This window comes from Dermacentor variabilis, chromosome 4, assembly GCF_050947875.1.
Source record: "Dermacentor variabilis isolate Ectoservices chromosome 4, ASM5094787v1, whole genome shotgun sequence".
Classification (NCBI taxonomy): Eukaryota; Metazoa; Arthropoda; class Arachnida; order Ixodida; family Ixodidae; genus Dermacentor; species Dermacentor variabilis.
In genome coordinates, this window is record NC_134571.1 from 162,872,325 (window position 1) to 163,016,503 (window position 144,179).

General features: G+C 46.6%; 1 protein-coding gene across 1 annotated transcript; it reads left to right on the forward strand.

Annotated features, from left to right (window-relative positions):
- Positions 1–7,610: 7,610 nt before the first annotated feature.
- LOC142578403 (uncharacterized) lies at positions 7,611–92,153 on the forward strand. Its single transcript, XM_075687793.1, has 9 exons — positions 7,611–7,953; positions 18,029–18,251; positions 29,493–29,670; positions 41,659–41,774; positions 65,785–65,932; positions 81,593–81,811; positions 84,159–84,218; positions 88,702–88,827; positions 91,956–92,153. Exons 1-9 carry the CDS (start codon positions 7,611–7,613, stop codon positions 92,151–92,153), a joined length of 1,611 nt encoding a protein of 536 aa, XP_075543908.1.
- The last annotated feature ends 52,026 nt before the right edge of the window (positions 92,154–144,179 follow it).

Below are 144,179 nucleotides of genomic sequence, written 5' to 3' on the forward strand. Positions count from 1 at the left end.
TTTTGGTGAAGAATTAAGGTTATGACTGGCTGATTTCGACCTGCTGCAAATTTTACAAATCTTAGAGACACTACACAACTATTGGCGTAGAGCGTATTAAAAAGTACTGAAGTCGATGCGAAAGTAGTTTCAATATGGAAGAGGTCCAAACATTGAAACAACTGAATATACCTGATGTTCAGGAGCGTAAATATTAATGTAGACGTTTAAGTAATAGTGAATGGTCAAATTAATCTTGAAGTGTGTACTAAAAATATGCATTTCTGATGGTCAAATCGGAGTATTTTTGTTTTAAACGAGAAAATTATGTTTATGCAGAGCGTCCACTTTGGCCGTACATATAAGCGCCGGCCCGTGAGTGCGCTTCACAGCAGTGGACACTTCTCCGGGGCAACTGAAGGATGCGACAACCATGCGGCTGGTACTATCGTGCTTCGCTCTACGGTATCAAATTTCCGGAAACTTAGAAACGTGGCAGGCAGGAACGTTATTCCTGGGAGCAGCTATTTCACTCTCACGTCGCCACATAGGTGCAGGTAGGGCAGGCGCAGTATGACTCCTAGGACTCATTTCGTGTGCCTAGTTTAATCGCTTTCAGGAGGTTGCAGTCTTCACTGCCTTGCTGACCGTCTTTGGCCCTTACAAAGCACGCGTTGCGGAGTAGGAGTTGAGCCCACAAATAAGTCATCTGCAATGATGGCACGACATTGTGAAAAGGTACCCCTTACTTTGAGAGAGATCGTAGACTCCAACCTTGCTTTCAGTTTATCTTTTTTTCCTTTTCAATCTTTCTCTCTGGCACGCACAGCAATTCTTGAGCTGATGGGGTGCATGTATATGTCCCTCTGAAGACTGGCCGTGGCTGCCAACTAATTCACGGTGCCGCCGACCCGGTTAGAAGCGCTCTTGCCATGAAAGGTTTCAAAAAAAATTCTGTTCTGCACATATATTAAAATGGTTTTTACGCTAGCGCAGACCTTGAACATTTTTCTTGTTCTTGTACTGTGATGATGCACCGTCTGAAAGCTAAAGAATTACGATATATACAGTCCTCAATCACGAGGAATTTAGCACGATGGGCACCAGATTCTACGGAGCAATTCTGCGTGACGAACGTATGAAACGTCGCTTGCGTATCAACTCACTGATACTATAAGGGGGCATTTTTTGAAGATAAAACAATGGTTTTCTACGATGAAGTATCAAGTCGTCACCCTGTAGGCTCGTTTTGAGCTATCTTAAGCACTTTGCTTGTTCTATTCTCACGAAGGGTTGAAACTTGAGATCTTGTAGCGTGTCTAAAAGCTTCTCGGAAAATTTAGTGGCAATTAAGATCATTATTTTGAGCCTGCGGCGTGTACTACTGACCGAATGCTGAACATTGAAGTGGTCGATTAAACTTTGAAGACGAAAGATCATTTATACTGTATAAGTTCTTTCATGGGAACCCAAAAATAAAATTGCTTTAAGAATCTTCGTGCTTACCAATTCATAGGCACAATTTTCAGGTGCAGAAGCAATGGCCGTACAGTACGACATCTTTTTTGCATCATGTCGGCCATACTAGGATAATAAATATTAGCGTCTTCTTGCCTGCGTTAAAGCTACCGCAGAATCGTCTTTAAACTTACGCAGTCAAATGGTATACCCTACATTCTTTCTCGCCATGCGCGCTGCATCCGATGTCAGCTGAGTAATTGTTTGGGGACATCGTCCTTCTATATCTTTGCCTCTTCCCATTCTCCACATCCTCGATTGCGCGAAAACCAAATTGAATCCTACGACGCCCGCTTGTGTAATACACGCTTCACGGCTGCAAACATTGAGCATTACGTCATCTCAGGTGTGGCTTGGTCTTCCGCAGAAAACACCTAGTGGCTCTGCTGGTCGCAGGCCACGGCATTTTTACGGCCTAAGCTATAATATAATATATAAGCTATATTTCCTTTGTGTATGGGCTTATTTTGATAAATTTGGCAGTTTTAATGCATCATTCTGTGGTCATCTGCTAGGATGGAAGATATACTTCGCCTTCGCCCAGCACTACCTGGTAGGCCTGAACACTTCTACATTTAGTTGTACAGACCAAGCTTCTTCCTGTATAAGAGCAGAGGCGCTCCGTGTAAAATGTGGCAACACAGTGGTGTACTCGGACCATTCGCAATGTTTGTGTTACGTGCCACCATGAGATGCGACTGAAAGGCGAACCGTGCATCTCACGGGATGTGTCAGCGATGCGAGCTCTAAAGCAAAGTTCACCTGTGCAGAAGCTGGGTTGAAGAAACCATTCGGCTCCGTAGCACGAACCACGCGGGTCAAGAAGCGATCTAGAAGCAGTCTAGAAGCATTGACTATAGATGGCTCAGTGTTTCATATACACTTTTGCTATGACAATATCTTTCTAAGCCAACTGTCTTAATTTTCTTGGTGGCACCTACTTCGTCGGCGGCGCCATGCTAAACCGCCGAATGCGTGTAGGAATAGTATTATCAAAAAAGCCATCAGCTGAGAACACAAATCAGCATACCATCTTAGCTGTGAGGCCGCTGTATCTTTCGCTTTCCCCCGGAGAAGCGCGCGGCAGAATGAAGCGGACTTGCGGGCCGGCGCTTATTTGGACAAGGTGGAAGCTCGACAATTATTTTTCTCACCTAAAATAAGTGCTCCCATCGAACAGAATGAAAAATAGATTGAAAGCTATTCTGTACGTCCTTCCAAATGAATTGAACCATGTATTTTAAATGCAGCGCATCGCCAAACTATTAATGCCTGTACGCGAACCGTTTCATTTTCTTTTTTATGTTTGCGCCTCCTTCAGTTCGACACTACTCGCCCATTTAGTTCAGTACATTTTCAAGGACTTTAATGCCAACTATCCAGTCAGTCTCGTAAGTTGTATTGTGCATATAAAACTTGTTGAATTTTCTAAAAGTTGGTAAACCATGCGCATAATCACGGTATGGTTCCACCAAAATCACACTCTGGGAAAAAGTAGCGGCCACCAATAGGCGGGAATAAGTAGGCGCAATTCCTGTTATAGCGGCGAGCAGAGTTGTAACGTCCTCTGTGTAGTTTTTTATATTTGTGGGTTTTTTGTGCAATGTAGGTTTCACCCACCACCGCAACATTCGTATCGCTGTAAGAGGCATAAAAAATGTTTTTCTTGCAAAAGTAGTTCACAAGAACAAATAGAATAGCAAAATGATTCACCACAATATTTTGAAATGGAATCGGAAAAGTTAGAGCGCAAGGTTTGTGACGTTTGGTTTGGAAGGACTAAGTACATAAGCTAAATTTGCCTTAACATAACTGTATGTCTTCACCAGCCTCTTCTCCTTTGCAGGAACCAGGCTGCCAACAAAAGCGCACACAGTTGTCTTTTCAAGTGTGCTATATGTGCTGCGCTTGCATTGTTGTACGAGCGGAGAAGAGCTCCAGCCTATATGTCCTGATTTACTGAAGAACTTGTTGCACTAATGTGGCTGAGACCTTTATCTATTTTCCGACATCCGAACAGCTCAAACATCACGAACAAATGAATTTTGACTGCACGTATTTGCCTTGACCTTGTAGCGGACACCGTTTTATTTCTTGTTCAAGTTTCGTTTTTTCATCCATATTTATTGAAACTGTACGTGCCCTTAATAGTTTCTGCTAGATTTGAGTGACAATCTGTAAAAAAATAAATTACCGTTATTCTAGTGTTTCTCTGTTCTGATATGATTGCCAAAACGTCTTGCACTCTGATCCTGCAAACGCAAGCAGTAGTGCTACTGACGAAGTTATTCTATGCAACATATAAAACCACCCGTGTTCTAGACCTTAACCGCTCGGGTGTAAGCTCCCGACGTTATGCAGCAGTAAATCTTTGCAGAAAATATGCTCTTTCTTCTCTGGTTGTAGCTTCAGCTTAGATGACTTATGAAGGTCGGATAATGAGTTTATGCCATTTAATGCGGATGGCTGTTCGCTTCTATGGGGCTTGCAGATGTTCAGCAATGGACCAAGCAAGAAAATGCAGTGTAGCGGCTCGTCTACTCGGATCCAACTCCAGGTCAAACGATGATGCAAACTGCCACATGGGTGATGCTCAGAAATACAGTAAAGAGTGCATTACTATGATTCTTTAAAAAAACTGAGATCAACTAAGAAAAGTATGTCTCATAATGTACATACACTTGTTCATACTAAAGTAACTTCAGTACACCACGGAAAATTAAATTTGTGACTAGAAATTCTACCAAATGGCTGCATTACTAATTGTGGTCCGTAAGAAAGCTCACTTCTCTACAGTTACACATTATGGGCAACGGATGACTTCACACTCAAATGATTTTGCGCCAAAAAACAAAACACACAAGAGAGACGGTGACACCACGGGAGCTACTTCAACAGTTTAATGAGGGTGCAAGCACTCGACATATATAGCCCTCCAAAACACCGCGCATGCGTACAACGCAACATGGAGTACAAAGTCTTATCAGAGTAGGCGCGATAGAAGCTTCAGCTCAGCCTCGTAAAAAAACCGATGTATCACTAACACAGTTCGGACACGCTTTCTTGACGTAGAAGGCTTCCAATGTTTCACGCCATGTCTGATGCCTGTCTCTACCCAAAATCCTCGCATTGCGGAAACGTGGAAAACAATCGGTGCAAGCACTGCAGTGGTCCACAAGTCGGCCACCTTCATTATTTTTATACCTTTCGCATGTTTATAAGCCGGTCGTTCACACAACGCCCTGTCTGTCCAAGGTAGGATTTCCCGCAGGACAGAGGAATTTCTTATACGACGTTTGTGGCACACTTTACGAAACACTGGCCATGCTTGTTCGGACAGCCCTGCATTTGGCTTTCGCAAGTTATGCGATGGCTTAGCTTCACAGATCATATTGATGACCACGCTCTACCAAAACAAGTATTTGGTATACCTGTCGAAGAAGAATACAAGCTGAACGCTTTCTTTTTTCTCAATTACATATCTGTTCATGTTTGTCGTTCTGCAGCGTCCATTTCGCCATATTTTTTAATGTGGCGAGATGTCACAGTAATATTGACACGTGAACTCATTTGTCTTTTAGGGGTGAGCGCTTTTAACATCTAAAAATGTTATCGCTCAGCACAGGACGCGTCTACCTGTATCGGAAGTTTTTAGAATGTTATCGATGCTTCAATCCGCTGTTTGCTGTCACCGTACAAGTTTAACGACGTTGGGCGTGGTGGAGTGGTAAAATATTGGGTCAGAAGCCTTAAGGCGAAAGTTGGAATCCCCGGCTGAGGCTTACGATTATTTTGCTTTCCATTTTTACTTGTTTTGCACTAGCAAGATTACGTAGTCCTAAGTAGCTCTTTGTTGATTTTTGAATGAAATATTCATCAAGAACGTCAGACTACAAACAAAAGACAACAGAACGTCCCAAAATACGACAGAGTGATATTTACTGCTGCGTTTTTTAGCTGCGACTGACTTTTATAACATCACGCTACCGTAGTCGGGGGGGGGGGGGATGAAAAATTAATTTTTCAGGAAATTTTCGTCCACCTTGCGAAATTATTGTTTATACTATTACGTGTATCGATAAATCATACTGCTTGTTTTGCTGTTTCACATACAAGCTTTGAGGCATATTTTTGACTTCTCGCACACCACAATCAATTTGTTCACCCATAATTATCCCGTCACATTGCAGCCGCCTCATTCAGAATATTTATGATGAAATATCAAGTTTTCAGGGTTTTTTATTCCAATAGCAATTACATGGACACTGCAGATGGATTTTTGCCGTCGTCATAGCTGTCGGCGTCGGTTTCGCCGTGAGGTACCGTATGAGTGAAAGCGTGTGAGGGTGAGCCTGCGAACGCGGTTCAATCTCGCGTCCGCGGGCGAGGAACGCGGTTCAGTGCTTGCCCGGATGCGTGCCCGGATGTGTGGTCGCGCGAGGGAGGTGGGGCGTTCTTTTATGGCCGCTGCTAGGGTCCTTCGTTGTCCTTGTCGCCCGCCGTTCTGTACAAAGCGGAGACAACTGCGGCGTCTACTACGGCGTTGGTCACGCGAATGGCGGACGCTGTAGGGACGGGTAGCCGGCGTTCGTGTCTCGAAAGCAATCTGCGACGTGGCCTAAGTGCGCGCCCGCACGGGCCTCATGTTCAAAGCGTTCTGCGACGTTTGCAGAGTGCACGTAGTACCGGCAGCTTCGTATGCGCTTTGCTTTCGACGCTTCGTTCCCTCTGAAGCAAGAGATGCGCGAAGGTCAATTAGATTGCTGCTGCCGTGATTCCTCACGGCAGAATTTTTACAGCAACTTCCCGCGCTCATCGGGGGAGTTGCGTTTAAGGTTACCTGTGCGTGCGTGACGCCGTGCTTGTTATTTTAGTTAAACGCGTTCGCGTGATAGTTGGTTTCAGTCCATGATAGAATGTGTAAGCGCGACTGAACACGGACGCAGAAAGAAGCTGACATACAGACAGCGCTGTCTCTGTGTGTGTGTTTCTTTCTGTGTCCTCACTGAGTCACGCTTACACATTATACCGTTGTTAATGTAGTTAGTAAGCGAATGTTGACAAGTTTATACGGCCGACAGAACTAGTATCATTACTTCCTACAGCTATCTACTAATTTGCTACTGCAATCGGTGGTTCGCCTTTCGGGCGGAACTGCGAATATTTTAGCCCTTACTCTTAAGAGGCCCGTGTGCGCGCAGGCAATACAGTACACTACCCCTTACTTCACTGCTTGTTATATCCTCAGTGTCACTCAGGTTGTATCCCTACAAGTCGTTGAGCGTGTACAAAACCGCATATCTCGATATAAATGGCAAACTCTTGCCCTTATTCAAACAAAACTTGCATACCTGCTTGCCAAATCCGACATGCTATCCAATGGTTCTAACCTTTCTTTTGTCGCACTACATGTCCCCAACAGTGCCCATCATACACATTGTTTACCTAGCTAACTTAATATTCTCAATGCAAATAAAGTTTTGCGGAAGAAATCCGAAGGGGCATCCTGATTACCCACCTTTACATGTTTTAAAATGTTTAGTATTTACCTCTCCGACTTGCTCAAGCTGATCAGTGTTGTAGCCATTTCTTTATTTATTTATAGAAATGCTTACATTATTGGCCTACTCATTCTATGGTATGTATCAGTAGAAGTGTCTTGTTACATCAGTGCTTTATATTCTATTTAGCTCGCTTGTGTTTTGACGTATGAAAGTAAGTCGTTTTCAGGGACTTTTAAACCGTTGTCTTAAAAATTTTTTAATGTTGGTGTTTTCCATTTTTCTATGTAGAATGCATTCGTCCTAGTGGCGAGTGACTTAACGGCGCAGGTTATTTCTCATGCTGCAGAAAGGAGAAGTTTTTTTTCGGCGTCCGCTCGTTGTGATGACAAAAGTGTACCACAAAGAGAAATAAGCTATTATTTCAATATGTGCTTGTAAGTAGGCCTTAGAGTACATCAACACATGTATTGGCTACGTTTGTAGTGGGATAACGAAATGTTGTAACGCGCATTGTCCACTTCAATGCTATCGCGCGATTTAATATACGTAATCATGCCCGCAGTGACATCAAATTACACAACTATTTCAGTCTCCCCACAAACCTCTGGGATGACGCCCCCTGGAGTGGTGTCTTTGGACAGCACATTTGTGCCTCAAACAGCGTTTGCGACAACACCGAAGCCAGTGGTTGCGACAACACCGAAGCCAGCGGTTGCTACAACACCGAAGCCAGCGGTTGCGACACCACGGACACCAGCGGTTGGGGCACCACCGACACCAGTGGTTGCGACAACACTGAAGCCAGCAGCCGCGGCACCACCGACACCAGCGGTTGTGATACCACCCACCCCAGCTAGGAAACCACCGACACCGATGAGGGCGCCGTCGACAACTACTGTAGTCCCCAAACCACCCGCTGCCGGCCAAACAACGACACCAGCCCCGACAACTCGTAAGTTTATTTGCGCCAATTATCCTAGGCAGACGTCCTTCTTTAGCATTGCAACGCATTTCGAAGAGCACTACAGTGGGGAACGTTCACAAAATTGAATTGTTCGCAGAGATGCTAAAACATTAACGCCGAAGGGTACTAAAATACTTTTACTGACACACATACGTCGCACCCGCACCCTCCGAGTCAAGCAAGCGTTGGTGCTCCAAGGATAAGTGCTGTAGGAATTGGTGCGGCGTACATTCGGCGCTCCAAAGTGGCATTGCCTAACAATACGTGTGTTTTTGCGTCGTTGTTGTGTAAAGCGCTAGCGGGAATATCGCGCGACTATTCCGCCTAATGCAGAGGGTTCGGCACCTATTACTCACAAGTATTGCTTTCCCCGTCTTTTGTTCTTTACCTTGCTATTTTTTTACATTTCCGTTATGAACAATGAGCCAGTTATCCTATGTTTTCCATGACAGCATTGCCCATTGTTTCAAATGGTTTTGACCAACATGAAGCTGGGCCCTCTTTACCCCTTCTCATTCACTTCATAGCAAGGATGAACACTCCTGCAGGTTAGGTCCTATCACGTCGCCAACAAATGCTAATCAGCCGGCTGCGTGCCCCTAAAATGTTCGTAGGCTAAGTGACGTCATAGTCAGAAAGATATTGCAAATGCACCACTATGCTCATGGGTGGCGGTCACTAACGCTCCCTTGGTGAGGCACTGTGCACATATGTGAATGCTATAAGTGTGGGATCATTTGATATTTTCGAAAAACAAATGGAGTATTGTCCGATTGAATTTATTCCTTGAATAGAGCCATTACTGTATTAAGTTATGGAATCGAAAATTCGCTATACTAAGATGCGAAAACATTTTTTTTTCAGTTTCATTTATTTGTTGTTTGAGACATACAGCTGTCTCAGGTGCTGCAGCAAAAGGCAGTATTCTTGCCTGACAAAGGCTGCAGCACCCAAAGCATGTTGACACTCTGAAGCAAACAACAGCACAACAAGTGTTACAATTTTCGAAATATGATAACATATCAAAAGCGATTAATAATTCGAATCTCAATCAGAACATGTTAAAAAGGAAAACAAAACAATGACATTTTGGTACTTAAGGAAGTTATACAATAAAGCAGCGAAGAAAATACCTTTTAACAGATTTCTTGAACCTCAAGCTTGATTTCGAGGTTTGTAATTGTTCCAGGATTGTGTGATTATTGTTTAGTAAGGTTGATATTTGAAAGTCTAATGCCTGTTTCCCGTAGTTCGTGCGAGCAAGCGGTATAGATATTGGGTCATGTCTGAGATTATACGGAGTTTCTTTGGTGGCGAAGGTCTGATTAAACTGTATGTGATCAGCTTGACGGAGACGGAACGCCTCGAGCGATAGTTTATGCAAAAATAGGTGGTCTATATGGAGTATGCCAATCTTATCAAAAAATGGTTTAGTGTGTGCAAGAACAGGTAGGTTACCAACTGCCCTTACGGCTCTTTTTTGCAGCCTATATACTGACATAAGGCTAGTTTTGGTAGTAGTTCCCAAGACCAGAAGTGAATAGTGTAGACGAGAGTGTATTAGTGTGTAATATAGCTGTTTCTTTAAATTCATTGGAATAAGATGCTTTAACATGTCAATCATTCCCGTCGCTCTACGAATGTTGGCTCTGAGGGTATCCACATGAATGGACCAATACAGGTTTTCGTTAAACGATACGCCTAAAAATTTTACGCACTTCGTATTTTCTATAATGCGCCCCCCAAAATTTAACTCGCAGTGACCCATCAGCTGCTTTCCTTTAGTATTTAGTATTCCTTTAGTATTCCTTTCATTTATTATGCTTCTACATAAAACACAAAATTGGAGGCTGTTGCAATCTCACCGCTGGCACCAGTTATTGCAAATGGGTCGCAAGCCCCAAGGGTAGCGTTGGCCTGGCGGCCTGGGGCACAACTGGAAGCATCCGAAGGTCCTGGCAAAGCATGAGTCGACTACTAACAGAACAACTTGTTTATTCTAGCATCGCAAAAGAGCGGCCGGTCAGGTCGACCGAAGTGGAGAGACGGGAGAGCACGTTACTCGACGGAAGAAATCGGGGCCTCTCTCTTGGCGTCCGGGGGCAGCTGCTTTTATATTCTCTGAGTTGAGGGCAAGAAGGAACGGCTCTGGATGGGGCGCACGTGAGACTAGAAGGTGACGCATCCGCCGGGCCGGCGCCGGACAGACCTCCTCGCTTCACAGTTGGGGAGCTCCTCTCCCCGGCTGCCGTGCTATGACAAGCGTGGGCACCAACATGCACACACACACACGCACACACGAAGACACATGGCATTGAAACATGCCTGGACGCGCTTGGCGGGGAGGCGTTGCGGCAGCGCTGAACGGGCCAAAATGTCCGCCGCTTTGAACGAAGCCCCGGCGTCCGTTGCATCCGCGCCGGCTATACCCGCGTCGTAGGCGAAACGTAACAGACCGCCCCGCCGGGAGAAGGAGATCCCGATGGTCAGAGGACTGCATCCGCTGTCCGGAGGGATGTCGCTCGATGATGCTCATAACCGAAGTCGGTCGTCCCTCGGCATTTCTTGAGCGCAGCGCACAGAGAAGGCCTCGTTCTCACGTTCAGCTTCACACAGGACACTGCAAAGTGACTTCGGGAGAGTTGCCATTTTTGTTCTCGTTCCCAGCAAGCGTTAGAACTACGCCGAAACTCAACCACTCAGTCAGCAAGCCCGACACAACCCTCACTAAGCCATGCCAGGCTCTTTCCCCTTTTATACTACTGCCTAGTTCCTTACAGTAATCTAGCAGCACTCAGAACGCGACCACAAATTGGAAAATTGCGCTAGGAAGCATGTCATGACTTTGAAACACTAAACAAAAGCAATATGTTAAAAAATCCTGCCTCAGTAATGAAAAACATCAGTAACCAATAACTTTGAGGCTTATTCCTACGTTAGGGGCCTCGACTTAAGCCATCGGCGTTACCGTTGAGACTCCCCTTTTTGTAACGCACCTCAAAGGAATATTGTTGCAAACCGAGGCTCCAGCGCAGGAGGCGGCCATTTATGGAAGAGATGGTCTGCAGCCATTGGAGAGGGCAGTGATCCGTCTCAAAGCATGCGAAGCGGGGACCGGAGCGAGCGACCGTAGACCAGCTCAGCTGGCGAAAACCCCGTAGCAGCATGCGGCGCGGTCCTTAATGCAAACATCACCCCTGGCAGGCACAGCTCCCCGTCTGTTTGTCGTTCAAACCACAATGCTCTCAACACGCGCTTCATGACGGAGTGTAGCTTCTCAACAGAATTCGACTGTGGGTGGCACACTGAGCTGTGCAACAGCTTTAACCCGCACCTTTCGAGAAAGGCTGTCGTCAAAGCGCTAGTAAACACTCTGCCCTGATCTGACTGGATTTCCGCAGGAAAACCAACTCGCGCAAATATGGACAGTAGTGCACTGACTATCTCAACTGAGCTGAGTTCTTTAAGCGGCACTGCTTCAGGGAACTTTGTCGCTGGGCAGATAACAGTCAAAATGTGCCTGTACCCCGTGGCTGTTACCGGCAGAGGTCCCACTGTATCAATAACGAGCCGTCTAAAAGGCTCCGTAATGATACGTACCAACTTCAACGGCGCCCTCGATTTGTCCCCTGGTTTGCCCACCCGCTGACAGGTGTCACATGTCCTCACAAAGTGGTCTGCATCACTAAAACACCCTGGCCAATAGTACTCTTGCAAGAGATGGTCCTTAGTCTTCTTAACTCCTAGGTGTCCGGACCACGAACGTCCATGCGACAAGCGGAACAGATCCTGACGGTAGCACTGAGGCACGATCAGCTGATCGAACTCCACTCCCCTGCGGTGTAGATATTTTCGGTACAGGACCCCACCTCTTTCCACAAAACGAGCATTTTTCTTGGCGATACCTTCCTTGAAATTGCAGCGCATGTTTTCTAGGCTGCCATCCTTTTTTGCACGGCTATCAAAGCCGACCGGCTGACTTTTAGCAACCTATTAAGTCCATCTCACGTAGGCGCGATGAGCAAATCTGCAGATAGCTCTTCTAACTTTCCCGTGTCGGGCATTTCCTCTCCAGTATCTGGTGCCTTCAACGCTACAGGCTCAATTTTATTCAGTTCGGACGTGCTCTGAATATCAGCTTGCTGCGCCTCCGACCCTTTCTCATTGTTCGACAACGTCGGCCCCGCAACTACCGCCTTTGCAGCGAGCTCCCGAACTCTCGATCTGGTTAAGGCCTGAACGGTAGCCTCACCAAACAAAAGCCCCTTCTCGCGCAGGAGGTGATCGGACCTTTTCGAGAATAGGTACGGGTACTGGGGGGGCAGCATAGATGACACTGCGGCCTCCGTCTCAAGTGCTCCGAAAGGTCCTTCAATAAGCACTTTTGCTACGGGCAGACACACGCTATGAAGTTCCACGGCTTGCTTGATCCATGCGCACTCGCCCGTGAACATATCGGGTTCTACGTAAGAGGGGTGAACTACATCGATTGTAGCTGCGGAATCGCGAAGTATTCGGCACTCTTTCCCGTTCACGTAGAGGTCTCGCATGTAAGGCTCGAGAAGCTTCACGTTCTCGTCAGTGCTGCATAATGACAAAAACCCGGCTTCTGGCACGTATAACACACGCGCGCTTGCCTCGTCTCGAACCGCTTTCTGCGTTCGGCTTCGGCTGCCGCCGTCTCCTTACGTTCGGTCGGACTGCTTTCACTCGCATCCGCACTACGTGTGTCCCCCCTTGCTCTCATGGGCGTGAACATCGGCCTCTCAAACTTGGAGCCAAATTCACCCTTTTGACCGTCCTTAGCTCCGCGAGCCCGACGCGTCACAAACTCCTCGGCTAGCTCAGCGGCTTTAGCCACCGTACTAACGTCTGGCCTATCCAAGACCCAGTACCGCACGTTCTCAGGTAACCGACTATAAAACTGTTCCAGCCCGAAACACTGCAGAACTTTCTCGTGGTAACCAAACGCTTTCTCTTCTTTGAGCCACTCCTGCATGTTTGACATAAGCCTGTAGGCAAACTCTGTATATGACTCACTTCTGCCTTTCTCATTTTCCCGAAACTTCCGACGGAACGCCTCTGCTGGCAGCCTGTATTTTTTTAGCAGACTCGATTTCACTTTGTCGAAATCCTCTGCCTCCTCTCTCTTCAACCGAGCGACTACGTCGGCCGCCTCGCCGGGTAACAAAGTGAGCAAGCGCTGTGGCCACTTTTCCCGAGAGAATCCCTGCTTCTCGAACTTTCGCTCAAAGTTAACCAGGAACAAACCAATGTCCTCTCCAACCTTAAACGGCCGCATCAGATCAGTCATTTTGAACGATACTCGTTCTCCTGCACCGTGTGCCTGACTTCCATTACGAGCGCGTTCCATCTCTATCTCGAGACGCTTCATTTCCAAAGCGTGTTGACGGTCGCGCTCTTCTTTACGTTCGCGCTCCCTCTCCTCAATGGTCTCAAAGCATTCCAACAGCTCGTCATCCTCAGCTTCTAACTCAAGAATAGACCTTAGCAGTTCTGGTTTCAGTTTGTCTGAGACATCCAGACCCAACTCTCTTGCAAGCTCCAGCAATTTCGGTTTGCGCAACGACTTCCACTCCATGGCTGCTCTGAATGCTGGTTTCTCTACTGCCTGCTATTGTCTTGCCGCAAACTAACCCGGCAGCAACGAGAACCGCAATTATTATAGCTCAAGCTCTGTTTCTGACACCTACAAAAGCCTGGCAAAATTCAGAAGAAGAAAGTCCCGCACTCACCAAACCTCGCAGCCAAGAATTCAGCGCAGTCGTTCCGCTGCAGCAACCAGTCATCACACAGGGCTCGTTGCACTGCTCCCGGATGGTCGTTGCTGCTCAGCATACAGTCGACCGCATATCTTCGCTGCTGGCCTCCGTTGCCGCGATCTCACCGCTGGCAAACAGTAGTTGCAATCTCACCGCTGGCACCAGTTGTTGCAAATGGGTCGCAAGCCCCAAGGGTAGCGTTGGCCTGGCGGCCTGGGGCACAACTGGAAGCATCCGAAGGTCCTGGCAAAGCATGAGTCCACTGCTAACAGAACAACTTGTTTATTCTAGCATCGCGAAAGAGCGGCCGGTCAGGTCGACGGAAGTGGAGAGACGGGAGAGCACGTTACTCGACGGAAGAAATCGGGGCCTCTCTCTTGGCGTACGGGGGCAGCTGCTTTTATATTCTCGGAGTTGAGGGCAAGAAGGAACGGCTCTGGATGGGGCGCACGTGACGGCGCCGCTCGGGCACGTTGAGACTAGAAGGTGACGCATCCGCCGGGCCGGCGCCGGTCAGACCTCCTCGCTTCACAGTTGGGGAGCTCATCTCCCCGGCTACCGCGGTTTGACAAGCGTGGGCACGAACATGCACACACACACACACGCACACACGAAGACACGTGGCACTGAAACATGCCTGGACGCGCTTGGCGGGGAGGCGTTGCGGCAGCGCTGAACGGGCCAAAATGTCTGCCGCTTTGAACGAAGCCCCGGCGTACTATGCATCCGCGCCGGCTATACCGCGAGTCGTAGGCAAAATGTAACAAGGCAAAAGTGGGTATATTTTATGGTATATGCACAGTGGGTATGACAAACTATAGCACGCTGCGTTGCTCGATGCGCTACACTTATTGGCTAAGTACGATCTCTCGCAATAAAATTTATACACCTGTGCATTCCGCACTGAGTATTATTTGGCACTATCTGTAGATGAAATAGCAGCGTTCCGTGCTCGAATATAAACAGGAGTACCTTTCATTTGTGCCTACTTTGTAAAGCAGTGGTACCATCTGCCACAATTTAAGCTATAGAAAACACCTTTTTTTCACTCAGCCGTAACCGCAAGCACTTGGCACCATGTTGCTGTGCACAGAAACCAAGAAGGTCACCCTAATAAACAGGAAATATATGACCGCGTATTATTCTCATAGCCTTCACTTTGACAGGAAACAGTCTTCTTAGTTGGTCCTAATTCTCACTTTGCGCTTTTAATAAAAGGTCCAGTGCAATGTGTGGTGGATTGGCAGAAACTTTCCATTTTCTGAATACCAGGTGGGTAAAATTTTCTGCTATACATTATTTGCAATGTATTTGCGAAATATTACATAATCAATACTACAGTGAATCTGCGATATAAGTAACCTTAATTTGTCGAAATTCGCGACGTAACGAACTATTTTTATTTCCCGCTGTTAGGTGCAATATGTATTTTGTTTCGCGATTTAGCGGAGTAAATTCGTGACGCGGTTTCAATTTAACGAAGTTATCGGCAATTTCAAGCATCTACTAGGGAGCCTGTACGGCTAGTAAATCTAGCAAAAGAGCTGAATATGTCGGCCAACGCAAAATTTATTTTCACTGTCCTCCCGCCCGCAAGAAAAGTGTGAGGGGCAAAAACGCCATGAAAGCACGCTCGTCGGAACGTGGTCGGCAGGACGCACCGCTGCGCCGTTCGCCGCGTTGGTAAACAACTTGCGGAGGCCGCGGGGGGCGCTGCAGCTCGCAGCGCATAGATTGAATTCGGCTTCGATAATATCCATGTACTCGGATGAAATATTGCGTGTTCTTGTTAGGCAGTGCTTCCACAGTAGGAGGCGTCTACAAGTTTTTATCGCTGAGTGGCTGTTAGTAGTTCTATCAGTAACACCCGCCATACATAGCGGCGCACAGGTTAAAGTATTCGGAACCAGAATGCCGTAGTTAGGGTTGCGTGGTCGCAGAAGTTCGCAAGCATGCAATCTGCGGGTGAGAGCCGGCATTGTGGGCACAAGAAAATCCATAACTTAGGGAGTGACACCGAATTAAATTATGCATAAAAAGCTTGAGTTTTTATTCTTCCGCCTGAAACTGTTAAGCAGTGGCTATAAACGGCTTTTCCGGGTTCTCACACATCATGATCTCCACGTGCTGGAGAAATCCAACCACTGTCTGAATCACGTATGACCACTGGCAGCGCTTGAGTTGCCTTTGTCGCAATTCTATTTGGCCACAAACTCTTGTCTCACCCGGAAAATAATGAATTTTGCGACATTTAAGAGCCTGGCGGCCTCTCCTAGTGACTGACGTCTGCTTGCTAAGCGACTAGGGAACTGTACTTTATCTCTAGTGTCAGACTGAAAGCTAGTAGCCTGGAATAAATGTGCTAGATAGGTCACAGACGGGTTGGCGTTGACAATGTTCAGCGCCTAGACAGGTGTAACCAGAGTATTACCGTCTATGGCGATTGAAACCCATCTCCTCAAATAACTTGCGTACCCGGTATATGAATGTTACGCAAGCTTGTACTTGTGCAACAGGTATTAAGTTAGTATACAGGGTGCTTCAGCGAACACTTTCAAAATCGGTTAAAGGTTGCTTGTGGCAGATAGGTCAATTTTAGTTTATGAGCCAGTCTACCCGAAGCGGCGCACACTACTTGGACAAAAACTGAAACGTAAAATCGACTAATTAACAAGAATCCACTAATTAACTTTGTAACTAATCTTACGAACCATATTGCAATTGACAAATTCTAGCAGTGGACTTCGCAAGGCGGATCCTCATGAAGCGAATTCGCAGGACGACACCAGTCTCGAGATACAAGCTCCGAACTTTGCGAAGAAATGCTTTGGCGTGCCAGTTACTTGTGTGCTTCAGTGTATGAAATGACGCTTTGTTAACAAATTAACTAGAACGCCAATGCATTTCTCCGCAAAGTTCGGGAACTTATATATCGAAACTGGCGTCAACTTGAAAATTCGTTTCAAATAAATTGGCCTTGCAAACTCCACGGCTAGAATTTGTAAATTGTAATAAGGGCCATAGTGTAATTATTTATAAACTTAATTAGTGAATTTTATTAATCAGTCTCAATCAACATCAAGATCAAGATCTCAATTTCTGTTCAAGTATTGTCCGCTGCGTCGAGTAGACCAGTTCATGAACTAAAATTGTGATATCTGCCACAGGCAAATTGTGAAGATTTTTGAAAATGTTCGCTGAAACACGCTGTATAACTGGCAGCGTTCACATCTGCACAGAAATAAGGGTTCAAGAAACAACCTTTGCCTGCGCATGCATAGCTCAACGCTTATGCTTTCTTTTAGCGCTTGCTACTGCACGGCTCTGCATTTTCGTCTTCTAATGACGTTCGCTTCTGAAAAGGGGCTTCTGAAAAAGCATTGAAAAGCAGGTGTGTCGTATGTCCACATTCTTGAGAATTTCATTTATCATTGATTCAACTTCGATTCCTAAACTTTTCTGTCTCCGACGTGTACGGAATCAGCCTAAACCATCCCGGACCCCAGCTATGGTCTCCTGCACGAGCCAGCCCGCCCTTAAGCGCCTATTACTGAATATACCTCGAGGACCCTGTAGGCAGGGTTTTACGTGAGAGCTTTACAGGAGCTCTTACATGCGCCTCGTGTATCAAGCGTGCCAAGATAATGAGCACCCCGGCATAGAGCCGTGTTCTCGCGCGCGCGAACCAGGCGTCTTCAGACTGTCTCTTTCTTTTCCAGAAATTGTGCGGTACATATTCCGATGTCGCCGCATAATATTATCTGCAATTTGTTCATTATAACAAGCTCTTGATCTCCTTGTGAGGTAAAGGTGCCCCCACGCAAAAGTAAAATTCTTGGGTTTTACGTGCTAAAACCACGATTTCATCACGAGTCACGCCGCAAAGGGAGACTACGGACTAATTTTGACAACCAGGGTACCTTTACCGTGACCCCACTCAACAGGACATGGGCGTTTTTGCATTTCTCCCCCGTCGAAATGCGCCCGCCGCTACCGAGATCTCTTACTTAGCAGCGCAGCACCATATCCGATAAGCTACCGCGGCGAGTTGCCAGGCAAAAGTGAAGGCGTATTTGACTCATTTAAATACCGGAATCTGGAAAGGGAAAAAGGCAGTGGCGCTACTATGCTTAAAGCCTAGGAATTAAAATTAAAGCCGTAAAATTAAAGAGTAGAAATGAGTTTCAGCGCGTGGTGCGCGTACGTAGAGCGTGGGGTATGACATGTGTCGTTAATTTTTGTACTGCACGCATTCCCTCAATTACGTGTTTCCTTTGCAGAGGCACCGCTGCCGGAGGGATCGCTGCTGTGCACACTACGGGCTGGCTTCAAGAGGTCGACGTACACGTTTCCCCCCGACGGACTCTGCACCATAATCACGTTCGACTCGGTGTACAGGAACGGTTCCACATTGGCACCACCCTACAGGGAAGACTTCCAGTACTTCCTAGATACTTCTATGCAGGCCAAGCACTCTGAATTTGGAATCGGAATCGAGCAGGAGTAAGTGCATTTACATCGATGGCAATTACTATAGAACAGTTGCAGCCTGTTATCTTCGGACAGATCTTAAACTCGTGAGGTTCTATTTAAATAAATAGGAAAGGAGAAATAATTTTACACGGGAAATCTCCTACCAATAATTTTTTAGATTGCAGTGTTTAAAAGAAACTCAAACGTACGGACTCTCTGAATCAGATATTTATTAGGCCCTCACTTTTTTTCTAAAGTGTTGTTAAGTGTTCCGAACTGTAAAAAATTATGTTCAAGTGTGATGTCCATAACAGCGCAATGAAGCATTAAAAAAATGTGTCACTCTTTTGTAAACTGCATAAAGTGCATGAAATACGGACGAAATTGATCGCTTACATAAAAGTGTGAAATATAACCCAAATATTTTAGAAGGGAGTACCTTTCCTAAACATTGAAATAATTGCGCTTAGGCCACACATTCGCATATCGAATACGTCAGTTCTTAGATGCTGTAAAAGGTGCCCATATGAGAACTACGATGCTCTTCTTTTTGAGAAGTTACGCATGTGCGAACATTTTGCTATACCTTTTTTGTTACTTACCTATCCTTGGCGAGGTTTAAAAAAAAGTTCCAGACCCTAAATTAAAATTCTGCTTCTTTTCGAGTAACCAGCAGGTTTGTGTCTCTTTCATGTGCAATAACGTCTAGTAAAATCGGACGAGCGATTCTCTCATAAATAGACATCTGCACTGTTCATGTACTTGGATAGGGAAATCAGAGTTGGCCCCCAGCTAAGATTTCCCCTTAAAGCAAATTTCGCGAGGAAATTCGGCTGTGCTTATCCGAAATCGGCTACCTTTGTTTACTGGACGAACAGATGTGAGGAGGCCCGGTTATGCTGGTCGGTTACAGGAATAATTTTGCACGGGTAAGAGATCTACCGGGCAAGCTGGTTCATCGGTTAAGCAATGTTCGTGCAGTGACATTGCTTTCATTTCTTAAATTCTCCACAACACAGCACGTGCACCTTTAACGTGCAGCTGCTGTGACAAAATACGCATTAGTTTCATAAATCTGTGTTTAACACGGCAGTTTCAAATTATAATTGGTAATAGCTGACAATAGTCATCGGCGCACCAAAGCAGCTAAAGATATTAAAAAGAAGTATAGTACAAGCTCTCCACAACAAAAACAGGGTGTCTGCGCAACCAACGAGCGTTGGATAGCAGGCTACGCACGCCATAATGAAAGCAACGTTGACAAGGTCTAGTTGTACAATGCATGCCTCAAATATACGAGTTTCGCAAAGTAGTGAAAACAGAAATTTGCTGTTCAAAATAAAAAAAATATTTGAGAGGACACATAGCACAACCGGCCTCGGCGTCCACAGCGAAAGCACATTTAATATGCCGCGGAGAGCGCCCCGCCCCAATCCAGTTTAATCCCCTAATGAAATAAATGTAGCGCGGTCTTTCACTCTCCCTTCTGTCAACTTTGGTTCCCCTACGCGGTGCTGTACTAGGAGACGCCCTCGGCATTCTCGGCGCGTCTCTCTTCAACGCTAAGCAAGCGGCGACAACACAAAGCGCGAAGCTATATCAGCATTGGGCGTTCTTTGTCGGCATCGCAGATCGCTTTAAGGTACAGTCCATACGGCGGTGTCTCCGACCGAGCACGTTTGGTCGCGGTTCACAACGGTTCGATGTGGATGGATAAGGCGCTAACGGGCGATATTGGCTTGTAATTTTGAAGCGTCATGAGCGCACCTGTTTGCCTACGTACCATCACACCTTGCTAACGTACGGCTATACACTGAAAATGTGCTGTTCGCATACATTGAGGCCAAAAAAAGACAGCGCCATGAAATGCATGACCGAGTCGACAAAAAATCCCGCCACCATCTGGTAGACATTGAAGTAACGTGCGTGTTTGGTTTACTAGAATAGATATGAAAGAGATTAAAGGGAGGTACATCAGTGGACATACGAGTTTGTACGTTTATTTTCCTCTATGATAAACACACTCACAAACATATCGCTTGTACATATTGCAAACAACTATCACACACGTAACTGCTCAACATCTGCTTCACTGGCGCCTTGATCAAATTCTTCACTTGATTGGTAGGACAAACTGTCTTATTCCATAACACTTTCGTCGTCATACATAGATTGACATTCTCGGCTGTTCTTAATTAGCAAAAACACTGTACTATTATCAGTGTAGTAGTTAGGTATGGAACCTATTCTGGCCACGACGAATTCCGACCCCCTTCCAACGAAGTCAGAAAAAACAAAGTCCAACACAGTTCCCTACTGGGTAGTCGGTTCGTTAACGACTGAGTCTAGATTCAGGCCGAACGAGTCTCCCATTCTTGCCTGAAAGGTACTTTCTTTGCGATTGAAATCACCCACGAGTAACGCAGGCAGACTTCCATTCGTGGAAACACACTAGGATACGACGGCGATGGTATCTTGATTGGCCACACAGGGTTTTTTTGCGGCTATTTACATACGCCTGCATGCACGCCGCCTAGCGGAGCGATCGACGCCTAGCGGCATCTGTCGGAGAAATTTCGCTCACGTGATTAGTTTAATCTACCGATCTTTTCCGATATATCCCTTCAAGACAAATTGTTTGGTACCGGTCCCATTTGTATACGTCTAACCTTTGGCGAGTACCAAACCCCTCAGGATACGTCCGAACTCGGAATTTGGTTCGTTTGGAGAGTCAGCGTGGGCCTAGAATTCGCCTCTCAATGTGATCTGTGTTCATTGCAATTAGTAACTCCACGTATGCAATGTTTATCTGGTATTTCGTTCTGGCTTTCTTTATTTACCACCACCCATAGGGTTTTATTTACACACCGAATTTGGTACACAACTGTCCCCGGATGGGTACCCATTGTTGTCGGAGTATATACAGCGGAAGAAATATATATATATATATATATATATATATATATATATATATATATATATATATATATATATATATATATATATGTATATATATATATATATATATATATATATATATATATATATATATATATATATATATATCAGTCCCGTAATGGGACGGTTGTACTACTGCCTCGTTATAGGATCTATGATTGTGGGGTGTGTACGGGCACAACTAATTTTAGTGGCCGCCATCTTAGATCTTGGAAACCAAAACTATGGCGTCATTTCGACCATGATGTCATTATCACGTTGTTCCGCCTCTATCATCAATATTGGACCATTACGTCGCCATCATTTGTACCTGAATTTGGTCGTCATCTTCGATTTTAGATTTCGAAACTATGCCGCCGTCTTCTATTATTACGTCAAACTGGCGTGGTTCACTTACGACGTCCTTATTGGCTCCAGAATTTCGCCGTCATCTTGGATTATGACGTCAAAGTCACGTGACGCCACCAATCACCAATTGGGTTGTCATTGATACACTATGGGGGCCGCCATCTTCGATTTATCAATGACGTCACCAATCAATCACCAAATCGATGTACTAAGGACGTCACCAATCAATCACCAATTGGGTTGCTATATCACTTTACTATGAGGGCCGCCACCTTGAATTCCTCGGACTGAAAATTTCACGCCGAAGCTAAGTGGTAGCCGGACCGAAGAAATCGACAAACGTGATGAGTGAGAACTAACGCTCTTAAAAGCACGTAGCGTTTGTAGACGAACTGGTTGCAGTCGGGCACGAAAGTTGCAGATAAATGCAGCGCGAACATACGGCACTTAGGAGAGCGAAGAACCAAGCCGTATACAATTGGCAGCATGTGCGATTAGGGATGAGCGAATAATCCGTAGCTTACCTTACAGAGCTGGGCCCATTGCGCTGGGTTGAAATCAGTCCGGCTGATTTGTTGAAGCCACACCTACATCCGTGCCGCGTATCGCTTGGCAGATGGAGCACGGAATAGTCGTTTGCCGCCCCTTTCAATTGTGCTGCATTGAAGGCACAGCAACGCGGCATCGCGAACGCTGAACGCGCTACAAAAGCACAAAGAAGGCGCGAAACGTGATTGTTGGATACGCGGCTCGCAATATTTGGCACCGCGATGGCGGCGAAAGCAAAAAACAAGCAAGAAAAAAGCGCGCGAAAACAAGCTGCGGAGTTCGGCCAATAGGAGGGCCGAGAGTCGAGGGAAAGCACATGGCAGGAGGACGGCGGCATTCTTCAAATCATGGCGCTGCCTTTGATTTTTATTTAGGGGTTTTAATTCCAATTTGCTCACAGCACCTTCGCAACATATTACCACACGTGGCGGCAGAGTGGGTGAGCGCCGTCCGGGTCACTCGACCTCATTCTAGTACAGTCTGCTCGGATCCAACTCCGATGCCGCCTATTGAAATACACGCAAAGCAAAGTAGCGTTTTTCTGACATAACCACTTAGCCGATATTAATTAAACTGTCGCTTTGAGAGAGAAACTTAAATTCGATTTACTGTTGGAAGCGGAATTTTGTTTTAGGGTGTGAATTCTTTAAAATAAGTTTTAAAAATTGCTACGTTAGAAACATTCAAAGCGCGAATTTTATAAATCAGTAGCTCGGCATCAGGAATGAGTTACAGGTCTGTAAACTGCATCCGTTAGAGCATTCAAAGCGGGCAAATTCGATATGTCAGTTTTTATGTGAATTTGTTATATTGTTTAGAAGGGTGTTGCAAAAATTACACTCATATATAAGTGGTTTACTTGAGAGCCATGTATACTATATCAATTTCGGGCGCTTTAGATTTACTTTTAGGTGCAGGTTTCAGAATTGTGCAATAGCTCTTTATTGTTGACTTATATTTGTAAACGTGAAAGTTTCGTTTTCTGAAAATTTGCCTTTTTAACAGCCTTTATGAAAATATTGACGACATAAATCAAAAGTTCGCAACCAACAGACATTAGATTTTAACTTTTTCATTAAAGTACAACAAGCTCGATCAAAATTGGTGCACCCTTTGAACAAATAAAATTATTTATCCTTGTCCTTGTATTTCATAGGAACGTCCCAGCTAAGCCTCCTTCTTAACTGCACGCAATTATGGCATTCAGTAGGCGGAGCGCTGTGGTCAAGCCCTGTTGCGCCGTAGCCTTCGCAGTGGAAGCCATTGAAGAAGCCGCGGAAGCACCACGAAGGGCTTTTTCCGTTCCTTCTTCCACCGCAGCTTTTATTTCTTGCACTGTTCTGCGAAATAATTACCTTAAATTTTATTATGGCTACGTCACAACTGAAATGCCTCACAAGTCTGGACCCACCAGCAGGCGCATTTTAGTAAACGCAATTGATTCACTTCCTAACAAAACTGCTCTCTTCATTGCGATATATACTCACTGAAGAGTTTATAACGGCCAATTTTTTAGCTTCAATTAAGTGTTGCATGGTAAACCATGTACACATCCCACTAATAGGCTGGAAGCATTTGAGAGCATCTGGTGAGTGTAAGAATTGTTACCTGAATTTTTAAGGTGCAGTTCATCCGTTGATCCGCAGTTGATCCCAGCATAGTGCAGGATGTAGAAGTGATAGATAGGTTAAAGTGCAGTGATCATAGGTTAGTGAAGGCAAGGATTCAGCTCAATTTGACGAGAGAAAGAGCAAAATTGGTCAAGAAGAAACAGGTCAGCCTAGAGGCAGTAAGGGTAAAAGCAGACAAATTCAGGCTGGTACTTGCAAACAAATACGTAGCCTTGGAACAGCGAGATGATGATGACATAGAGCTAATGAATGAGAGCGTAACTAGGTTGGCTTCAGAAGCAGCAGTTGAAGTGGGTGGCAAGTCACCAAGGCAACCAGTAGGCAAACTCCCCGAGTAACAAAGTACCGAATAAAAACTGCACAAAATGAAAGTGTCCAACTCAGGAGATAAGATAAAATTCGCGGAACTGTCAAAACTCATCAACAATGCGACAATAAGTGATATTCGAAACTATAACGTGAGAAAGACAGAAGAAGCCGTAAAAAATGGACGTAGACTGAAATCAGTGACAAGAAAGCTTGGCTTACGACAAAACAAGATGTATGCACTAAAAAATAAGCAGGGTAATATGTTCAGAAATCTTGATGGCATAGTAAAAGCAGCGGAAGAATTCTATGCTGACTAGTACAGTACCCAGAGGAGTCAGGATACTTCAATTAGAAACAGAATTAACAGGATACAGAAACTCCTCCTATAACTAGTCATGAAGTCAGAAGTGCCTTCCAACACATGAAACGAGGAAGAGCGGCAGGAGAAGTGTATTAAGAGTCGCTTAATCAAAGATTAAGCAGACATAATGCTTGGAAAGCTGGCGGCTCTTTTCCCGAAGTGTTTATCGATTGTAAAGGTCCCAGAAAAGTAGAAGACTGCAAACATTGTACTAATCCACAAAAAAGGAAGACTTTAAAAAATTGAAAAATTTGAGGCCATTAGGTTCCTCCCAGTATTATATTAAATATTTACCAAAATAATCTCCAATAGAATAAGGGCAACACTGAACTTTAGGCTGGCTTCAGGAAGGGATACTCTACAATAGATCACATGCATGTAATTAACCAGGTTATCGATAAATCCGCAGAGTATAATAATTCTCTCTAGACAGCTTTCATAGATTACGAAAAGGCATTTGATTCAGTAGAAATACCAACAGTTATAACGGCATCACGTAATAAAGGAGTACAGAATGCTTATGTAAAGAACTTGCAAAATATCTACAGAGGTTCTACAGCTACCTAAATTCTACAAAAGGAAAGCAACAAGATACCTATAAAGAAAGGGGTCAGTCAGGGAGATACAATCTCTCCAATGCTATTCACTGCGTGCTTGGAAGAAGTATTCAAGCTATTAAACTGGGAAGGCTTAGGAGCAAAGATCGACGGCGAATATCTCAGCAACCTTCCGTTTGCCGATGACATTCTTCTATTCAGCAACAATGCAGACGAATTACAACAAATGATTCAGGACTTTAGTAGAGAGAGTGTAAGAATGAGATTGAAGATTAATATGCAGAAGACAAAAATAATTATGAATAGCCGGGCAAAGGAACCACAATTCAGGATCGCCAGTCAGCCTGTAGAGTCTGTGAAGGAGTGCGTTTACCTAGGTCAATTAATCACAGGGAACCCTGATCATGACAAGGAAATTCGCTGAAGAATAAAAAAAAATGGGTTGATCGCATACGGCAGACATTGCAAGCTCCTGACTGGCAGCTTGCCATTATCATTAAAAAGCAAGGTGTACAATCAGAGCATTTTAACAGTGCTGACATATGGAGCAGAGACTTCGAGACTCACAAAAACGCTTGAGACCAAGGAACGCGCAAAGAGCAATCCAACGAAGATTGCTATGCATAACCTTAAGAGACGAAACGAGAGCGGTTTAGGTCAGAGAGTAAACAATGCACGACGATATTCTAATTGACATCACGAGAAAAAAATGGAGCTTAGCAGGTCGTGTAGTGCGCAGGTTAGATAGCGGTTGCGCCATTAGGGTTACAGAATGGGTACCAAGAGAAGGGAAACGCAATCGATGACGACAGAACACTAGATGGAGTGAAGAAATTAGGAAATTTGTGGGCGCTAGTTGGAATCGGTTGGCGCAGGACAGGGGTAACTGGAGATCGCAGGAAGAGGCCTTCGTCCTGCAGTGGACATAAAACAGGCTGATGATTATTATGATGATGATCCGTGCAGCAGTCTAGTAGAACAAACTAGTGACGAAATGTAATTGCCCTTCTCCGCAACTTCTTTCTGGGGTAAGCGAGGCAATTTCTAAAGGCCATGTTCTTGTGTCCTGCAAGCGCCAGATGTAATTTCAGGAGCTGGAAATACGTTATGGTCACCTTGCGTCATTTTCTTTTCGTATGTTCGTCTCGGCGATCAGACTAGCACTGTAAACCGAGCTAAGGTAATACAGATTTTTTAAGGACTTTGACCTCCCCTGAGACTACACGCCTGAAACCATGCTTCATTAGAGTGGTCCTAAGATGCGGTCCATCCTCCATATTCTCTGGTTTGCACGGCTTTTATATAGCGCGTCCAAGAATTACGGACACAATGCATCGGGGACAGCAATGGTGCGTCATTGAGTACACGTTTGCATGTAGCGAGACATGCGCTGTGAGTTGAGACTTTTTTGGAGCAGTTTGCACAATGGTGACCCCGCATTTCCTGCCTTTGCACAATATATCCTAAAATGACCCTTCCTTTCATCAGGAGGGGTTTGGAGGTTGTTGACTCGAGCAGAGCAGCTGTCGCCTGCTATCATTGCTATTGTAATTATTTATTTACCCACAGGGCATTTCTGCATTAGAGAGGGGAGCGGGTTATACAACAAATAAGAAGGAAATAAATTACGAGCTTATACACAATATTTGCTTATTATACAATGTTAGCTCAATGTAGGATAAGTACAGTAATAGAACATGACATATAAAAGTAGCATTAAATAAGAAAAAATAAAGGACCAACAGCAGTTCGTACAAATGTTTCCTATTATGCAGTGTTAGCTAGTGCTTTTAGAAAAGTATCACTGTTATTTATGGAAACAATGTCAGAAGGAAGTTCACTGCAATCTTTCGACGTACGTGGCAAAAATGATTGTAAAAGTATATCGTGTTACAAGCACCGATACTAACTTTATGCTGATGATGAGTACGGTGAGATAGGTTATTTGCTCACGACATGAATTTTGTATGAAGTGTAGGGTAGTGATATAGCTTATGAAAAATTAAAGGTGGGAAATTCTTCGACGTGTCGCTAGCGGTTGAAGACCCAGATTCAATTTCATTGAAGATACTCTCGCACCACGGTTCTAGTTTCAAAAAATAAAACGCGTGGCGTTATTGAAAGACGGATGAAGGGTTCGCACGAACGTGAACTCCTCTTCAAGTTGTTTCACATTGACATTTTAAGGTGAAATGTCGCTGCAGGATCACTTATTTAGCACGTGTTTTAACCACATTTGCTGCTTCCCTATCCATTAGAACAATATTCAGAGAACACCTGGACGACCGTGTTGCCCCTTCAACATACCCTCTAAGTCAATAGAGATGTGAGGGTATGAGAAATCAGAAGTCAATTTTGGGGAAAAACTGCCTTTAGCAGTTTTTTCTAAGGACACATCGACCAAAAAAGAAAGAGAACAAAGGGCCCAAATTTGGCCAGTAAAATTCATTGATGTAAGTTATGTGAAAGTCGCGTAATTGTCAATGTGCTAGTGCGAAAATCTAGGCGAAAAAAATTTATCAAGTTTGTGTAAACTTTTTGATAGTAATAGCACACAGCATGTCCAATAACGCGGTTTCGGACGTCGAAGAAACAACTGTTCATGTCACAGAAGCATGATGTGGCGGCCTCATTGTACTGGGACCATTGAAGCTTACGTACACACTGTGGCCGTGCTGCCGCAAGCCGAGTCCATCAGCACTCGACGGGAGAAGAGCGGAAAAGTGGATTACAAAAGAAGGCGAAGTAATGAAATGCGAAATATGGAAGATATCGCTGTAATAGTCATTGCATAGTCTTGAACCATCGCACTCGGAAGACTGGTGCGCCATTTAGACGCACCTGTCTTCACCAGTTGCACCACGTGATCTACACGCCTCTTTCGGCGATAAGAATAGTCTCAGTTTTATCGTCTAATACCATGCTACACTTCGCACACGTTTTCAAACTGGGACATATAAAATGTGCTGCAATGTGTTACATAATAGACTAATTTAAGCTTGGTACTTTAATTCGGCGATTCGCTAAAAAGCACAAGAATGGGCGCACAAATGTTTCATGGTACAATTTCAGCGCTGCTTTACCCGAGTCTAAAATGCACTTGAAACAAGCAGGTGGCAGCTTCGGGCAGCATTTCTGAGCACTCCACCCCCCTCTCCCGCCCCTGTCTGTCGTAACATTAGAAATCGTTCGAAGAGTAGCGGTTCATTGCAAAAGAAAACCTTAGTTTGGCTTTGTGTTTTATGCTAACAGCGAAAGCCTTCACAGATATTTTTCTTTCGATTGTTTCTTTATGGAGTTTATGCTGTTGTCGTCCACTGTGGTGGGCTGTCTGGCTGCACTACCTGCGCTGATGTGCATGTGGTGCAAGATTCTAAATGTTCTACATGTGACAATTTCATTCACAAAATTTATATGAGGAGAAGAATTTTTATATTACGAGGTGCACTAAAGATAGAAGTTAAATTAGGCAATATTATTTATTTATTTACTTTTTGTACTTTCAACGCTCTAAGGCGTTACAGAAAGAAGTGGAACGAAATACAGAACCTGTAGAGACGCTTGGTAACAATGGCACAAAACTCTCTTTTCCGTTAGTAGGGAGCTTGGAAAGGCATAAGCGGTGCTATAACGAGATCGGGGTGGGAACGCTGCCAGTAGTGGTTAAAGTAGACGTCATGAATTTCGATAACCATTAGTACAGACCAACATAAGATCTTTTTATTGATGGCCTACACTGGCTTGTGAATGATCGAAATGCTTTACTCAGAAAGTTTGAGAACTTATCTGGCGCCAAAACTGCCCAAATACACGAGAAAGATTTAAATTGATGGCGCTGCACTTATGTCGGCATCACTCAGGTTCCGAGTAATATTTCCAGAGCAAAATACGTTTTTATTCTACCATTTATACGATTATTCATATCTTTTAGCAGAATCATTTATAACAATTTTGACCGGATACTTTTATCATTCTTACCTGGTTTAAAGCAGGTCACAAGACAGAATCTACAATACTTATGACAGCTCGTTTCCCGCCGCTCCATATGTATAAATGCGACCACGTGTTCGGCCTAGTGTTTACCATTGCGGGTGATGTGATTCACCGCGTGGCAAACACACAATGTCTGCAATCTGAAAAAAAATGAAGCTTCGAAAGTTTGCATACAGTTCACCAGTTTCACATCCCTAATAAAAATTCACAGTTTCTCCCGAAAGATGAAGCATCGATTGTGATAGCAAATTAGTGGACAGTAGCTTTATCGGCCGCATAAGCTTCTAAACAAAATTAACAAGCACGGTGTAAAGAGCGCACAAGCAAACATGAACGTATCTCAGTCGATGACTGCGAAAGGTCGCTGTCAAAGCGCTGAATCTAGGAAGCATGGCAGCAGGCCAACTGCCATAACCTATTCAACTCTTCATCAAGAACAAAATCAAGAACAAGACACCAACTCCACGTAAAGAACAAAATGATATTGCCATTGCAAGCATCTCAGCCGTGTAATCATCTGAGATGATTCTGATCAGTTTCTTTCGCGCACGCTTTCTTTTATCAGAACATGCAGCCACCAAGCCACCATGACGAAACTTACCAGCAACGTATCCACGAAGATGTATTTAGATGAACTGTGGGACCGCTACCGGATATACCACTATGGTCAAGTGAGCGGAAGTATCTCATTCAAAAGATTAGTTGCTTCCATTGCTGTGAGGTTAGCAGCGACGGGATTGCAGGTGAGTGTCGTAATCTGCTACGAATCTGGCTATGCTTTTCGTCGCACAAAGCTGCTTAGAAACCCTTGTCAAAGGCGTTCATGGATTGTACGCTAGACGGTAACGGAACTCCCTCTTTCACTACACAACCTGTGCAAAATACAACGTTTTTTCTCCACGATAAGAAACAAGGTGTAGATAGGCATCCGCTTCAAAAAAGAAAATGCAAGATATGTGGGGCTACACATTGCCTGTTCTAAAGTGCCGATGGTAAAACGCAAGATCAAATACTACACTGAATTGATCACAGCAAACTACCCCTTAAATGCTGCGAAAACAGAATGTATGATGGAAATGATATGATGTGATTACCTTAATTGTGATGCTCTATTATGTCCCTCTTGTACAGTTCAGAAATAGCGAATAGATTTCAAGGATATATATATATATATATATATATATATATATATATATATATATATATATATATATATATATATATATATATATATATATATATATATATATATATATATATATTTATTTATTTATTTATGTATTTATTTATTTATTTTCACATACTGTCAATCCCTCATGGGATTATAACAGGAAGGGCAAGTACATATGGTAGTATTTGCGAACAAAGAATATAAATAGATTATATAATCATAAGTGTGTTATTGCAAAGGTTTTGATTTCACTAAACAAAGGAATTAGGTAGTTCATCACAACTGCAATATTCGGGTTCAATATACTATAACAAGGAAGAATCTGAGAAAACAAGAAACCAAACAAGAAAAAAAACACCTGAAAGCACATGTGATATACAATAACTAATGAACACGACAAACAAGATGCAGTCGTGCGTATGATGCATCATACAATATATATATATATATATAGACACGTGTGCTTGATTGCTTTTCAACGGCTAAAAAATGTTAAGCATCGCTCGGGGCAGGATGTTTCGGAAGTTTCTCCAATGTTATCGCGGGTTTTATCCGCGGTCTGGTTGTCGCTCAACCTTGGCTAATCTGACTGCTGTAGAACTTTGTGGACGATACGCGGGCGTAAGCGGTCATTCTGGAACTGACGACGACTCATGTATAAAAGCCGACGTTCTCGCTCCGCAGGTAAGATTTTTCACGATCGCCGACCGTGTACGCCAATTTCGTTGGTCTTTTAGTATAGCCAATTTTTGAGGGCGCAGCTTCGCTCAATAAAAAGTTAGTTTCGTCATTCACAGTTTTGCTCCTTTCTTCACGGTAGCTATTACGTGACGTCTGGCTGAGGTCCTAGTGCGTTTATGTGCCGAACGCCCCCTCACAGCCGTGACGCAAGCCCGAACCACGAAGACAGCACCAACGTCGCGAAGGACTAACGAGGAACGTTTAGAACAACAGAAAGGTGAGCTAGATGGTAAGGATTGATTATGCAACTACTAGTTGCATAGTGGATGATGGGTCCTTGGAGCCTGCGACTAGCGAGCTAGCCGCAGGCTCCAAGGGCTGCCGCTGGAAAATGTACTTTTTCCTGAGACGACCAGGAAGATCGTTACCAAGCCAACGACCACAACGGCAGGAATCGCGCTACAACAACCGAGGGAGCCACCTACCTCCTCTGGGACCTCGTCGAAGGATCGGGAAACCTGGCTCGAGTCTTTCGAGAAGATCTCAGTGTTCAACAACTCGACCTTTGAGGATAAGCTGTGCCACGTGTTCTTCTCATAGGAAGACGCCACCAGGACGATTGAGGAGCCACCTTAACAACGCGGGACCTATTCCCAAGCGGCTTCCTGCAGACATTTACAAGCGTCCTGGGCAAAAAGCGAGCCCAAGCTCTACTAGAATAGGCAGTACAGCTGCCCAGAAAGATCGTTCTAGTATTCACGGAGGAGATAGCCCGTCTTTTCCAAAACACTCAGACGGAATTGTCGGATGAGGAAAGAGACCGCTTGCTGATGCGGAGCGTCAAGCAAGCGCTTTCCGCCTGACTTGTCCGCAACCCGCCGAAGACCGTAGCTGAGTTTGCAACACGAGCATCGACAATTGAGAAAACTCTGGAAATGCGCACAAGGCAATCTGACCTCCTTGTGCTCACACCGCAGCGCGCCATCCAAGCACTCGGTTCAGACGACCTCCAAGAGACCATCAAGGCCAGTGTTCGCAAAGAACTGCTGAATATCTTGCCTTCGCCGAATACCCAGGTGGCCTCAGTCTCTGACAGGGTCAATGAGTAACTACACTGCTCACTGGTAGGTTCCTGAGGCGCAGCCCCAGCCAGAAGCGATGACTTACACCGTCGTCTAAGGCCGCCGCTGCCAGCACTCCCGACCGTAGTCCAGCGTAGCATTCCAAGAAAGACCGATGCTTGGCGCTCCCCCGGCCATCGTCCGCTGTGCTATTACTGCGGAGAAGTGGGCCACGTCTACCGCCGGTCCCCTCACAGCAAAATGGGACTATGAGGGTTCCTCGTCAACGCTCCGCGCCCGCAGCAAGGTGAATGCCCTCGCAATATCGCCGACTACCTCGCCTCAATTAAGTGGAGCCCTCGACGACCGTCCCGTTCACCGTAATGAGGTCGCTAGCTGTCGCCGCAGTGCCCACCATATAATGGACCAGCCCGGGGCCTCTCCGTCAGCCCATATCCATAAAACCAAAAGCCGTAACCGATCCAGATGTGCTTGCTGTTAGTCGAACTGACGAACATCATCCGACACCAGCGAAGATGCTGAAAAACACTATCTCCCCACATAATTACACGCCGCCATCGCGACGAAGTATGGAAGCAATGAACGCACTGACCAACCGCCTGACAATGCGACCTACACCCACACGTCAACGCCATGCAGCCGGGATCCTACGCCAAGACCTACTTGCGATGCAAGAGAAAGAACCGCCGATTTCGACGTGCTTGTCGATGGCCACGCACTCCCCGCCCTAGTGGACGCAGGAGCCGGCCACTCAGTGATGCATGAACCCATTGCCGCCTCGCCGCCTAGTTGAAAATAGTTTAGACTGCATGCGAAGACGCTCAAATTCGGAGCGCTGGAGGACCCCTAATAATGCCGACTAGAATGTGCACGGCAAGAATTATCGTTCATGACTGGACCTACCCTGCCAACTGGGTTATCTTTCAACAGTGATCAAGAGACGTCATACTCGGCATGGACTTCCTGAACCCACACGGCGCGATCACCGACCAGAAGTAAAGTCGATAATGGTAACCGAAAATCAAGCAGTGACGCCAGAGAGCGCTCGTAGGTACCATGCCTTGACTGCACTTGACGACCAAGACAACATCACATCTCGCTATAGCATTGTCATTTCCATCGTCAGCGAAACACCTGCAGACGTAGAAGGCGTCATCGAGGGCGACCACCTTCTACAGCTCGACCGTAAAATTTGAATCGCAAGAGCGGTTTGCTCGACACCACGGAAGGAAAGCGAAAATGATGCCGACAAACTTCAGCCAGGAGTTCAAGCACGTCAAGAAGGGCACGATGATGCCATACAACGAGGGAATTGTGGAAGCCGGCAATGCGTTTTTCCTTTCCGATTATGCCGCATCTTCCCAACGACCATAGTTCTAGAGCCAGACTTCCACATAAATCCATGTCGCCCCTTGAGCAAGCAGCAGCAGCTCAGGAGTCTTCTCTGACGATACAGACTCCTTTTGGGCGTCATCGAGGATTCGACATTTACCAGTTGCAAAGCATCGCATATTACCCGAACAGTGTGCTCGACCACTCTACTAGAGCCCTTACCGAGTTTCGATTCGAGAACGTGAACCTATAAGGAAACAAGTCAGCGAAATGCTACGCGTCGACATCGTACAGCCGTCGGAAAGCGCGTGGGCATCTTTTGTAGTCTTGGTTAAGAAAGAGGCCGGAAGGCTACATTCCCTGAGTGCGGCGCACCTAGGTGAGGCAGCGTGTGCAGAATTACGTGCGAGAAAGGAGCCTGGCTGCCTGAACTCAATGTGCGTGACGCGTTTCGGCGTTAACAAACCGTTGAGACACTACATTGGTTGAATGAAATCGCAGTAACGCTGACATTCATCTTGAGATGGTTTCGTCCGGAAAATGGTCAGTTCTATCAAAATAACTTTATTAAAGGGTGGGTCTTCGCACGTCTTTGCATTACGCGGGCGGTACTCTTACCAACAGAGCTATCCAGTGCCGTTTTCTCGCCGACTTTCTGGCGTATTTACGTTTTACTACTACACTCTTAGGCAAAGAGACACCCTTTGGCTTGCCCCTTCTGCCACACAACAATAATCGTTATCGGCCTTGATGCGTTTCCTTTCTTTAACGCTGCGAGCCCGGAACTTTCCAGTAACGAACGGCACGCGCATTATCAGAAGGGGCACTCCTAAGGGTGTAAACTGTTCTATGCTGATAATGCGCGTGCCGTTCGTTACTGGAAGGTACCGGGCTCGCAGCGTTAAAGAAAGGAAACGCAGCAAGGCAGATAACGATTATTGTTGTTTGGCAGAAGGGGCAAGCCAAAGGGTGTAACTTTGCCTAAGAGTGAAGAACTAATCCTGTGAGTGTTAGCCAGCGCCACCATTCGCAAACTTGACGGGAGATGTGGAACATCCTTTCTACCGCAGGCGTCACGGGTGCGTGATGTTTTCGGATGAAGGCCACTCGTCAATAAATCGACTGAAGGCATCAATGAGGGTCATAATCGATGGTATCCAATCCGGCGATCTTGATGCCTTCAGGTAGCATATTGACGCGTGTACTTATCTTTATCGGGCGAGCACGTTTCGCCGCCTCAGAAATGTTATCGCACAGCGCGGGACGCGCCTGCATGTATCCGAAGTTTCTGGAAAGTTATCGATGCTTCTATCCGGCTGTCTGTTGTCGCCGAATCTTGCGTTATCAGATACCATCGCGTGACGCGAATGGTGTAGAACTTTGTGGAAGGCACGTGGGTCCCAACGATTAGTCTGGAACATTTGACGACTGCTGTATAAAAGCCGACACGCTTGACCCACTGATCAGATTTTCGATGATCACCGACCGTGTTCGCCGCTATCGTTGTGCTATAAGTGTAGCCTGTTTTTGTGGGCACATGTTCACCCAATAAAAGTTAGTTTTGTCTTTTTACAGTATTGCTACTGTGTTCTTGAACGTCACCACCGCGTGAAATTTGGTGGAGGTGCTTGTGCGTTCATGTACCGAACGCCCCCGCAAAGCCGCGATCCAAACCCGAAGCCCGAGGACAAAACCAACATCGCCCAAGATCAGCGTGCTAGCCGTAGACGGCAAGGACTGCCCCCAGAGCACGGACTTCTACCTGAGACGACAAAGAAGGTCGTGGTCAAGACAACCCCAATGGCTGCCCCAGCGTCCCCCGTTACCCTACAACAACCTCGGGACCGACCGACCTTCCATGGAGCAGCGACTGAAGACCCGGAATCTTGGCTGGAGACCTACGAACGAATTGCGACATTAAACAACTGGGACGCGGACGACAAGCTGCGGCATGTCTACTTCGCTTTAGATGATGCCGCCAGAACGTGCTTTGAGAACAGGGAGTCGACCTGGACAACGTGGGACCTGTTCCGTAGCGGCTTCCTGCGCACCTTTACAAGCGTCGTGCACAAGGAAAGAGCCAAAGCTATGCTGGCCGCCCGAGTGCAGCTACCAAACGAGAACGTTGTCGTCTTTACGGAAGAAATGAGCCGTCTGTTTCGCCACGCCGACCCTGAAATGCCCGAGGAGAAGAAAATCCGCCTACTCATGCGTGGTGTGAAGGAGGAACTTTTTGCCAGAATGGTACGAAGCCCACCAAAGACCTTCGACGAGTTTCTTCGCGAGGCCACCAGCATCGATAAGACACTCGAGATGCGAAACCGGCAATTCGACCGCCGCCCGAACTCGACAAGCTACGCGGGAGTTCGATCACTAGCCACCGACGACCTGCGCGAGAGTATCCGAGCGGTCGTGCGGGAGGAGCTACAGAAGCTGTTCCCGTCATCACAGCCTCAAGTGACTTCGATTGCCGACGCCGTGCGTGAGGAGCTCCCACAACAACTCGGAGTAGCCCCTGAGTCGCCGCAGTCTCAGCCGCAAGCGATGACATACGCCGATGTTGCCCGCCGTCACGTCCCCCTCCGCGCCCACGGCCGGGCCCAGTGACGACACAGTTCCGTCGTCCACCACCACTCCCGCCGCCAGCACGCCAACCCGTCAACCCACGCGGCATTCCAAGGAAGACTGACGTTTGGCGCACCCCCGACAACCAGCCGCTCTGCTACCACTGCGGAGAAGCCGGCCATGTGTACCGCCGATGCCCATACCGGGAGATGGGACTGCCAGGTTTCGCCGTTAACGCGCCGCGGCCACAGATTGGCGAATAACCTCGCGATATCGCCGACTACCTCGCCGCCACTCAGTGGAGCCCTCGACGACCTTCCCGTTCGCCGTTACGAGGCCACTACCTGTCGCCGCAGCGCCGACCATACACTGGCCCAGCCCGGGGCCGGTCCGTCCGCCCATATCCGGAAAACTAAAAGCAGCAACCGATGGAGGTGCGGTTGCTGTTCGTCGAACTGACGAAGATCCTCAGCCGCCGAAGAAGACGCGGAATAGACTACCTCGACGACATAACGACACGCCGCCGTCCCGACGAAGTGTGAAAGCAAAGAATACGACGACAAAAGACGACCTGACGACCTCCCGTACCAGCCACAGGTCAGCGCGACACAGCTGTGATCCGACGCCAAGACCTAACTGTAATGCAAGACAAAGAACCACCGACCTCGACGTGCTTCTCGACGGCCACGCAGTCACCGCCTTAGTAGACACAGGAGCCGATTACTCCGTCATGAGTGGACCCATCGCCGCCTAGTTGAGGAAAGGTAAGACTGCATGGGGAAGGCCCTCAAATTCGGACCGCTTCAGGACACCTCATCACGCCGACTGGAATCTGTACGGCAACAATAACCATTCATGACCGGACTTACCCCGCCACCTTCGTTATCCTCCAACAGTGTTCACGAGACGTCATTCTGGGCATGGATTTGCTGAATCAACATGGCGCAGTCATCGACCTGAAATCGAAATCGATAACGCTGCACAAGATCAAGCGATACCGCCGGAGAGCTGTTGTAGTCACCACGCCTTGAGTGTGCTCAAAGATCAAGTGAGCATCCCGCCGCGCTCCAGCATTATTATTTCCATCGGCACCGAAACACCCGCAGAACTAGAAGGCGTCATCGAGGGCGACCAACACCTACTGCTCGACCGTGAAATTTGCGTCGCAAGAGGGATCGCTCGACTCCACGGAGGGCAAGTGGAAGTTATGCTAACCAACTTCAACCAAGAGTTCAAGCACATCAACAAGGGCACGACAATCTCGTACATCAAGGAAATTGTGGAAACTAGCAATGCCTTTGTCCTCTCGGATTCTGCCGCATCTAACCCGATGAGCATATTCCCCGAACCAGACTTCGACGTGAATCCCAGTCTTCCTATGAGCAAGCAGCAACAGATCGGAAGTCTTCTCCGACGAAACAAAGACTGCTTTTCGACGTCATCGAGGATTCGACAAACACCAGTTGCAAAGCATCGCATAATAACCGAAGAGTGCGCTCGACCACTCCGCCAGAGCCCTTAACGCGTTTTGACGCGAGAACGTGAAGCTATCAGGCAACAAGTCGACGAAATGCTGCGCGACGACATCATCCAGTCGTCGAAAAGCCCGTGGGCCTCTCCTGTAGTCGTGGTGAAAAAAAAGGAAGGAGCTCTACGCTTCTGCGTCGATTACCGTCGACTGAACAACATAACCAAGAAGGATGTGTACCCCCTTCCACGGATCGACGACGCATTGGATCGGCTCTGCAACGCTAAATACTTCTCGTCGATGGACCTCAAGTCTGGCTACTGGCAAATAGAAGTCGACAAGAGAGATTGCGAGAAGACCGCCTTCATCACGTCAGACGGCCTCTACGAGTTCAAGGTCATGCCATTCGGACTTTGCTCGGCGCCTGCAACGTTGCAGCGCGTCATGGACACGGTGTTAGCAGGATTGAAGTGGCAGACGTGTCTTGTTTACTTGGATGACGTCGTTGTCTTCACAGAAAATTTCGACGATCACCTTAGGCGTCTTGCGACAGTTTTAGAGGCCATCAAGTCATCAGGGCTCACTCCGAAGCCGGAAAAGTGCCGCTTCGCTTACGATGAGCTTTTGTTCCTAGGCCACGTCATCAGTAAATCTGGAGTACGCCCCGACCCACAGAATACAGCTGCCATCGCAAAGTTCCCGCAGCCAACCCACAAGAAGGCAGTGCGCAGATTCCTTCGCATGTGTGCCTACTATAGGCGCTTGTCAAGGACTTTTCACACATCGCGGAGCCGCTAACACATCTAACCAAATGTGATGTCGAGTTCAAGTAGGAAACGCCGCAGGCCGAAGCATTTCAAGAACTCAAACGACGCATGCAGTCGCCGCCGGTACTTGCGCTCTTCGACGAGGACGCCGATACCGAAATCCACACTGACGCCACTAGCCTAGGCCTCGGTGCCGTCCTAGTCAAGAGGAAAGAAGGACTTGAATGGGTGATATCGTAAGCTAGCCGGTCGCTGTCAAAAGCGGAAAGCAATTATTCTACGACTGAAAAGGAATGCCTCGCCATCATTTGGGCTACAGCTAAATTCCGGCCTTACCTCTATGGCAGGCCATTTAAAGTCATCAGCGACCATCACGCGTTGTGTTGGCTAGCTAACTTAAAGGACCCTTCAGGACGGCTGGCGCGGTGGAGCCTCAGGCTGCGAGAATATGACGTCACGGTAATATGCAAGTCCGGAAGAAAACACTCCGACACCGACTGCTTATCACGTGCCCCCATCGATCCCCCGCCGCAAGACGACGAGTACGACGACGCCTTCCTTGGGATAATAAGCGCGGAATACTTCACTAAATAGCAACGAGCAGACCCGGCGCTAAAAGACTTCGTCGACTATTTGGAAGGGAACACCGACGTTGTCCCTAGGGCATTTAAGCGCGGTTTGTCTTCGTTCGCGCCACAAAACAACCTGCTCGTGAAGAACTTCTCACCAGTCCGCGCCAGACCTTCTTGTTGTACCGTCAGCGCTGCGTCCAGAAATTCTGCACGCCCTACACGACGATCCACTCGCTGTGCACCTCGTATTCTCCCGGACGCTGTCGAGAATACAGGAAATGTATTACTGGCCGCGTCTGACCGCCGACGTCGCCCGTTACGTCAAGACATGCCGAGACTGTCAGTGACGCAAGACACCACCGACAAGGCCAGCAGGATTACTACAGCCGATCGAACCTCCTCGCCGACCATTTCAGCAGATTGGGATGGATTTGTTGAAAGCCGTTTCCGATGTCACCATCCGGGAATAAGTGGATCGTCGTGGCGACGGACTATCTCACCCGCTTTGCTGAAACTAAACCTCTACCAAAAGGCAGCGCAGCCGAAGTGGCGAAATTTTTCGTCGAGAACATCCTGCTACGACATGGTGCCCCAGAAGTCTTGATCACCGACAGAGGAACGGCTTTTACAGCAGAGCTCATCCAAGCCATTCTGCAGTACAGCCAGACAAGCCACAGGAGGACAACTGCCTACCACCCGCAGACGAATGGTCTCGCGGAGCGCCTGAACAAGACCCTCGCCGACATGCTAGCAATCTTCGTCGACGTCGAGCACAAGACGTGGGACGCCATCCTGCCGTACGTAACCTTCGCTTACAGCACGGCGGTGCAAGAAACAACACAGATCACGCTATTTGAGCTGGTTTACGGCAGGAACCCGACGACGACGCTCGACGCCATGCTGCCCCACGTCACTGACGAAGAGAATGTTGACGTCGCTAGCTATCTCCAGCGCGCCGAAGAAGCCCGACAGCTCGCCCGCCTACGGATCAAGAACCAACAGAGGACCGACAGCCGACACTACAACCTCCGACGACGCTTCGTGGAGCACCAGCCCGGTGACCGTGTTTGGGTTTGGACCCCGATACGCCGACGAGGACTGAGTGAGAAACTATTACGCCGCTATTTCGGACCATACAAGGTCATTCGACGTATTGGCGCACTGGACTGTGAGGTCGTGCCAGACGGAATTTCGCGTCACAGCGGCGCCGCGCACACTCTGAAGTTGTTCACGTGGTGCGTCTGAAACCCTTTTACGGACGCTGACAAACTTCCTTATTTTGTTGTTTTCTTTGCTACGGATGTTTTTCTTCATTACTTTCGTTTGTATGCAGCATCGAGTCGACGCTTTTTAAGAGGGGGGTATTGACACGTGTACTTATCTTTATCGGGCGACCACGTTTCGCCGCCTAAGAAATGTTCTTGCACAGCGCGGGACGCGCCTGCATGTATCCGACGTTTCTGGAAAGTTATCGATGCTTCTATCCGGCCGTCTGTTGTCGCCGAACCTTGTGTTATCAGATTTAAATCGCGTGACGCGAATGGTGTAGAACTTTGTGGAAGGCACGCGGGTCCCAACGATTAGTCTGGAACATGTGACGACTGCTCTATAAAAGCCGACGCGCTTGACCCGCTGATCAGATTTTCGACGATCACCGACCATGTTCGCCGCTATTGTTGTGCTATAAGTGTAGCCTGTTTTTGTGGGCACAGGTTCGCCCAATAAAAGTTAGTTTTGTCTTTTCACAGTATTGCTACGGTATTCTTGAACGTCACCACCACGTGACAATATGTGGCTTTGTTGGCCTGCACCCAAAAAGATCACTTAATAGTGACGTCTGCGGCAGAAGAAATGTTCCACATCCACCACCAAGGCTCGTGAATTGTGGCAGTGGCTAAAACTTCCAGGGTTAGACGTAATAGTTCTGTGAAAACCCGAAAGGGGGATATAAGTAATTAGTAAAGGGGAAATTAGACATCCATGCAAACGCAGTTAGTTACTACAAAAGCCTTTGCAGCACTTTGCTTCGTTTAGGTGGACGCCTCATTTTCCCTTTATGTATTTCTCCCAGCGTTAATTCTAGTAGTAAAACGTGGTATCGTGCCCCACCTGCAGCAGCTTGTTTTTCATGCACTTGTTTTCATTACTTTATCATTTCATTAATTTAATTAGTAAGTTCAAGTGAATCCCACAGGTCGTCGTCGGTATTTTGGTTTGTTGGCTTTTTATGCTATGACTAATGAAAATCTGGTCTCTCCGTTAACCTACTTTCTTCTCTTCCATTAACAGTACCCGCCGTGGTTGCTCAGTGGCTATGGTGTTGGGCTGCTGAGCACGAGGTCGCGGGATCGAATCCCGCCTACGGCGGCCGCATTTCGATGGGGGCGAAATGCGAAAACACCCGTGTGCTTAGATTTAGGTGCACGTTAGAGAACCCCAGGTGGTCAAAATTTCCAGAGTCCTCCACTACGACGTGCCTCATAATCAGAAAGTGGTTTTGGCACGTAAAACCCCGAATATTATTATTATTCCATTTACAGTATAGTCATATAGAATACATTTTACAAGTGCAGACGAAAACGATGACCAAGCTTCCAATAACGTAAAAGTATGCCAATCTGCTTTTATCCCAATCTTCTGGCGTCAAATGTACGCAATCACCGTTGAAGCATTAGGCGGTAACCCGCAGCGTAGTTCGAAAAGCCGAATCAAACGCTTAAATTAAAAATTAAATTGTGGCGTTTTACGGGCCGAAACAAGGATCTGATTATGAGGCACGTCGTAATGGGAGACTTCGGTGATGTTGACCACCTGGGGTTCTTCAGCATGCACCTAAATCTAAGTACACGGCTGTTTTCGCATTTCCTCCCCATCGAAATGTGGCCGCCGTGACCGGGTTTCGATTCCGCGACCTCGTGCTTTGTCAGACAAACGCTCTTCTCATTTATAGCATGTCACTTCTCTTTGCTTGTAAAGTGACTAGCATTGCCTACGTTGAGTACTTTTTCTTTCTATCTGGCTGACAAGAGGAGAGCACCATTGTGGGTACATTTGCCGTTTTAAATTATGGCTGCGATCTCTTTTTCCTTGCAGATGATCGCCAGGATAATGAATGATAAAAAAGACGTTAAACTACGGCCGAGTTATACCATTCTCCACAATTGGTTGCTGAATGCAGGAAACGCTCTTTATGTTGGAAAGGCACTGTCGTGAGTACAGTATTTAAAAAAAATAGTCGCATTTATAATTGTCGCTACAACCCAAACGCTCTCGGTCCTGCTAAGTCGTGCGGCGTATTTAGATTAGATAATCGTGGCACTGTCGGGTAAATCACTCAGCCGGCTATTCTATAACGTGTAAACGGATCAGAAAGGCATTTTTAGATATCCAAAAATTAATATTATTGCCTTCAACTAGTGGCGTGGTGGGTACGACACATCCGAGGCACCTCAACTGGCCACGTAATGCAAAGTAACGAATATTATCTGTGGGAACTTGAAGACAAATGGGACTGGGATGTCTTTCTTACTACTGCCGGTAACAAGACCTCTGAATTTCATCATTGTACATCTGCAACAACAAAATTAATATAAAACAACATTGAAATTTAGATAAATGAAGTTTGCGTAAATGGAGCAATCATAGTGCATAAGAAAGAAACGGTTACGCTGTATCGGGGACACATCCAAGGTGTAGCGCGTGAAACATACTGGGAGAGCTTCAGAGGGTGCGTGAGAACTAGAGCACAGAAATGACGTAACGAAATGAAAAAAAGGACGTAGTTTCGACCGAAATACTAAGCATTAATTGTGGTAGCCAATAAGTAGAATGGTTCACGAGGTAAAGATAGTGGTTTTATCGGCCGTGTAAGCGAACATGAACACATCTCACTCGATGAGGTGTGTTTTCGCTGTCAAAACGCTGGAGTGACGAAACACGGCAGCAGCAGCGAGAAAACTGACCTTCCCGCTGCCCCGCTTCAACGCGAACTAAGCGGCGAAAACACAGCGCATATCAGCACCCCGACGCCGTCGCAGATAGCTTTCGAGATAGGACCCGCGCGACAGTACCATACGCAGCAGTCGCCGGTGAAGAACACCGCCCCCCCACCAGTCCCTCCCCTACCCATGGGGTGCCTTGTGCGCGGCGGAAGACGGCGCGCTTCATCCCCACTTTCTTCCCTTGCGCGCGCGAGATTGACTAGCCATCGTTGGCTCAACCTCGCATGCTTTCACTCGCATATAAAGCATACGGCACACAGGGACCGTGTTATAGCCCTTGGACTTTATCGGTAACATTACGGTGCCGGCGACGGCAGGAATCCGTCTGGAGTGTCCATATAATTGAGAAAAAAGGCGCAGTTTTGCCCGACAGGCGAAACATCAACTTCGATGGCTAATTAGTAGAGAGCTATACCCAGTACGGATAGTAGTTATGTTTAAACTTTAAACATTCCTTTACTAAGTAAATGAACAAGCATGAGCTCACGGGAGCACAATCAAACATGAACTCATACAATTCGCTGACCGCTGAAACTCGTTATAAAAACGCAGGAGGGAGTTAGCGCGACAGAATCGAACGAACTGACCTTCGTGCTCCCTCTCGCTTAAACTTGAACTAAACGGCGAGAACACAGCGCACACGAAGCTATTGACATTCGATGAATGCAGACGCCTAAAGTCTGTCACCGTTGCACATCGCTCTCAAGATAGGACTAGCGCAGTACGCAATGCCACGCGTGGCTGCGCCATACGCAGCAGCCACCGTATTAGGACGCCCGTAGCTATCCTCACCCCGGTGCCTGGCGTGAGACTGAAGACGGCGCGCTTCTTCCCCGCTTTCCTCCCTTGCGCGTGCGAAATGGAGGCGCTATAGTCGACTCCCCCTAGCACTTTCACGGGCACATATCGCATATGCAACGCAGGGACGATGTTATCGCTCCTGCAGTTTATGCAGAACATAACAACGACGGCTACGGTATTAATGTGCCTGGAGTTTCTTATGATTGCTTTCGCAATAAAATGTTACATTTTTCAAATTTGGAAGTTTGCATGCTTAGCCTATGTTACAAGCAAGGAGAGTCTTGCGTCTTACGGTCTAATTTTTCAATCATGCTCAATCCCTGTTCGTAGAGTACCCATTTGTTTTGCCTAGGGCGTTTTAAAAAAATGAAATTATGGGGTTTTACATGCGGAAACCACTTTCTGATTATGAGGCACGCCGTAGTGGAGGACTCCGGAAATTTAGACCACCTGGGGTTCTTTAACGTGCACCTAAATCTAAGTCCACGGGTATTTTCGCATTTCGCCCCCATCGGAATGCGGCCGCCGTGGCCGGGATTCGATCCCGCGACCTCGTCCTAGACAGCCCAACACCATAGCCACTGAGCAACCACGGCGGGATACAGGGCGTTTTGCAGCAGTGTAGAAGAGTGTCCCCTTGTGGCACCTGAGACTTTCCTGCGCCGTTCGAGCAGCCAGCATCGTAGATACTTGGGGCTCACGCGATTCCTTTCCCTATCAATATGGACCTATTTCACCGTGGTCAGAGAAATTGTAAACCTCCGTCTTGCAGCCTGAATGCAGTGGCGCAGCAACGGGGGGGCCGTGGGCCCCCAGTGCAAAGGGCAAGGGGGGGGCGGTCATATACGTCTGAAGACACCCAGAAATTGTTAATATCCTCGCCTTCCTCGACTACACCCGGGGGGGGGGAGGTGACAGAAGACCTATGGGCCCCGGGTGCCAGACGACCTAGCTACGCTACTGCCTGAATGTCCTCGAGCTATTCGACTATCCTTGTATATGCGGGAGCGCCATAGTCCAGCAACGCGCGCACACATATCTGCGAAATGGGTGCGCAAATGTCTGCCAAACTTTTCGCGCTTGTAGGCCATGTAATTGTGCCAGGCCTGAACTTATTACGCCTGATGTGACCAAGTGGGCTATCAAAAGTGTCATCATCCCAGCTCTGATCAACCAACGTACTGCCGAGCTATACATCGCTTACAGGATCCAAGCGGCTGATATTTGTTGCGAGTGCGTCGTGCGAGGCGCAACAACTGGGTCAGCTGCGCATGCGGCATATGAATGTTCGCCTAATGCCTTTTTTTCTCTAAACACCCATTGCAATGTAAGGTGCGTAAGCAGCACGGTTGCAAAGAACTACGTGATAATATGCCTATTGAAAAACCCAGCATCTTCCAGTGCCTTTCCATGTGAAATCAAAGTTTTTTTTTTTCAACACTGGACCGCGCAGAGGACGCTGGCGCTCTCTGGGAGTCACTGGGAGACCGGCGAGATGACTGGATAAGAGCTGGGTCACACTGGACGAGATGCTTGTTTCGCTGCTATGACGCTGGCGCGCACTCGTCTGTGCTGTACACGCACTGGTTCTCGCTGGATTTCGCTTGCTCGTACTCAAAACTGCGCTGGTTGCGTTTGTGCCGCATTGGTTCCAATACGCCAGGGCCATGGGCACTGTTCAATAATAAATACTAGATACAACTCCATCGGCATATACTAGTCTCCTGCCCTAAATAACACTACATTTCGGAACCTTAAATGTATGTTACCGCATAGAATAAAGGCGCATGAGCTGCTCCGTTTATGCATGCATATGTGACACTGAAAATAAGTTTCTTCTGTTTCTCTTTTGTCTGTGCGGATAGCTATAGTATTGAACGAAATTACGCAAACGTAAATAGAGCCTCATTTTTTAGCAGTTTGTACGCGACCAACGACTACGAATTCTGGCCTTCGTAGCAGTCTTGCGGAGTCGACACGAAACCCAGATTTCGTCCAGACGCGTTGGAACGGAACGCAGGAAGGCTGCCGCTTATCGCATTATCGCTCCGATTACAAAGGCAATTCGTGTGCTTCCACTTTTCCTAGTGTACTAAGAAATAATAATTGGTGGGTTCTGATGCTCAAGTACATAAGTTCTAGTATTCACCAAGTACCCGCGCCGCGACTGTTCCCTTCTATCGAAAGTTCTGCGACCCTCTGCCCCCAGGAATCAACAACTCTAATAAGGATAAATCACTCCATATATCAGCTTTCCCGAAGCAGCCAACGATGCTGCAACAGCTATTGTCTAGACGAACATGTGACACAGGAAGTCATTTGATCGAACCAATTTTTTAAGCACTCAAACATTCAAACACAGTGTTTCCCGGAGCCACTACCGGCTGTAATTTTCATCCAGGGGCCATTTACCGGTCTCTCTCTCTCTCTCTCTCTCTCTCTCTCTGTATATATATATATATATATATATATATATATATATATATATATATATATATATATATATATATATATATATATATATATATATACAACAGTGGTTGCGGCGATGACGGGCGTTGTCTCCAATACCGGAACCATTGGAGGGGATGGGTTTATCCGCTGTGCGCCAGTCAGCTGGGTTGCGACGGGGTAGCGGAAAGCTTTGCATCTGGGAGCGAGTGGCCGGCGAAATCTGGTAGGTGCTTGTATGGCGGACCGAGCAGAGAGATGGAGTGCCCAAACTTGCTATTTCCTCCCGGACAACCGCTTGTATAAGGGATATAGCGGGCACGCTTTCCCGACAGTCGGGACGAACTGGAGCCGGAGCCATGGCCTCAAGCTCACGGCAAACGATGCGCGTGATATCTTCCGGTCCTGCGGGCTGAACGAACCGCGGCGGGTCTTGGCAAGACGATTTCGCGGCGGTATTGGGCGATCGTTCGAAAGTTTGAGCGACGCGGCGGCCCTTCGCTTGTTCGAAGCGCCGGCACTCCTTTACAATTGCAACCGCAGTGGCACAATCCTTACACATCAGGAGACTGAAGGCATCGTCTGCAATACCTTTCAATATGTGACCAATCTTGTCTGCCTCGATCATGTTGTCATCAGCCTTGCGACAGAGGGTCCGCACATCCTGCATGTACATGACATAGGATTCTGTGGACGTCTGAGCGCGGCACGCAAGTTCTTTTTTTGCTGGCAGCTGAAGACCGACAGGTCTGCCAAACAGGTCTCGCATTTTTTCTTTGCAGACATCACAGCTCGTTAGGTCAGCTTCGTGTGTGTCGTACACTTGATTCGCAGTTCCTCTTAGATAAAATATAACATTTGCTAGCATCATGGTTGGATCCCACCTGTTGTTTTCGCACACTCGCTCGTACATCATAAGCCAGACCTCAACGTCGGCGTTGTCCGTGCCGCAAAATGTCCCTGGGTCCCGCGGATGAGTGAGGATGACCGTTGGCGCGGGCTACTGAGGGGTTGTCGCTTTTGTCGGTTGATTTTCCATTGTGGCGGCAGGTTGATGACGTCCGCTGCGAAGTTCCGTGACTGTATCCCGCACCTCCACTAAGATGTTGCAGGAAGAAAGCTGGCCCACGAGGGTAAAATAGTGTAAATTTACAATTGCGGTTAATGGCGGTCAGGCACCTGCGAAACTTCGTCATCCTCTAGTCCAATCCAACTTCTTCCTTCCCTCCACGGTAACATCATATATATATATATATATATATATATATATATATATATATATATATATATATATATAGTGCGATACAGCTGTTAAACCTCAACAGTTTATTCCGCAGGTCTCGCGCTGAAAGCGCCACTGGCCATGATGATGAATATATACAGATGAAGACGATGAAGAGGTACTATAATGCTCACACAATTTCCCCCGCGCGTGGAAGCGGCCAACCTGGCCGCTGGTTATGAAGGGAAACGCCGTATGAAAGGCTTTAAGCGCGAAACATGCACAATCTCTGTGGCACGGGAGCGGCCGTCCAAAGGCGGTGCAACTGAAGTGACACGATAGTTATCTGGCGAAGTCTGATCCCGAACAATGTAGGGCCCAATAAAACGGGACTGAAATTTATCGCACATTCCAGGAGTGGGAACTGGGGTCCGCAGTTAAACTTCATCTCCAGTGTGCAAGGAAACGATATTGTTAGATGCATCATAGCGAATTTTGCGGTCTTGTTGACTGGCGTCGGTATTGATGCGGGCACGTTGGCGACACCGGGCAATGCGGTAAACGAACTTCTCACGCACTGACGTGGATGAGGGCATGGGGACACCGAAGAAAGGAAGGTCGAAGATAGTGATCGGTTGGCGACCATACACAAGGAAAAAGGGCGAGTACCCCATAGTGCGTTGGACGGCCGTGCTGTATGCGAAAGTGACAAATGGTAGAATGACATCTCAATTGGGGTGGCCAGGGTTGATGTACATTGATATCATGTCGGACAGCGTGCGATGAAAGGGCTCTGGGCGAGCATTAGTTTGAGGGTGGTAGCTGGAAGTCGTTTTATGGATGGTTTTGGACGCACGGAGAACATCGTCGAGAAGTTTAGAGAGAATTTCGCTATGCAGAGAAGCTCGCCTCCTGATATCATGGGTTCGTGGCGCTGAAATATTTCTATCTTCGCCAATAATGAGCCAATTTGAAACATCTTTGTAGCAGAACGCTCCCTAGAGGACACGTAACAACTTTCAGCGTATAACCAAAATTTGGTGTGGGGCCTGGTGAGGGCCCCTATGAGCGGGCACGACGCTATTGTGCTGTCTCATGCAAGATATGGCATGCCAGGCAGTGGTTGCAAGCAGGCGAGACGGACCGTACACTTGCCTGCCCAATTATCTCGAAGGGAAGATTGAATAATGATTTAGGTATCATGTACAATAGTTGAATGCCTCTGCCTTCATTATGTTTGCTATATATATTTAAACCATACACAAAGATATTAAAAGCATAAGTTGTTCTCTTACCACCTAAAGTATGCGTTAGCGGAATATCGACTTCATCTATGTACACATTCTGAAAGCAAGCTGTACGTGCATGCAGACATGTTCATGCTTACTTCGACACAGAACATATTTTTCAAAGGAGAATGATTTATTTACAATACAACAAAGTGCGAAGCACAGCTTCACTGTAGGTTTTTCACACAGAATGAGGACTTATATAGAAAGCTCTGACATTAAAAACTAAATGACAAACTGCAACGGGGAATACAAAAGCAGACAGACAGTGCTCGCGCGCTTGCAGCTTTTAAAATGTGAAACAAGCATGACGCATAAACTTGCATGAACTTCATGCTGTTGTGACAAAGAAAAGTTGGGCCTCTCAATTCATTCCTTTCTCGTTCATCAAAAAGATGTTTAGAACCAAAGTTATGTAAAATAGCAGAGAAGTGAATATCAGGAACAGAACACGCATACGTCTGAAACTTAGTGTAAGGTCATATTTTGTATAGGTAAGTTATTTGTATGCGGACATTAGACAGCGAAGTGCCCTCAGCTAATGAAAGAATACCTATGCCTGACTAGCATGAAAAAAGAAGGAATGAAAGAGCTGCACGACAATCTACGTATTTGATTGAAGAACTACTGTCGGAGCCAAGCAACATGATTTTTTTAGCTTTGGAGCTCACGCCTATACAAGTCGTAGTGTTTAGGTGAATGCAGAGTGATGCAAGTGAAGTTCTTTATGTATACTTTGCCAGTAAGAGAAAAAGAAGCCTTTTCAAATACGTATATAATGTTGAGATAATTTCTTCGTCAACAGAAACACGTCAGATATCCTTCGTATATGCTCAGAATGATTTGTCCTGATGAATCCTGGACCTGCAGTCAACCTTCTTACCCGGAAGAAAAAAGAAATTCCACCTAATGTTAGACAATTCCGGAAACTCTTTCACCTGGACCCTGTTAGGGCTATGTTTTGTTCAATAGTTGTTCAAGGCCAATGTGGTAGCGATCTTGCACTAAACAGGTCTTCATGATAACCGTAAACTTATGAGGCTGTGAGACCACGATGCGAGATCTCTTATGTGACTGCCCTCATTGTGGTGTGGCTAGAAAACCAAACTCGACTGCATTTATTTGCACCTTGTTGAGGGAGATAACCATTGTCGAGACTGTGCTCAACGCATTTGCGTTGCCCTGCTCCTTGACATGCAGGTTGTTGCTAGAGTACGCTGCATTGCATTGATGTGCACACATTCCTTTCCTTTTTTATTTTATATATAGACTCGCCTGTTTCCTTTTATTTCCTTATTCCCTTTCGCCAGCACAGAGTAGTTCGCTTGTATTTACGCTGGCTGACCTGCCTATCTTCCTATCTTTCTTCCTCCTTTCTCCAAAAGCATGCGTCAGCATTATAAAACTGATCTTATAAGAAAGGCGTGAGGACGACGACGGACAATCTAGTGAAGGCAGTCTAATCAATCCTGTCAAACGCAACATGGCTAATATGTGCCTACTGAACGTTTCCATCTCCTGCCCGCATCAAGCTGGACAATGTTTCCTTAAGCAGATTGAATTACAAATAGAGGCAGCAACCTACAACTTGTGTCACTTTCCTAAGCAGGAAGAAAAAAATTTGAAGAAGTTGTGAACTCGCCAACTGGCCCAAGAGCCACCTCGTGAAAAAGGCGGCCGTCATATTTTACATACACCGCATGGCAACTAATTAAGAAGGCTGTCGAGCAAGCTAATGTAAAGGTAGTGTTTTCTGCCCGTGCAAGCCTTCAACGTTCTGCAGAATGGCCAACTCTTTTTTCGCCAGGCATCGGTCTATGTTGCACAACACGAAAATGAATACGTAGATTGTCAGGCAGGAGTCTTTTGTAAAATTCCTTTATCATGTAGTAGAAAGTATGTGTGACAAATCGTGAACAATGCGTGAATTAAAGGCCGAGGCAACATCAAAACAATGTTATAAAAGAGACAGAGGGCCACCGGGCAATTCAATGTCGAGATTTCAAATGTACGCCAAATTTTCACGCCTGCCAGGAGCTATTACAAATGGGTTATCTTAGTATCTGAGACCAAAAGGATCGTTGAGGCGGGTGATAGGCACATGGATGTTGCGTGAGTCTTCTTATCGCAAACTAACTGCTCTACTGAATGTGCCCAGCTGAACCGTGATAGTGCTGCGTGTATACAACAGTCGCTTTTTTTCCTGATAGAACAATTTTGGAAATAAAGCACTCGATCTGTGTGTTTAACTTCTTGTTTGTCATCTTTGCGCCTTTCACATCAACTCAGGCTCAACCAACACATCCAGTTTTCTATCTTAACATTATTAAACTAGGTGGCGACGATTTACTACAGAAATCAGAGCTTTATGGTATCACACACTTCACATGTGCATAACTCATAAGAGATTGTGAACATGTGAATGTGTCCGACCTTTCAAGTTACAGCACTGTGCTTGAGATTTCACTCTCATTATTAGCATTGGAATCCATGCCTACTTAATCTGAGTACAATGAGAGCATACCCAGTGTAAACAATTAATTCAAGCCATGGCAATGGAGAAACACACGTAATGAAGCAACTAAAGCTAGCAAAATGTGCTCAGTTGCATTTTTCGTATTCTGCACAAGCAATACTTGTCCTCTTCGAAATCAACGCAGTTTTCTTGGGCCTATACTTTATTCGATAGTCACATTTTTTTTCACATTTGCAGATAACTAATTGGCCCACATCCTCAGTTGGCGCTCAGGGCCGCTCATTTATACCCCCTTACACTTACTGGCGTTGAGCTGCATTTGCGTCCATTTACACTCGCCTAAACTCAGTGACTTCCCACTCTTGTGAAATTATCAGAAACGAGTGAGAGGGCTCTTGAATGTGTGTTTATCTGTAATGATAGTACAGCGCGTGAAAGTGCTTGAATGTCATTCTCATGCGAGCAATATTGCAAACACTTGTCTCTTTCTGCACCCCACCCCTTTTTTTGTGACAACTAAATATCAGCTTTACCCTTGCGTGCTTCATGATAAGCACCTTTGCGCACTGCAAGGAACAGCCATTCTGGGCCTGATTTTCAGTTACCGGTGCTATGGTCCACTGTATAGTTGCAGGGGAGAGTCGGGTAATCTCCTTTCTTTGCTAGTGTTGTTATTAATGTCGACCTTTCCTGCTTTAATCCAGTGTATAAATAAACAATTTGGTGAAAATAAAAAGAAATTGCCGAAGTTTTATAACATAAGAAATAAAAGCTCCCAAGAAAGGTCTTATTGAGGCCTATTTTGAGCCAGTGTGTACGTCACAGCCGTAAATTAATACTGCACGGAAATCACTTGACATAGGCGCAATGTCCAACTTGTGTTTTTTTATTCTTTAATAGATTTTTGGCAGTGCAACGCTGCTTTCTGACAACAATAGGAAACTACAAAAGTACAGAAATGGAGATTTTTCAGTCTGCAATAAAATTTGAAACTCCTAGGTCGACGTGAGATATCGCGCCATTGAAATTTTACCTGTGGCATAGAACTTCGCCCCTTCTACAAGTAACGACTGTACAGCTCCTCTCCCGGATATACTGTGGCAATCCTACTTCCCGTGAAAACCGACATTTTTTCTCTGTTGCTGAGTTGTCGCAGTTAAATGAGTATTTTCTCGTCAAACAAGCTTCGAGCTAAACTAGATTTTGAATTCCAGTGAAGTCGACGCACTGAACAGAAAAACGAGAAACGATGCAAGTCTACACATTACAACGAGGAAAGTACGTAACAAACCGAAAAAAAATTCACAATACAGCAGTCGTTCGACAAACTGCAACTATGAAACACGCTGAATTCATTTCGCTATGTCGACGAAGGGGATAAGAACAACGGCAGATTTCTTAGGAGGCTACACACGATTACTAGCGGCGCGATAAAGCGCCGAAAAGCCCCCACATGAAATTTAAACTAAAGTACACCAGACTACGCAAGCAAAAAATAACGCCAGCATTAATGCAATCTCAGGAAACCGAAACACAACTACGCCCGCAGTGATAGGTAGTTCACACCAAAACTTCAATGCGCGTATCTGCATTAGTACTACACATTCAGATGTTTAATCACCGAGATTCGTTATCTGCTCGCTTATAATAATGCAATGGCAGAAATTAAGCATTTCGTAGTATGGTAAGAAAACATCAACCTACCGAGTCAACACTGGTTTGCAGCTGTACGGCAAACACACCATAGCCCGACGATCGGGCGCACATGGAGGCTCACCACTGCTGATTGTCGGCCTGTGGTCGCCCTCCCACGAAATCTCGAGTGTCACTGGCTCCTTACAATTCCCGGAAACATCGGCGGAATTGAACATCACTTACATCACTGAGAACGTTCATCGACGCGTCCAGATGCGTATACAACGCGCACACAGTGTTAAGAACAGCCTGCTGCAGTGAAAGTTTTGGCGGCCAGTTGCAACAGCGGTTGCAACTTTCCTGGAGCGCCGCCGCCAACCTCTAGCCACGGCGTAACTAAGTCGACTTTGTGTCGGGAAAAATACGCACGTCCTCCATTCTCCGTCGCTTCAGCTAGGATGCGTTTGACGAAGCAGGCTTGGTGCTGAAACCGCCACCGTTACGCTCTAGCCTCGTCGCCATTGTGACTGAATGAGTTCGGTGGGCCAACTAGTGTTACCGAGCTCCCCAACGCGGACCTGATCTGCTATGAGTGGGGGAGTTGCCGCGGGAACTTCGTCGGACACCCCTTCCTACGCGCTGACCAAGACGCAAGACAAAGGCTACCCGGACGCATTGCGCGGGTCGTCTCCGAGTTCTACGAAGCCCATGTGACGTCGGCTCCGGACCATGCAACTGTGGATGTCTGCGTTTGTGTGTGTAAACCGTCCCGCGGAGAGGCGCCGTGTTTACGATGACTGGACGAACGTTTCCGCCACCTTGGAATCGTGGGAGGACCGAGTGTATATAAACGGCTGTTGTGCGGATGCTCGAGACACTTTCTTAAGCAGTCGTGTAAGACTGAGACAGTATCTCTCAAGCAGTCATGTGAGACTGATGTACTTTCTCAAGCAGTCATGTTAGACTGATATAAATACTGTAAATAAACCCATATTCCTAGTTCTCGATGAGAATCAGTCCTTCCCTTCATCAACGTTCTCAGTGTGGATAAGTAGTACGACGGCATGGGCCAGCTACCTTCTAATTCATGCCCGACTCCAATCATAACAACGGATCACGAGCGATGGGATTGAACTCCCAATCGTAACAACTGGCTGACAGCGGTGGGATGGACTGCGGTGAGCGCTTGGTTCTTGCTTTGACTTTCTAGGCTTCATTTTTCGGTTGTTCTGTTAAAAACAGTAGGGAAGGTAGATTGTTGAGTGTTAGCTGGGTTGTGTTTTCCTAGCTAGATTTAGCGAGCGGGATCAAGGCAGTAAAGCAACAATCATGGAGTTTAGGAGACTGCTGAGAGACGAATTGTTGATTGTTGGTGAGGACCTGGGCCTAGATGTTCGCAAGGAAATGCTAAAATCGGAATTATTGCAGCTCATTTCCGAACAGGCCGGTGAGGCAGAAATTGAAATGGGGTAGGAACTTCTGAAAAAGAGAGGAACGGGAGAGGGAGAGAGAGAGAGGAACGTGAGTTAAGAAAAATACAACTGGAAGTTGAAAGCAAACGTTTGGAGATGTCTCATGGAAATGAAGGGGCTCTGGGACGATTAAGTGAGGCAGAATCATACCGCATGTACAGGCTATTAAAGCCATTTGAGGTCGGGAGCGACATAGGCTTGTTCCTAAGCAATTTTGATAGGATTTGCGAGAAGATGAACTTCGGCCCGAGTACATGGCCACAGCCGTTGCTGTCTATGTTTCCGTGCGAGGCGGCGCCAGACTCAGTGCACAGGATGCATATGATTATGCAAATGTTAAGGCTAGTCTCCTGAAGAAATACCACCTTTCAGCGGAAGCTTTTCGGCAAAGGTTTAGAAGCACAGGCAAGAAAGATAGCGAGCGGTGTCCGGAGTTTGCATACGGCTTAAAGGCCAACCTAGTGGAGTGGCTGAAAAGCGCGGAAGCGTACGACAGCAGACATAATCATTGAATGCATGTGTCTAGAGCAGTTATACAAAAGCATCCCCCAAGCTGTGAAACTGTGGGTGCAAGACAGAGGGAATGTAAACACTGGGGAAAGGGCGGCTGAGTTAGCCGAAGAGTACGCAACGCGTAGAAAGTTGAACGCCAAGGACGGAAATTGGGACGGTCGAAATGGACTGCGGAAACCATTTCCGTTCAAAAAGGGTTCGCAGACTAGACGAACGGAGCCTGTGGAAGTGGGGGAAAAGCCCACAGAAAAGAGCGAGGAGAAACTTATTGGGGAAACCGCACGAAAGGAACAGAAAAGGAAATTCGAATCTTTTAGGCCGATCCGCTGTTTTAAATGCCACAACCTGGGACATATAGCTGTAAACTGCGGGAAGTCTAGCGTAGTTTTCTCCTACGTGGAGGAAAAAGATGAGAATATGGAACTTTTAAGTCCATATCTTCACGACCTGCATGTTAATTCACGACCTGCAAGTTGTTCTCACACCCGTTCTACGCACAGGTCAGTTCCTTACAACCTGCTAAATGTTATCGGAGTTCTAATCGTTGTACAGTAGCGGTGTCGTGCCCCACCAACTTTCTATATGTTTTGCGAAAGTGCCTTGTAGGGTTGGTTTCTGCTATTGATGCTGTATGGAGTGTTCTGTTAATGCTCTCGGGAGATATCGAGAGTAACCCTGGCCCTAGAAGCAATGCTGCACCTACAGGTTCTGACAGTGCCAAAATCACGGAAACTTTTGAAGTTGTTAAAGGCTTGGAAACGAATCAGGCGAGGTTTCTTCAAGAAATACAAATTGTTAAAGAACAACAAAATGTGCTGAATACGTCAGTCCAGGCCCTTCTTGGCAGGGTGAATCTTCTGGAAACTGATATGCGTTCTCTCAAACAGATTGATACGCTCAATGCAGCTTCAGCTCCGTGCGCTCTCGACGCCCTTCGTCATGATATGATGAAGCTTAGGGCGTCACTTGATAGCGAGAGCAACAGATCCAGAAGAAACAACCTCATTATTTTTGGCCTGGATGATTCAACCGATGAGACATGGTCTGTATCGGAGGAAAAAGTAGTGTCTTTCTTCGAAACGCAACTGGATGAACAGGTTACCCCAGAAAGTGTAGAGCGTGCTCATCGGCTTGGTAAATCCCAAGGAAGCAAAAACAGACCTATCATTATAAGGTTTGTTAACTTCAAGGATAAGGAACGTATCCTATCTCGTGGTATCAGGCTCAAGGGTACTAACTTTGCGATCCGTGAGGATCTCAGCCCTGACGTCAGGCTTGCGCGATCTAAACTTGTAAGTTATGCAAAAACATTGAATTGCTCTTTCAAACTTCGATACGATAAGCTACTCATTGATAAGAAGTGCTATGTTTATGATGGAACTCAGGACATTGTTGTTGAGCTGAAAAAGTAGCAGAAGGGGCGGTACCTGAACAATGAGTCCTCAAAGCAATGTGTGCGCACGGGACGTTCCGCTCATCCAATTTCAGAGCTTACCATTTTAGTCGTGAACTGCAGAAGTGTAAAAAACAAAACTGATGAATTCGCTACTCTGACCTCTTCAGTAAAACCCCACGTGATTATAGGTACGGAGTCTTGGCTCGACGAAGCTGTTGGTAGTTCCGAAGTATTTCCGCCTGGTTTTCACGTCTACCGTTCCGATCGCAATGCGCATGGCGGTGGTGTCTTTCTACTTGTTGACTCGTGCTTGCAATCATCTCCCGTGTTAATCCGAACTGATTTTCCCGAGTCAGTTTGGTGCAATATCCGATTTGAAACTGGGCAATTACTGACAGTTGGCTCCTTTTACCGTTCCCCCGCTTCCACATCGCCTGAGACCTTCACAACTCTATCCGAGTTTCTTTCTACAATAAATAATGACTATATTGTTGGCGGTGATTTCAACATGCCTGACGTGAGGTGGGTTCACTATAAGCCTGTCCTTGCTAATTCTTCCGCTCTGTCTATAGCATTCCGCGAGGCAATAGTTACCAATGACATTTATCAGTTTGTTACTGAACCTACTAGGTATGGTCCGAATAGCTCTTCTATCTTAGATCTGCTTTTTGCAAATCAGCCATTGCTTGTGTCTGATAACGCCGTAATTCCCGGTATTAGTGACCATGACTGCATTGTGGCGCATGTGCAGATTGTCCCCTTCTCATGTGCACATGATCACCCAAGGAAGGTATACTTTTTTGAGAAAGGCAATTATGTTTCATTGTCTAATGATCTTGCTATATTCCTGCAGGAATTCAGTCATTTAGCTCAGTCCGCAGATTGCAATACCCTATGGGATACATTTTCCTCCACACTAAAGCACCTGGTTGACACACATGTTCCATGGAAACATTTGTCTGCAAAAAATCGTAGTGATAAGCCTTGGGTAACTCGGGAAGTCAAGCAATTGATTAAAAAGAGACATCGCCTTCTGAATGCTTATAGAAAGCAGCGTAACCCTTCTGTATTTGGATTGCTAAAAACCCTTGGAAAAGATATAAAAGTAAAAAACAAGGTTGCTAAGGAAGAATACTTTTTAGCATTGGGCCCAAAGTTACAATATAACCCGAAAGAAATGTGGAAGTGTTTGAAAATGATTAGCAAAGAATCAGTTGGCATGCCGAACTTAAAAAACGGTAGTGTACTTCTTACTAATGATGTCGATAAAGCATCTTGCTTCAATCTTTATTTCCAATCATCTTTCACAACTCCCTGCCAGAATGAATTACCGCCTATTCCCGACAATGTGCTTGAACCTATGCCGGAACTGGTCGTGACACATGGTGGTATACTTAAGTTACTTGGCAATATAAATGTCTCTTCTGCAAGTGGTCCTGATGGTATACCTTCTTATGTGTTAAAGACTTGTTCTGAGACAATCGCCCCCTATCTGGTTATTATTTTTGAGAAATCGTTAAGTACTTCTTGTTTACCTAAGGAGTGGAAAGTTGCAAACGTGGTACCAATCCATAAAAGTGGCCCAAAAATATTGTCTCCAACTACAGGCCAATTTCTCTAACTAGTGTGTGTAGTAAAACACTGGAGCACATCGTATACAGTTCCCTAATAAAACATCTAGAAAACAATAATTTTTTTAGCAAATATCAGCATGGTTTTAGGTCTGGTCGTTCTTGTTCGACCCAGCTCCTAGAATTCAGCCACGATCTTTTTCATTCATTCGATCTCGGTATACAGACCGACTGTATATTTCTAGATTTTAAAAAGGCATTTGATTCTGTTCCCCATGTTTTACTGTTGTATAAGCTATCATCCCTCGGTATCTCTCCTTCATTGCTTGATTGAATTAAATGTTATCTACAAGAACGCATGCAACATGTTGTAGTTAATGGCTCACAATCTGATTATGTTGATGTTACATCGGGAGTTCCCCAGGGATCTGTTTTAGGGCCATTGTTGTTTTTGGCCTACATCAATGACATTGCTCAGGTTGTGTCATGCAAAGTGCGTCTGTATGCGGATGATTGTGTGATTTATCACTGCATTAGGTCTGCCACTGACCACGAGTGTTTGCAACGCGATTTGGACTGTATAACACGCTGGTGTGTTAGGTGGCAAATGTCTTTAAACCCCTGTAAGTGTCAGTACGTGTCCTTTACACGTAAACAAAATCCACATCTATTTCATTATACAGTAGACAATGTCCAGCTATTGCGAGTAACTCAGTATAAGTATCTTGGTGTTTATTTCTCATTGAATTTTACTTGGACTAAGCACGCTGAATATGTTACAGCGAAAGCCTGTAAAATGCTACATTTTGTTAAACGCAACTTCCGGCTAGCTCCTCCCAAAATTAAAGAACTACTTTATTTTTCGAACGTAAGACCCATATTAGAGTATGTCTGTATGGCCTGGGACCCGCAATCCAAAACTCTGTCTAATATGCTCGAGCATGTACAAAACCGCGCAGCCCGTTTTGTCTGCAATAACTATGACTTTACTTCTAGTATTACAGCACTTAAGGATAGCTTGGGCTGGGCATTATTAAGCACACGCCGAAAAAACATGAGGTTGGAAATGCTTTTTAAAATTTATTTCGGCCTGGTTAAAATAGATAGAGAAACTTACCTTTTACCTCCTCATTTCTTATCTCACAGAAGTGACCACTATTTAAAAATAAGAGAGCTCATTTGTAGAACAAACGTCTTCAAGCATTCATTTTTTCCACACACAATATCACAGTGGAATCAGCTACCGCAGGATATTGCTGATTGTCACACTGAAGCATCGTTCAGAGCATTTCTGCTGAGCATTTAGTGGCGTGAATTTTTATATTGTTGTGTTATTTTTTGGTTGACCAGTTCTGTATTTTGTCGAGCTTATGTACACTGTACATTCCCCCCTGCAATAATGCCTTCGGGCGCTGCATGTACTTGAAATAAATAAATAAATAAATGGAAAACCATGCCGAGTGCTAAGAGACAGTGCCACCACAATGGACATTGTCCATCCGTCGTACGTGACAGTAGATGACTTCACCGGAGAAATAGCATGGATCAAACAGGTTGTAGAAGAACACAGCGTGTGTCTGCCCATGGCCAAAGTCAAAATCAGTGGACCATTCGGAGAGCTAGAGACTGAAGCTGCAGTTTCCAAATTTTTGTCACTGCAGTACCCTTACATCTTTTCGAATCGTTCGAATCAGTTACTGCGTGACAAAGGGCTCAAACTGGGAGAAGGCATGGTACAAGCATTGACCCGCGGCCAAGCTCGTAAAATCGCGTCGCTTTCGGCTGAAAATCTACAAGCTGCTCCAGCGGAAGCAGAAAAGGGGATAACATCAATACCCGAATCCGAGCTAGGCCCGAGGGACAAAAAAACAGTTAAGGAGGGCCTGCCAGCTGACCAGCTCAATTAGAGCGTAACACTAGAGTGTCAACGTTCAAGCCTGCAGGAAGAGCAAGCTGACGAAATCGCAAGCGAGACAGGGTCGTTATTATCCTCAAAGAACTTTGATCAGCTCTTACGTGTGGACAGGAAGCCACTGGCAGTGGAGCAAAAGAACGATGACAACTTAGCTAAATTACTCCACACAGCTAAAGAAGGCATTGCTAGGCGCAATGCGACAATACATGAGAGAGGAGGATTGTTGTATCGGCACTACAGAGATCGAAGGGGTAGGATTTTAGATCAGTTAGTCGTACCTACTAAGTACAGGGAGGACCTTTTGAGTCTCTGTCATGGAAATGGGTGGTCCGGCCACCTAGGCATAAACAAATCAAAGGAAAGATTGCTTATGGAATACTACTGGCCTGGTTCTTTTAAAGACATAGAAAACTTTGTAAGATCATGCGACGCCTGCCAGCGCTCGGGTAAACCAGGAGAGACATGGAAGGCTCCACTAAAGCTAGTGCCCTTAATAATAGAACCTTTCAGACGACTTGTAATAGACACGGTAGGTCTTCTACCAAAAGCAAAATAAGGTTACAGGTACTGGTTTACCATGCTGTGTCCGGCTACAAAGTTTCCAGAAGCAATCCCTCTCAAAAAGCTCAACTCCGCCGAAGTTGTAGACGTGCTTTTGACAGTGTTTGCACGATTTGGATTTAAAGCCGAAATTCAGGCGGATCAAGGGTCAGTATTCACCAGCGCACTAACTTCCACATTCTTGCTAAAGTGCAGGGTAAAGTTAATACACAGTTCCGTCTATCAGCCTCAGTCAAACAATGTAGAGAGGTGGCATTCAGTGCTTAAGCGAGCTTTACTTGCGCTCTGTTAGGAGCACAAGGAGGAATGCGAGAACTGTCTGCCGGCAACATTGCTTGCTTTGCGAACGGTTTCACATGAGGCTACAGGGTTCTCGCCAGCAGAACTAGTGTATGGGAGGACACTCCGTTGTCCACTGAGAACGTTAAGAGAGATGTTGGAAGAAAGAGGAGAGAGTCCAACAGTGGCTGAATACGTGCTAGATTTGCTGGAATGGCTAAGCGCAACCCAAGAACTAGTCGAAAATAACAGGGGAGAGGCGCCAAATAACGCCAAATTCTATTACGACAAGAATGCGAGGCTTCGTACGTTTAACGTCGGAGACCAGGTAATGATCCTCAAACCTTCAAGAAAGAACAAGCTTGAAGTTCTCTGGGACGGGCCCGTTAAAGTGTTGCACAAACTTTCAGATACTAACTATGCTCTGAAAATGCCCTGTTGCAGCAAGGAGGTGAGGATATATCACTGCAATTTGATGAAGCCGTATATAGAGCGGAGCGGAGTCGTTAACTATACTATCAAAGAGCAGGGTGGCACTAGTACCAAGTTTAAGGAGTATAGGGCGACCTCCAACTCTGAAATCGGCCTAGAAAGAGTAGTAAAACATTTGGTAAGCTCGCACGCTCTAAGACCCGAGCAGCTGGGTGAGATAAAAGAGGTGTTAGGGGAATATCTCGACAGATTTAGCGATCGCCCGTGTGCAACCGAACTAATAACGCATGAAATAGAGCTGACATCAACCGCACCCGTAAGATCAAAGCCTTACAGTGTGTCTCCAAGACAGAGAAAGATTATGGAGGCAGAGATACAGCGCATGCTAAAGTTGGGAATTAGTGAGCCCGCTGAGAGTGACTAAACGTCACCGCTCATACTGGTAGAAACCCCTAACAAGGACCCTCGTCCGTGTGTTGACTACAGGAAGTTGAATGCCATCACTAGGAATCAGCTGTACCCGATACCCAACATTTAGGAACGAATTGAAAGAGTTAGTGCTGCTGAATACATTGCAACTATAGATCTCTTGCGGCGGTACTGGCAAGTTCCCCTTTCATAAAGCACCAGCCCCTATGCCGCATTCATCTCACCTGTAGGCACTTTTCGCACTCTCGCACTCAGCTTCGGGCTGAAGAACGCGCCGTTTAGCTTGTCTAAGTTAAAGGATATTGTCCTAAAAGACTTGCAAGAGTTCGCCGTGCCATATGTTGATGATGTAGCAATTTTTTCGGACAGCTGGGAACAACACGTATCGCACCTCAAACAGTGTTCTCACGGTTGAGGGAAGCCGGCTTAACGATGAAAGCGGAAAAGTGTAGATTTGGGTTTCGCAGTTTACTTATCTGGGCCATGTTGTCGGCCAGGGCACGAGACGGCCGGCCGAGCTGAATATAGCTACGATTGAAGAATTTTCTCAGCCGCGCACGAAACAGACATTCGTTCATTTTCGGGACTTTTGGGGTACTATCAACGGTACATTCCGAATTACTCGCAAATGGCAAGTCCATTAACGGACGCCCTCCGAAAGGGAGCACCGAGTAGCGTACACTGGGATAAAGACAGAGAGCGCTTTCCAAAGTTTGAAAACGCTATTGGTTTATCGTCCTGTGCTTCTCGCACCAGACTACACAAAGGAATTCATAGTTCAATGCGACGCAAGCGACAGAGGTATGGGCGTGGTACTTAGTCAGGTCGGCGACGATAACAAGGAGCATCCTATCCTCTATGCCAGCCGTAAACTAAATGTAAGAGAGGAAGCCTACAGCGCTTCAGAGAAGGAATGCGCTTGTTTAGTTTGGGCCGCCCAGAAGTTGTCGTGTTACTTGTACGGAGCGAAGCTCATCTTCGAGACCGACCACTGTCCTCTGACGTGGCTCAATCAAATGTCACACAAAAATGGCCGCTTGCTCCGATGGAGCTTCACTCTCCAAGAGTACTAATTCTTCGTTAGATATAAAAAGGGAAAGTTGCGTAGCAATGCGAATAGTTCGAGCAGGCTAATTTGAATTATGCTTTTGAGGGTGCCGCCTAAATTTTATGGCTACTAGTGTTAATTTTATGAAGCCAAGAAGATCCCCTCTCATTTAGCAGGATTCCCTCCATGATTGCTGAATTTGTCAGCACGAAATTGCTTCAGAAATTGGCATAGCGAAATGCAGCATTTCTTTTTGTTTCTGCACTTATGTCTTTTTTTAAACCTAGCGCGTCTAAAGTGAAAGCCAAGTTACGTCATCTCCGCGCAGAGCCGTGTTGTGGGGTTCATTTCGCAGTTGCCTGTCCTTGTTGGATGTTTTGGGACGTTGACACCATTACACAAGTGGTCGCTGCGAGCCAAGGCATCACCCCCTGGCCACCAGCCGTTTTCTTCCTGCCCAGCGGTTATCTGCGCTAGACAGTCGAGATTTTCCGGGCCATTGCGGCGCTGTTAAGAACGGCCAGCTGCAGTGCAAGTTTTGCCGGCCAGTTGCAACAGTGTGTTCAACTTTCCTGGAGAGCCACCGCCAACATCTAGCCACGGCGTGACTAAGTCGACTTTGTGTCGGGAAAAATACGGGCGTCCTCCACTCTCCGTTCAGTTAGGATGCGTTTGTTGAAGCAGGCTTTGTGCTGAAATCGCCACCGTTACGCTCTAGCCTCGTCGCCGTTGTGGCCGAATGGGTTCGGCGGGCCAACTATTGTTACCGAACGACCCAACGCGGACCTGATCTGGTATGAGTGGGGCAGTTGCCGCGCGAACGTCGTCGGACACCCCTTCCCACGCGCCCACCAAGACGCAAGACAAAGGCTACCGGGGTGCACTGCGCGGGTCGGCTCCGAGTTCTACGAAGCCCCTCTGACGTCGGCTCTGGACCAGGCACCTGTGTGTGTGTGCGTGTGTGTGTGTAAACCGTCCCGCGGAGAGGCGGCGTGTTTACGATGACTGGACGAACGTTTCCGCCACCTTGGACTCGGGGGAGGACCGAATTTATATAAACGGCTGTTGTGCGGATGCTCGAGACACTTTCTTAAGGAGTCATGTTAGACTGAGACAGTCTCTCTCAAGCAGTCATGTTAGACTGATGTACTTTCTCAAGCAGTCATGCTAGACTGATATAAATACTGTAAATAAACCCATATTCCTCGTTCTCGATGAGAAGCAGTCCTTCCCTTCATCAACGTCCTCAGCGTGGATAAGTGGGATGACGGCATGGGACAGCTACCTTCTAATTCATGCCCGACTCCAATCTTGACAACGGATCACGAGCGATGGGATTGAACCCCCAACCATAACAACAGCCGCATAACGTCGCTGGTAAAGTTATGACAATAATTACTACCGAAAATAATCGCCTTGTTCGCCGGCTCACGCAATGTTTCGCTCATTCCCGGCTGGCGCAGTCGTTTCTCCTCCTCCGTCATGAAAGTGACGCGCAGCGGTGACGACTGCTTTCTATGTCTATTCGCTCTCTCATTTTGCCTTTCATTTTTCTTTCTTCCTCACAGCTTCTCTCTCTTAAGTACTAGCACCTTTCGCTTTGCAACGTTCTCTCAACCCTTCTGCGCGATTTTCTGTCGCCAAATTTGCAGGGCTGCGTACGAACGCTGTGTTTGCTCATCGGCCGCATACCGCCGTGAGCAGCAGGTCGGCCGCGTTTTGTCACGCATGATCTGGCTTGAAAGAACGCTTATATTAGGTAATCTGGGACAAAGCGAGAATCTACCGCTTATACGGGGGCCGTTATGCAGGACTTCACTAAGAGTGCAGTCGAAGGGCACGTTGCAGGTTCCGGAGCCCACTACCCGGAGTCCACAGGGTTATGTGCCCTTGCGCTTGGACCCTCTGTGCACTAACACCAGGATTGGCCCACAGTTTGTTGACGCAGAACAAAAATGCACGAAACCTGAGCCATTACAGCTTCGCTGTAAAATTTAGCTGGGATGTTACAGTATCCTATGCTGTTCTGCGAATGTGTCTTCATACAGTAGCATTCTTAGGATAGTCATGCAATTTGCGGAGACGATGTCTCTGTTTGTTTTTACTGTATATGCATGTATTTCACAGTTCTGCCGCTAAACTGGGTTACAGGGTTGTCAGTGGTCGAAAGCGTAGCGCACTGGGCAGCTGTGCTGAGGTAACAGGGTACGAAACCAACTATCGGACCAACTTGGTTCACAGAGTATGTGGCAATGTGCGTATGCATGCGCCTCCTAAACGAATCTTTCACGCCAGCATGGGTCACGGTAGATGCGGGAATTAGGTTAGCGGCACGGTTCGAAGACAATCTTTTGCGCTGACTTGGTGCACTGGATATGTGCCGCTCGGTCTCTGCTGGTCTTTAACGAACCACGTTGAAGCCAAGTTGGGTCACTGGGTATGTGCCAGTAGGTGTGTGACGCTCTTCAATAAACGTCTCCGACGCCAGCTAGGGTAATTAGGCATGCATCACTGGGAATGTGGTGCTCTGCAATAATGAAGAATGTCCCTCAAAATTTCCCCGATGCTGGGCGGTACTGAACCAACATCAGAAGGGTTCATCAAAGACAGCAATCCGAAGCATTGGCAGGCTGCGCCACAAATGATAAAGGCGCCCAGAAAGATAAATTTCGCTGCAGTTTGCGCCTCATACAAAATTAGCTTCGATGGTGGCAATACGTCTTCTCGCTATATTGATTCAATGCTAAACGCATTAAAGTCGAACGTTACATCATTTTGAGATTATTTCTGCCTCATACCTTTCCCACATGGCACGAGGCATGACCCATTTGAAATGAGAACATTGTCTGAATGGCTGTCGCAGAGGTCAAGGCGACTTTGACTCGGTTTATTGCAAACGCCATGTTTAACTGAAAATGATACTTCATGGAAGATATTTGACGTTCCTTTACAATTCAGAGTTCATAGCGTTCATAAGGTGATCGGTGTCATTAGTGGTTTTTAGCCACTAGCTAACGCTGGTCTGTTTCTGACATGATGAAGGGCTGTGACGGTAGTTATATACGTTCTCACGTCCTCCCACGTATAGTAAATTTTTTACCACTGGATTTTCATTTAGTCATACTGCATTCAAATGGTATTTATTGGAAGCCATCCTAACCATTCTTTCTGCCTGATAAAAAAATCATACTCACGCCATGGGTGCCACCACGAATAATGTAAGCATGCTCCAGTGCGTGTAGGATCTATGAGCTCGTGCTTGGTGTACCAAGAAAGTTACCCTGAGTACTGCTGCTTAATGAAGCTGCCTTGGTAGTAGTGTCAATGGCGTCTATATAATTCTGAATGTCACAACCATTATAAAGTTATTGACATTGCTTATACTAGCCTTGTACTTTCTTTGGCTTCAAGGGTTAATAGATGAATTAAAATGTAGCGAGTGTGATATGTCTTGGGATTTTACGTGTCGTAGCGATGTATTGGCTTAAAGTTTGTAACAGTGGGAATTAAGAAATCATTTCGCTCGTTATTCTGCGCGGCGCTCTCAGAACTAGCCTAGCATTGCAAGACACACTGGAATGTGTCCGACGAGATTTTGTGCAACAGAAGCAGCACGCTTTATCACTCAGCCATCATGGAAGGAAAGAAACTGCAGTGTAAAGACGGAATATTAACCTAATGCACCTAATGAACCTGGCCGCATGCTGATCGTCTATGTCTTTGTGCAGGGAAGTGCCGGTGGATATTTTTGTTCTTGTTGTGCACCATGACAAACCCGATATCAACTTCGCTACCTGCCGCATGGTGCCACCAACCATACTAACCTCGGACGTCTTGGAGGATCTTACACAGGATGCGTTTTACGGCATCCGCATGGTAAGCCGCGGCCGTGTGCACTTTCACATATGCGTAATCAGAATCTTGTTTAACACGCAGCATGTAATATAATGCAGAGACTGAAGTAAATTTCAACAGATAACTTATACAGCAGTAGAGAGAGCCTAGCACTTAAAATGGTGCCCCGGTATCCGCAATGGTGTTGCAAGAAAGAACAGAACTGGTACTGGGACGTGGAATTAGATTATTCGAGCTTGATTTTGGTGATTTGAACAGTGCCAGCTGGCTACCTACTACTATGGCTTGAGAGGTAAAAGAGACATTTCAACATTTGACATCCTTGACATTCGCACTGTGGTCCGCGCTCTGCACGGTTCGAGAATTGGGGGAAGACTGAAATATGTCCTTAAGCTACTTGAAGGTATGAAAAGAACTCGGCAATTATCAAGCGACGTAAGATCTAAGGCCCAGCAGTGAGCGAAGATCTGTTATGATCGCACAGCCAAGTCTCGTCAGTTTGTGGTGGCCGATAAAGTGATGATTCTAAGAACATCACAGAAAACCCAAATTTATGTACAATGGGAAGGCCTAGCCTAGGTTGTTCAAAAACTATCAGACACCACCTACATGAGTAGCGGATGGTACAGCAAATTTACCTTCGTAATCTGCTCAAGCCATACAGATAATGGGAAGCAGTTGTGAGTGTTTTGCTAAACGTAGCTGAAGAGATACCAGTGGAGTTTCCTGAGTTAGTTTCAGCGACGAACGGAGAAGCCACTGATGAAGTAATTAACAGTCAGGTTTCTAAAGCGCAGCTGGCACCTGGCCACAGAAACGAGGGGCAAAACCTCTTGCATAAATAATAACGCTGACGTCAAGCGTTATTAGAGTGTCCAGAAATTCTACATCGGCATGTCGGACACTTGGTTTACACAACTGGACAGCCACTTCCGTATCAACAAGGTTGCAGGCTCCAGCTGTGTTCCAAGCTCCGCCTACCACTCCGCGGTCCCAACTTCTACGAGGACTTTCGTTCAGCCATCTTTGCTCAATGCACCACCTCGAGCGTTCAACCGTAACGCCATTTGAACCGTCGCGTCATTCCGCGTTTTGTTGTCCCACATGACGTGCATCAACCCAGGCCGATCGTCACCACTAGCCAGCTCCAGCATCAAACATCTACTCGATCCGTTAGCCTCCTCCCCGTTTTTAAAGGCAGCTGCGCGACGACTCTTTCCAATGAATTCACTTGGACAAACACAAATGCTTTCGGCTACTCTACGGCCCACCACTCTCCTTCCTTGGACGTTCCCGCAAACCATTAGCTTTGCGTTTGCGGGCAGCTCACTCATCACCGAGTGAGAGGCTCGGCCACCGGCTCCACTAGCCGCAAATTTCACTCTCGCAGGCACGGCGACGCCACAACCAAAAGCTTGGCGATGCCTTCAGTGACCATCGCAACCGTGACGCTGTCGGCATTCGAGATTTCACCGAAAACAGCAGCATGTGAGCCTTCTCATGTTCTGTGCTTTCACCTTCCGCGAATTCCTTCCGTGGTTTACCCAAGCTTTGCAGGAGCAGGTCTGCCAATTGCGGTCTTCAGCTCCAGAATTAATTCCACGTGAACGTGAGTGGCCAGTATTTGCGCCATCTACACGCAGAACGCGAGCTACAGACGGTCTTCTTTCGGAGCTTAAACTTCTACCAGGCTCAGCAATCTACGAGAACCCTTGGCAGGTCGTGGTTTCGCCCTACGGCATCATTGTTGCTTCGCCTCGCTCACAAGCTACGCTGCCGGCACTGCCTAATACATTACTCTCGGATTGTGTGTACCCAGCAACACGAACATCGACAGCATATGCTTTCCATTGCAACTCTGACCAAACTCCTGGCAAAATATGCAGCGGACGAAGAGCAGCCACACTCACTGCGACGCCATCTCGAGACTAAGGCCTTGCTGGTCCTCAGAATTCACCGCCCTGCTGAACTGTGGCCATACCTGTAATGTTGACGCAGCATGAATCAGCAAGGGCAATAAGGCACGCAGCGACATTCGCAGTTCCCCGCCAATGGCACCGTTGCATGCTGTTCGACGACACCGTATTCAGTGTTATTCCCCTCAACGGCATGAACTCGCAGCACGCGAAAGAACCATGCAATACGTATCAACTCTGCTTGTCGAGCTGCACTGCATTCGGCGCGCAGACGTCGACAGCGCAAGACGACGCCCTGAACGGGGAATACAATGCGCCCTGTGTCTAGATGCTATCAGTCACGACCACCACTGTTATGTGTGTCGTTGGCCGAAACTGGCTTTACTTGGACTTCTTACCGGACGCTATACTCCGCTTCATACATAGCAGTGAACGCTGTGGAAGCTACGCAAGATGTTCGGCCAAGAAACAAACTTCGCGCGTTCTGTTCATGCTTCGCGGCGTGCCAACAGCGTTCGCTCGCGCGAGCGTGCACGTGAATCACCTCGCGACGGGTGGAAAATAAAAAAAGCACTCAAAAAAACAAAAAAAGAAGATAAAAATGCTTTAGAACAACGCTTTAGCAGCGGTATACTACAGTTTGTTTGCTTCTCAGAATAAGAACTTGTGTCATGCCATACATAAACTTCTTGCGTAGCCTATATAAAGAAACAGTTGCACGCATTTGTGTTCAAAAAGCATCGAACTATATCCAAATGCAAACGGAGCCACTGCATGAAGTCTCTCTAGCCTCCACAGTGTTGACTGCTATGTCTGGAACAGAGTGTAGGTATTGCCATTCATGTACATAGTGCTGCAGTCTGTCTTCTTTGCATACGCACGCCTTTTTGCACACATTTCTATCATGTTTCGCACTAGGAGGGAGGAGGACGCTGTAGGGGCGTGACTATTTCCTCCAGAGCCGACGAAGAAGAAGACGCTCACGTGCATGTAGCGCAAGAATGGAGCACGCTAGCACACTGGATATGAGCGGTCGCGGTGTCAGCCACTCCAAGGACACCGCGGCGCCATTGCTAGCCGGCCTAAGTAAACCTTAGCCACGGCGGTACCTTTTCGTGCCTCCTCCCACATAAGTTTTGATCTTGAAAATTTTCGAGTCCTAGCGGGGAAGTTGCCCACACAGAGAAGAAGATGCGTGCTCCGAAGCGCATCAGTGGCCCGCAAGAGGCCTCAGACCGCAAGAGTCCCGAACTGGAGACTGTTTTCGACTAAACCTTGGCTGTCGTGTTGCCCCGGTTGTTTGTTCGCGCCGACGACGTGTCCTGTGAACCTTTGATATATTTGCTGGAGAATGCATGGCTTTCCCTAAAACGGGAGTTGCGCAGCCCGAAACTACATAACAACATGACGAGTACGAAAATGAGTATGACATTACCTTCACCCCGCCCCATCGTATGTTATGGCACGCTCCGTCAGAGCCGCTACGCCTTATTTAGGGGCTCTGATTTCTACGATGTAGCACACAGGTAGTTATCATATGACGACCGAGTGAGTCTCCACGAGAAGTTGGATGGCAACGCCAAATTGACAAATAGGATTTTTTTTGCTAGAAAAGAGTCACTGACTTATTTTGAAACAATGAATTGCCATCCACACCGCACTGCATTCAAGACCAAGTTCACCGATGTCTTCGGCCGTGCTGCGGTTCGCGAGCTTAGTGCGGAGCATCGTCCACTGTCTTGACCACAGTAGCGCGGGGTGACCTTCATTAGTTATCAGAAGAATAACGTAGACCTGAGCAAGCGCATCGATGCCTCAGTCACTGATGCGGACACGACCAAGCATATAGGCAAGGACATTGAAAAGGGCGCCTTCCTAACTGTGCTTTCGAAAAGCCTACGAAGCGTTCTTAGAAGTTATTGACATGTATCGTAGCTATGACGGGCTCTGCCAACAAGGCTTGGTCACCCGTCGCCCTTCCGTGCCAGAAGAGTTGCTGTCCAAGTTGACTTTTACTCTGTACACTCCCTTTCTGATCTCCCAGTACAAAGTTTTCGCACGCGAACAAATTTCTCGCCAGGTGTCCCTGATATTCTGGACGCAGGAGCCAATCTCTTCACTCAGTCATGCTAGGGCACATAATACAAGAGCAGATGCCTGAAGGGTTTCCAACCGACTGGACGCTTCCAGTCACGGCTCCGCCAGCATACGCCGAAACCGTGTTGTGGCCCCAACCGCGGACGTTCCCGTCTCCGCCTCCGCTTACCTATCCCGAAGCAGTAGTGCGATCACGGCCACACACGTCCTTCGTCGTAATTTTGCAAGCTTACGACCATGATCTCAAGTCATCATTCCCTTGCGCATCTAGGAGAATTGGCCCATCTCTGATTTGTGTTGTCTACCTGGAAATGTCGCACGTCTGTACTGCCTTCACGTGACGACGCCCTTGCGCCTGTCTACAATCATCCATTGCCTTACGCTTCAGACGGCAACTTACCAAACCACCCTCACCTTCGACGAGCTCTCGACCACCGATTCCTTCTCCCCATCGTCGCTCACTTTCCTCTATACATCGACTTGCCTGTACCACTGACACGAACATTAATAGCGCAGTGCCCCAGGCAAAAAGTCCATTGTTGACGCAAAGCCGGAGCCCTCGTCATTCGCCGCCCAACGTATTGAAGTCACTGTCGAACGTATCCCTACGCGTGCTCTCATTCACGCAGGCGCAGCCGTCTCTGTTTTTCAGAAAAAGCTCTGCTGTTCCGTTCCAAAAGTCGCGACACCTTTCTTTCGCCCATTTCGGCACATGGCCTCCACACAGCATCTCGAGCATGCGGCTGCGTGCTCCGCCATACTTGTCATTCAAGAAGACATCTACGCAGTCGAGTTCACGGTATTATTTTCTTGTTCAAATGGTAGTATTTTAGGGTGGGCTCTTATTTACTGCTTTCTATGAGTAATTGATGCTTCCATGCTGAACTCGCCTTCTTTCCACTTTGCGATATCATATACGATGACGCTCCGCTTTCCTGCGCGAAATTGATTATCGCTTCCGACATTGTGATGTCTGCACGTGCATCTGTCCTGGCACGCGTGTTCTGTTCCAACAATTTCAATCGTGGTGCTCATTTCGCGCCTTGCGATGCTTTTGTTCGTCGACACTGGCCCCCACCTCCAGCCGCCGTGCTTGCCCTTGATGCTACCGTAACTGAATTACTTGCGCGCAACCAATTTCCGTTCCCGCTTCCATTGCTTCGAATGAATCTCTCCGCCAAGTGGAGCCCTTCAACATCCTTGCCACTTTTCGATTTTCTGATGGTTTATCGGAAATAAACACTATACCACTAAATGCTGCACCCTCCTAAGGCCTTTCCTGCCATGCGATCGACAATGGCCTGCACCCGATGTAACGACGTGACTTGATAAGTTCTGTGATAAGTTTCCTTCTGGTTTTGACGGTCACAGTATGTCTCTTTGCTTAAAGTCACCTGTGTGCCTCCACATCAACACGAGCACTCACTCCCCGCTGCGGCAACGATCATACCGCGCATGGGCAACAGAAAGCGGCGTCATGATGATCAAGCAGTTGACATGCTGAAGTTTAGCATTGTTCAGCCACCACGCAGTCTTTGATCATCCGCACTGATTTCAGTTAAGAAGAAGGATACGCTTCTATGCGAATTATTGCTAGTAAAACACGATAACCCAAAGGGATGTTTACCCTGCTCCGCGGATCGACGACGCCTTCGTAGATTGTCTGCGAGTTGCAGAGTTCGTTTCCTCTCTCAATCTACGTTCCGGCTATTGGCAAGTGTCTATGGCTGCAGCTCATCTCCCGAAAACTGCTTTTATTGCACCAGACGACCAATGTGAATTTACTATGATGCATTTTGACCTTTCAAAGCCCGCAGCGTTTGAGCGCATAACGGACACTATTGCCCGCGGCCTCAAATGCAATACGTGCCTATGTGATCTCATTGATGTCATCGTATTTGTCCCAGATTTGCCTTTTCACCTACATTGACTAGGGCTTTTTTTGCGCTGTCTCCCTAACACTGGCCCTCAACTGAATTGCAAAAAAAATGTTCTATTCATTGCACAAAACTTTACCATTCTCAGACATGTTATGTGGAAGGATGGCATTCTGCGTAATGCCGCTAAGCTCCGCGTTGTTACTTTTTTTCCAAGAGCCATATCTCTGAAAGACATGATTAGTTTCATCGGTCTCTGTTAGTACTTGCATCGCTCTATCCAAAAGTTTGCCTCAATCATTCTGCCTTTGACAAAGATTCGTCGCGGAAACTCGAACCCTTTCACCTGTTCTTCTGTTTGCGATCATGCTTTTGCGATGCTCCTTCGTCTAATCACCACTCCCCATATACAGTAACATGTCGATGAAGCCAACCCTCCCCCACCAAAATCCACATGTATGCTGGTGCAGTTGGTCATGGCACTGTCATCGCCGAACGAAAAGCGTGACACGGCGAATATGGTGTTGCTTACGCGAGCCGCGCTTTCACAAAAGATGAAACTAACTACTATTATGCAGGAAAAGAGCACTGATTACCTAAATAATTACCTAAATTTGGCCATACCTGTACGGCCAACCCTTCGATGTCGTCCTCTATTAACACGAATTCTGCTGGCTGTCGTCTGTGAGATATCCTTGTGGCCGCCTCGGCCGCTGAGCTGTGCAGCTCCGAGAGTACGACATACCAGTCAGTCACGCCGACATACGACATACGAGTACCAGTCACGCCAGAAACACGTCGATGCCGATGCTCTTTTGCGGTCACGTGTACCCACCGAAATTGCCAGCACCCCGACACTATACTCATTTCAGCCACATAACGTCATTTCGGCTCTTTTGGATAACCTCACCGATTCACCAGCAGGTCCGCCATCTGGAGCACTCGGCCCACATGCTGCTCACTTCCCCACTCGTAATTAAATCCTCCATCACTCCGAAAACCGTCTCGAAGGCCGCAAGTGGTGCCAGTTATTCCCAGACACGTCCGCGCTGATATATGGGACGCTTTCCCTGCCGATCCTCAGTGTGTACACAAAAGGCATTTCAAAACTTTAAGCAGTCTACTTCTTTCAATTTATTGTCGTGAAATTTACACTTTTGCACAGAAGTACAATAAGTATTGCTCATACTGTCAACGCCACATGCCTGCTCCTTGTCTTGCCAATGAACCATTGATGCTCCTCGTACCCGTCGCGACCATTTGAACGGAATGCCACAGATCTTTATGGTCGACTGCCATAAAGAGCTGCTGGAAATCGCTGATTTAATGGGGCCACAGGCCGCCTCACGAAGTACGAAGAAACAGTTCCTGTGCCAGCTGCAGCAGTTCATGACATTGCCTCCTTCCTACATCAACGCTTCCTGCTGCGTTGCGGTGCATACCGCAAAATACTTAGTTACTGGGACCATATGTTCCTACCAGATGTCATTCAAGAATTTCTCTTTGAATGCCGTGGTGTTCACTGATGTACATCTGCATATCACCGGCAAACCAATGACTACAATTGGTAGAGCGCTTCAATTGACCTCTTGGCGGCATGCGTTCAATGTAGCTCGCCTCTGAACAGACCAACTGCGACATTGTCCTTCCCTTCGTCACGTACGCCTACAACATCGCACCACAAACACCGACAGGTTTTTCCACTTTCTTTTTACTCACTGGCCGGTGAACTTCAACTCCTATTGACACCATCTTTCCTCGCTGTCCCGACTCATCGGTAATCACACCGCATTCAGAAGCCGCCTGATATACACGAGAATGACGGCAACTTACTCCCACCCTCTCAGAACAAAGCCAGGCGCAGGAGGAACTTCGTCATGGCGATGGGCGGCCTACCACTAGTCTTCGCCCGACTCTCTCGTTTAGTTGTGGGAGCCTGGAATACCCACCTCAGGTCTCTCCTCGAAGCTTCTTCCTAAATACCATGGTCCGTACCGCATCGGAAAGTGAATTTCTCCGCTGAAAAATATAATCGAACATCTCACACTTTCCAGTACGTCTGCAGCCCAGGCAGTGAAACTGTGCGCATTGATCATCTCAAGTCTAACTGCGAACCGCTTGTCCTGACAACGCCTTAAAAGGACTGTTTGGCTCCATCTTAGGAGAGGGGAAATGAGATGTAGCAGAGAAGACGCACACTTAGCGGCGATGATGCACCGTGCTAAGCCGCTTCGCCTACGCGACGCAATACTCTTTTCCACTAAGCCTGGACTGTTGCATTGCCCAGCTTGTGTTTATTCACGCCTATGATGTGTTCTGTGAACCTTCATTATAAAGTATATATCCGGTAGGTAAAAGAAGCGCAAACTCGTTAGACTGACGTCGTTTTCAAAACCATATTGCAGTAGATTGAAAATCTTACGTTGGTGAACCAGGGATGTAAACCTTTCAAGTAAAACTTTATTTAGGCTTTCTAAAAAAATACGAAGGCAAGATGAAAATACGCTGGTAGTTGGAAACAATGTTTCTGTTGCCTATCTTGAATAATACAGCGATTCTCGCACACTATACGTGGAAATTTTTCTATTGTGATAAATATTAAATATATGAGGTATGCAGTGGGCGATCAAGTGCAAAGAATATTTAACTGGCGTTCTGTGAATGCCTCATACATCGATAGAATTTCTCATATTTAAAGTGACAAGCCACGGAACTACGAAAATTTTACTAACAAGGTCGAAAGAATTGTGTGCTTATTATGACATTTTGTTGGTGGTATATATTACTACTGAAAGAACAAGGCTGGAAAGAAAACAAATAGATTAATGAGTACAACACAATGTTCAAAAGCTTTTAGCTCCGTCCGCACTTTATTATTATCTGAATTCAGGCATATGACAAATTACTGATCTCAATTCAAAGTGTTAAAACGCGCATACCACATCCTCATCTACCATCGCTGCTTATGCACAGACGCTGGCAAAAGCTAGCATACGCTGGAGAATAAAGGCATCCTCTTAACTACCAAACAATGTTTCCATAAACAGGCTAACATATGCAAAGGTAAACGTGTATCAGTAAAAAAAACGAAGTTCCCTTCCACTCTGTGAAGAAGGATCACCAGGCGAAGCTGTGTATGTCGGCCCTTTAAAGACGAACTGCACCTCCGTCGTGGGTGACCCCGGCACTGCACAATCTTCGGGATCAGCCCACTCATGGGCAGTGCCTAACACCTGCTTCACCTCCGCCTCGGGCAGGTCAGGCATTGCACTGTCTTCGGGATCGGCCCAGGTATTGGGAGTGCTTAATGGCTGCTTCACCTCCGCCGCGGGTCGGCCCGGCATTGCACTATCTTCGGGATCTGTCCCCGTATGGAAAGTGCTTAACGCCTGCCCCACCTCCGTGGTGGGTTCGCCCCGCATTGCACTATATCTGGAATCGGCCAATTTATGGGGAGTTTCTTGCTTACCACGCCAACGACACAAAAATTTCCTTGAATGGTAGAAGTATACAGTTTCGCTGTAAAACGTCGCAGTTTCGCCCGAAAGATGAAGCACCGATTCCGATAGAAAATTTGTAGACAGATCCGCGAAGTAAGGGTAGCAGTTTTATAGTACGTATAAGCTTGTGAATGTTCGCTAACTGGCTAAATTAACAAGCATGATGCCATCGCACGCAGGAACAGATCACACTCAATGACCGCGGGCCCTCGCTGTCAAAACGTGGGCGTGAGACAACGTGGCCGCCGCAGCGAGGGTCTATCGGGTTGTCTATCGCTTGAGTGCAACTTGAGCGGGGAAAACATAGCGGACGAAAAACTACGAGCCGTCAGCCCACCTAGACTGCACCTCCAAAGCAGATCGTTTTCAAGATAAAGGCCGCGCGGCCATCCCATACTCAGTTGCTGCCAAAGTACAACTCCCCCTCCCACTGTGCCATGCTCACAACAGAAGGCTGTGCGCTGCCTGCCCGTTTCCTATGTCGATTTGCGCTAAGATACTATAGTTTTTATGGTCCGTAATATAGTATGAAGCGACTATCCCGGCAACACTATTACCACCACGTACTACAGCAAGCATGTCGCTTGTTTTCAAATGTGCTCTCAGGTCAGCGTGAACAGCTTTGCAAATTGTAAAGGCACTCACATTCAATGCATTTTAATAGACGGCCGTAGCAGCGCAAGGACTTGTTGCAGGCAGGAGATAACCATTCGCAAACACGGTGGCAACAAAGACAAGTACGCACCAGAAACAAATCACGGTACAAAGCACCAGCGTCAAGATGCTGCAAGGAAGCATCGGTGGCAGCGTTAGCAGAAACGGCGACTACAAGCTTAAGTTTAAAAAACAAAAATATATAGAAAATATTATAAAAGCGCTGCTGCAATGGAGCATCGTGCCACTAGCTAATGAAATTACGATCACGTTTCTTGAGGTCATATGTCCTTCGTAACTTAGCCTTCTTGCTGCATCAAGATGCGTAATGGGCCGAAAACAACAATAGCTTTTGGTACTGCACATTCTAGACCGTCTTTTCAATTCCTGAAGACTCTTCGAAACTAGCTACCATGGTGCTTTTTGTGCTCTGTCATGGCTTATTACGCCACAACGATATCGCCATTTTCATTGGCATAGAAGACCATGACATCTATGGCTGGCTTGACTGCTTCTAACGAGTGAGTGACTGCGATCGACGTGAAGGCACATTGAAATCGCACAAAGAAACGGCTGAAGTTAGTCACGTCATAGCTCAACAATGACCATAGTCTCCCGACGTGGATGACGTTTGAGGCCAACTCGGCGAAAGGGGTGGAGCCTATCACGAATAACAAGCTTTGCGTAGAGCATTTTACAATGACGCATTGCAGAATAGTGGCTTTCACAAACTGTAGAATGGATGATAATTACCTGCATGTCTTGACAAACTGACTCCTGAGTCGAGTTTCTCACACATATACCGACGCATGAGTCTCAGTCCGGGTCAGTCCTAGTCGATGTTTGATGAGCCTTAGAGGGAGCGCGGTCGAGTAAAATTATGGTCAGCCATAGCCCAAATCTACCTGCTTGAGAATAATTTGGTTTCTTTTGAGACTGAGCGAACGTGGTTGAGCAGAATTGTGGTGAGTCTGAGTGCGAGTGAGACATAAGCAAAAATTAATTTTTTTGAGCGAGTCTCCGAGAGTTGTGTTTAGTTTGTAGACAAATGTCCTGTGAAAGCAAAACTTACAATAAGACTGGTCATATTTAATCTATTTCGTATTCGGCTTTCTGTAAAATGCCACAGCAGTACCTGTAGTGATGAAGCTCTGCCGAAGCATCGCTGATTTATACAAGCAACACTTCGCTCCTTCTCAGCGCCATCTCCAGAGGCCGCTTCGTTGTCTGGCTTAGCCGTTTGCACTGATGACACTGTACTGCAGCCCCAGTTTAAGTATTTTTTTCGTAATCAAGTTGCCAGCTAACATCGGCTATTCTTACTCCACTCGTCGATATCTTCATTGGCAGCTGATCTCTGTTACGGAACTATGGAGTCACTCACCGACTTAGTTCCGCCGTCTGTTTACCAGGTTTATGTGGCTGCTCACCTGGCTTCCTCCATTATGTTTATAATCCGTGACTGCCAATTTTTGCAGCAATTGGCGTTGTCGCTGCCCCTATTTGGCCAGTGATAACGTATGCACGTCCCCGAAGTCCTCAAAGTGCAACTTACAAAGGATCCACTCGCATTCTTTACCGCCTTCCTGGGCACGTAGCAAGACAGCGTCATCAAATAGGACCATTTGCTAGATAGTCCTAGAAGGCAGCACCCAATAACCCCACAAAGAAGCTCAGTCACACGATATCATCGGGCCAGTTTGAAGGACCAGGCCCAGCCAAGTCAGACAGTTGGGTTGAGAGCATCAGTGGCACATTCCCGAGCCGCCACCAGCGACAGGACAAGCCAGCGCAGATGCCATGCCGCATGGACCTATGAAACACCTAAATATTCCTTGAGAAGTGGCCCCTGAACAAGACATCCAACCGAGCCGCCTGGCCTTTTTTCTTCTCGAGAGCTTCTGTTAGTCACGTGCACTCGTCTACTTCATTTTTTGCTATGTCGTATGTGCGACTCAAACATAACAGTGGCGAAGCCTTACTCATATAATTCATGAAAGACGTGTTTTCTTATAAAAACGCGACACAAAACGCCTGTCCAGTAGTGCTGTCGAATATGGCGTATTTCGGCTCGTTTTCCAGCATACTGTTTCACGTCCACCGATCTACGTGATACCGCCGAAATGCAGCGCCATGTCGCTCCATAGCACTACAAGAACATTTTACCCGTGACCTGCGCTGCTACAATTTGCGACTGGTCCACGTTCATTCCTATGTTTTACGCCATCAGCGGAGCAGTGACAAGGACAAAATGAGAAAGGAACGTTCCCATGCGTGGCATAGAACATGCCCTTCACGATTACGAGTACATTAGTGAAAGCGGCAAATTCTAGGGGCGCCTACAGAACATCACATACAATATCAATATAAAAATGTTGCTTCTAAATCCGTTACTTTACGTACACCTGCCACGCAACGCGATAATAAATCAGCGAAGGCTATAATAATAGCTGGGAAAAAATTGGATTGATACGCAATATGTGGAATACCTGAAAGCCCCCCCCCCCCCCAAAAAAAAAAAATTAGGAGCCATTACACTCTGTAAAAGTGGATGACCAGCGAAGCTGTAGCACATCACGCACGCTTATACAAGGTTACATGAATCTATATTAATCATTTTTAGTGGTAGTGGCGATAGCTTTGTGAATACTTTGATATACACTGATTCGTTTGGTTATAAAGTAAGACAGTATCTTGTTCAAAGGTGGATGTGTAGACGACCGTTCTTGAGTAGTTGAGCTACTTGTAAGCATGTGGCACCTAAAATCAGGCTCTCCTAGCATAAACTGAGTGAAACGTTTCTTGTATGCTTTTGTATGCTTGTGCGCATTGAAATCTCATACGATGATCACGTGGATACTTTTGTCATGGCTAAGCCATGCAAAGTGCGTGGTCATGAACTTCTCGATATCACACTTGGTTGTGCCTGGAGATATATAGCCAGCGGATATCACAATTCCGACTTTCATTTGTACGGCACAGACATCCCCGCAGTCGGTTGCATTGTCCTCTTGCGAGTCAGGGTGCATAGTTGTACATACATATATTTTGGCCTTTGCGTATATGGCAATGCCTCCTGTTCAAGAGCCCATCTGCTGATCACACACGATTACAGCATACCCGTTGACTTGCAACAATGCATATTAAATTATTCGTTTCATTTATTATTATTATTATTATTGTTATTATTATTATTATTATTATTATTATTATTATTATTATTATTATTATTATTATTGGGGCGGAGTGTTTGAAGCCTTTTGCTGTAAAAAATTAAAAGAAAAACAAAAGTTCGATAAGAGGGGCAGTAAACGCCCGCGCATGATACCTTCAAAAGTTTATCAAGCGACTTTCAGCTCGATATCTGAGCTTTTCAGTTCAGTGAGCAAGGTCACCGTGTGATAGCCAGAATGCCCGCCCCGTTCAACACCATCTTGATCAGGGTTCTCTTTATAGTTTTTCTAATATCCACTTACTTCGCATCCAGGCTATCTCCACCATTTATTGATTTCAGTGCTGCCTCCTCTCGAACATGCGCGTACGAGTTTTCTGTCTTTTCGTTTCGGCGATCCTTCAGTAGACAGTCGGTGCTTGTGTTGTGCTTTAGGTTCCCTCCCGCGTCTGTGTTTCCGCGACGACCCCTCTGTACCATCTATGTTACTAGTGACTGTCGGATCCGTTTCTGCCAGTCATATGAAGCTCAGCCACATGAAGCCAATAGACTACGAAGCGAAAGAAAAAAATTCAGAAATTACCTGTGGTTCTATATTAAATATAGAGATGCCTCTTGCCTAATGCCGGCACCCATGCGTGAGGATTGAGTTCTCACCACTATCGTGACCCGCCGTGGTTGCTCAGTGGCAATGGTGTTGGGCTGCTGAGCATGAGGTCGCGGGATCGAATCCCGGCCCCGGCGGCCGCATTTCGGTGGAGGCGAAATGCGAAAACACTCGTGTACTTATACTTACGTGCACGTTAAAGAACCACAAGTGGTCAAAACTTCCGGAGTCCTCCACTACGGCGTGCCTCATAATCAAAGTGGTTTTGGCACGTAAAACCACATAATTTAATTTTTTAACTATCGTGAAGAATAGACTGGCGAGTGAGCTCAGGCCTCACTTAAAGAACTTGTGGGCCACATGTGATATGCTGCAAACTTCACAGGTTTTTCTGTGGTGCTTTTACGTAGTGCGTAGGTTGCTTAAGATGGCCATAAAAACAATCTTGGTTTTCCGCAACGAAATACGCGTAATATCTTGATAAATACTTCCGCGTCGGTCTCGCCAACGCGACCTGGTCCATTCCGTACGAAGCGAATTCGAGGATGAGGAGAACCCGTAGGAACCGGGAGCTAACTATTGTCGTGTCTTACGTCATTCCGCATTCCATCAGAGCAAGCTTAAGGGAAAAAAAGAAATAGGGACGAAGGAAGGCACGTTACATCTCGTGTACCTGTGTAAGGATTCAGCATGGCCGAGATGTGACGCAGCAAGTGCTAGAGTTTTCGGCTATGTGATTAGCTCAACTTGTAGCAGTAGATTTAATCCGGCAACTCATAGTTCATGAATACACGTAGCTGCTGTTGCTTACCATACGTTAGACGAGAGACACGGCTTAAGAATTACAACGGTGCAGTCTATGAATGTAATAAAAAGAAAGCAATGTGTAGCCGTGTGTGAATCGCAGTTAATATTTTGCACATACTAAGTCAATTTTGAATGTAGGACACACGGCGCGCTGTATAAATTAATGAGCCAGGGAATACGTCCTAAATGTGATGAAAAATGGCGTGGCCCGTTTGCCCGCGCAATGTGTCAGCCACATTTCCGGGAGATTAAGATTTTTGGCATAAATAACAATAAAGCAGCACGGGAGCTTATGAAAGCTTAATATAAAAAAAAACTCAAACCGCAACAGCGATAAAACACCTATGCTTTATCAGTCAGAGATGAGATTGTTTGACAGCTGGGAATTTAGGGTTTGCGAAGGGTTTATTCCTGGATCAGCACCCAAAATAAATCGGTTGGTAATGCCGTCCATTATTTTCTATGTGTCTTCGCGACAAAATTACGTCCTTCAGCAAGCACCAACTAGGCCAGCAAACAGTTCTGTTAAAACTTATTTCCTCGCTTTTTCAGAGCGCGAGCTCCGAGGCATGCGTTCCGGCGGCGAGCGTCGGCGTCGGCGGCGTAATCGAGCGAACGAGCGCAGTGATGGATGAAAGAGCGAACGCGTAGCTCAGCGTATATGGAAGGCGGGAAGTGAAAAGCGGAAAGGAGGGCGCAGCGGAAGCATGAAGCCAAAAGCGGTGAAGGGTATGGTGGAAGCGTGAGAAGAAAAGCGTAGTGCGACGACAACGGCAATGAGATGGCGCCAGAGTAGCGCGCATCGTTTTAGAGGTTTATCGGCGGCGGGAGCGGCTGGGAATCGCGGCCAGGCGTCACCCCCGCGCGGGCTCTCACGTTCTCCAGCTTAGCGAGGCAGTCGTGCCACAGACAGCTCCGTTTGCAACGTGCCGCACGACACATATTTTCCACGCCGGCCACCATATCGCTAATTAAAAACACTCAAAGAGCTGTGCTCAAATTTCGCATTATGGAGTATCGTAATCATTGCAGAATTTTTTTCACTTTGCAGGGCAGCAGCATAAGTCATCTTGCAGCCAACCACCACCACTGGCCTTCGAACATGATGTATGCTGTGGCCCTGGGCATGGCTGGTCGGTGGTACACACCATGTGATAAAGGTTCCACGTCGAGTAGGGGGCCAACAGGCTATTTGCTCGGCAATAAATGCGGGGGCGCGTGCAATCAAGATAAGCTCCTGGGAGAGCATCAGATCACGGAGATTTCCCGGGTATGCAAAAGCTGCTGTTCATAATACTGACAGATAGCAAGGAGAGCATAAGGGAAATTGTATTCAATCATGAAATTAACGAAATCATAAGTGAAAACCGATTGAAGAACAACTGGCCACATGTGGGGTAGGAACACAAGTCTTCGCATTAGTCGTGCGACGCTCTTGCCATTTGAGATAACGTAGCGCCATTTCCGCATCCACTTTCTGGGATATTTATTAAACCAATGAAGCGGGCTAGTTGGTGAACGCTCATGGTTATATCGCGCTTAGTTTTACACTGACAATTTTAAGTGAAGGACAAGACGTGGACGTACGTAGCACAAACTACACACTGTTTAATACTCTTAAAGAATGCGCTTATATACAAGGAAATATGGCGCGGGGGGAGATCAGATATAAAAATATATGACAAGGTGACGATATGTGATCATAGTCCGGGCCAGGCATGTATCGTTCACTTGCACCCGTTCACCCTGGCAAACTCGACCTCAGCTTCGATAAGCGCGATGGAAGGAGTGCTTACGCACATCTGCTTTTCTTTAGCTGTCGCAAGCGCCTCCCATATTTCTCGCTCCATTTTTTATTTTGATGTGCCAATGACTGTGGTGTTTTCTAGTAGCGGATAGCATTTACATTGTTGGCAGTGTGCATCCAAACTGCTTGGTGCTGTCAGAAGCTGGCACGTGTATTTGTGCTCCCGTAACCTATCATTTAGACAACGTCTAGTTTGCCCAATGTATACGTTCTCGCAATCTAGTGGAATTTGGTAAACCACTGAAGTAGCACATTCCACGTACTTTTTCGCGTGCCAGGGTGAACGGGTGCAAGTGAACGATGCATGCCTGGCCCGAACTATGACCACATGTCGTCAACTTGTGATATCTTTTTATATCCCCCCGCGCCATATCTCCTTGTATATAAGCGTGTTCTTTAACAGTATTAAACAGTTGGTAGTTTGCGCTACGTACGTTCATGTCCAGTCCTTCACCTAAAATCGTCAGTGTAAAACTAAGCGCAATATAACCATGAAAGGGATATTTATGTTTATCTACTGGAACTAGAGATAGGCTTCTTATGACATGATTAATACGAATTGGGCCCCTCGGTTTCCTTTCTTCTCGTTCGCTACATAGCGACGGTCTCGAATCCGGCAACACTGACGCCTTCAGGTAGCACGTGCGGTTTTATTAACCAGTTGCTTTCCGCAAAAAATTCATGTACATGTAACGCCTGCGGCAGAAAGGATTCTCCGCATCGGGCGCCAAGGCTTGTGAGTAGTGGGGCTGGCTAACAGTCCCCAGGGTTAGATATAACAGATAAACCTAAATACCCCGGAAAGGGGATAGGAATGAATGAATGAAAAGCTTTATTTTCCCAAAGGAGGTATACCAGCGAAGGTGGAGCCCTCAGTCCAGGGCCCCTGTGGCCTTTGCCACCTTGCTAGCTCTGTCGATCAGCTTGAGCTGTTCTTCAGGCTTCGAGCAGGACAGCGCAGCCTCCCACTGCTCCGGTGTCGGTGTTTTGTGTACTGGCGCAACCTTTGGTTTTTGGCAGGCCTATGTAACGGGCTAAAGCGTTGCGTGTTCCCCGCATAGTGGGCATTTGTTGTCATATGTTGACGGATAGACTTTGCTGAGCAGACTCAGATTGGGGTGTGTATTAGTCTGCAGTTGTCACCAGGCAACCGACTGTTCTCTACTAAGGTCTTTGTGGGGAGGTGGGGTAGATCCTCCTTAGGGCTGTTTGGTTTTCTAAAATTTCTCCCTAGCGTTTGGTGACTGTGTCCGGTTCCCCGTCGTGGTGCGCCCCCCGTTTGGCGTTTGCTCCTGCCTTTGCGTCGGCACGCTGGTTCCCTGTCAGTGTCATGACCTGGTGTCCACGTAATGAAGCATCTCGAAGAGGTGATTTTTCTCTTCTTGAGTATGCGGATGACCGCAGTGGATATGCGTCCACTGCTGTACCTTCTGCACGCTTCTTGCGAGTCCGCAAGTATTGCTGTGGTGGCCTCTTCGTCCTGGTGAGTGATTGCGAGTGCAATTGCCGCTTCCACAGCCTCTAGGATAGGGTTGCTTTTGATGGAGGCGCAATTGATTTCTCTGAGCTGATGATCAATAACGCTGACTACCACTCCGGAGTGTTCTTTGTATGTGGTCGCGTCGGCGTATGACACGTCTTTTCTCTCCGCGAAATAATTGTTGTGTGCTTCTGATCTTGCCTTTCTTCTAATCTTGTGTATTTTAGGGTGCATGTTTCTCGGCATCGGGCTGATCTGAATGATCTCTCGAATGTCTTCAGGTATGCTTTCCGTGCTGTTAATTTCTCTGCAAACGTCCCTCATACCCAGTATTTGCAGCGTATTCCTGGCCGTTGGAGTCAGCATGAGTCTCATCCTCTGCGCGAGAAGGTGAGCTTCAATGCGTTCATGCACTGTGTTGTTTATGTCCAACTTAATGAATTTCTCCGTCGAGGTCTTGACTGGCAGTCCTAGAGCGCATTTGTAAGCTTTCCTAAGGATTGCCTCTAATTGTTCTTTTTCCTGCTCGAGCGGTGTTTGGTAGGGGACACTGTTTACAATCCTACTGACCACGAGGGCCTGTATTAGGCTACATGTGACCTCTTCCTTCATACCTCGTCGCCTGTTTGAGATTCTTGCAAGCATCCTCGTGATCTGAGCTGTAGTGTTTGCCAACTCTCTGATTGGGTGATCCACACGACAGTTACTTTGTATTCACATGCCAAGGATCTTAACTTGGTATACCTCCGGAATCTTCTTCCCCCCTATCAAGATGTCTATGGAGTTTTGCAGACTGTATCCTCTTCTGTAAACTCTGAGCACATCTGACTTCTCCGGGGAGCAGGCACGTCCGCAGTGTTCAGTGTATGCGTGGACTGTATCTGCTGCACTCTGCGGAATGTCTTGTTTTTCTCCTAAGGATCCCTCGGTGACCCAGATTGTGACATCGTCGGCATATATTGCATGCCTGAGTCCTTCAATTTTTTCGAGCTTCCGTGCTAACCCGATCATAACAATGTTAAAAAGCGTAGGGGATATCGCAGAGCATTGCGGTGCTCCCTTTTTGGGCATGTTGAAGTTTTCAGTCCTGATGCCTCCTATAGCAATGGTGGCGGTTCTGTCACTAAGGAAAGCTTTGATGCAGTTGTGTATTCTCTGCCCGCAACCAATGCTGCTGAGACCCTCCAACACAGCCCTATTGCTTACATTGTCGAAGGCCGCCTTAAGATCGAGTGAAAGCAATATATTTTCTCCGTATATTCGAATGGTAGTAAATACCTCCTCCTTAATCTGCAGGAGGATGTCTGGCGTTGAGAGGCAATTGCTGAATACAAACATAGTATGTGGCATGAGCTCGTTACCCTCCAGGTGGGTCTCCAACCTCTGAAGCACGATTCTCTCGTATACTTTACCCAAGCAGGACGTTAGCGAAATGGGTCGCAGGTTTTCCACGCAGGGAGTCTTTCCGGACTTCCGCATCATTACTATTTCCACATGTCCCCAGTCGTCCGGGATAGTCCCCCATTCGCAGTGTTTATTTACGAATTCGGTAAATCGTTTGATGGAGTTTTCGTCCAGGTTCCTTATCGTGGCGTTGGTGATGCCATCCTTGCCTGGCGTGGTGATCTTTGTGGCAGACATCACAGCGTGTCTCACTTCTTCTATGGTAATGGGTTCATCTAGAGCGGCATTTGCTTCGCTCGTGTATGCCAAGCTGGCGTACATACAGGATGGGAAAACGGCGCCGCGGTAGCTCAAATGATAAGGGCATGGCACAGGTAATGCGAATACGCGGGTTCGTATGCCATCTACCGCCAAAATGCGATCAAATGCATTAAATTGCGATCTTTTATTTCAATTAACAAGTACCCACAATTTGATTTATCCTGTCGTTGGTACCTTTAATTTCTTAGCTTCTGACTACTAAAGAACGGGCCCCTTAGGATTCGTTTCTTGACGTTTCTATATATATATATATATATATATATATATATATATATTACCGATATTATGATAGCTCTTGTACGCTCACACTGTTTTTAGTGTGCAGTAGGACTCAGACTAATTTTTGCGGTGGCGGTGTCTGTTGGATTGAACATTCCCAGATGATGTCGAGCAGTCTCTCCGAAGAACTGAACGAAGTGAAAGCCGTGTTTGTTTTCAGATGTAGCGCTTCACAGAGGCCTAATGGAAATTTTCGGCTCTTTCTTAATCATCTGGCCCTTCGCGCTACTTTACTACGAAAAAATTGCACAAAGAGACAACTTTAGTTTCTTACAGCTGTGCTTCTTTGCTATTTACGAAATATACATTTTGCCGGCTCCAATACTTAGTCTCCCCGTATCCCAACCAGTAAGCATGACAAGTAGCACAGCGAACGAAGAAGACCTTCAGGACAAAGACAAAGCCGTCGCGCTCAGTCATTTTCATTACGTTTTGAAAAAAAAATAATTTTACGGCCACCTACGCGGCTATGATAAAGGCCGTGTGCAAGTCTACAAAGGCGTAGACATAAGATTAATCCAGCACGGAGATTCTGAACGGGAGTTAGCCAATTATGATCGCTGTTTGCAGCGATTGTACTCTCTAAAATCGGCAACCTTCACGGCTGTAGCGTCGGCAGAGCCGACAAGAGGTTGCATCCTGGAATGCCAATTTGTTGGTGTCACTCCTTATGACCTGAATCATCTTTCTTTGTAACTTGCTAACTATGGATTTTGGAATTGCAACTACGGATTTTGATGTACACAGGGGCGGATGCCAAAGCAACAATGGGAGCAAGACCATAAAAGATATCTGCACGATACTTGCGTTGAGGTTCAGATAGACAGTACTTCAGGGAAGCTTCATTCCGTACCCGAAGTCTACGAAGCGTCTCACAACGTGGCGGCCATTGGTGCAAAGATTAAAGACGGTTTTCATATCATTCTATAAAGCGGCAGCCTCACGCTCTTTACTCTGACATAAACCTCACCTCGCTTTTAATCAGACTCGCACCAAAAAAGAGGACTACCGTGTTACATACTCAGAACTACGAATTATTGGGTAGGCCATTATGCGCACTTTTCTTGCAGCACTTACTCCCTTACGTCTGACTGCATTTCCACCCTCTCTTCCGAAGTTTCAGTCTTAGTCATAAGTAACGCTCGTGTTCATTTTCCGTCGTGGACAATGCGAGCCGTTTTAAGGGCTACTATACTGTTACGATATCCAAAACAATAATCCGCAAGAAATTTGCATAGGTATGGCTTCATGAGGACCACACTATCTAGTTATAATTTTCAAAACAACCACCGCCGTTTACTAGTGGCTACGTCTCTGCATTGCTGGGCTGTCATCTGCTCTATCTTGACCGCGGCGGTCACATATTTTAGTGAGGGAGAAGCGCAAGAACGCGCTTGTACTACAATCTAGTTGCACGATAAAGCACCTTATGTGCGTAAATTATTCTGTTGTCCCCGCTATGGGAAGTTTATTAATGAGATCGAGATTTTCCCATGTACCTGAAACCCCAGCATTTATTTTATTTCAGAAAAAAGAACAAGTTGGACCTAATTGACCGTCTAGTTGAAGTCAATGAAAGACAACGTCTTCTTGTACGACGTGATGAGGTCAGATCGGGGTGTATGAACCACATGATTTATTGAGAGATCCGCGCGTAGAGCCACATTTGGTCGACGTTAATTAGATGTTGAATCACTTGAATTTTGTCATACGTAATCATCAACATCCTGATCATCATCGTGACAGTAATCGTCAAAGTCACCCAGTGGTTCCAGTAGCGCATGCATATTTACCTGAGGGGCACATACCCTGCGATGCATACCCGGTCAATCCAGAATCCCACGCCGCACTTAGGTCTACACTGCGCCGTCTTCAGAATATGTCCATGAAAGAGGTACAAACTGCTTAAAGAGCTGCATGCGGCACTGAAAGCTTGTACTAATTCACCCAGAACGATATATATTTCTTTTTTTATTTGTTGACAACGCTTTTACGGACACATGCTGCAAACGTCATGCAGAGAGAGGGCTGCTCTTCTGCCGATTAGTGTTGTGGTGCTTGCAAAGACGGTCAACAATTGGAATTATTACAGTGCTGATTACCGCCGGACATCTGTGCCCGTTATACAATATATTGGGCTACGTTTTGTTATAATCTTTCTTTTTTATTTTGTGGGAAAAAACATGAATATTAGGGAATATATTTTCGAACGCTGTTAGAACTCAGGCAATGGCTTGTCCCCGCATTCAAGAACGGGACAACGTCCAGAATTGCGCGTTTACGCTCGTATATATTAGAGTGTTTCAGTTGAACATTTATGCTCAGACCGCCATGCACTCGCAACTGCCACAAAACCGCTCCGCGGGAACGAGCGTGCGCTTGCGCACAACGCTCGTTCAACGCTCTCACAATGCTCGATGTGCGCTTGCGCACAACGCTCGTGCCGGCATGCGGAACAAAGGTCGGTTCGCGCTCGACTTACAAAGCCGAGCGTGTTAGCGCGCCTACTTGGATTCTCCATCATTCTGCATCCGAATTGATAGCGGGCCGCCTGCGTCTCGGAAAGACGCGGTTATCAGGTGCAAAATCTACGCGGTTCTCTGCAGTGCCTTAGCGCGTGAAATCTGAGCGGATCGTATGCGGTGTTTAACTTAAAGTGTCGATTCGTGCTTTTTAGGGAGTGGTGCGAATTTTACTGCACGATCCCTATCGAAACATCGTACGTCCCCTGTTCAGTTATCCTGTTCGTTATTACGTGATTTGTATTGGAACAAAAAATAACTATGAGACAGGGTATGTCAGATTTTGTGCTAGGGCTGTCAGTTCTGTGCTCACAAGTTCCACAAATTATTGTCTCCTTCCACAATAGGCCTGCGTTCGGCCTGGCTACAACAACTCGTTCTACGAAGACAGGGCGTTCCAGGCCCTCGTTACGTACGACGTCCGAATAGAATTGGTCTTCACCTATGACAGCCCTCGCAACCTTCGTACCAAGGTGAGACAATCAATCATGCCCAAACAGCAGGCATGGTAACACTGAGTTCAACTTTTAAGATCATATCTACTCGCATTACTGTATGAAAAATGATCAATTTGCTAGCAATCGCGCGACAGTAAAAATGAACATTACTCATTCCCTGTGCCCCTGTTTCTTGTTAAGCATTGAAACAAAGGTTCTCATTACATAATTCTAGAATATAACAGTGAGAACGGTTGTGCTAAATTGAAACAGAGGCGAAGTTGTGAGATAGCTAGTGAACGAGTCATTTGTTGTGTAAATACGAGTGGTTCTATATTGCCTCTCTCCATGTAACAAAAGAGAAATTTGGTAAAGATGTACGCCAGTGACCTCTTCTATTAATATGATTCTTTATAGCAAAACTCTTGCAGACTTTCCTGACCATAGCTGTGGTCTTGCCATATATATATATATATATATATATATATATATATATATATATATATATATATATATATATATATATATATATATATATATATATATATATATATATATATATATATATATATATACCATAGGGGAAATTACTTGTACTTCGTACTTGAATTAAATGAGAAATAAGTGATGAATTAGTCATAATTAAAGTGGATGAAGCAAAAGCTTGCCTCAGGCGTAGAACGATCCCCTGCCTTCGCATCACGCATGCGATGCCCTGACCGACTAAGCTACCGCGGAGCCGTTTTTGCTTCTAGTTTCTTGGGTATTTACGTTTTACTACTAGAACTTACCTTGGGAGGGTTAGCCACAAACCGCCACTCAGAAATTTTGGCGGCTGATGTGGAACATCCTTTCTGCCCCTGGCGTCGCGAGTACCTGATCCTTTTGGGTAAAGGCAAGTGGTGAATAAACCCACGCATGCTACCTGAAGGCATCAATGTCACCGGGTTCGACACCCTCGTTATGTGATGAACGAGAAGAAAGGGGGTTAACCAAGGGGCCGAATTTTTATTAATCATATCATGAGATGCCAACAAACAAAGGTTGCAAAGGACAACGTAGGGTAAAAAAAAAACGCGTACTACTCGATACCTAGAATAAATAAACAATAAACAGTGACAGTTAAAGTGAATGAAAAAACTAACTTGCCGTAGGTGGGGAACACTCCCACGTCTTCGCTTTACGAGTGGCGCAGCTGGCTAACTCTCCCGATGTTAGTTTTAGTGGTAAAACATACATACCCAAGAAAGTTGATGGGAAAGCTCAATTGGTTAGACCATCGTGGACGTAATGCGAAGTCGTAAGATTGCTCCCCACCCGCGTTAAGTGGCCCTTTCATGCACCTTGGCTGTCCTTAAATTTATATTTGTTTAATTCACTTAGTAAGTACAAGTAATTTACCATATGTTTTCTTTTGGTGTCTTCGTTTGTTGGGGGGGGACTTCTTATGATGTGATTAACAAAAGGTGGGCCCCTTGGTTACCCCCCTTTCTTCTCTCTCACACACACACACACACACACAATATATGTATATATATATATATATATATATATATATATACATATATATATAAAGGTTATACGATGGAAAGCGCGAAGCGGATTATAAAATATGTAAGCTGATGGCGTATATCGAGCACCTGCTCTGCATAAAAAAAATTTGTTCCCACATTAAACTTGAACATACGTGCGCTTCAACGCATCTTTAAAACGCACCAATCTGTTATTGAAATTGGGAAGTACGTTTATTATATTCGCTGATTTAATTTTTTTTCTTGATTTACACACACTGCATGCGCCTAAAAGTTATTGGGTAATCCACCAGAACTGGTATGTTCTAATGTGTACATCTCCTACATACAAAAAGTACGTGTCCTACAACAACATACAACAATCTCAGCTCACGTACATCTCCAAAGCTCACCGATCTGTCAAGAAAATGGTTAATTCTACTGGATAAATTATTTGATTTCATTCACTTTCCTTGATTCAACGTTCAGTATGTGGCACTGGCGGTGCGGCCTCATTCTTTGCGAGTCTTCCAGCATTGGCGGTTCGGACCGTGACGCAGGAGGTGGAAAAAGGCTGAATGTTGCTAGACACGTCGCGTACTTTTCTGGGCGTACATCTGTCAGCATCAAACTGTTCGCATCCCCGTTACCTCTCGAGAATTTAGGTAACCGCTTCACGTAGGCTTCGCTTCGCATAGACTTCGACATGTGCTGCGCAATTTAATTTTCTACATAATTGCGCAGTGCATCCACAACCGACATCCAAATACGTTCACTACGAGAAATGTACACTTTCAAGGAAGTAATTCCATTATGCATGCGAAGATTTCATCGCTTTCTTCTCAGGTGTTGTGTTCGTCTTGACGGTCGCTTTCTACATCCGTAAAGTGGGCCCGTCGCGCAAATCAAATAATGAAAATGCGGAGAATATCAGACACAGTGCCATAGGAACTGAATCCACACGAGAGGCAGTGTTTTCCGATGTCGCATTGGTCACCTGTATCACGCGGCGAGGAGTCCCGCCTCTGGCCACGTTGCCGGTCAGGCACATGCTCGATGAGCTTCAAACCGCGGTGCAGATGTATGTGTGTGTTACGGCGATGCCAAATGACACAAGGCTTTCTGCGATAAGAAAACAATGTGCACATATTTTTTTTAATGGAGTCAGAACTAAAATTGAAGTCATCATCCGTCTGTGCATGTATAGCATTGAACTAAAATGTTCCAACGAAGTTACAGGCTATTATAGTGCTGTCAATAGTCGCCATTGGCTGGTGCAACTGAAACAATGTTCTGAGCTACGAACTTAGCTGTCCCTCTGAATATTTTTCGGTGTAACTGCACATTTTGGCAGCCATTTCTATGCTGTTGAACATCCATTAAGGCTCTTTGTCCGATAGCATAAAAACAATACCTACGGAGCAGTATTATGAATATATGGCTCTTATCGTCTATCATACCATATGCTTGCCATCGCAAAGCGTTGCAATTACGCACTTGCTCCTGTCGCGGACGCACTTCTCAGAGTTAGAAGTGAACCACTTCTTTCGGAAATGTGTAACGTAATTTATTATCGTGCTCAGCTACAAGGCGCTCGACTTGACACCGAGAGTGACCTCTTACGAGTTGTTGTCTCGGGGGTGTTCAATGCAGCTCTGCAAAGCCAAGACGAATGCGACGAACGTGAAATACACCTTTGCCGCTGCGGACATCCAGCTGGAGGACGGCAATGGCACCTGCGGCTACGGGCCATTCCCTCGGCTCTACATGCTCAAGAAGCTGGCGGCGTTCTTTGCATATAATTACACGTCTGCTGGTAGGGAGGGACAGTGCAGGGCGGTCAACTATTAATATACGCTCAATTGTTGCTATCTGCTCATGCTCATAAAAAAAAAGCATTCTGCGTAAGTAAATCAAGTGAAATTCTAGATTTTTTTTCTGTTTTTTCGATTGTTGTGACAGAAAATGTGCCGCTTATGCGGGATATGGTGGTTTGGCATCATGGTGCGTGCAGAAAATCCACCGGTTTTTCTAAAGGGCAGGAATGTCCGGCGGCCTTGCACATGGCTACATGTGGCAGTTCGCATTTGCAAAGGCGACGCTATAAATATTTATTTTAGCATGATCTTTGCCTACCACTTGCTTAACCAGGAACGGTCTTATTGAAAAGCTACCGCCTTATCTGTGGGAAGCTGCCTAGTGCTGCTACAGGGTACCTGCCTAGCAGTAGACGAGCTACAAGTGCGGTAGCCGCCTAGTTTTTGGCCGTTATAGGACTTAACGCTTGGAAGAGAGTGTTTTTTTTTGCAACTTGATTGCGTGCTTACCTAATAGGTGCACTGGGAACCCGCACGTCAAATTGCCGAAGAGGGCATGGGAAAAACAGACAAATAACTTTATTGAGGTCCTGAGAGTCTTGCCGGCAGAGACCCCGTTGGTGTTTCCGGCTAGCCACTGGCTGCTCCCGTGTCGCTATGGGGAAGCCGAGCCTCTACGCTCTTTCACGGGCCCTCTGGACGCCCGTGGACATAATGTCCACGCAAGAGGTTTTCTTTTTGTCTTTTTTTGGTGCTGCTGTTGTTGGTTCTTCTTGTTTACATCGTATACTCCGCTTAAAGAGAACTCCCAGAGTCCGAAAGAAATGTTCATTTATCAGAAGTTTTATTTAGGCGGAGGGCAAAATTATTTCCAACAATCCTTTTATTCACAATGTGCCCAAACGTTTTATATTATTTTGATTAAACAAAGAGGCTCTGCGCCTAATACTGTAGCTTCTTTCAAGCAAGATTTTAGGAACACGCATGGAAGGATACCCAATATCACTGCGTAGTCCTCGCGCTCAATATAGCCCGCCAGATATTCAAAAGGATCTTTGTCATCTGGACCGCAGCAGTAACGCGCACAATAACATAAATATTTATTTCTTTGTTATTGGAACCATTACCTCCACCACGAGCAAACCCGATAATATTTTCAACTCCCTCTTAAAAGCAGGTAACGAGGATATGGTCTATTATTCTTGACGTGGTGAACGAATCAGCAGTTGCAATCATATTTCCAGCTAGGTCTTATCGCCACCGTTGCTCTCTTCATTCATTATCACTAGCGTAGCGAAGTTCGCGTGATTAAACAGCAGCGTATTCTCTACATTATTAATTGCCTTAATGTTTTCGCGACTGCCCCATCGAATGGATTTTCGTCTTTTTATATAATACCACTATTTGATGTTTGTCAGACTTATCCTGTTGCATGTGTCATTAATGTGGATGGTAGCTTGGGTAACGGTTCCGTTTCACCGCAGTTCACAAAACGATTAGTTTCGTTATCAGGCATTTCTATTTAAACCACTTTCATTTTCCCGGAGTCCGCTGCATCTGTATTAGTGTTTGTACAGATGCTCTAGATGTCTTTGACACCCTCCCATTGTCACTAATAGAGCCATGGCTACGCCTTCACCAACCTCGTCGTTATGTCTCTGTTGGTACAAGGAACCTAAGCAGAAATTTTCGCCAGTTCACATAGATCCGCGAATACATTTTTTTTTTGTCGGCAGCGTTGCAAGAGTTGCTCAAGACAATTATGTGCAGATAATTTCAACGTCTAAGATATGTGATCCTTGCCGAATACTCAAGCGTTCTACAACGTGTACAAGTAAAAAAACATGTAGTGAAAACGGGCACCTCTTCTGCCCTTCAACATGCATGAATTGTTTATAGTAGTTGTAGAGCCTGCCAGTCGTGTGGATAACAAGGACATAGGTCGAGACACACTGTGGCTAAAATTAACGTAACAAGTGCACAGTTTGAAATTTCTTCAGCTCAGCCCTTATTTGGCGGACGTTTAGGGTGAGTGCCACGATTGATGGGGTTCCAAGATACATGTTTCCGGTAGCTTGCTTCTGAAACCATGGGAGCTGCAGGAACCCAGAACGACGTAGGCATCGGAGTGGTACTTCTGCCGTTTGCGCGTAGTATTTGGCTGTACACAGTACAATTGCTACTAGAGGGAACTCTGGCGCTGGTACCACTTGCATCGCTGGGAGGTGCAAGCAAGGCGGTTTAGTCATCATCATACCTATGGGCAGTACGTAGATTCGCCTAAGCTTCGTTCTTCGGACTTCGAATGACTATGTAACTTTGCAAATCGATAATTTTCAGTAAAATATTTCGTATTGAATTCAATATCTCGCAATAGTCATATGTGTGTACACATGCGCTTGGCTTACCGTGCTGATAAACGATGGGAAAACTTGCAAATGCCGATAAAGCCTATAAAATACTGCCTCAGGAAGGCATTGGATCACAACCACGAAGATTACGCAAATGGGTGCACTATCCGAAAACAACAGCGACAGACGACAAGCGAGAGGACAATTCCTTCTTAACCAAGCCTTGGCGAACCGTGAACGCTCAGCTTTTGTGGATGCGGCGGCATACGCGGGAAACAAAGTATCGCAGTGGCGGTTGTGGGTGGCCGCGGATCCACAAGATATGCAGCCACGGTAATTTCAAGGAAGCCTGAACAGGCCGAACAGGTTGCGATCGCTGTTGCGCTCACCGAGGACAATCTTTCCTATATCTACAGCGACTCCATAGCCGCTATCAGAGCTTTCCAAAAGGGCACGGTCTGCGCACAGGCTCTCAGAATTGCTTCAAAGAAAGATATTAAGAACGTCGTATACTGGTTCGCGGAACACTTAGGGCCAAAGATCGGCGATGTCCCCAACCTTAACGAAGCGGCACACGAGGCTGCGCGCGCGCTTACAGACCGCGCGGCTTCACCCGACCACTCGGAGAATAAGGACGCCCCCACTACATACAATGAAATCACTAAGCACTACTACCTACAGCGTAGACACTAAAGCACGCCACACCGCTCGCTAACTCGAGCTCAAGCGGTTACACTCAGAATGCTACAAACAGGTACATACCACACGCAAAACAGATTGCACCATTACATGCCTGAGGTCTACGACAAGTCTTGTTGCACCAATTGCAGTACATCTCTTAACGTATATCATTTACTCTGGCCGTGCTCGCAAGCTCACACAAACTCCGAACCGGACAAGCGCAAGTTTGAAAACGCAACGCGGAGCGAAGAACTCGCTCCCCAACACGGGGCCGTCCAGCATGTCCACGACGCCGCCAGGAAACTCAACCTCCCGGTTCCGTCGTGGGAGACGCCCACTCCATGAGAGCCCAAGGCTCTCGTGGCCTGCAGGACCTGAATAATGTTGATTACCTTCCTTCCTTCCGTCGATGGCAATGTAAGGTAACCATCACTAGGCCATTGTTATCTGCCGTCATCTTTGTAAGAAACTTCGTAATCGAAAACCTCCGTCTTCCTATTTCGGAGATGCAGCAAGATACCATCCAGAAGAAAGCAGGGAGGGATGATGAGCATAACACAAGTGACAACGTACATTGAAGCGCACAGATAGCGCGGAAGTACCTTATAAAATTTTATTCCGGGTTGTAAGTAACTTCGACTTGTGCATTTTACTGCTAAACGGAAATATAGCGCACGACTGAAGGTATAAACAGTCACTCTGATAAGCATTTACGCATTTGCGGTCCTTCCATTTAGGAAACACTTAGTGCGTCTAGCAAGCCTCACAAAGCCAACGCTGATGGGAATGAGGGTGTGTAGGTGACAAAGTGTTCTTTATCGCTGAGGCTGGTAAACAGTATGTGGACTATCGGCACCATCACGTCGTGGAGTCCTCACTGACGCTTTTTTGGCGCTATTGCCTCACGAGAAAGGTAAATAGTCGCCTCATGATGTAATATATTCATTCTGAGCATTTAAGTGGCCTAGAAATTTGCTAATCGCATTCGTTTTGTTTTTAAGAAAAAGGTATTTATCAGAAGACCTTTCCAAAATTTTGATAATAATTAACGCCCCAGTAAGTAATCGTTGATAGACTTGTGACAATGCATGTTCCCTCATAGGTTAGATGTCACCGCCAAATCGGTGTTGCGTTGAACCAACGTGAAAGCTGTATTTTTAAGACACCTGTCTAAGCCATTTCGTAATCTTTTACAAATAAAATGCATGAAACCGTGGCATATAATTTGATGTTCCCTTACGGTGGCTCTTTAAAAATAAATATGTGCAAATGCGAATATCAAATTATTTGTGTTGCACGTCTATAAATCGTATGTTTTTCCTTACACAAAGTTGGACTAAATAGACGCCCAATACCGACATATGCTGGCTCCATACGATCATGTAACCATGCCTTGAAAATTACACACTCGAAGTTAAGGCAATCCATTAGTTAAACCATCGTAGCTAAGGAAAGCTTCCATTTCTGGCATTGTTGTTCTTATAAAAAAATGCGCAATTGTTCTTCTGTTCACCTGTCCTGTGTGTTTCCTTCTTTGTCCTTTGTTGTTTGCGCGGTTACATGATGCATTCCAATATGCATCATGAGTGGGGGCGGCAGCACGGCAGCGGCAATGGCGCATAACCACGCATGGCTTGTTTTACACGTTCTGCCGCTTATCGTCAGCATAGCGGAGCCCAGTTCAGCAATGGTGGACGTCACCTGGATGAGCCAATCGAATCGTCAAGCAGCAGTGACATCGGCAACGGACCGCGGACATATAAAGCCAACACTGCACTCGGCTACCTTCAGTGGAGACGGCGGCACGGCAGCGGCAATGGCGCATAACCACGCCTGGCTTGTTTTACAGGTTGGTTATTACTCTCATGTATCAAGACTATGGTCAAATTGCCTATGTATATGGTTGCTGCCACTCCCTGTGATGTGTTTTGAAGTTTTGAGCATGTGGTGGTTACATCTAAAGCGCTTGCTTTCCGGGGACGTAGAAACAAACCCCGGCCCAACTCTGGAAGAAATGCTGAAACAAATTTTCGATAAGCAAATTCAAGTGGTCAACAGGCTTGCTAGTTTGGAAGAGAGCCTAGTTAAATTTACTAGTCAATGTGCTCGGGTGGAAATTCTAGAAATAATGATGGAAGGCGTTAAACGAACAGTTCAGTATCAACAACAGCGACTAACTGATTTAGAAGACCGGGCACGATAGAATAATGTTATTGTATGTGGTGTTCCCGAGACTGAAAACGAAACGCGTGAAGACATCGAGCAGCAAGTTGTAAAAAATATTTTTTCCGACAAACTTGGCGTCACGATTTCATTAGTTGAAAGAATACATAGGCTTGGTCAAAAGAAACCATCACGCAATAGACCTGTTATCCTAAAATTGTACGATTACAATGAAAAGGTGGCAATCTTTAAGAACTGCAAGAAACTCAAAGGAACGAAAATTAGTGTTTCTGACGACTATTCGACGGGAACAGTCGCAAAAAGAAGTCTACTTTGGAAATCGGCTCAGACTGATAAACGCGATGGTGCAAAGGTCAGCCTTGTTCACGATAAGCTTTTCATCAATAGCATTGCTCACACATGGGACTTTGAGCAGAATGTGCGCATGAAACTGCGCAATGAACGACCACCTGCCACCGAAAAAGTTGACTGACGCTCAAGGCACCCCGAAATAAGGTTACAGAACATTAATGCACGGAACAGCTTGAATACTTGTCATTGCTTCACGACGCAGAGCTCATAGCCATAACGGAAACGTGGTTGAACAGTGACGTGAAGGACGATGAGGTATTTCCAAGCCCTTACATTGTAATCCGCAATGATAGAGCAACACGAGGTGGTGGCGTCGCTCTTCTAGGGAAGAAACCACTCAGATATGAAACTGTGCCAACCATAAGTGGGCATGAAAGTCTGTGGTGCAAACTATTTTTTGGCAACACCATTTTGCTAGTTGGCGTTATCTATAGAGCCCCCGGAAGCCCCGTTGAATTTTGGTATGCTCTTGACCAGTATTTAAATAACATAACGAATGCCAGAAGTAGAATTACTTTAACAGGGGATTTTATTTTACCAGGCATCAATCGGGATGCGAGAATTACGAGGCCAATGGAAAAGCCTAGCGCTGACATAATGTTCGAGATTATGCTTAAGCATAACTTTATTCGGGTAGTTCATGAGCCGAGCAGGACACAGGGGCAAAATCAATCTACGCTGGATTTGCTATTTTTGACTAGCGGACCATTTAATTATAGTGTCGACATTGAGGAAGGCATATCAGGTCATAAAACAGTAGTAGCAATTTTAAGTATAGGAAACGCAATTAGAAAAAAATCCCTCTGCATATGTGTATAATTTTTATCGGGCTGACGACGCGTCGGTTATCGACTACTTAGAACGTGCTCTTTATAATATTGCAGTTGATAATGACATAAATAGGGTTTGGAGGTACTTTGTATCAGTTGTTCGCGCCTGGTTAGAAAAATATGTGCCCAAGAAAATCAAGCGCATAAGAAAACCCAGTCTATGGGTAACTAGAAACATTATTCATTTGAAGCGGCGACTGAATCGGGCACGTAGAAGGATACCAAGGCGATGTACAGAAATAGCCAGTCTCAGTACGCAAGTTAGAAAAGAATTGAAAGGCGCGAAGGCGGCATTTTCTTCAACACGTAGATAGATACGCAGACGTGCCCGACTGCTTAAGAAAAACAATAAGCGTTAGGCCAGTACCTAAGAACATGGACCCCAACCTCCACGAGAGCAGAAGGCAGGCGCGAGCCGAATACGTGGAAAAGACACTCGCGCTACTAGAGAACACGGTGTACACGGATGCTGCCACGTACCCGCGAGAAGGGAAGCGCACGGCCACGGCGATGGTGGTGGACAGCGACGGGAATCTGATCACATGTGCGACGGCAAAGGCAGCCGACACAGCGGAGGCCGAAGAAATTGCCGTGGCGCTGGCGGCAGTAGAAGGATATAGGACAGGCAGGCCTCTAAACATCTTAACAGACTCAAAGCAAGCGTGCAGAAATTACACGAGGGGCAGGATTAGCAAAGCCGCCCTCAGAATTCTTGGCGGAGCCAACTTCGCCGAGAGGAACGTTATGCACAAGTTAATTTGGATTCCGGCCCACGCAGGCATACAGGGTAACGAAAGGGCAGACAGCCTAGCTCGAGAGACCACGTGCCGAGCAGAGCAGTCGCGCGCCCCGGAGTATCACCCACACGCTTGTGAGGGAGGATACACAGAAATCTTAAACTTGTACAGAGGGACGAGAGCCAAATATCCCCCACCCCACAAAGCTCTAACGCAGGAGGAAGCAACGAGTTGGCGCAGATTGCAGACAAGCTCCTTCTGAAATTTATACATCCTACACAAAATGTACCACACCCACACTATATCATGTCACATGGGAATGTAAACACAATAAATCATTCCACCAACACAATAACCCGAGTGCGGAGCAATGGGAGAGTCGGCTTACCAGCTGCGAGCTCACGGCCCAAAGGGCCTTAGTGCAGCACGCTAGTCAGGTAGCTAGGCTCAGTGGAGCCCTGGAATAGGGGCCCACCCTTGCTGGAAGAGGCTCCAAGTCGCCGGCGCCCAAGACGACCGAGACCTCGAGACGCTAAATCCTTGAAGGAACCAAAATAAAGCTTATCTCTCTCTCTCTCTCTCTCAACAACACTGGTGGACTACTTGCAAAACTTGCCTCAAATATTCTGGAATTACTTATCTGGTTCTACGTGCAACATTAATGAAATTAAGGTAGACGGAAATGTCTGCACTAAACCAGCTTTCATCGCACAGGCTTTTAACAGTATATTTAACTCTGTATTTAAACCTGGCAGTAATAGGCACCCCATAAATGCGAGCGATGGTTTGTTGCTGGGTGAAGACAGTAACGATACTGTACATTCTCGAGAAGGCATTCTAGCATTGTTGCTAAAACTGGGTACCAAAATTCTTGTGGCCCCGATGAGATAACCAATGAGTTTTTGAGGCGTTACTGTGAATGGATAACACATTTTTGTCTAGAATTTTTGCAATGTCATTTCTTATCGGAGGTGTGCCAGAAGATTGGCTCCTTGCACGCATCGTACCTATTTTAATGCGGGCAATAAGTTATTGGCGGAAAACTATCGGCCAATTTCTATTACATGCTCCGCGTGTAAAATGTTAGAACACATAATATCGAAACATCTGGTTGAATGTATGGAAAATAACTTATTCTACAATAAGCAGCATGGCTTTCGCCAACGTCTGTCAACAGTGACGCAGCTTTTTGAGGAGTCTCATGCTTTCGGCGTCGCAATTAACAACGAACAAATTGATGTTATAGCAATTGATTTTTCGAAATATTTTGACCGGGTGTGTCATACAAAAGTTCTCGAGAAATTGTATAAACTTGGTGTTAATACACAAGTTGTGAAATGGATCCATCCGTACATTACAAATAGAAAGCAATATGTTCAAATAGCAGGCGAAAGATCATCATCTGGTGTGCCACAAAGTTCGGTTTTAGGACCAATTTTGTTTCTGTTATATGTAAATGACATTGCTAATGACTTGCATCCTAACATTTAACTGCGTATATTTGCGGATGATTGCCTTACTTATTGTCGCGTTAAGTATGTCCAGGATCAAGTGTTGTTGAACGAATGCTTGCAATGAATTTATGACTGGTGTGTTACGTGGAACATGAAAATTAATTTCGATAAATCAGCTTACATAACTGTATCTAACAAGAAAACCCCGTTGCTTTTTTCTTACAGAATAAATAATAGCCCACTTCAACATGTTAGTAAGCTTAAGCATCTTGGCGTCGAATTTGAATTGGAACGCACACATTGAAAACATTTGTGGTTCTGCTCAATGCAAACTTGGTCTGTTATGGCGAAAGTTGAAAGATGCTACACCCGAGGTAAAGCTCAAGGCGTACAAAACTGTTGTACGGCCCACATTGGAATACGCATGTATAGTCTGGGATCCGCACCAAGTGGGCTTGATAAATAAGCTGGAACGAATTCAAAGACTAGCCGCACGGTTTATCTTTAACGCTTATCAAAGGAGGCAGTCTGTAACTCTGTTATTATCTCGTGCCGGTTTGCCCGAACTCGCAACGCGCAGAAAAATAGCCAGGTTGAAATTCTTGTACCAACTGTATAACAATAAATTCAATTTGGACTCCAGACAATAGTCGCGTCCCCCTGGACGAGTGTCCCCACGTACAAGGTCACCCTCATGCTGTAATGCCCTATGTGCTGCGCGTTGATGCCTTCAAATTTTCCTTTCTTATAAAACTATAGTTGATTGGAACAAACCTGACGCAGATGTATATATTGAAACGCAAAGAAATGAATCATTTGGGCGTAAACTGCCATGTGTTTGCTGAATGCATTGTTTGTATATTGCGGAACTGCTGTTACGTGTTTGTGAAAAATTCTTTTCCACCACCCCTGTAACAGCCCGCAAGGGCTAACAGTATTGGAAATAATAAATAATAATAATAATAATATCGACCACCAACTAGCCCGCCTATCCCTGTTGAATATAATCCCCGCAATTTTCCATTCCTTAGGTGTTCTTTCTTAAAAAATCAGTTGTTTTGCTAGTGGCACACGTGTGTCACAGTGCCACCAATGAGCAGGATGAGTTAGGGGCTTTTTGCTGCGGCCATATATTACTGCCTTATCTAGATTATATGCACATAAATCTGCTGTTGATTGATTCATTGGAACCGGTTTCGCGAATAGAGTGCAAATGAAATTGTTCTCAGTAGCCTTGTGGGCATTACAGTAGGTTCGCTAGTGGGATGTTACTACAGGAAAAAAAGAAATAGTCGACGACAAACACTGCCACCCTGACGGCAAAACTATTATTGAAGGACACTTAAGAGGAGCGAAGAGGCCCTTTGCGCAGCCCAGGGGGAAAGGGTAGCGGCCCTTAGGAAGATGCCGCTGTAGCGGACGCAGACTAAGGAATAATGACGCGTTGTTATGCTGTTACGAAGTAAAACACAAGTAAGGCAAGACACCTGCTACATTTTATATTTGCAGTTATTCCTTAGTGTGTTCACAGAACAGATAATCTAATACTGTATTTAAATAGGTCAGCTGTCCGCCACAACATACTTTATATTCATATTTACTGCAACTGGACAATGTATGTTAAACATCGGGCATATATCTTAAGCGTCCGCCGAAAATAAATAAATAGATAAATGTGAACAGGGCGCCTATAACGTAAAACTAATCCAATATATTTTTATTCCGATCTTCTTATGTCAAATTTACGTAACCGGCAATGCAAGCATCTGGCGGTGACCCGCAGCGTTGCCTGAACAGCCCAATCACACGCCCTCCTCGTTTACAGGAGCTAAAATTTGTTTGCTTACAAAACGATATACATTGCCTAACTTGAGCGCTTTTTTTAAATATAATTGGCTGGCAACGGGCCAGAAGCACGCTTGAGTGGAGAGGGTTTGGGGGGAATAAGCCAGTGCAGTGAAAATAGGTGACCGTATGAAGAGGAAGATGCAAGCGTCTGCAAATTGTCCGCTTTCCCTTACTTAGCTTGTGGTGGCTTTCAACGCACTGTTAAAAATTCCCCTAAAACGGATCCCCAACTAATAAGAGTTGGCACAGCGATGTCGTAGACGTGCCGAAAAGGCTCGATAACGTAATACGGTCACGCAGCAAGTTTTGGTATACGCAAATAAACTCAAGCTCTCCTGCAGATGCGAATAGCCGTTGCGTGAGCAATCGGCGTCGGCCATGTTCTATTTCTTGCGGAACTGGGTAGTCTCTGGCTATTCAGAAAATAAATCCCTGTTATTTTTTAGATATATTAATCACTTACCCCTTTGGGTTAGCTATTCTCCCTTGTTTGCGCTGAAGACAGTAATATGCTTTTGCATCATTAGGATTCTGCGGCTCTCTTACCTAACCTTCAAGCTGACTTAAACTCACTGTGAGAGTGGTGCACGTCTAATAGGTTATTGCTTAATCCATTCAAAACTAGTTTTATGCTCTTTCATACGCCCAACAAAAAACTGCTAGCTACTTCTTCTATGTCAACTATACGACTCAAAACTTCTCTACTCAGGAGATCATGCTGCTCAGAACAAGAACCTATCCAAAAGTCGCAGTTCGGCCGAAAAACCCAGCATCTATTGCGATCACAAATTATCAGACAGCCATACCAAGTAAAAAGTGGTAGTATCATCGGCCGTATAAGCGTGCAAGCATTCGGATGCTAAATAAATTGACAAACATGGTATCACGCACGCCCTAACAAATAGAAAAACATCTCACACAATGACAGCGGATACGCACTGTCCAAACGCTGGCGCAAGAAGACGTCAGCAAGAGCGAGTGAATTGACCTCCGAGCTGCCGCTCACATGAACGCGAACGAAGCGGCTAGAACACAGCGCACGCTAAGCCATCAGACCTCGCTCCGCCTAGACTGTGTTGCGCTTTCATGATGATTTTCAACATAGAGATCGGGCGGCCGCACTCAGCCGCCGTATTTTATCCACCCGCCTCATTGCCTTGAATGCGATGGACGACAGCGCGCATGAGCCGACCATCCTCGGCTCACCATCACCCTCTTTCACGGGCACTTCTAGCATACGGCGCGCAGCCGCGCTCTTGTCGCACATAGAGAACATCACGGCGACGGCGTCGACGACGACGGCAAAAACGCACTTGGAGTATTCATTTCAATTGCTATCGCAATAATATGTGTTCCAGTTGCCCCTATCTAAGCTATCTGATTGCGATGGAACCCCATACAGTCCATCGTCTTGGGCTGAATCAGAAGGAAAAGAATAAATGCCCCTTCCTTCAAGAAAGATGGTTCGACACAAAGTTTTTACCCCAATGCAATGTGAATCAAAGTGAAAGTCCGAAGCCAACGACCACGCAGCGAGCCCAAGAAACGCCGAGCGATCTGATGCTATGCATATGTGATTTGATTGTCTGTTAAGGATTGTATTTTTTGAAGGTTGAAGTTGAATGAACGCACATTTAGTTAATTTGCATAGACTTTATTTTATATAATGTAGCCGTTGATTACACGCACACACTGACAATTTCAAGAACGTCTCTACACTTGCACAGTATTGCCTTGTGTTCGCTGTTATAGACGGTCAGAGGCACTGCCATCGTAACACAGCCTGCTTGCAAACGTGAGATCAGTGCAGGAACGAAGTTGCGTCATTGGGTCTCGGTAACATCTACAGTTTCAACGAGTAGCGATCTAGCATGAATCTTTCGTTCCATTTGCCGTGCTCTTTCGCCACATCGGTGCAATGTCAGCGCACATGAGGATCGGCGCAGTGTGGCTTTAAGGTCTTCCCCTTTTCTGCTAGGAATGTTTCCGCGTCATAACGAGACGTGTGGAGTATGCTGTACACGCTGACTATCAGAACACCAGTAGGGATCTCCCCTGCACAAGCGTCTCCCAAATGGCTTCTGCATGCCGTTGCTGATACACGGGATTGGCCTTCCTTAAGAAAAATTTGAGTAACATATTATAAACCGTCTTTAGACATATGTTACTAGAACGTATCGACATTATGTAAACCGTCTTTAGACACCGTAACAACTTCCTAGTAACCTGCTACCGACTACTAGCCAGCGATATTGAATTGAAAATATAGATACAAAACGTCGATAGAAATCTTACCGACTGCTTATTAGCTTATGTCGGTAGAATGTGTCAACTGTGAAGCGACTATTTATTAACCTCCTTTATACAGCCTAACAACTTGCTAGTAACATCCTGTCGACTATTCGCCACAGACAGATGACGGGATGCTACTAGGAAATTGTTAGGATGTATAAATGTGGTTAATAAATAGCCGCTTCACAGTTTTTAGGAAGTACGTAAAAGTTTTATTCAGAGATAATTACTTTTGCAATTATATATTGGAAACATAACCTTTCATTATCTCTGAATAAAGTTTTTATGAACTTCCTAAAACTGTGGAACGACTATCTATTAGGCACCTTTATACGTCCTAACAACTTCGTAGTAGCATCCTGTCAGCTATTTGTGGCGAATAGTGGCTGCCAAGTGGCTAGGTGTGGCATGCAACAGAAGAAAACAGGTTTGCATTTGTGCTTGAACACACCCATTTAATATGCCCTGGCTAGTAATGAGGACGAGTTCTTCAGCTGCCCTGGAAGTACGCTGAAATGTTGTGTTGTGTAGTCTAGAAAAGAGATGAAAAAAGGAAAAAAAATACATTGGTTTTTCTATTATGACATTGCACCACACCATGCATCTGTTTTTTTAAAAGGAAGTGCACAAGTGACAAGTTTCCAACCCTGTGAAGCTCTAAACATCTCCACCTGTTTTGTGCAAAGTCCTAAAATGCCTGAAGTGGCTGAATTAGTGCATTTGAGCTAGGAGCGTGATGGATGTGCGTAACACCAACAGATGCACGACACATAAGCTACCAGTTGTCATCTACAAACAACAGCTGTCAATCAACTTCAGTATAATGAACTTCACTATTCGTATCGTGACCAGTACATGGATGTTTCATGTGTGAATTATCTTAGGAAAGGCAAGGTGCCAGTCGAAACTGTGCTGCAGCATTGCTTGGGCACAGGTACATAGACGAGTTGACTTATGTGTGGCACTTAAGAACCAAGAAATGATACAAGCAACACGTAAGCAGTTGAACAGGCATTATGGACGTTCTACAGCAAGATTATAAAATGCCTTTGCTATGCAGGCAGACATTGTCAAAGTGAGCTCGTTAATAAACATGTTAGCTTCCCACAATACAGGATATTATATTATCAGTGCATTCATACGACCAGGGCCTCGATCAAGAAAATACATATGCCAACAGTAATGACAATTTTGTAGTTATGGTGGCAATGCTCGCATTGTAATACGCCATTATAATTGGGTTAATAGGTATTTTATCAGGGAAAAAACCACTACCTTAAGATAGCACTGAAATTGCCACGAAAACAGTTTTGTTGAAAACTGAACAAATAATATTAAGATGCTTTTTTGTCACACACGTACCGAGTATGGCGCTGACCTTCTTGGAATCCAGTGTATCCTTCTGTGGAAGGCATTTGACGGCTGCCCAAAGCACCTGCTTTCAACCCCTTCTTTTGTAAAAGGAGCTTTAAGGAGGACCTCCCCGAACTAAATCCCTGAGTTGTTAGCATCCAGGCGCAGCCTCTTCAGCAGGCCCTCTTCAACATGCACACCATCATCGACGTCTACCTGTGAAATAATAGAACAAGCACAGATTCATTTTATACACTTATAATCAAAGAATGGTTAGGAAATAGGGTTAGATTTGCAAAAACGGAAGTAGCTGCTTCTTGTTGATTCGGTTTAAAGAACAAAGCAGCCTTACGTATACCATACATGCATTGTGCTGAGCTGTGTACTTTCACCTAAGACTAGAAAGTATTGGGAACTTGTATGTGAAAGAAAGGCAAGCATCTGCTAGATCTAAACAAATGCATGCCACCCCTTAACAAAGAGTGAGATCTGCTGCTGTTCTAGCGATAAGCATACATTGAAAGCTTCAAGTCTGATTGAGTATTGGGCCAAGCGTCAAGCTGTGCTTGATTAGTGACGCGCGAGTGCTCGAGAACTATCAAACAAGATGCAATTGTCTTCGAATACAATTGTCTGACTTCCCCTTGCAGACATGCAGTTTTCAATTTACTGGCTGCACCTGGATGTAAAGAGTATGACAAATAAACCACATACGCAAGCAACATCTTCAGAGTTAGCATAATCTTGAATAGTTGCTGATACCTTCAATTTAGAAAGGCCTGTATATTGGGCCTCATCAGATTAATTTCATAAAAGGTATGTCAAGGTATAAGCATAGAATTTTAGAGTCACTAAAAGCCAGGTGAAATGAGTTATTTATTGCAAATTTTTACTCAAAATTAAATTTTAGACAGCTCATTCCAATAATTGATGCAAGCTGATCGTACATGCCACATAAGCATTTTGGTATCAAAAATAGGGATTAGAGAAAACCTTTGCTTGGAGGTTCATTAGTGCAAGCAGCCATGTCCTCGAGAAGAAATAACTTCTTTTTCTGTTGCCAGAAACGAGGCTCGAGTATTTTATTGACAAATACATCTGCCGATGCACATATGTTATCTCTGTTGTAAACCCTTTTTCATGTATATGAAAGGCGTGTTTGTAACTTCTCATTGTGCACAAAATGAAATCCATAAGAACCCGACAAGAAGCTAAACAAACAAGAGAGCGATCCTAGTAACAAGCCATGCTAAACCAAAGAGACAGCCATCCCAGTAACAAACCGTATCAAAAATTTTACTAACATGAATTCTGACCATAGAAACATAGCATATGTAATGAATGCCATCTATATTAGGGGCGATGGGTAACATTAAACAATGGCTACGCCAACATCAGAACGATTTGGATAAGAGTGGCATCAAATGCTTTGGCAGAGCATGCAGCAAAGACTAAACACAATAGTGACTGGATAGTGTCTAGCATAATCGACCAGAAAGGAAATTGGAAGCCATGCCTGTACCCAGATTCCCCAGAGATGCAATCAACAGGACACACGCTCATGTGAAACCCAGGATCCCACCCCCGTCTTATGCTAAAACGTACTTAAATATGCACTTCTACTTTTTTGCCCCATTGTGAATAAACAATAAAACAATACAATAAACAATAAAACAATGTTCCGTATCGAAGCCGAAATGTATTGCTTTTATTGTTGTATTTGGTTGGTCTATGTCTTTCTTTGTCATGTTTCATACCAACCGCACAGGCTTCCGTGAAACGCTTGATGATGCCACTTTTGTTCGAAAGCATTGCTTAAGGCACCTTTCCCTAAACCATGTCTTTAGGGGGTAAAACATATTTCTAGACGCTCTAGAGCACATTATTCACAGCACGAAACCTCAATTCATGGTTCTTAAAAAGGCAATTTGGCTAGATTAATATGGAGTCTATATGGGGTATATCAGGCATAATTACTCAAGCCCCTAATTATATTTAACTTAGAGAAGGCTACATTAGGTAAATTCATTAAACTGAGGGCACTCCACCAAAACATAAAATTTGTGATCAGCAACTAGGAATCCTGAAAATGGCAATACAGTAAAATGATTCATATTACACAAATGTATCCTACAACTCGAAAGGCAGCGCCAGTTTTGTACGCACCTTTGTGAAAGCACACAGATCAGGTGCTTTATCGTCGTGCTGTCCAGCTTCCAGCAGTTCAGCAGGTTCCTGCGGGATGTACGGATGCCTCCAGAATCCGCATAGCCAACAAAAGTAAGAAATGTTTAATTTATATATTGCGCTGTGAACCTGAAAATTTGGGATTTACCACTGTCATGTGGAATTGCAAAGAGAGCCTCACACAGCCAGCTGCATGAATTTGCGTCTGGTGGTGCAAATGTCTCCGAAACATCTCAGGAGGTTACACTGCTACTTTGTAACAAGTGAAATTTCAAGCAGGAACGAAATCAGCAGCAACAACTAAATACCAGGACAGTCAACAGCAAAACTAAGATATGTAGTAAAACATAGAGCATTGGATTAAAAAAAAATGTTGAGCAGATGAAAAGCATTCTGAAAGCTAGACCATTATTTTGTAGCGATGATATTCCTTTTCGCTATTCGTTAGTGGTCTGACCGACGCCCCGGCCCGTGCTACGTACAGGTACAGCCGGCCGTTAGCGGTGCGCGACAAGAGTGTTATAGAATCGAGAGGTAGGTATCGCTACAAAATCGCCGTCCTCACTTGATTGCGCACTGCCGTAACCTACGACTGCAAGAGCTGACATCCCGTTCTTAAGATTTGGTTGGTGTATGTCTTTCTTAAAGGCATACGTCCGATTTAATGGTGTCGATTAAAAATAAACCTCGTTATTATAATATCGGCCTATATACATTCTACAACACAGAAGACAAATACGCGATGACACTCAAGAACATAACCAATACACACAGGTTCTCGCGACGCGGACCTCCCAAACCGAACTGTACACATAAAAAAATCTTCATACAGCCTTCTATCTGCTTAAGCGTCAAACATACCCATCGTTTGCCAACGCGCGAAGCCCGTGATACATCGACGCATACATTACACATGTACAGCACTTGCGGGATTGCCTATATAGCGAATAACTTCTTGCCAGAAAACTACCGAAAAAACAGCAACTTTCAGTGTTTTCCTAATTGTGTGCCCATTCAGGCACATAAACCAAGGCAGGTAGCATATATTTCACAGCTGAATGCAAGTACATTGTAACATCAGAGGAAGCCTTCGTGAAATTGCTTGCTAAATGTGCACAGCAACGTGGCCAACCTCCAATAAAAAAGCACTTTGGTCTAGCTAGTTACACAACACTCATTACGTAAATCCAAAGCTTCTAGAATGCGCGCAAGAGCCAAACTTGCTTACGTTTGAAGACTCCTCCGCCTCGCAGGTAGCGAGGCACCGACGTTTTTCTGGCGCAAGCACTGTAGAACTTCCCATGAACACCAGCTCCACAAAAGCACAACCTTCAACAAAGTCTCCCATACACTACGATTCGAAGCCCCAGAACAACACTTATCACGAGAGCGCGGGCAGGCAGCTCGGCAGAACAAAGGCAGCTCGGACGGGCACTGTAGGGCTCCTGTCATCCTAGTGAAGAAAAAGGACAACTAATGGATATTCTGTGTGGACTATCGCCGCCTAAACACCGTCACAAAGAAAGACGTGTACCCCCTACCACGAATAGATGACGCCGTCGACTACCTTCACTCCGCGTCGTATTTCTCTTCTGTTGATTTACGGTCAGGATATTGGCAAATCCCCATGCACCCCTCAGACAAGGAGAAGACAGCCTTCGTGACACCTGATGGTCTCTTTGAGTTCAACGTTATGCCCTTTGGCTTGTGCAACGCTCCAGCGACATTCGAGCGATTTATGGATACCGTGCTCCGCGGACTCAAATGGGAAATTTGCATGTGCTATTTAGATGACGTCATTATCTACGGCCGGATATTTCACGAGCACAATCAGCGCCTGTCGATCGTTCTTGACTGTATCCAGCAAGCTGGCCTTATTTTAAACTCGAAGAAATGTCATTTCGGTGAGCGTCAAGCCCTTGTACTAGGCTTCCTGGTAGACAAAGACGGCATACGACCAGACCCTGAAAAGAAAGCAGCGGTTCGCGACTTCCAACAGCCACAAACGGTGGAAGATCTGCGAAGCTTTTTGGGCCTTTGCTCACATTTCCGGCCCTCTATCAAGAATTTCGCACAGCTTGCCTCTCCCCTCACGTCTCTCCTTCACAAATACACCCCATACTTGTGGACTGCTGACTGCGAGTCGGCGTTTCAACAGCTGAAATTTTTCTTGACTTCTGGACCGGTACTGCGGCATTTTGATCCGGAGGCGTCAACTGAGCTGCACACTGACGCCAGTGGTGCGGGTGTTGGCGCTGTGCTTGTTCAACTCTGCGATGGCCGTGAGCATGTAATTGCCTACGCTAGTCCGACACTTACAAAAGCGGAGACTGACTACACCGTTACTGAACTCGAGTGCCTAGCAGTAGTATTCGCCATTCAGAAGTTTCGTCCGTATCTACATGGCCGCGCATTCACGATAGTGACTGACCATCATTCACTCTGTTGGCTGGTTGGGCTGCGTGACCCGTCTGGTCGGTTGGCCCGCTGGGCTTTAGCGCCTTCAAGAATACAGCTTTTCCGTTAACTACAAGAGCGGGCGCTGTCACACGGATGCTGATTGCCTATCCCGTCTCCCTTCGCATCACACTAAAGCTGAGGATGGTGACTTCGATGACTACCTAGTTTCCATCTCTTCCGACTTTCCAGACCTCCGTACCTTCGAGAGCGAGCAACGTTGCGACCCTACCTTGAAATCCCTACGGGCAGCTGCACGTGAGCCAGCAGGAACAACACCGTTTACTTTTCGTAATGGTTTGCTGTACAAAGAAAATTACTCGGCGGATGGTCTCCCATTGCTTCTAGTTGTGCCCGAAAATCTGCGCCCCGCTGTCCTGTGTTCCATGCATGACGATATCACGTCTGGGCACCTTGGCTTTGCACGCACACTACACCGACTTAGACAGAGATTCTTCTGGCCCAAGCTCTGGAAAACAACGAAACAGTATGTCGCCAGCTGTACTGTTTGCCAGCGCCACAAGCAAATGACGACGGCCCCAGCAGGCTATCTACAACCAGTTAGGCCACCGACGCAACCCTTTGAAAAAGTCGGCATCGACTTGCTTGGCCCGCTCCCAAAGACGTCAGCTGGCTACCGCTGGATTATAGTATGCGTAGATTATCTTACTCGCTACACGGAAACGGCGGCACTTCCATCCGCCACTGCAGCCGATGTCTCTTCATTTTTGTTGCATCACGTCATACTTCGTCACGGCGCTCCCCGGGTTGTCATCAGTGACCGTGGACGGCAATTCACCGCCGACGTCGTTGAAGAACTTTTACGGCTTTGTGGTTCTGCATATCGGCATTCCAGTCCTTACCACCCGCAAACCAATGGCCTCACGGAGCGGATGAATCGAACCCTTACCAACATGTTATCAATGTATGTCGCTGCTGACCACAAGAACTGAGACGCTGTCTTTCCTTTTGTAACGTACGCGTACAATGGTGCCAAGCACGAAGTTACTGGATATGCGCCGTTCTTTTTTCTCTATGCACGCGCCCCCGAGCTTTCTGGACGCTATTCTACCTTTATCGTGCCAAGAAGATCCTTCCATCGCCCAAACTCGGTGTCGTGCTGAGGAAACACGTCGACTGGCTCATCTTAGGACGTTGTCCTCACAAGGCAACAGCAAGATTCGCTATGATGCCCAGCATATCCCCGTCAGCTTTACTCCCGGTGATTATGTTTGGTTAATAATAATATTTGGGGTTTTACGTGCCAAAACCACTTTCTGATTATGAGGCACGCCGTAGTGGAGGACTCCGGAAATTTTGACCACCTGGGGTTCTTTAACGTGCACCTAAATCTAAGCACACGGGTGTTTTCGCATTTCGCCCCCATCGAAATGCGGCCGCCGTGGCCGGGATTCGATCCCGCGACCTCGTGCTTAGCAGCCCAACACCATAGCCACTGAGCAACCACGGCGGGTGATTATGTTTGGTTGTGGACACCTGTTCGCAAAAAGGGATTGTACCGCAAGTTTCTCGCCACTTACACCGGACCATTCGTTATACTCAGCCGCTTGAGTGATGTGAACTATGTCGTCGCCAAAGTGACGGCAAGTAATCGGCGTTCACGTGCGACGCAAGTTGTTCACGTGGCCAGACTAAAGCAGTACAATCACAGGTCCCTTTAACTCGCTCAGCAAGCTTCGTCTGCCCCCGGGGAAAATGTCGCAGCACTGCGCGACTGAGGCACAAAAAGAAGAAGTAGAGTTGGCGGGCGTGATCTCGGGGGTACTCTGCGCCGGCTGGGCCTGGCCTGTAGCTTCCATCTCGGTCCTCGTTTCACCCTGTAAATAAACATCATTGGTAACAATATATAAGAGAAAGGGGGACAAAGCTAACATAAATATCTACCGGCCTATAACGGTGACGTCAGTGGTTTACAGGGTAGTTATGCAGATTATAAAGGACAGACTGCAGGCATGGGTAGAGAACAAGGGGGTGCTTGGAGAGCTACAAAATGGGTTGCGGAAGCATAGGAGGCTAGAAGACAATCTGTTCTCACTAATACAGTGCATTGAAATAGCAGAAAAGGAACGCAGACCCCTATGGCTGCCTTTTTTGGATATTAAGGGAGCCTGTGACAGTGTACTTCAAGAGAGGCTTGTGGGGCATTCTGGAAACTTTAGGAGTGCAAGATGGAGTGACCAATTTCTTAAATGATATCTATAAATGTAACAGGGTGCTTATACAATGGGAAAAACAGGTTACGGAGCCTGTAATGATTCGGAGGGGGCTTAGGCAGGGGTGCCCATTGTCACCTCTGATATTTATGCTTTACGTACAAGGTTTAGAGGCCAAAATACAGCAAAGCGTACTTGGCTTCAACCTATCATTTTTCAAACAAGGAAAATTGAATGAACAGTCATTAACAGGGCTGATGTACGCGGATGATATTGTATTAATGGCTGACAATACAGTAGATCTGCACGGATTGATGGACATGTGGTACAGGAGGAGACAGATTAGGCATGAAGTTTAGCAGAGAAAAATAAGCAGTCATGATTTTTAATGATAACATTTGCGGCGAGCATAAGATACAGGAGACACCGCTGGAGATAATCGATAAGTACAAGTACCTTGGGGTGTGGATAAATAATGGCATTGAGTATCTGACAGGGCACGAAAAATATTTAACGAATAAAGTTAGCAATACTACAGCGATTATGAAGGGTAGGGCACTGTGAAACTACAATAGGTACGAGGTAGTACGTGGGATATGGAGAGGGGTAATGGTGCCAGGCCAGACTTTTGCAAATGCAGTTCCATGTATGAGAGCAGATACTCGGTAACACTTGGAAACTAGGCAACGTGGTGAGGTTAGACACGAAATCTTGGGGTGCAAGGGGATCTGGAATGGTCTTCCTTCGAGGGCAGAGAGGCTAGTAGCAAGGTAGCATTTGAGGAGCGATTGAGAAAAATGGGGGAAATGCGGTGGCCTAGGAAGGTTTTCAGTTACTTATACACGAGGAATGTCGACACAAGGTAGAGGACGCGAACTAGAAAACTGACAAGCAAATACTTGGGCAGCAGTAGGGGGGCAGGTAAGGTATCATCCGTCAAGAAAAAGGTTAAGGAGACACAGAGCGGTATGTGGAAAACAGAGTTGCAAACCAAATCAGCATTGTAAACATACAGGACGTTTAAGCAAGGAATAGCCAAAGAAAATATTTGCGATAACGCTAAGGGAAGACCATTGTTGTTTGAGGCCAGGACAGGTGTACTGCGGAGGAAAACGCACCGAGCCAGAGACCAGGAGATAGATTTGTTGTGCGGGGCGTGTGAAGAGGAGGAGGAAACGGCTGAACACGTGATACTTGCTTTTAAACAACTTCACCCTGCTGTGGAATGTAACGGGGAACTATTCAAAATTTTGGGTTTTAAAGAGAGTGAAAGTAAAATAGACTTTGAAAGGTAGAAATAACTAAACGGAGGCTATCTGATTGGTGGATAATATCAACGCAAAAGTAAAGGAGTAAATACATAGGTATGCATGCATATAGTAAAATTCAAGGCTAGGTGGCACGCGCCACCGCCACCCGATTCAAAGGGTTGAGCCTCATCCATCCATCCATCCATCCATCCAACGTTGCTCCAGCATGCGGCATACGACGATTCGGGACACACGGTGCGTGCATCCGAAAGATCCAGCGGCGCGTTAGCTCCGCCTAGATCCAGCCCCCCAGCTTGAGTGCATATCCACGTCGAGAAACGCAATATAAACAACTCTGCACAACACTGCTTCGATTTACGCGAACACTGTCAATAATAGGCGGACGCTGCGGCTGACGGCGCTTGCGATCCAGCCCGAGCTCGTCGAAGAGCGCTTATTTTTGCAAAAACAGTGAGCATTGTACACTTAGGTCGCCCGTAATTAAATACAATTGGTTTACTCGACGCAGTCGTTGCGAAGGGCAAACGTGCAAGCGAAGCGAGCAGCCTCGCTCAGACGGCCACTGTGTGCTGTCTGCCCGCGAAATGCCCTCGCGTCGCGGCTCCCGATTTCGCCAGTAGCTTAATGCTAGTGTACTAGGTGCTGCTTTGCATAATAAGCACACGTTCGAGATCATTTTACTGAACTGGTAACTATTTCCTGTCGGAAACAAACTGCAGCAGGCAAGGAAAAAAAAAAGAAGGCGAGAAACCGGCCTGCCAGCGCCGCCTCCTTGGAAGGAACGTCAGAGAACGTCACATGCCAGCGGCGCTATCATTGGCTGCAGCCGAAAGACGGCGCGGTTGTCGGACGCATCGGACGACGAAAATCTGTCCGGTTTGTCGCACGCCGGACGTCCCATCCGGCGCTTCGGCACGGAAAAACACATCGATTCTGGCTGCAGTTCCGTTTCGTCGGACGCCGGATCGGACACCGAATCGGACCGTATGTCTCCCGCTTTAGTTGGCGAACACGAGCAGTTCAGCGCGCCGTCCGCGCAGCTCCGTCTGCTTGCAATCGTGGATGGCCCACGGGCTTCTTTGACACCTACTGAGCACAAATTCACGGTCACCGCTCATATACGCGCTTCCTATGGCGCTAGCTGTCGTGTTTTCGAGAATATGTGCGCTGATCTTGAATTGGTGAGACCATATTTCCTCTTAGCGTGCGGTATTAGATGCACGTTTCTTTTATGAACATTCTACTATCATCTGTTACTAGGAAGTTGATTGAAACTGAAGCAAATTAATTGACAGCTGTGCATGAACAAGACTGTCTTGCACCAGCCATGTTCACTGAATAATTATAAGCTTATTCAATAATATTCATGCATGTTCTGTTACTTGGGTTACGTACCTTAAAAAGCATAATTTTTTTTAATTTGGGGTTTCACGTGCCAAAACCACTTTCTGATTATGAGGCACGCCGTAGTGGGGGACTCCGGAAATTTCGACCACCTGGGGTTCTTTAACGTGCACCTAAATGTAAGGACACGGGTGTTTTCGCATTTCGCCCCCATCTAAATGCGGCCGCCGTGGCCGGGATTCGATCCCGCGACCTCGTGTTCAGCAGCCTAACACCATAGCCACTGAGCAACCACGGCGGGTGATAATTATTTTAAATGACTTCCTATTGAATGGTGCTTCTAAAAAGTTAAAATTGTGTCTATTAACATTCTAGTGACTTTTTTCAACATACTGACGTTAGAAAAAAAGTAACCAATTTTCTTTTGACAAACGTTACTAAAAAGTAAAAGTCTATAGGATGTCACTAAAGTTGATAGAAAGTTGATAAAAGTTCTAAAGGAAGTAAGGAAGAATTTTTGTATAGGCTTACGGACACAATCGCGCTTACGTTCGGGTACGGTAGCCTGTTCTTCTGTTGTGTGCTGCCCCCACGGCCTACCCACGGGGACGACCGGCAATGCAATGCGTCATGCACGTAATGCAAGGCAGAGATATACAGTTCGTCTGGGTAGCGTGGCGTTCAGCCATCTTTCTTTAAGAAAGGTGCTTTGATCTTGTTCCTTGATCCTAAGACGAGGCCGTGTTTACGCGCACTTGCTGTCTCCGATATGCAGAGCAGCTCAGTTAATCGCTACAGGGATGGTGTCCTGCCTAACAGACGCAACTTGCGCTTCTAGTAAACTTTGTGCGCACGTGCTATTCCTGAGCTCGTCGCTTCGCGCCTGTATTAGGCACTGACCGGCCAGCCGGTCAACGCAGGCGCGGCACTGCGAATGTAAACTGTAGTTTTTTACGCATATGTGTGTGTTAACTTCCCTGCAGTGCGTATTCGGCGCTCACGGAAGAATCAGTGAGACCATCGAAAGCTTCGCTTCAAAATTTACCAATGATTGCGATACTCCCTAACGCTAAATTTGAACACAGCTATACACGTGTTTTCGTTTCTAGATACATTTGATGGAACGGGTGGTGCACGGTAAGCTGTAAGAAGAGTGGCGCGATGGCCTCACTAACTGGGACAACGCGAGAGGCAGCGCATGGATGACGCATGGGTGCGATTCTCAGCAGCCGCCGCACACGAACCTCAGCTCATGCAGCGCGTTTCTATATACGGTATCGGTCGACGCGCCGACCGCATGCTATCGGTGAACAGACGACGCCGCGCTACTCTGGCGCGATTTCATAGCGGTCGTCACCGGAGAGCCCGCCTTGTGTGGCACTACGCTTTCCTTCTGACCATTTCGCTATACTCTCCCTCTCCGCTTTTTAACGCGATAGCGTTAAGGAGCTCGTGTCGCAGAAAAGCCGGTGTCGTCGGCGTCGGTGTCCGCGGCGTTGGCCGTGATCGATAAATCACGGCAGGCACTTCATAAATAAAAAAATGGCTGCGGCTTAGCTAAGGTTAAGCCCAGGATGCGAAGCATACTAGCCTTTATTTTAGTTGTTGAACCACTGTTTAGCCTGGTGAACTGCTGTTGCTTGGCTATATTTGGTTCGGCTAGACGAAGAAACAAATCATGCGTTACTCTGCCTCGCCTTCAAGAGTGGAACGCGACAGCGTTCCCGTCGACCCGCCAAAGGGTGTAAGACAATGGGCTACGGCGCAGCGACTACGCGCCCCGCATTGGACGCGGTGAGCGTCGAGCAACGCAGCGTTCGGCGCGGCAACGAAATGTGCGCCTGAGCAAGCGACGCACGCCTGAGCCTTCGAAACTGCTCGTTTCTAAGGCAACACCGCATTCACTAGAGGCGCTTTTGTACCGCTTTGAAGCATGGTACTCGTGGCTCAGTGGTAGCGTCTCCGTCTCACACTCCGGAGACCATGGTTCGATTCCCACCCAGCCCATCTTGCAAGTTGAGCCAAAGCCACCTAGAAACAAGCGCAGCTGCTTATATACCGCCGCGACGCCGCGAGCGACGGCGCGAGTTGGAGCCCCGTTTCTCCTCTGTCGTGACGTCACGGTGTCACGTGGTATGGCATGGGGTCAAAGGTCATTGAAGGCGACACCACCGCGCCTGAGGAGCTGGGTTGAGCTCTCTAGTAATATGCTTCGCATAAAAGCAACTTCCAAGATGGGCTGGGTGGGAATCGAACCAGAGTCTCCGGAGTGTGAGACGGAATGTACGGCGCTGCCCCGACAGGTGGCGCGCCACGCGCGCATTGGGGCTGTGCGGGGACCGGTGCCAGGCGCGTCGCGGCCCCCACTCCCTCTCCCCTGACGACGCTTCGCCGTGCTCCCACACGGGTTGGAGAATCAAGCGCCGTGTGTTTCTTTAGATTACTATCTATCTCTCTGCCCGTGCCGATCACGACGTTTGGCTGGCGTAGATCGTTTCCCCCTCCGAGTTCTTTGGTTCGTTCCGTTTGCTCAGGCGCAAGTTTCGTTGCCACGCCGAACGCTGCGTTGCTCGACGCTCACCGCGTGATAGGTGGGCGCAAAGTCCGATGCGGGGCGCCTCGTAAGTGATCGCTGCGCCGTAGCGCATTGTCTTACACCCCCTTGGCGGGTCGACGGGAACGCTGTCGCGTTCCACTCTTGAAGGCGAAGCTTAAGCGTCCTCCAGTTTTTATGCGAAGCATATTACTAGAGCTCAAACCAGCTCCTCAGGCGCGGGGGTGTCGCCTTCAATCACCTTTAGTGACCCCATGCCATACCACGTGACACCGTGACGTCACGACAGAGGAGAAACGGGGCTACAACTCGCGCCGTCGCTTTCAAGGCTGACCACGTGACACCGTGACGTCACGACAGAGGAGAAACGGGGCTCAACTCGCGCCGTCGCGGCGGTATATAAGCAGCTGCGCTTGTTTCTAGGTGGCTTTGGCTCAACTCTTGCAAGATGGGCTGGGTGGGAATCGAACCAGGGTCTCCGGAGTGTGAGACGGAGACGCTACCACTCAGCCACGAGTACGATGCTTCAAAGCGGTACAAAAGCGCCTCTAGTGAATGCGGTGTTGCCTTGGAAACGAGCTGCTTCTAAGGCTCAGGCGTGCGTCGCTTGCTCAGGCGCACATTTCGTTGCCGCGCCGAACGCTGCGTTGCTCGACGCTCACCGCGTCCAATGCGGGGCGCGTAGTCGCTGCGCCGTAGCCCATTGTCTTACACCCCTTGGCGGGTCGACGGGAACGCTGTCGCGTTCCACTCTTGAAGGCGAAGCAGAGTAACGCATGAGTTGTTTCTTCGTCTAGCCGAACCAAATATAGCCAAGCAACAGCAGTTCACCAGGCTAAACAGTGGTTCAACAACTAAAATAAATGCTAGCATGCTTCACATCCTCGGCTTAACCTTAGCTAAGCCACAGCCATTTTTTATGTTATGCTTTCGCGGTGGTCTCCTCCTGGGCTTTGCTCCTCAAGCTCTCTTCGCTATGGCCGCCTTTCATCCCCCGGTGCACTACGCATTCACTCTTTCATCTTTCGTTGCACACGTTTACTCGGTGACGAGGAACGCAGAGGGACGCCGAGGCACTCCGACGCTCAACGTAGGAGCGTGCAGCTAGTAGCTGCGCTGCAAAAACAATTACTGCGCAGTGGTGTGCCAGAAGGCATAGTGATTGTACAATTATTGTTCAATTTTCGTACAATGGCGCTGGCAGTTGAGTTCAATATTGCTGAATACTTCAGTACGCAGATGACTTATTTTTAAATATCATGTCATACAGGCTGTTCAAAAGGGATTAGAAATTTACAAAGTTCTTATTGGCAAATAACAGCAACGCACTACGGAAAGCCAATATCAATTACTATAAAAAATATGGCTTCTGCGCTTTTGCAACATTCGCAAAGTTACTTTTTTTTCATATCCCCTGGTTTACTCCTGCTTCCCATTGTTACAACTGTAATAGGTCTCCTGTGCAGCAAGTTGACATGGTTAAGTAGTAAGGCTTGCACGTTGATTACGACACGTTCTGGAAGAGTCGATTAGGTCATTTTTGAGAGCAATTAAGAAACCTTGGACATTTACGATACTCAGTGAAATCACATTGCTCTTTACATGTACGAAAAGAAATTCTAAATTCTTCTGCGTATTTCACACCGCGGTACGGAATTTTTTGCTTCTATTCGTTTTACAGCAGACTGGCGTGACAATGTTGAGAATGACTATGAAGTGTATTAATGTGAAAGCGTCAAATGGCCCATCGAGCGAAGAAGCTGGCGGCGTCTTTAGCAGCAGCCAAATGGCACCTAGATTCGCACAGGCTGCGACTCTGCGAGCATGCGTGGACGGAGCAGAGCGGTGGAGAGGGGAACAACTGCTGCCGTAGGAGCGCGCCAGGTGTCGCGTGAAGTGAAAGGGCGTCGCCGTGGCTCGTCGCCCGATTGTCGTCGGCGCATCGGTGACATGCGTTACTGGCACCGCAGTCACCTGCTGCTTGATTCCCGGGCAGCACATTCACTACTCGCAATGCAAAGCTCGAAGGACCGCTCAGAGATGCTCAAATGGACATTAATGCTTTCAGATTCACAACTCACAAGAAATGCCTAAACACCTACGGCAACGAAATTTTAGTTGGGCTAAATGACTACAAATGGCTAGCGTGTACTCTCAAAGTAATCCTGGCAAAGCCGCAGGGCTGGTATTCGCCTAACTTTGTTATTAGCAGCTATTAAATTACGCCTAAGCAGACGACGGGTACACCTGGTGGCAAAGCGGTAGCGATGCGGATATGGCGAATATTGAAAACCGTACGCAGATGCTCACCTCTCAGTTGCACCATTTTGCGCTTAGGCAGCCAGGCGCATTTGCTCGCTCATCATTCCCGAGTTAAAGGGCTTCTCTCTCGGGGTGCGTTCCTCCTGTAGCGTTCGTGATTTGAACTGTTGCAAAAATGCCGACGCGTTGTGTGGACGTCAGGTGTTCGAATACGTACACGAACACGAGCAATGGCTGTGTGACACAAACGCTAAGTAGAGGAAGGCCGAACCCACCTTGCTGTCGCGAAAGGGTGCACCGCGGCGCAGCAGGCAAGTGCGACGCGGACCAGCCAACGCCCACAAAGCATGTAAACTGCATTTTACGAAGCTGCACAAAGCGTATTTCAACAGCAGTCACTTACCCATCAAGATGTGCTTATCAAGCGCTTTATCGGGCTGACTATAAGTACTATATGCCGCGATCGAGTACGAAAACCAAGTGTAACGTTCAAAAGTAAGTTGTATACAAGGGCGATATTTTCGAGTTATCATTTCCAGTAGTGCATCATCAACAAGCTATTTCGTGCGTCGCCACATCGTATGCGTCGACGTAGACGGCCCAAATCATTTCTGACACAGCGCCGGAAACCAACAGGAACCACATGCTGCGTTTGTTACGAAGTATAACGCGACGCGCTGGCCATGGTGTAGATGCGGCGGCAAGCCTTGCAGGAATGCAATGTCGCCAAAGCGAACTCGGTGAAGCTTTATCACGGCCACAGTCGGGCCTGTCTGACCACGACTTTAAGCACGCTTAGCACCGATCCCCCCTGCCCGGCTGTACCAAGCCTCAGCTTTACTACAGATGGCAGGAGTTGTATGATCGATCTGATTGGTTGACAAGTCAGGCGCTTCCGGCGTGCCATGTAGCCACCCGTGAAGTCGGATACGTCATGCCGGAGACGCTAAGACCGCTAAATTTCACCCTGCGCTTTAAACGTGACCGTGACCCGCCTCAGCGCGGTGATCAGTTGTTGCCTCCGCGCTAGCAGATAAATGCGCGGTGAGCGAGCGCTTGTTTGTCGAAGGCGCAAACGCAAAACGCTCGCTTCATTGAACCCGAACAGCATGCTGCTGGTCAGCCAAGCTAGCGCGCCATGCACCCATTTCCGGCTGACGCGGCGTGCAATAGGACGTGTTATATACCCGCGCATGTCACACTATACTGTAGAGCGTCCAATTTTCGCCGATGTAGTGTAACTGCGCCACGCGTGGATCGCGTTCGCGTTAAGCCAGACTATACCGCACCTTTATCTTGGCCAGCGCAATGCGTTCTACTTCGAGCCGAGGCAGAACGCATGTAGGCCCTGCTGTTGAACGTAGGCAACCGCCTGGAGAAAACCGGCTGGGTTCGGAGAATACTTCACATTAACAAAACATCGCAGGCACGCAACGGCGTTGTCACAGCGCGCGAAGCAGCTAACAAAGTATAACAACTCAGTGCCTAGCAGATGTGCGGGATTTGGACACTGATACACCGGAACAGAATACAAGCAAGAAAAACAGACAGCGCGGGCGTTGCTTCTGCACATTCTTCGGTGTATGTACGTCACTTTCGCCGCGCTGCGTTTTTTTTCTGCTTCGGTATGAAGACCATCGTTTTTGGCGAGCGGTTTGGGGCGCAAGGACCTGCAGTTCAAGCGTAAGACTTTACACAGGGGCTACTGCATTTCTAAATTATCTGAAACTGGGCCTTTGACGCAGTCAAGCATATCGTTGCACTTGGTCATTAAATGCCCTCCAATTTTTTGAGCGTCACTAATGTATGGCTTACAGAAAGGTAATTATGTCGGTCGTGCTTTCATTTCATGGAGTGTCTAACTTTGAGCCTTTATCAAAACTTCTCCTTAAGCGTCTGTGGTCTAATCAGTTTTGTATGCCCTACAAAGTCGGTCGAGAACTGCGGCGTAGAGTACCTATCATCGTACTCTTAGCACGCACCATGTGCGGCGAAATAGATGATACTATGTTATTACGCTGTCCCCAGAATGTCATCGCTCTCTATTTTAAGTTTAGGACTACAGAAAGCTGAGCTAGTTGGTAAGGATTCGTTATGCAAAAAAGGTGAGGCGTGCAGACAGGACACAAGAGAAGACAAGAGAAGTTCGTGTTGTCCACTTGTCGTCTCTTGTGTCCTGTCTGTGCGCCTCACCTTTTTTGCATATTGCTTTCCATAACGACTCGTATTAGACTTTTCCCACAGCCTTCGACGATGAAGCCTTGAAGTGCTAAAAGGATCAATCAATGCGGCTAACTGGCTGCCTCTTCGAGACATTCCGTGGGGTTGTTCACGACGGTATGCTGCATCCTGCATATAAATCCCCTTACATTGAAAGTGCCGCTGAATGTAGAAATATTTAATGAAAATACTCGCTGCCTTCGTATCAAAGCCCTTGAATTCTACGCCAATGTTCTTTCTTCCTCCTTTAGTATAATTGTAGTTACCGCGACAGAAAATGTTTGAACCGCCGAGTCGGGGGGGGGGGGGTGGCAGTGAGATCAGAGGACGACGAAGTAGAAGAAGAGTGCGCGGTGGGGCGCGGCGGGCGGCACCCGATGAGAGCAAGAATGTGGTTCGAACTAGACTGCTCAGCAGAACGCTCACGGGTGGGGACGACCTGGTGGACCTCTTTCAGAAGCGATTCAGACGGCTACCGGTCCGTCTAGATGGCACAGCCGGGCAGCCCAAGCATGAGCGGCTAGCGGTCCGCTCGAGTAACCGTCTGAGGCTCACCAGCGGCTAAAGGTCACTGGTGGCAGTGCCTGTGGTGCCGCCTGAGAGCCGCCGCCGAAAGCGAACAGTGCTACAATTCGCGTGGCCACTGGCAGTGCTTCCGGCCCTGTTACGCTGGCAGGAAGCCGCAGAGCTCGCCGCCAACGGGCCTGACACGCTCCTCCAGCCCAGAGCGGTGAGCGTCTTCGCCCTCTTTCTCGGTGCCGGGGCGTGACAGCTCCACTAGACGACACAGCTGCGGGCATTCGGAGTACCATGAGGACACCGCCGTGGTTCTGTGCGTTAGTTAGTCGCTCGCCGGGGAAGAGCGGATACTTCACAACAGCGAACTTTGACGCCTAGACACGGACGACTAGAATAGAACCTCGAAACCTGCCCTAGACTTGTTTAAGTGTTGTGTGTACTCTTGTGTTTTGTGTGTATTTAATTGCTCTGTGCATCGGGGCATAGCAGTGATCTAGACAATGTCAGTTCTCCATGCCTTTCACGCTGTGTGTTGACCCTGGGCCCAAGAACCCCCGTGTGTATCACAGGGGGGTTAAAAGTATGTGTATACACGACAGGTGCGGACCATGGACGAAAGGTGACGCGAGCAACTCGTTTTGCACCTTTGCACCGAGTCGAATACGCACTGCGACCTATGGAGCTTCCTGGGCGTCGCCACATGAGCCTCTTGTCACCTGTAATAATCCGTGAGTAATTGCAAGAATACTGCAAAAATGTCAGCGATTACCTTTCGGCTAAGCTACAAGTCCAGAGGGAAGCTAAATAGAATGTTAGAGTGGCGGAGGAGAGGAGGCACAGAAGTTGTGGAACCAATGTATTCGGGAAACAAGTGAATAGTAGCCTTGCTACTCTTCACTCACAGTTCTCTTCGCTCACAGTTCAAGCGGAGGGAGGGGATGTAAAGAAGGTGACCTGAGAAGGCAAGAAAGTGCTACAAATAGGTTGCGGGAAAAATTTAAGCTCAAGGTACGCTACGTTACGTTACTGCTTTCTCAGAAAAATGAATACTATGTAAATATGTCAAGCGGACAACTTACGCAGGAGGTGCAGACGCAGAGCCGCATTTAAGCGCACCGTAGGGACTCGGTCGACACTACGGAAGCGGTCGCACGTAAAATCAACACTTCTCTGCGGGCTGCGGTAGCTTTGCGGCAATGGAATCGCTCGAGGTTGCGCGTTTGATTCCGGCCGCGGTGGCCGCATTTCGTCGGGAACGAAAGAAGTGCTCGTGCACTGAGATTTAGTGTCATGTTAAAGTACGCCACAGGGTCTAAATGAATCCGGAGTTCCCCACTACGGCGTGCCTCATAATACTATTGTGGGTTTTGGCACGTACAGCCCAGTATTTTAATTCAACACCACGACGCGATGTGCCACGTGAGGCAATCAATATCCGCAACTCTGCCAGAGGTTATGAACTACGGGACACAAGCACGACACAAGAAAAAACCTCCCTCTTTGTGTTCAGCGTACGAGTACTACGCAGACAAAGAGCAGCGGTGCGTGCAAGGTAACGGTTAACATCAACTCACCCTTCTCGTGTGGGGCTAAACGATGAAGAAATTAAACATTCACCATGAACACCACCGCTACATATCGTCAATCAAAGCAAACGGTAGAGACGGTTTGCTTACATCGATTGCCACAGTGCGTGGGATGCGTATAATTGCTCCAACATCAATGCAATGTCTTCGTCCGTGACCGAGACTTTAGTGGACATGAAGAAAACGGTGGTGGTTTTTTGAATGGTGTTTGGAGTTTCTTGAAATATGTTTGACGCACGGGTATTGAAACCACGCTGTAATCAATTTAGGTGAAAATGAGCTTAAAGGGTACCTAGAAACTGCTAATGCTGTGTATCCTTTCATGTGCTGCCGAAGGTGTCTTCTGCGTGTCATTGCATAAATTGAATGCAGAATATCTTTTCACAGTAAATGCCGCCTATTTTAATAGCGGTTTAAATAGGCCAGACAGTGATTGGCGCATACATTGTTCTCACAATAAGCACTGCATAGAATAAGAAATGCGGCTGATTGTATGAGGAGGAGGAGAAAAAAATTATTAATATCCTGTACAAATGTTGCCACTAGCCTGGCTAGTCCAATGTTGGGACCGGGAAATCAAGTACCTAGTCCTATCACGGGCATACTGGACAGCCAGGACTTCAGGAGTACGATCGTGCGATTTAATCGTTCCTGAAAACCGATTTTCAAGCATGCATATCCCCTTCTCGCATGCTTTGCAGACAGTATTCATGTCTGCAATAATTTACCGTTCCTTCATTTTTGTAGGTGAATAATAGGAGTGTGCTTGTAATTGCATAAATATAACTCTTGAGCTCTCTTCAGTCTATAATGAAGGGGTGGAAACTCGCTCTTTCCCATGTACTAATGTTTTGTAATTTCATTGTATGTCATGAGCATAGCTATCTGTTGGTTCTCCAACCCAGCAGAATCGAAGCCATATGTAAAAGCGGCACGGTCTGTAAGTTCGCTGGCAACACTGTTGGCTGATTCATTTGGATTGACGGGAATTTCATCCAGTGCACCAACGTGTGCCTGGAACCAATAACTTTCATGTGTAACATTTGTTGGTCTTATGTTAATTATCCTCGCCGCCTGTCGGGAAATCGTGCCTCTGTTGAAAGCTCTAATGGCCGTTTTTAAGCCACTATATATTTCTGTGTTTCCGTCATCTGTTAGTGCCTATACAAGAGCAACTTGTTCAGCGACTTCAGGTTTGCTAGTTTAAACCGTGGCGCAGTTGGTGCATTTGCTCTGGTGATCCACTGCCGCCGCCGCGAACTTAGTTGGACCCTTGTCGGCAGTCGAATCAACAAAGCAGGCCCCTCTGCCTCCTTTACCCCTTTGCTTCATTAACGTCCTGGTTCTTGCAACCCTCCTGCTGATGCTATGTGTTGGGTGCATATTCCTGGTGCGATAATTATGTGGTCTGCGAATTCTTGATGGAATTAATGTACTGCTATGGATCCGTAATGGTGTTGATCATGATCTTGTCTAAAATTGATTTTCCCGTTCTGTGGGTAGATAGCCTTGATAATTGTGATATTTCCTGAGCCTCCGCGATCTCCATGGTCGTGTTGTGCATTCCTAAGTTGAGTGATTTTTCAGTTATGGTTGGAATTGGGAGAACTAATGTACGTTTAACAACATTCTTGATGACCGGCTCAACCTTTTTGAGTTCAACCTGCGTCCAGTTCTACATGACAGGTGGCGTATCAAATGTGACAGAGTACGAAAGAGTTCATTAACGTGATGAGGATATCATCTTTCGTGCTCTTGTGGCCCTTGTGGCTTGCTATTAGGCATCTGATAATCTGTACGCGTTATCTTTTAGGGTGATTTTGTTGAGCTCCATATGGTTTCCACCGTTTGAATCAATGAAAAAGCCTAGTACCCTGATCACGTTGTCTCTGGGTTTATTGACACCATTTTCTGTAAGAGTATATCGCTTTCCGATAGTGGTTTCCAGCCCTCCGGCCAGCCATTTTTCACGTCTATAAAGTAGCAACTGAGATTTATTGGGGAGCACCTGAGTCAAATGGAGTATCCACCGTCCTGATCGCTCCAGTCAGCGCTTCCTATATGTGTCCTTCAATGCCACCAGCACACCATGTAGCATATATGGTATGAGCAATGGCGTTAATGTTGCCCAGCTTTCTGGAGGTACCAATCATGCGCAGGTTGAAAAGGGCGGGAGAGATCACCGATCCTTGGGGGATTCCTCGATCACCGAGCTGCACGACTTCCGAATTTGTCTCTCCGACCGTTATGCAAGCCGTGCGTGCTTCAAGAAAGGATTTAATGTAGTTATGCATCATCAAGCCAAATCCAACGTCTTCTATGGGTTTGAGGATGTACTCAGGCTTGATGTTGTTGAACGCTTCTTTTAGGTCTAATCCGCGTACGGCCTTGGTAAGCCAAGAATACTGTCCAGTATGTGGTGTTTGATTCGCTTCATTGCATCCTGCGTGGAAAGTGCAATCCTAAAACCCAGCATGCTGTGAGTGCGTATATTATTGTACTCTAAGTGGTCTTTTAGCCTGTTAAGGATTGCGTGCTCAACGACCTTTCCCACGCATGTTATTGAGGGGTTTAGCCGGTTTCGGTACTAGTATAACTTGAGGTTTTCCATTCTGTGACTCCGCCTGAGCTGCATGAATGATTGATGTAGTCTGTTAGTGATTAAACTGACGACCCATCGAGATCGCTGAGTGATATGGTTGTTACTCCATCAGGACCAGGGGCTGACTTTTGATTTAATTCACTCAAGATCTTGCGGATTTTAGATCTCGTGAATGGTTAGTCGAGTTCAGGTTGACGGGTTCTCCAGTATTCTGATGGTAGTAGTTGGTCCTGCTGATTTCTTACTGGAAGGCATTTGTCACGTAGTTGCTTCGTGATTGTTTCAATGGGTGGACGCTTAAGGGCAATGCGTATAACTCGAGCAAGACTGTGTCTCTGGTTGACTTTAGTGCCTTCTTTATCCAGCAGATGCTTGAAGAGCTTCCACGCCCTGTCGTTCCTTATTTTCCCATCAGTTGACTCACAAAACTCATTCTACTATTGCTTGCAGAGTGTGTTAGTGTTTTTCGATTTGTTTGTAAAGCTTTGCAATTCTTTTTCTCAGTCTTCGATGTAGCCTTTGGGCCCGCCACCTTCGGGTTATGGCTTCCTTGGCCTCTACTAAGTGGGCTAGAGTCCATTGCCTCCACATTAGTTTCTGTAACCCTTTTGTACGCTGTTTTGATGTCCCTTCTAATGCCCCCACACCAATCTCTGTGGTTGAGTTTGTTGGCTTCTTTTCCGCTTTGGGTTCTTATCTTACCAAAAAGGTCCCAATCTACGACCTCAAATTCTCGAGTTCGTCCTTCCTCACCTTCCGGTTCGACTTCTATTGCTGAATGATCACTGCCAAAACTTGTGTTTGTGTTAGTCCATAAAACATGCTCTGTGTTCTTATAAACGGAAGGTCAGGTGTTGTGGCTCAGACAGAATTGCCGACCCTTGTAGGATCTCTCTTATACATGATTAAAACCAGGTCTTGTTCATCCGCGAGGTTGCACAGATTCCTGACCTTGGCATTCGTCGCAACGTACCCCCATAGCTCGTGGGCTGCATTGAAATCTCCTGATATAATGATAGGGCTATTTCAAGCTAGATTTGTAGCCTTTTCCAATATTCTCGTCAAGTGTTGCTTCTGGTGTTTCGGATTGCTGTAGTTGAGTACGAATAAAGCATTGTTCACTGTTCCTTAGATTTTTTGTGAAGTTGGTACTGCAACCTCAACCATGAGGTACTCTAAGGTTTTTCCATAATGCCTAAGTCATGTGCAATGTGTGTAAGCTGCTTATTTACAAGCATGTATAGTCCCCTAGCGTAAATTTGGCACTCTTCGGCCCTGTATCCAGTGAGTGTGACACATCCATATTCTGCCACCTGACGTACGATAATATCCGGTTTAGACTGTAGTGAGCAAGGTATTCTCGTTGTACCCCGGCAATTTCACTGCCATATTCCGAATTACCTTTTAGTGTGAGACATATTGCATATTCATCTCCCCCGCCAGGGAAGTTAGTGTAGCTCTCAAGAATAATGACCAGTACTGTTGCCTTACGTTCATTGACATAGTCATTTCCCGCGTTTTGATTCTTTCGCCAAAATCCTTCATCACCTCCTTAGGTCATTCAATGCCATCCATATTTTGCCAACATTCATTGTCAACTGTGAGACACGGTCTATAAGCATCTGCATGTTGTCTTTGAAGGACGCCAGCGTTTGTTTGACTTCATCTGTGTTTCACTGTTCTTGAGCTTACTTTCATCAGTCTCACGCTTGGGGGACATGGGTCCCTTACCAGCAGGCGCGTGGACTAGGGCATCTTAGCGTCTTCAATTTATTTGTTTTCTTCTTGTGTAGCCTCGCTTAACAGCCTCCTTATTGCCGTTATCTCTCCAATCATGTTCTGATTCATTTACTTTAGTTCTGCATTCTCTTTCTTCAGTCTTTCTATTTCACGATTCCTACTTTGGTCTGGGGGTAGATCACAAGGCATGGAACTTACTGGATCGGTACGCGCATCGTCGGCCCAGGCAAGTCTGGTTTTATTGGTGTCCGGGTGAGGCGGGGGGGGGGCGTCTTGTATGTTATTGCCAGTCCCTTGACCTTGTCGGCCCACGAGGAACCGTTGCTTCTTTCCCGGGGTTTCGGTACAGCCGGTTGACCCGGATTTTTTTATCCAGATCGCGCCCTGGATTGGGATCTGGATCGGGATTTGTACACGCTCTTTCTCCTGGAGCATGAACGACAGTGAGAGCTGGACCTGCCGCTGGACCTTGATCTTTGCTGCGGGTCGTCGTTGTCCTTGTTCACATTAGTTGCTATTGCCCCTTTATTTCTCCAATTTCTGAAGACGTATGGAGTAATATAGCACTGTTTACACATTTTTTCCGCCGTCGGGTGTGGACCACCGCACAGTTCACACCTGGGTTGGCAGTTATGTTCCTCAGCCGGACTCACTGCAACATAGGTTCTCCATATTGTCGCTTCTGGAGACGGGCACACGTCACCTCTGTGACCGAGCCCACTGCAAGCATACATAGCATACGTCGACTTTTCTTGTATAGTGTGCATCTTACATGGACCGGGCCGTATCTGACGACCTCTGTAACCTTGTGTCCATCAAAGGCGATGATCAGCGTACCGGTATTCTCAATTACCTTATTTTTATTTTTAACTTTATTTTAGAACTTGATTTGACACTCGCATTAACGTGTACAGGAATAACCTGGTGGGCTTGGTAGTAGCACCCTAGACAAATGGTAACACACCCAAACACGTACACACACTTATACCACTTCTCCAAGGCGCCACTACAAAGACCACCAGCTTGTTCCTGGAGACGTTAATGAACTTGATTGTTTGACTTAATATTATTATTATTAGTCACATTATTGTTATTTTCGGAAACGTTCGACAGGTTGTTGGCAAACTTATTATTTAGGGGAACAATTACTTTCCATCTCTAATATTCTGGTGCCTAGAAAACGTACACTCGCGAAGAACAAAAGAAAAATATAGAGCACGATATTTCAGGATCCGTACGGGCCCCTGGATCACAATGAAGATATAAGCTTGGGGGCGCGACTGTTTATGGGTGAGGTTTGTCTCACTCATAAATAGTGTGTATGTATGTTTCTGTATGTTTCCTCACCAGAAGGGTTAGTGAGACGACTATCTCTATTATCCATAGGACCTGACACGCTAGTATTACGTCAGAAATATACCAGGTACTCTACTGAGCATTTGCTCACCACCAAACCACACGTTATGTATAATCTCAAAGATGTGTTGCAAATCGTAACCAGTAACGGGCCAGCAAACCAAAGTGTTGAATCAGTTAGCATCAAAATATATACTTATTGTAAGCATCAAATATAAATTTAAGGGCTGTAAGAATTGAATAAAAGTTTGGACAGGTCCCTGTCAATATTGTACGGACTTGCACGCTCCCAACTGGTCAGGCGAAGTATAGTTGTGAGCGAAGAATTGCGACAGTTTCTTGAGCATCTGAAGACGGGGGAAAGTTCCGTAGCCGCAGACACCTTTGACGTCCTCGAACTGGATGTTGCTCGCTGCCATGAAGTATGGTACATTCGACGCGTTCGCCTTGGCCTCGCACTGCTGCATGAGACAGATATGACAACTAAATGAAAATAAGGAAGTCGCTTTTACCATACAGTAAGACAGACAGCAGCGCCGCCTTGCCTATCCCTCACTGAGTATGACACATAAAATAAGAGACCCGGCGAAGCACCGCGACTAGGCATCTCCACGTCTACTTACCGCCGTTCAGCTCCTCTCTTTTGCACACGTTACATGCTTTTTCTGCTCTTTTTCCACAGAATATAGTGTTCACTGAATGCGCGCGCTGGCCACATGCCGTGCCTGTTGCCAGTAACTTGAATTTATATTAAATCACAGCGAACATTCGCTACCGGCCGGTCGATCTGTGCAGCCTCCAGAAAACACGCGCGCTATAGAAGTGTGTCTGCCCATACCTTCCATCTGCCAGAGAACGTGACAGGCTCCTTGCAGCATGCGAAATTGTTATAGTGTTGTCGTTGCGTAGATATATATGCGATCGATGATAGTGCGAGCATGAAACTTGAACGCCGGCTTGGTATGCATACCTGAAATATTATCTGGTATGGGACTAGGTGGCCCGCTTTATCACGCGCGTCAGCACTGTTACCTGTCTTACTTAGTAGGTAGGCTTCGGCGAGAAATCAAACCTTCATCTCAATATACCTATGTATCACCAAATACTGCAAAAAAATATTTAAACATAACTATGGCAGACACCATGAAAGGCTCATAATTCCACTTGCATATTCAGCTTGATGGAAGCTGGGAAAAAAATAACTATAACATGTGTAGTTTGCTTCAAGAAAAGACAACTTGACGCAGTGGTGAGCTTTAAGCATCATGGAACAATAACAAGTATCTGCTTGTTTCTTGCGATAGTGACGTGATTTAGCTATTCCTCTAGAGGTGTGGACCTGTACGCGTAAATGCAGGGCAAAGCGGGTGCCGTAATAACGAAATGTAAGGGGGCGTGCGCAGGAAGTGAAAAAAAAGGAAGTAATCAAGTTTGGCTCGCCATTGCGGTAATTATGTATTTGAAGCTCTCGTTGGGGATACGTTCACCCAACCGAAAAATAGTCAAATGCGCGTAGAGGGCTTCCAACGTAATTGTAGAAAAATGCATCAGCCAGCCCTCATGAAATGATTGTTAAAGCGAATATTTATACCTCGAGAAGATCTGCTATTGACTTGCGCTGTTGGCTGTGCAATATATTCGCCGATTGTGGCCCAGTATTTTGCAGCTCGAGTCTGATCCTGATTTGTTATTTCTGAACGCCTCATCATGTATCACGTGGCCTTACATCTTTGTACGTACTTCATTTTTATAACGTATAACAAAGATCTGTAGTTGCGAGTCAAACGAAGTGTGTCTCTCTTTAATCCCATGGTAACATTGTAAAAGAGATATGGTAAACTAATTAAAAAAGCGCTAGAAACATCACATATTGGTTAACAGGTGTCATATTTTTTTCACATGTCCAAGTTATTCTGGATTCAAGCGCTCGTGCATAATCTACGTAGAAATCCCTCACCAACCCACCTTATAAAAAAAAACGAAGGTGAACCTTTGAAGCTCAGAGCCGCTGCTTCAGTAACTGTTCGTGAGAATCCTTACCTTGTAGCGAAGGGTGCTAGCAGAGTCAAATGTCAGGAGCTTGTTCAATTCTGTGTCGATTCCGACCACCGCTTGGAAGACTGTGTCTACGTACAAAGTCTGGTTGACCTCAGGCGTCGCGCATGGCTATTGAAAAGAAGAAAAGCAAACCCGTCTTAGTCAACATCTCGCGAGAGCGCGCCTCCATTTTTTCAATATCTTTCTCGGACCACTACAATGTCACGCGACAAAGGAGATGGCATTATCTCACGATACCAGCGTCAGGCACCCTGAGATGGACTCGTTACGTTACGTTACGTTACGAACGTGTCGTTCTTACACCCTATAATTAGAATGTGCACCCAGAAAATGTATTCTAATTGTTCTTCAAATGTATCCACTCCTTTAAGCAAAGCTTTCACCATTAAAAAGTGCCTACTGGGGTACGATGTGCCAAAACCACGATCTCATTGTGGAGCACGGCACATGGAAGTTTCTGTGTCTCACCCCCATTGAATTGCGGCTGAGGCGGCAGGAATTAGATCCCGCGACCTGGTGCTTAGCCGAGCAACGCCATAGCCGTTGAACCACTGCGAGGGGGGAGAGGGCAGGGGGTGGAATATACTATTTGTCAGAACAAGGCTGATACCATAATTTCAAACGCTATAAAGCTCCTAAATGTGCACAGCTGCCGAACAAACAAGAGTGAGCAAAGGAAACGATGGGCAACGTGCTTACCTACAACTAGCTTTGTGCGCACAGCCAGCACATTAAACTAAGTGTCCGTTATTATGACTCCGCCTCTAGTATTGCAATTATTGGGTAATATTTTTTTAATAAATTGAACATCCCCGGCAGCACCCATATGTTTAGTTGGCGATAAGCTCGTTATTTTTATCCCGGCAGTGTCGCCTGAATCGATTAGTCAGATTACTCACACGGACACGCCTCACTACAATGATGATAGCACGGCTATAGCGTTTCTGTGAGGCACTAGAGACAAGTGATTACGTGGAACACACGTTACCTCCGACTAAAACTGTGGTTGCAGAGTCATTCAGTATTAAACGCCGTCAAGTGAGCGAAGACGTCTTGACGTGACACATCCAAATAAAGAGTTGTCTGAGAGCGACGGCAAAAGAATTTCAGAGTAAATATTTTTTGATACATTCTGTAAAATTAGCCTGCAGCTTTTTCACATTTAGCGATTTCACAAAATAGAGGCATGGTACTTTCTTTCTTCGTGCTGCAGCAAGTAGCTGCCAACTGTTCAAGAATCAAATCGTAGGCGACGTTATCCGTCTAACACGGCGCAGTATTGTGCAGAGCTTAGTATGCCTATGAAATCATGCTTAAGGCAGAGCATTATATTGACACGTGCACTTGCCTATCTTTATCGGGCGACCACGTTTCGCCACCTAATAAATGTTATTGCGCAGCGCGGGATGCGCCTGCATGTATCGCAAGCTTCTGGAATGTTATCGATGCTTCTTTCCGCTGTCTGTTGTCACCGAACCTTGTGTTATCTGATTTCATGGCGTGACGCGAATGGTGTGCAACTTTGCGGAAGACACGCGGGTCTCAGCGATTACTGGAAAATTCGATGGCTACTGTATAAAAGCCGACGCCCTTGACCCGCTGATCAGATTTTCGACTATCGCCGAGTATGTTCGCCGCGATCGTTGTTCCTTTGAGTGTAGCCAGCCTGTTTTTGAGGGCACAAGTTCCCCCAATAAAATGCTAGTTTCTATTACCACAGGTTGGCTGCCTTCTTCACCGTCACTACTACATGACATTTGGTGGGGGTGCTTTACTTTCATGTACCGGACGCTCCCGCCAAGCAGTGATCAAAGCCCGGACCGCGAAGACAACACCGGCGTCGTCCCCAAACATTGCACCAGAGACGAGCAAGAAGATCGTCAGAGAAGATCGTCCAGAGATGACCAATAAGACAACCCCAATAGCAGCCGCAGCGGCCCCAACAGTTCTGCAGCAGCCGAGGGAGCCACCGCCGTTCCGCGGTTCCACATTTGAGGACCCGGAAAGCTGGCTGGACCCGTATGACAGAGTCGCTATGTTTAATAGATGGGGCAGCGACGACAAGCTGCGACATCTCTATTTCGCATTGGAAGACGCCGCCAGGACCTGGTTCGAGAATCAAAAAGCCACCTTAACGACGTGGGACCTGCTCCGAAGCGACTTCTTGCAAACACTTACAAACGTCGTGTGAAAAGAGCATGCCCAAGCTCTACTAGAAACCAGAGTGCAGCTGCCAAATGAGACGATCGCGATTTTCACGGAGGAGATGGCCCGTGTTTTCCGGCAGGCCGACCTGGAACATTCGACGACTGCTGTACAAAAGCCGACGCGCTTGACCCGCTGATCCGAGTTTCGACGATCGCGGAGTGTGTTCGCCGTTATCCTTGTTCTTTTCAGTGTAGCCTGCTTTTGAGGGCACAAGTTCGCCCAATAAAAGGCTAGTTTCTATAATCAGTTTTGCTGCCTTCTTTACGGTCACTGCTACGTGACAATATCTTGCGTGGACATGCTACCACTATAACCGTAAAGGGTGTCGGGAAGCGCGCATGTGCCAGAAATAAGTTTGTCTAGGCGGAGCTGCACAAATTTCGCGAGTAGTTTCCCGAGGCACGAGATGAGAGAAAAGGGCACATGTTCTCTAGGGAGAAGGGTTTTCTGGGCTTCAGAATCAGAACGACTGATGCATCTTTCTATTCTTTTGATAAGGTTCCAGTTTCTCATACCTCATCCAAGTAAGTCCTAGGTTGATTGGTGTCAGAATCAGAATGATTATAGAGTAACGGATGCCCTATCCGGTCGGGAGCAAGGCATGTGTTACAGCGAACGTCGGTGAGCACTACATCGAATCTCACTGGCAGTTATAGGCGCTTTAACATAAGCCATTGAGTATGAAGTAACCCTGTAGTTCGCGTAACGTAGCGCGTCTGTTGGTGGGAGATAACGCTGTCGTAACTCTGCAAGGCATTCGGAGTCTCGAGTGTTAGCTGTGTAGAGAAGTGTTCTAATGAATCTCGATTTCTCTGACTTTCCTTGGCCAAACTCTCTATTAGATAGCGTAGTAGAGACCAGGTACGCGTAGTACTGACAGTGTCAGTTAGGCTATCACAAAGTGAGTGTTAGTTTTGACGGGTAAGGCCCTCAGCGTAACGGGCTGCCTCATCAGAGAGCTCTGCGATGCGGAGCCTCAGCTTCCTGTCATGACGGTGGCGGCGCGACCGTTTGGTTAAGCTACAACCTTATAAGCTGCGTATCTATGTCTGGTGCATCCGTTATTATGTTGAGGGTGCACGTGTGAACATCAAAGCGAGTTTGCAATGTTAGAATCCAGTCGGTGAGCATGTCTGCTGCGGAAGTGGTGCAAATGAATGCGCGGAAGGCAGGCCAGACCGTCAGGGGAATTTAGCAAGCCTCTCGCCCAAAGTCTTTTGTATTAGTTCAAGTAGCAATGATTGAGTGGTCACTACCTAAGTGCTCGTCAAAGTTATGCCAGGTGCACGGGTTACGGTCATTATAAAGGGTAAGATCTGGTCACGTGACCCGAGAAACGCGAGTTTGTGCCGGTGGATCAGTAAGTAGATTGACATTGTGTCGCTGGATCAAAGCATGCAGCCTTTGGGTGTGTCATTAGAATATACCCAATGTAGAATGAGAGGCACCGAAGCCACCCGCATTAAGTACGCCTATACCCTTACAACGCATTGCTTGAAACGATGTGTCGGAACGTCCATGGCGTTCTTGGGGGCGGCTATAGACGTTAAGCTTCTGGAGATGTGTTCTGTGCTAGCGGGCGCTGCTGGAAAAAAAGTACAAGCAAAACATGTGGAATGTCTTGGTTATCCAATTCAAAGTCAACCACGGCATCGACACGCCTGAGCAGCCTAGCCACGAGGTGGCCTGTGTTGTGATCTTTACCTGCACACACATGCGGCATATCTAGGTAGAGTACGAAGGGCGCGCCGTCTGTGTTGAAATATGACGTCTGGTGGAGAAATGTGTTTGAAGATACTCCATGAGGCAACCGCGCTTCATTCTGAAGCTACCGCAATTCCACTGCCACACCGTGAGTTCCGAGCAGGCGCTTGGTGTGGCAGATGCCTACTCGTTACATTTAGCCATCACTGCGACTTGGGCTAACCTGACGGGATGAAGTTGCCCTGCATCCCGCTGAAAGAAGGCGGCGCGCCCGTTTCACTGGGCGTGCTACGAGTTCAGCTACAATGTCTATCAATTTGGCAATTGCGACTTCAAGGCGTGTAAGGCGATCTTCCGTAAAGACCGGATGCACAATATGTTACTCGATTAATGTGGTGAGAGCATCAATGTGCTGCTCAAGCCGGGTGACGTGCATCGCTAAACTAGGCATACGGTCGGCGTCAGTAGGATCCGGTATCTCTATGGGGGCTGGCTGTGAAATTGCCGTTACAGGGTTGGGTTTAGGCGAAGATGATGGTGTTGGTGAGTTAGGTAGAGTCGCTAGGACTTGTGAATAGATAGGGGATGAAAGAGAGGTTGAAACGGCTGACAAACCTACTCCATGTGGAGTAACATGCGGAGTACCGTGGTCTCCAACAGGGTCCTCGGACCCGCCATTCTCGCAGGGTTGGCACTGGAGTGTCGAAGTCGAGACTTGCTGCGCGGCTTGTGGCTCCTTTTCGTTCTGAATTTGGGTCTTCGGCGAGGTGAGTCAGGAATGCTCCTCGTAAAGTGGCGAACGGCGCTCACGAGTGCTGGATCTGGAAGCGGCCAGAGATGGTAAAAAGTATGATGGTTGTGGGCACGGTGCACAGCGGAGTCGGGTAGCTTGGTAAGCAGCTTTTTTGCTGCCTGTATACTTAGGCAAGCTATATCTGTAGCTGCGTGAGCGCCGTTGCAGTTGGCGGAGTTCAAGGCGCAGGGAGTGAGGGGCACCACGCAGCGGCACAGCGACAGCGCAGATGATGCAGCGAACATGCTGTGGCGTCGCACAAACGACAGCCCTGTGGCCGAGCTTAAGGGAGATTGTGCATTGCTGTGCACGGGGATAGTGTGACCTACACCGGTCTATTGCCCTGGGGTACCACGGTGTGTGGCATTATATTGCCATGAAAAGTTATCAGAGCTGTTTCCATCTTTTCCATCATCCGGGCAAACAATATCGTGAAACCCGGGACGTCCAGGTTGCCCTTTAATTCTGTTTAGGTTGTGCGGTCTTCGAGTCTGTGTGCAATTTCACGGCAGGAATTGTCTTGGGGTGCCATATAGATGGAGACGTGGTGGGAGGTTGCTTGAATGGTGAGAGTAGTGATCTGCGGCAGTTTTTCGGCTAGGGAGTTCCGTGCGGACTCAAATACACCCAGGTTCCTGTGTTGCTATATTTCGACTTGGGTTTCTCTGTATTCATTGTCGGTGAGGGACGCAGCAACACGTACTGCAGGCATGAGTTGGGCATGTAGCAGGATTGTCAGCACGAACCCTCCTTGAGGTCGCAAGATGAATTGTGGCCATGAAGACAGGATGTGAAATTTGAGGTGGCTGTAGGCTTGTGTCCTATCTTCAGAATCAAGCATGGACGCCATGAAGGCAAGCATTGAAGAAAGTCACACTGTGTTGAAGGTGCCAGCGATGACTACTGTAAGAACGCCGGGCCAGCGGATGTGCAGTGGGCAGGCGTCGGAGACGAATGCGGCCTCCAAGGGCTTGTTGCAGCTGCGGCAACTCGCCTGCAATGCTTCGCCGAGGCACCCAGGAAGGAGGTATGCAAAGATGCAAACATGCTTAAAAGGCCCAGGAACCAGTTGGAGGGCTGAAGTATTAGATATCCCCGTATTACACGCTATGAGAGAAAGTGATTGTTGGTACTCACATTACAAAGAATGCAGGCTGGCTGTGGTAAGAGTGAAAACTGGCGGAATGTAAAGAATACACGTCCGGCGCTCACGAGCCCCTCTGCGCGTCTAATCAGGCGCCGAGTCTCATAAAGGTTCGGAGTACGAACCATTCACTTCGCCACTTACATCACTAGAGGTGCCACTCCAAAGCCGGTCGTGGAAGACCGGCTTGGGAGTGGATGAGATGAGATAGATGAGAGGGTGCGACCTCTGAAGTGTACGTCATTATATGACGAGCTAATTGAGGAATTGCATAATGTTTCTGCTTGCTCAATAAATGTAAAATATAAATTAAATTTTATACGCCAAGTTCTGAAGTAGAAACCTGTGGTGACGGGTGCCTACGCAATGCAGAAGTAATTTATTATTGTCATTCTTTTTCATTCTCAGTCGACAGGCAGTATCGCAAGCGTAAATGAGTTGGCAGAGCGCAGCACTATGTTGTCTGCTACCAGGAGCTCGCACAATGCACGCAACAGGAACGCACTGCCAGCACTTATTAAGTAGCGAGCGCGACAAAACCATGAACTGGTTCTTAGGGACAGCTTTATTAGCCGAATATATCAATTTTCTTTCTTTTTTCGCCCTTCGTCATCGGCTCCGCCATGAGTCGCTCGCCGCAGCGCTCTCGCTATCTTTGCGATCGGCCCCACGGCGCGTCGCGTGATAGAAGCAATGGAACTTGAAATCGAGCATTACGATACACGGTCCCTGCATTGCCTGCGCGAAGTAAAATCGAAAAGTGGGGTGTTGACGGTGTACGCTGTGCCTTTAAATTGAGGAGGAATGAAGTGTGGCACTCCCGAACTAGACAAAAAAGGGCAGCCAAATAAGAGATGTCCACAATATCTTCCCGTCCTTACTGTATAGTTTTATCAGCCCAACTAAGGAAGCGCTGAATCAGCTGAACCCTTCTGATTGCCGAACGGCGATCTGCGAGCTATTCACCCTGGCGATAGCACTGGGACTTTGATCTCATCATGCAAATATCTCTTTGGCATTGGCTTTGAAGCGGAGGTCACGGGAAAGCTGACCCAGCCCTTCTACCGGCCAACACAGTAATTGCGAGAGCAACTTTGTGGACAGTGTCGGCAGCAGAGATCTAGGCCATTCCGATGAATGCTTCGCGTTCGACTGACCTCCGGCAGCTTTAGGCTGGTGGCGATAAACCGCAGCGCGCAACATTCCTTTCTCTGCGTGGAATGACCCCTGGTACGCTTGCACCCGAGTCTCCTCCATTTGATAGCGTAGCCTGCTATATGTATACTTAGAAAGCCGGCAAGGGTGGTGCAACTCATTATCCTTCACTTTTTCGAACGCGTATCGCTCTTCCAGCCGTGGTCGACACCGAAAGAGCAACGCCATGCAGACGACTTGGTATGTATCACGTGAACGTCACCGTGTAGGTGTGATGTTGTTGTGATACTTGCAGTGGCCCAAGTTGATGTCAAAAAAGGCGCACTGAAGAAAGGCAGATGCCCGTTGCTCCTGGGGCGCATACTCAGCGGCATATGCCGAGTGGCCGCATAATCATGCCCATGGTACGTAGTTTATACATTTTTCATACATCGTCGGTTAATTTTACTTTTGTGCTCTTCGCCTATTTACATAATTCTCTGCTCGACAATGTTAACGGGCATGGCAAAATAACATCTGGAATATAAATGCTGGAGCTCCACGTCTTTGCTTACCGCGCCGACCTCTTTTGGCGGGGTGCGTTTGCATCGCGATTTGCACCAGCTTTAGAGCGAAATATCTGATACACCATGTTTCGCAAGATTATTCTTTGCGTCGTAATGACCTCGAGCCACCGGAGCGCGTGTGTCGTAGCAGTTGGTAGCAGGTGTGGTGTCACGTCGTGTGATCCGCTGCGGAGAGGCGTCGCAGGGGCGCTGGGTCGGAGCCTCGCCGCTACGGTAACACGTGATTAGGCGTGGGTTACGGCTCTTCCTACGGCGCTTGGTCACTCAGTTTCGAAACGGATGGCGTCCTGGCTAGGCCGTCTGTGCCTGAGCTTCAGCGCAAGCGACAGACTCAATACAATCACCCAGTAGATATAGCTAGACGGCATGCGGCCAATCTCAAGCAAAGACAAAGTTCCCTGCTGATACACCGGGGCAAAGTGAGGCCGGAGTAGCAAGCTATAGAGAAGCTTACCAAGGGCGGAAGCATGCCAAGAACAAATGTACTACAAGCACCGCCGCTGTTCAGCAACACGAACAAGAACAAAGAGAAGGAGACGAAGCCGTTTACACAATCGACGGCACCCACAAGGAACGTTTCACGAACCGCACCCTTCGGCTGGCGGCAAGCTCCACTGCAACGGCCATGTTTCACTGCAGCTTCATGGACAAGCCGTTCAGCAGCGTGTGTAACGTGTGTGAAAGACTGTGGCCGAACTTCAGTTATACACTGTCTGCATAGTCTTTGCGAAACTAAGCCGAATAGACCTTTGGCTTGTAATATCTAGGCTTAGAAGCGTTAAACCTCAGCCAATTTTTCTGCTTTGCATTTACCTGGTGGCATGAATGTGGCCTGCCTCGTAGAAGTGGTGACCTTTCTCAAATGCTGGCAAAAGAAAACGAATTTCGTGTCACGTCGGGGCTTGAAACCTGTAGTTCGAAATCACTGGAAGCACCGTGGGCGCCATGGTCCTGCCGTCGCGTTCACATGCCAGTGCTCTGCCTTCGGCCGTTCGCAGGGCTGTTCCCCAGCAAGTCATAATATCACTGAAACCTAGAAAGTACCGCATCCTTTTTCTCTTCGCCGCCGCGCTGCCGATTGGTCAGTCCCCGTCAGGTGAGCACATTCCGCCATAGATGGTTCACGCCGCGCCGGAGCGCACACGCAGACAAAGACATCGCGCGCGCATGCTGCGGGTATGAACCGCCAACGAGGTCGGATTTTGCATTTTGTGTAATTTAGCGAAAATGTAACTTCCGTAGACTTAAAACAAAACGAAAAGAAATGCCCGCCTACTGCGTTATCGGGTGTCGCTACCGCCGGGAGTTCGGAAAGCGCTTTTTCCCGATACCAAGTGGAAATAGCGAGATCAAGCGTCGTGCTATCTGGCTGCACCGGATAAACGGCGACAACTTCACGCCCAACGAGCTGAATTTCATGATAACTCAAAGCTGAGAACTTTGCGGTATATCATCGAACTGTCTAACTGCCATAATGTGATCGAGAAGCTTCTTCGCGAGTTTTGTTTTTTTTTTTCGTTTCAGACTGTGGTTTGCTTTGCACAAGAAAAACGAGATGTTCAGGAATCTGCAAATGGAGTAAAATGTTGCTGAAAGAGCCTCAAAGTACAGGGCGGTGTCACAAATGGAATACTGCAGTTAGAAAACCAGCGCAATAAAGATTTACCGGCCTGTCAATGTCGAGTAGTTAAATATACATTTTCTTGTGTGTTGTTCTTTATTACTGCTTCAAACAACGCCAACGTGGCCTGGACAGCTCTGTTTTAGCACCCGTTTCCTCGTACCGAAGTCAGGGACAATTCATCTTCGTCGAAATCGATGTGTGTAAACTGTTTCGAGTGCGGGTAAATGAGTAGCCATATCAAAAAGCGATTACATGCGCGCTTATAAATGATGCGTGGCAGCGCTCGACACCTAGTCAGCCTAAAAAATCCTGTGTCACTCACGGAAATCGAGTTCATTTTGTATTTAGAAAGGGTGGCGCACACTTTAATGCTTCACTTTCCGAGTACATGTATTTTATATCGTATCTACCTAAGTGAAATACGGCTTTGTTTGCAGATTTCGCAGCTCCGACTGCGACAACCACAGTGACGTTCTTCACTGTAGGAAGCCTAGAAAACCCGAGGAAAAACTGCTCGCGTTTTTCGTAAAGCGTCCAATAGCTACGAGTTAGCTCCGAGGATAAAACAGTCAGTGTGAACAAACTTGAGATCCCGTATAGCTTCGACTTATAAAATGCTTAAAACACGAGTAATGTTGCTTACTTATGCACGTTGCTAAATAATTTAGTATACTCCTCAGATAGCTTCTCAACGAGCACAACATTTATTAGGAAAGAGAACAAACCAAAAGGCGGCCATTCCAGCCCCCGTCTTGCCGGTTCTCTCGCTTCGTGAAATTTGTCTCCTGTAAAGATATTCCACTCGTACTTACCTGTATACTGCATAGCACGCATAGTAGACGTACCATCTCTTCTTTTATCCAAATTGCGATAAAAAGTGTCGATTTGCGACGATATAAACCTCTAACTTAAAGCTGCGAAAAATGATGGCACGAGTACTGCTTTAACAGGTATTGAAGTTCAGCAGCGCCATATCACAAAGCACTGGCGACAATTAACAAAAAAATTCACGACGCAACAATTTGGTATTTTATGGTTCTACGGACGCAGTTGCAGCTGAGACAGCTTTAAAATCTGAGGAACTTGTCGCAAATTTGTGCACCTCAAGGCTTGAGCTTATTGATATCAGCATTGAACGTGCGCATCGAATAGGGCCGTATCGTCAAGGCATACCACGTCCAATAATTGTTAGATTTTCTTCTTTTAAGGCCCTTCAACCTGTGCTGTCAAGAGCTCATAAGTTAAAGGGAACAGATTATAGCATATCGGAAGATTTTTCGCGATTTATTCGGAACAAGAGAAAGAAATTGTAGGAGTTTGCAAGGGAGCATAAGCAGCAAGGAAAGAAGGTTACCTTAAAGTTCGATACGCTGCACTTACACGGCAAACGGTATCAAGTAGATAGCGCCACAGGGTGCGTAGTCCAACAGTGACCACTTTGTACGCCTAGAGTTGCGCAGCCGCTTACCGTTATGGTTATCAACGGTCAGAGCATAAAGAACAAAATCGGCGATTTTTTTTATGCTGGTTCGATCGATACGACCCTCAATCATTTTGGGCACAGAGTCGTGGCTTGATTCTGCAAATGCGGATTCTGAAGTCTTCCTCCTGGGTATCAATATTTCGTCGCGACCGAAGTGCAAGAGGAGGTGTGTTTATACTTGTAAGTTCAGATATACCTAGTATAGTGTTGGACAGGTCTGTTACTGATATTGAATGTGGTTTTTGTAGATTTCAGCTGCAGAATGGGAAAGGTGTCTTAGTTGGTTCATATTATAGGCCTCCTAGCTCAACGTTCCAACAGTTATTTAAGTTGACTGAGTGTCTTGAAACGATTGAAGCGGATCATATTTTGATAGGGGGCGACTTTAAGCTTCCACATATTAATTGGTCAAGTAATGAACCAAGGTATACTGCCGGAGGCCGACTATATGCGACTTTTTTATATTCTGGAGGAGTACACGTTTAAACAGTACGTCCGTGAGGCATCTCGAAATTACGGTACAGGTCATTTTCTCGACTTACTCCTTTGTAATATGCCTAATATTGTATCGAATGTCCATGTTTTACCCGGTGTTAGCGACAACAACATAGTTGTGGCTGATGTAAATGTTGAGACTATATCTGTTCCCAAAAAAGCTCCCAGAAAGGCGTACGCGTATACTAGAGCAAATTATGACGCAATCAATTCGGCATTTGAAACCTATTTTCCCACTTTTGATACACTAGCAGCCGAACTGAATACTGAACAGTTATGGAACGTGGTTAAAGAAAAACTATTGGATCTGCGTGAAACTTTCGTTCTCATTCGAATCTTGTGAACTAAACGCACAAGAGATAAACCATGGTTTAGCAATCTGCTGCGTACTCTACTGCGACGTAAAAGGCGAATGTACAGGAAATGTAAAAAAAATAATTATTTGGAAAACAAGTGTGAGCTGAAATGAATGAAACT

Coding starts and splice junctions, on each gene's coding strand:
- LOC142578403 (XM_075687793.1), top strand. CDS start 7,611: ATGACGCCCCCTGGAGTGGTGTCTTTGGACAGCACATTTGTGCCTCAA. Junction 7,954..18,028: donor GACACCAGCCCCGACAACTC/GTAAGTTTATTT, acceptor TTTCCTTTGCAG/AGGCACCGCTGCCGGAGGGA. Junction 65,933..81,592: donor CGTTTTACGGCATCCGCATG/GTAAGCCGCGGC, acceptor TTCACTTTGCAG/GGCAGCAGCATAAGTCATCT.